Source organism: Eretmochelys imbricata, chromosome 8 (genome assembly GCF_965152235.1).
Source record: "Eretmochelys imbricata isolate rEreImb1 chromosome 8, rEreImb1.hap1, whole genome shotgun sequence".
In the NCBI taxonomy this organism is placed as follows: Eukaryota; Metazoa; Chordata; order Testudines; family Cheloniidae; genus Eretmochelys; species Eretmochelys imbricata.
In genome coordinates, this window is record NC_135579.1 from 12,334,870 (window position 1) to 12,450,366 (window position 115,497).

The following is a 115,497-nucleotide window of genomic DNA, read 5'->3' on the forward strand; positions in this document are numbered from 1 at the left end:
GCCCGGGCGCGCGCCGGGCCTGCTCCAGCGCTTCGCCTGGCGCGGTGCGCGGCGCGGCCAGCAAGAGGGTGAAGTCAGAGCTGCCTGGCGTTGGCGCCTGTCCAGGGGCTCCCAGGATTGTCGCGCGGCTGAGGTGTCTGCCCCGCCCCGGGGCTCAGCCCACGCTGCCCGTGGCTCTAGGGCCCTGATTCTCAAACTTTGGTACTGGTGACCCCTTTCACATCGCAAAGCTCTGAGTGCGACCCCCCCTTATAAACGATCGGCACTTTTTAACATATGTAACACCATTAGAAATGCTGGAGGCAAAGCGGGGTTTAGGGTGGAAGCTGGCAGCTCGTGACCCCCGCCCCCCCTCACATAACCACCTCACAACCCCCTGAGGGGACCCAACCCCCAGTTTGAGAACCCCCTGCTCTAGGGGCTAAGGTCATCGTGACAGCCCAGTTTGTGGGCCCGGGAGGTGGCAACCCTAGCGCTCCCCCCATCAGACACAGGGCACCTAGCTGTGCTCAGTGCCCCTCCTCCACACACACACACACAGAGCTAGCGGTGACTGGTCCCCGCTTCCCCCCACCAGACACAGGGTAGCGCTCTCATCTGAACACCAACAGTTCTCTACAGAAAGGATCTCACACACATACACACTCACCCCCATGCTTAATGTTTGAGTCTCCGGCAGCAATAGCGTGTGACTGTCACTATGAGGACAAGTACAGAATTGACTTGCACAGGGGAAATCCTCAGATTGTTACCAAAATCAACAGTCAATCCTTCCCAAATCTGCCACTCTGCGTGCTTGCCTCTGTACTTCAGGGTGTGGAATAATTACTGCCCAGGGACTGGAAAATGACTGAAAAAAGTCTCTAATAGCTTTCTTCTGTTAATACACCTCTGACTATATTCTCAGCATCCAACCATAAAGGGCTGGTTGTAGCCCAGGGACCTTTGTGTGGGAGTAGAGGTACTAAATGGCAAAATACCAATTTAGGTAATTCCACCTGGTTTAATTTTCTCTAGATTCAGCTGGGACAAGCATTTGTTTTGACTTACTACCCTAAACTCTTGCTCAGGGCTATGGTTGAACAACTGCTGTTTCATGCAGATATATTATCAGTTGTTTAGCCCATGAAGCACTTTTAGATCCTTTAGCAGTAAAAGTAAACTACTATTTTACAGTGTTCCAAACAATGTATTTTTAAAGGAATATTAAACTTAAATGAATAAGAAAAGTATTGCATTGCCAGAGTTTGCATCTGAGACATTTCAATTTAACTTGTGTGGTTGAGACTTCATAATGAAGTATAGTTCTCCAAAGGGTTCATTTCTAACTTCATCACCCAGCAGAAACATTTGCAGCCCACTAAACATGACTATGCGAATCTTACATCTGACTTTAGGATGCACATTCAGAGAGGAAAATCTATTTATAGCAATAGTGTAAAGATGGCACACAAAGAAAAATGGTCTTCTACATACTTGTGCATAGATATTCAGAACACAGCAGGCTACGTGCAGTCTTAAAGCAAATGACCTTGATAAGTATCTTAGGTATTTCTGGCCAGAAAAACATCCAGAGTTAGAATAAGGGGGCTGCTGGAAATTAAATGTTGATCATACAAAATCCTAAACCTGCAGAATTTAGTGTTCTGAACAGCATTGCTCCTGGATGTTTGTATTTACAGATAGCAACGCACCACTGTTCTCTTTACAGACCCATGAGGTATTTAAGACTTGATAAAGCTTTGCCATTCCCTATATAAGATATTGTACTCAGCTGTTTTCTCTTAGTGAGCCAAACACAAATTCGTAAGAAGTTACTTTGCTTCCATGCAATTTTAATGCCAACATAGAAAGCAAAGGATATTATATATTGGCCTAGATTCATTAGAGTGCAATGGTAGTTTCTACAGCCTACAACTCCCTAGCTGTAAAAGCAACTAAACAGTCCTGGAACTCTATACTAATATTTAATTTGAAAGTATTAGGTCAAGTTTAATCAAACACTTTCTGCGGAAATCCAATTACCACCCCATGTGCCAGACAAATTTAGCCCAGTGAAATGCCTCAATTAGCTCATTGCTATTCCTATTTTTGGGTCAAGTTTTCTATGAATAGCAGCTATGGCTACTGATAATTTTTATCTATTAATGTACTTACCCATTGTACCTTCATATTCAGAAATGAGGTTTTTCCCTAAGTACCCCCGTAGAAAGGAGAATGAGGTGCTGTTCATTAGATGGCAAAATGAACTTTTTAAATATATAGTAAAATCTAGTCTGGTAAACTATTGTATAGCCAAGTGTCCCAAAGTATATTGCAAGGGAGTGAGTTTGCATACAGACACTGCACTGCTGGTGTTCATACAGACAGACAATCTCAAAAGGCTGAATACTTAGAGGAGAAAAATGCTGACAAAAATTGCAGAGTTACAGCTCTTCTCAAAGTGCCCTGGGATCTTTAGTTCCATCACAGATGTTCAGTATCTCCTTTGAAAGACTGTATCTTATGGCTGTGGCAATTTCCCATGTATCCAAAAAGCAGTGGGAACATTAAATATGATGAAGTCCCAGGAAAGGGCTTAAAATCCACCCTACTTTTAACCCCAAAGCAAGAGTGCTAACTAGACCATAGTATTTACACAGGACTCTTCCTAGTTCAAAACTCACACAAGTAACACACATACACATGGTGATGGGCCTGAAAACTCATGCTGCTAACTCACTAGAGGTAGGCCTGAGTTGCAAACCTCACTCCCAACTCCCCAGAACTTTAGGAAAATTCACATCTAAATTTCACAGTGCAGTCCCATCTCTAGTAAATACCTAGCTGAAATACTGTTTTAAACTCATGTTAATGCTCAAGAAGATGAGACTCTTTCCTTCAGCTAATGCCCTCGTCTGATATTAAAAGAGATCCATGTGCTGCTAAAGGTTTAATGAAGCAGATAGGAATAAAATACAGGTCCTGACCATTCTGGAACATAGCAATTCCCATACCAGATCAACCATCTATTTAGTCCAGTATCATCTCTCGGACAGTGACCAGTACCAGATGCTTCAGAGGAAGATGTAGTAGATTATGGAATAGACCACCATATAGGCAACGTTTTTTCCTACTCCTTTGTCAGTTGTAATTATTTCTTTTTGTTACTTTTAAATCTGTTGCCTTCATAGTTGCCTTTCTTGTATTATGAGACAGGAGGATCAGTAGTGTCCCATTTACCTTCTTCTCTACTACCCAAGAAAGAGTTGTGTATGTTCTATTTGTGCTATCTTTTTCTCAATAACCTGACCACATTTGAATACAACATTCCAGGTGAGAATACCATTGATTTATATAATGGCTTATTTTCAGTGTTACTTTCTACCCTATTCTTTATACATCCTAAAAGTGGAAACAGCTGCTCAATCCGCAGCGAATTGAGTTGTCCAAGACAACCAACTGTTCTTTCAGAATGGTTATAAGTAATTAAGAACTCAGCTGTGTGTATGAGTAGTTCAATTTATCCCTTCCTATGTATGTTACCTTTGCATTTGTCAATACTTACGTTTTTCTGTCATCATGCTGCACACTGGAGATGGAGCTACTAATTAGGTCCCAAAAACACTTGACTGTCACTGTAGATTTTTCTCTTAGAGTAAAGCACCCAAATGCCTGGGTGCAAAAGCCAGTAAATCTGATTTTTCCTTGTTTAAAGTTTATTATAAATACTGTGCAGTAACAGAGTGGAATTTTGCCAATAATCGCAGTTACATAGCAGAAATGCTTCCATTTTTTCCTCCTGAAATATGAAGTCCCCCAATCTTTGTACCATTTACAAAGTGACAATTTTAGCAAGTTACAATTTTTTCTTTTAGCAATGCAATTACCATTACTGAAGTTACTAATGCAACCAATGGAAAAAAATGTCACCCAGTGATTGATCAAATATGGAATCCCACTTCTGTTTATTAATTAAAGGACTGATGGACTTCTGTGAGCACTTTCAATTAGTTTTATTGAGTAGCCAAATCTTTTAAATTAGCACAGATAAAATAAGCATTTGCATGTGTTACAAATGACTTTTTACAGGAATAAAACAGTGAAAATTACAAACTGTAAAAAGGAGGACAAGTAAATCCTGTCTCAGATTCAGAAGGGGCAAGATTTATAACTTCATGCTGAAGATCTGTGTCTGAGTTTCAGAAAACAAGGATTTAATATTACAATATTATACACTACTTTACAAAATTAAATTTATAAGGATTACATCCATAATAGTGAACAAAAGCTTAAAATCACATTTGATGGTCCCTTATATAACAGCCATTCTACATCTTTGATTATAAATTGTTAAGAAATTAACTCTGAATAAAAGAAATGTAAATCTTATTCTAGTTATTGCAAAATAGTCTGTTTAGACTGAGACTCAAATATATTAAATTATAAAAGATAATGTATACAAATTAAAATGGATGGTACTGATGTTGACAGAATTAACATTAATGTATCAAACAAATAGTTAAACCTCAGAAACTAGAAAAATAGAGTACATGTGCTGTGGTGGGGTTGTCACACTAAGATAGAACAACCAGGACCACCCTTCCCTGTTTAAGATCTTAAAACAAACAAGTTATTCTTGACATTTGTAATATACAGTGAGAAGTGTGGCAAAGGCAGTTTACACACTGGTGTGTTCTGCAATGATGTAAGAGTCATACGAATTGAAGCAGCAGGTTTTGTCCCCCACTGCATGGAATTGAAACTACACATTCAATATTGCAGAATATTTCTTAAATACAATACGGACATTCCAAAAGCATTCTACTTCAGATGGGTTCATTTGCTCGCTCGTTCATAAGTTTCACAGAGAAAAATATTAGGGATCCTAACTTGAAATGTTGTTAGTTACTATATTGGCATGTAGACTGACATTCATAGCTGTTATCCTGGTTTACATAAAGCAAGTGACGCTCTCTCTGAAACAGACACTATCTTTAAAAATGTAACTTTATGGAATATAATGACAAAGTATGTGGTGATAATAAGAAAAAACAAAGACTTTGGGTCTGTTGTGAGATGCATGGATGATTTCCGACATCCTAGTCGGTACATTTTATCATCATGTGCCTGGAATGAGTTACCACTTAATAAAACTGTGGTTGTCTGAATGACTGATTCTCATTTAAGAAATAAAATTTAGGATCTAAATGTGAGTGAAGCTAGAAATAAAGTAATTTAGTAAATTTTAAAACAATTTTCCCCTATATACGTACTATATTTTTTGAAAATAATGCACAATCTTATAAAAAAAACTTTTGGGAAATACATTTCCACTAGTCATGTAGACACAGCAGGCAGGGTGTTTAAATCACCTTTGGAAGAAGTAAATCTGTTCCAAAATGCTCTTTTGAAAACATCACAAATCAGCACAGAATGATAGTGGCTCTTTTGTGCTCAAATTTCACAAGATGTTTCTATGAAGAAACAGCTGCTTCTCCCCTGCATTGGGGTAACTCCTTTCAGTCAATTATACTGTAACTGGAGCAGAAGCAGACGAATGGCTGCAGAAACCGTGATCCTACCAGATCCTGTTAAATCCGCTTTGCAAAACCTTCACAAGTTTACTAGCCTAGGCACAATATCTACTTTCCTACCTTTTACTCATCAATTAAAAGTTACTTGACCCCAACAGGGAGATTTTTGCAAGTCTGCTGTAAGTGTATGAGCATTAATATGAACGAAAAGCAAAATAAAGTAGAAAACATTTTTTCCACGGGCATATAAGGGGCAGCAATCAACTAGCAACATAAAGAGAAACAGCCTGTCATCGACAGATTGCTCCCCAACCGATATACTTTAATTCTCATGTACTTTACACATCTTACATTTAAGAATACCAGCTTTCTGTAAATCCAATTTCCGTGTTTCATTCGTAGCACTTGCAGGTCTGTCAGTTAAATTAAAACATGTATATTGTGTGCACACATGGCCCTGGAATTAGGCTTGTTACAAAGCTTCAATCAAAAAGATTTGTGAGAACTTTAAATATATTCACTGAACTATAAAACACTTCCTACCAATATGTTTTTCCATTTATTTCAAGAGCAAAATTGTTACTTCTGCTTGAATTCAGTTTTAGATACCAAACAAAATATTCAGTACTGTCTCTAAAATATATTGATAAATTAAGGTTGAAATGCTACCACAGCCTCATTTCACAAAACATGTTATGGGCCTAACATTTAAAGCAGAAATCTATCTAATGTAACACACAAAGGATCAGGTGGTTTTATGCTTTGCCTTCTTTTCCCCATTCCTGCATTTAATGAACTATCAAGACAAGACCAAACTCATTATTTTTAACTACAAACACAAGGCTCAGTGTCAGTCTTAGCCCATTTTTGCTGCCAGATCACTTGATTACAGTTTTCAGTTTACACAGTATGCTTTGCCAACTTTGCCTTTCAGGTACAAGAACATTGATGCATTTGAAAGCTTTTTAACAAATTACTTCAGACTATCTCAATCCAGCCAGGCCAGTTTAAGCTACCTTTAGACCTATCCAACATAACCATTTCTAGAACATTAGATCCTAAAATTTTCATAATTTTTTTTTTCAAAAATTTGTTCATTTCACAATGAATTGTTTCATTGCTACTTTAAGTGTACCAGAGAGTTCTCTTTTTTAAAATAAATTTTCAATCTTTAATCAGTGGATATACTGTATCATAGAGACAATATAATTTCCCTGCAACTCAATCATATTGAGGTTTTAAATCTAGCAGCAAAAAAAAAGAAAAGAAAACAAAAAAACCCGCAAAACTAAAAGTTACAGAAATATACATTTTGAACAAAACTCCATTTTACAAAATGTATTTCACTCCTTCAATATTGCCTTTGCAAATGTACTTCATGCTGCAACTGCTTACAGTAAAAGCATAATTTGCAGCAAATTAAAGATCCCCAACCTCTTCAAATATATTTTGATTTTTAAACGTACAATATTATGTAGTTGCACAAATGATCCTCAGTTGCGGTCCTTTATTTGCTTTATTTTGTTGAAATCACAGTGAGAACTTCTCATCAACTGCACCAGGCCACAAACTTAACAGAAGATATTACAAGCACAAGTGTTCTTTACTGCAGAAATTTTCGCTAAGCAAGCGAGCCATACAACCCAGTGGTTCATTTATTCACTTGCTGCTGTATATGCAGGAGGAACTCATAGTATGATAAGGCAGATTCTGTTCTGTCTTCTATCATATTCTGTAGGAAACTTGATTTCAGTGGACTTTCATCCCTTGGAAATAGAAATAAAATGAAGGAGTGAAATGAAACATTCACGAATCTCTACAGTACTGTATTTTTAAAGTTATAGGCTGAACTAGCTATTTTGAAAGCTCTTTAAGTGGTGAAGTGTAAATGAACGGCCAGTACTGTAGGCCTCACAATCATTCATTACACAATATTGCTGGATAACGTTCACATTTAATTCACTAAAATGTCTGATGTTAAACACAGGCAACCTGGTTACATTTATAACGTAAGAGCCCCTCAATACCAACTGGCAGAGGGCCAACTCTTCAGTAAAGTCCAATCAAGTCTGACACTTTATACATTATCATCATAGTATTTATATGTAAAGAGTGTTGTGTGTAGTATCAAATGAGAGCTGGTGACATGGTGGTCAATCTCGCTGTGATGTTTGTACAGATGGTGTGTGGAGCGTCATGTGTGCTGGAAATATGATCCTAAAATGTTTTGGGGGCAGACTTGATAAACAAGTTGTCCCAGACAAAGGAAGAGGAAGTTACTTGCCTGTAACTGGAGGTTCTTTGAGATGGGTGGTCCCTATCTGTATTGTACACGTGAGTAGACAGGTGTGCCATGCACCTGAATCCTGAAGTGTTTCTTAGCAGTGTCCACTGACCAGCACGTGTGTGGTGCATCCCCTCATTACCCAGCCGAAGGTATAATAGGTAGTGCCTCTCAGTCTCCCTCTTACCGTCTTGGAATGTAGTCCAAAGCAGAGGGGATAAAGGGCAAGTACTGGAAGACAGATAGGGACCACATATCTTGAAGAAGCTTCAGTTACAGGCAAGTAACCTCTCCTCCTTCTTCAAGTGATGGTCCCTATATGTATTCAACACATGGGTAACTTGACAGCAGTGAGCAGTGCAGAGGTGGGTGTGAGGATGCCAATGTTAGCACGGTCTGCAGTACAGCCTAGCCTATTGCCGCTTGTGCAATAGTGTATTGCGTTATGAACGTGTGGACAGAGTGCCAGATGGCTGCACAACTTAGGTCTTGCCAGGACACATCCGCCAGTGAAGCTGATGTGGTAGGTTGCACTCATGTAGAGTGAGCTGTGACTCCATCAGGCAGGGGTACGCCAGATTGTTTGTAACATTCACAGATGCTCCGAGACCCATTTGGAGATTGGTTTGGAGAGGAGGGCTTGACCCTTGGACTGTTCAGCAATGTGCAAAAGGATTGAGTACTGTGAAGATAGAAAACCAGTGCATAGCAGACATGGAGGGATTGTAGGACCCTGTTAGTGGGGGAGGTGTGCGGTTTGGGGCAGAAAACAAATAGGTGGATGCACTGGTTTAGGTAGAATTCTGACAGTGCCTTTGGGAGGAGTTTAGGGTGGAGCCATAGACACACCTTGTTCTTGTGGTATATAGTGTGGGAGAGTGGGTGATCTGCCATCATGGCGCCTAGTTCACTGACCTGCCTGGCTGAGGTTCTGGCTACCACGAATATGACTTTCATCAAAAGGTGGGAGAGTGAGCATGTTGCCAGTGGTTCAAAGGGTGGGTTTGGAGGGCAGAGATGATGAGATTAAGGTCCCATAGTGGTGTGGGCTTCAGAACTGGTGGAAAAATGTTGAGTAAACCCTTAATGAAGTGGACAGTGGTGGGATGCGTAAACACTGATGTGCAGTTCGCTGTGGGGGGAAGGGTAGAGAAAGACACTGATTGCTGCCAGGTGCAGCCCTGTAGAGTTGATGACTAGGCCGGACATTTGAGGGCAAGAAGGTAGTCTACATTGCCTGGTATAGATACCACACTCAGTGAGTGATGGTCACATTGAGCCCATACTGTGAACCATCTCCGTTTTCCTCAGTAGCATGCCTTGGTGGATTCTCTCTGGCTCTCTGGATAAAGATTTGCCACACCAACAGGGAGCATGCCTGGTCTATCCTCGATCCTCATCCGAATACCAGGCTGTGAAGTGAAGAGGGCTTGGATTGGGATGCTGGATTCTCCCCTGATCTTGTGAGAGTAGATCCAGGAGAGTGTGAAGGCGGAGCGGCGTTCAGGTGGAGAATCTGAGAAGGTCTGTAAACCAGAATTGACAGGGCCAGAATGGGGCTATGACCATCACAGTGGCTCTGTCCCAACGAATCTTGCATAGTACTTGCAGCAGGAGGGGAATGGGAGGAAAGGAGTAACAAAGTCTTCTTCCAGGGGGAGGAGGAGAATGTTGCCCCACAAATTCTTCCCTATTGCTCCTCTGGAACAAGAGAGGGGCAGCTTCTGGTTCTTCAGAGTGGCAAACAGGTTCCACAGATGGGTGCCCCAGCTCTCGAAGACATTCTATAGCGTGGCATTATGTAGCTCTCACTCGTGATTGAAGTAGTGTTCTGCTGAGCGTGTGGGCCAGGCAATTCTGGGTGCCTAAGAGGTATGTGACTTGAAGCATTACGTTGTTTTTGATGCACCAGTTCCAAAGGCGGACGGACTCAGGGCAGAGGGAGGAAGACTTGGCGCCGCCCTGCTTGTTGATGTACACCACTGCTGCGATGTTGTTTGAGAGAAGTTGAATGTGGAGGGGCTGAATTAGCGGGAGAAAGGTCTTACACACTGAACAGACTGCATGGAGCTCTAGCACATTTATGTACATCCTGCCCTCCCATGGCTTCCACACTCCATAGGCCATGTGGTGGTCCAGGTGGGCTTTCCAACCCGTGAGGGAGGCATCTGTTGTGATGGTGACCTGTGGTATGGAAGGGGCGAACGGGGTGCTGATGATGACCTTGGGAGGACTGGCCCACCACAGTCCAGGGAACTATGATTCTGGCCAACATATGGTCTGTGTTGCTTCTGTAGATGGAGAGGAGCTACACTTGGAGGCAACACATGGCCAAAGGGGGGGGGGGGGGCGCGGAGGGAGGGGGAGAGAGAGAGAGTGAGTGTGTATGTGTGTGGGGCAGACCATGGTGTGAGGTCTATGATGCAGGTCCACAATGATGGACATAAGTGTTGCAAAGCAGTCCACCAGGAGGAAACCTCTCACTGCAATGGAGTCAAGACGTGCTCCGAGAAAGTATAATCTGCGTAGATATCAATACCGACTTTTCCTTGTTGACACAAATACCTAGAGATGCCAATAGTATGCAAAGGGTGAGGATCATGGCGGGTACTTCCTGGCACGATAAGCACCACGAGGAGCCAGTTGTTAAGGTAGGGGGTATACTGAGTAGCAGAGGCGGCGCATTTGGACTGCTACCACAGCAAAGACCTTTGTGAACACTCCTGGCACTGTCAATATACCAAACGAGAGGACCTGAAACCGACAGTGTTGGTGTCCTACCCGAAAATGGAGAAACTTGCAGTGGGGCAGGTAACTGTCTACATCGAAGTAAGTGTCCATGTTGTGAGCTGTAAACCAGGCTTCCTGGGGGAGGGAAGGAATAATCAATGCCAACGTTACCGTACAGAATTTGGGCTTTCTGAAAAAGTATTTATCATCTGAAGATCTAGATGGGGACAGTGCATGGCACCCTTCTTCGGGATAAGAAAGTATGATAAGTAGAAGCCTCTTCCCTTGCATTGAGGTGGGACAGGCTCTATGGCCCTTTCAGTGTGCAGATTTTCTTTTTTGGAGAATGCATTGATGGGATGGATCCCCAAGAGAAGTCCAAGGGGGGGAGGAAGGGAGGCTGGAGATACCAAAGATGGGGGAACAAGAGGAATTCTATGGAGTATCCATGGTGGATGTTCTCCAGTATCCAACTGTCCGTGGTGATCCTGTCCCAATTGTGAGGAAATAGGGCAATATGGCCCCCATAGACTGTACGAGGCACTGTGGTGGCATCGGGGAAGGTTTAGGGGTCGACATGCAAGTCAAAACTGAGGTTTTGGGTGCTGCTGGGAAAGGGTCAAAGAATTAGTTGTAGCGGAAGCAGGGAAGTGTGGCTGTTGCAAGAGGTGCCACCTAAGTGGCACATCCTGCTGGCATTGGTATTAGGCCAGGTAAGGTCACAGACGGAATAGTTGTCTCTGCTGCTTGTGTTTCAGAGCTGGGGTGTATATACCAAGGGACCATAGTGTGCCTGTAGAGTCCTTCAGTACATGAAGGGATTCATCCATCTTCTTGTGGAACAACTTGCTCATCAAAGGGGAGGTCCTCAACTGTATTTTGGACCTCCCTGAAATGAGCACCCAACATGTGGAATACAGATAGGGACCATCACTCAGAGAAGAATATTGATTTGTCTGTCTATAATGTAAACTGAGCATGGGGATGCCACAGACAATGGGCAATTTATCTGTATCTGCAGTAAACACCAGTTATCAGGAGGATGAGGAAGAGCATGGTGTTAGCACGCAGGAAGAGACTGAAGCCCAGGGAGTCATCCTGATTCTTGAGACAAAGACAATTAACATTGGGGAATATAAAGAAAAGCAAAAGGGCATCTTGTTATCTATCACTGAGGGAACAAAGAGGTCAGTGCTCTTTGCAGCTATGAACGGTGGATCCCCAACTATGTGGGTTGGTGATGCTGAAAAGCAATTGTAGGTGAGAACAAAGCTTGAAGCCTGTTATGGTTATATGTAGACTTTTAGAAGCAGGTTATTCTTTTGTTTACTTGTAACCATTTTCTGTTTCTATTATCGCTCCTTAATATCACTTAGTCTTGTTTTATTATAAATTCATCTCAGTACTATTATATTAAAGTAAGGTGTGCATCCTCAGTTGAGCTAACAGCCTGGTGTGTATTCTGTCTCTTTGGAGACAGCGGACTTGGTATTTCTGTGGGCATACAGTGACAAAGCCTGGATGCTGCAGAGGAACACTCTTCCAGGGGATTCAGGAACTGAAGTACACCAAGAGTTAACCTGCAAGGCAAAGTCTGGACTGGCAGAGTCCTGAGGAGTCTGTTTGCCTATCTAGCAGACAGGGGTGGCAGGAAGTGGTCACACAGTATAGCACCAATAAATCTCTTGCTGAGACAGAAGGGTAACAAGGTGACTTACAGTTCTGGATGCCCTGAGAAAGCATCAAACCTCCACAAATTAAAAGATGACAAAACAAGCAAAGTTAAAATCATGTCAGGTTTTCAAGCATTTACAGTTCACAGTAGGCACAACTCCTACAAATCTTGTGTGAGGGCACTGCAGTATAAAATGTGTCACGACAGTGGCAAACATGACTATGCATGCATGCATGACTATGCATATTTGTGTATTAGAGTTGTCGAAAAGAACTTACCTTATTATATACAGTATAGGGAAGAATGGCCTTTGCTCTCTCAGCCAAGAGATAAAAGCTATTGTTCTGGTAGATTCAGCTGTTTCAAGGTCTGGAAGATGCGTCTATTAGACAAAGGTTATCATTAATACATAATATACTCTGTCTTTAGGAGACAGAGTTAATTTAGTGTTAATGAAAAGGGTCAAGCATCATAATCAGGCATAAAGTAGGCACAGTGAGTATGAAGCTGTTTCACATACCACTGCAATTTCAGTGTCAGATCATCCTTGAACAAACTATCAACTGTGCCAAACTGAATAGTGGCTTTTGGCTGTCACAACTGGGACTACATTAACAGATTCATTTTCACTTGTGACCTAAACTAGGATTTGAATTTTCCAGCAATTGAGGGCTGGTGAGCTAACCCACTCTCCTTCCTGGTCCCAATATTCTCAATCTGCTCAGACTTTTACTGGATCTAACTGATGGTTATCAACTTCTACTTATTGCGGTTTCATAGTGAGTGAGCTGGATTAAGATAATTTTAAGTGGAGAACCTACGGAAGAGAGTCATATGATGGGGGAAGTGAACTTTTCCTGAAACTGTAATTAATTACAATCAGCTACAATTCTGAAAGGCTCTTGAGCTCATACAGGTGATAGATTATAATTTAAAAAGTTACTTGTCCTATTTAAGGCCAAAGCAAGCACTTACCATATTCTGTGGTATTGATGCATAACTTGGAACTCCAAGGACTTGGCTGATAAAATTCTGTCCACAATTCTTTCCAATCCAGATAAACATTACCTAAAAGACAGTTCAATAACAATAGCATTAATCTATGCAATACATACACCCTTATACTCTTCTGTATATCTAAAGTGCTCAGTAGCCTTCAGAAAAACCCAAAAGTTCATATAAAATTTTAACTTACAGAGCCAGCATCCATAAGATAAGCACCATCCCTACTCAGCTTCTCCACAGACAGCTGGAGAATGGGTGGCTGAGGTATTGTTTTATCATTGATGTTGAGGGCTCCCTAAAGAGAAAAATTGCCACCATGTAAGTGTGCCTCTAGATATATAGATAAGAGAGGCAGCAGGAATGAGAAATATTCAAGTGGAATACATTTTTATTAGTAAAAAACAATTAAGGACAAATTATACCCTCTTGCCCCCAAGTGCATCATCTGTTGCAGTCTGACTTTTACATTGTTAAAACTCAGATATAACATATACTTTATTATAAAAAAAGCAGTCTTTATTTTGTCTCAATGAAATTGATTCTCTTCTGAAAACTTCATACAATTATGTGAGCTTCAAAAATCTGCAGGCTTCGAAGTCTGGATGTACAGAATTAGTCTGCCTGCACTAATTCCTACACATACTGGTTCATGGCACTAATGTCAGGACTTATTTTAAAAAGGAAGTTGAACACCACTCTGAAAAACATCATCCCTGCTGCAGCATATCCCCTTTTAATGGGATGTGCTTTGTAGTGCAATAGACTATTTTCAAATTAGAATGCCAGCTACATTTTTCAGAATGATTGTCTATAGAATCCAATCCACACTGTGTCTAGAGTGGGGTGTTAGCCACATGTTCCCTCCAGAGCCCATCTATACCACCCCTAACAGACAACCTGGAAAATAATGGAGCAACATCTTATATGTATGTATGGTTTACAGTATTTGTAAACTTTTACACACTTCAGCTTAGTCTGAAATGCAATCCAACACTGGAACTACCCCTCATCTCATGACTTATAATTCATGCATGTATTGCTTCCAAGTTATTGCTGCAAAACTTGATTTAGAATAAGTCTGGATTACATGGAGTGGCGATTTAGTGCAGCAGTCTTTATAATAATTCCTTAATAGTCACACACACATGCATGATTCATGTGATGTGACTTAATTCGAGTGCCAAGGAATTGTTTCATCAGTTTGCCTATAATGGGTAAGCTGCTTTGATGTATCTTCAAAACTTTAAACTTTGTGACTGGCTGTGAGCTCTCAGACTACATACCTTGAAGAATACAGTTCTTATTTAAAGGGTTTTCTATGCAATACATATTCTTCACTTCAAATAAAGGTCTTTGGAACCAAGCAACCACAGAACCAGTGTAATAAGTAAAAAGAAATCATACCTCATCTGTGAGATTGTCAACTCTGTACAGATTGGGATGGGTCATAAGCATGAGGTAAATTAGGGGCTGGTTTTTCACTTGACACATAGTAAAAATACGCTCATCTAAACGGATATTTGTCCCAGTCTGGAATGCTTTCTGTGAATAAAACCAGTATTTGAAATATTTTAATTTGTTATTAATTCAAAGTCAACAAGTGAAAAGCACTAGGCAGAGTACCACACATTCAAGATGTTTATAAAACAAGAATAGGTATATTGCCTACATCTGCTTTTGATTACCTACATTAAGAAATATTTTGAGTCCCACATGAAATTTAGCCTTAAATATTTTGATCTAAAAATATAATAAAGTCTTGATTACTACAATGACCCCCCCACACACTTAATTTATCTGCATTTCTTAACTGAGTATCTGTACTCAAAGCAAGTTTTGTATATTACTTATATGCAAACAACTTTGTGACTAATCACTCAAGCAGTGTATCTTTGGATTCTGGAACCACTGACATAACATACTGTAATATATGTTAGTCTTATGTCTGTAGAACACTTTCTGAAGAGTGGAGTTGGAATGACGGCATATTAAGATGGATTTTTAATAAAATTATGCTTATTACTTTGTCTCAAGAAGCTACATAACGATACTTTAAAACCGCAATTCAAAGACTTGTTATGCTTAATCCTTTGGCTCTAATGCACATCTCTGTCAGAGGTGTTCTGACTTAATGGTAAATGCACTCCATTGGCTTACAGACACAAAGCAGCTCAACTGTTGCTGAAGCAGGACCGCATCCCAAACAAGTACTGAAAACCATTCAAGTGTTTGACTTTCTCTATATTAAAGAGATCAAATCTCCCCAGCATAAACACAGCCATAGCATAGACTTAACAAGGGTTTTTAGTATCATTTGAGAAAGTGTGAATGAGATGATTCCACCAGGTCTTGATCATGCTGCATTCTGAAAAAGTAAACCATCTATCCTAAGACTAACCATTTTCTATATTAGTTCAGAGGGATCCACAGCTGAAAGCCATTTTTAGAAATTGTTCAGTTTTCTAGCGTAGACAAGACTCAGGAATGCTGCAAACCCCTTTGTTAGAAAAGCCAGCAAAGATCAGTTCTTTGTGGACTAGCACTTAGCTCTCTCCCTGCACCCCACATTAAACTGGTGTATAGATTTGCCTTGTCAGCAGCACATAGAGTGAAGCTCCTCAAAGCCACACTGAACAGCAATTGCTGCATGTTCCCTAGGCTAGCAGTCAGGGGTATCAGACAATCACAGCAAGTCTCCCCATATTACTCCCTGCCCCCACTTTCCTATGCTTCCTCTCTTGGCTGCCCACTTCTGCCTCAATACCAATGCACTCCCAGGCACCCAAGCTTCTTGCCCTCTAGCTCCACCTCCCTGGTGCTATTCTTCACCATACTCCCGATCCTACACTGCTGCAGCTCTATACATGGAACAGAAGCCCCTTCTTTCTGTCATGACACACTCCACAACTATACCACCTCCCTACATTGTTCATAAAAATGTCAAGCTTTATGATAAATGCATCTGACATAAGCTCTAGATACAGTACACAAACACAGCCTATACATATGTAACTTCAGTCATATTCAGATCTTATGATAACTTTTAAAAAACCCTTTGTTGGTGGCTGATATAGACACCCAAGCCATCTTCTACTACAGTTGGCCCCAGAGAAAACCAAGGTGAACAAGCAAGTCTTGCTTTGCAGTGGTACTGGAAAGAAAAGGAAAAAAAAAAATCACCAAATCCCAGGGCCTGGAGAAATGAGACAAGAAGTTGGTTCCAGAACTGTTCCATTTATACCAGAAGAGGCTATTATCTTAAATGCCAAACAACCTCAATTACTGTGATAGTATATGGCAAGATGGCTGGTCTTAATTAAACTGGATCTAAACCAATGAAGAAATCACCCCCCTTCAAATATTGCCTTCATAGATAATATCATCTCACAGAAATGTTTACCTATACATCATTCAGACTGACATACTGAATATAAAAATAATGTCCTCTGGAAAGATTTTATTTTCATTCTTACTTGTTTTAAGAGAGCCAGTACATGAAGTGGAAAGAGTCGAAGGGAATAGGGAGCCATCAGACCAGGTTGCTGAATGCTTAGGACTGAAGAGCGGTAAGCCGACAGGGAATCGATTACAGCATTCACCAAGGCATCCCGAGCATCACTCAAACTAGCAGAAACTGACCGGTCCACAGCTAAAAAGCGGAGAGAGAGAGAGAGAGAGAAGTTTAACAGCTAATTTTCTTTTCTAGGAATTACTGACACGTATTATTTTGTACTTCTATAACCCCTCATGTCAGGATCTTAAGATGGTTACAAACACACATTAATGGAGCTTTACTGTGCCACCAAGAGGCATAGAGGGATAGGAACATTAATGGTACAGCCTAGAATAAAAAATCCCAGAGTCCTAATTGCTGCTCTAACTTCTGATGTGCAGAATTCTAAAGCCATATCAAACAACATGACAACATACAGTTGTACTGATATCTTCACACCCAGAGTCACTGTAAGTCATATGGCAAAAGTGCCTTCAACCATTCAGAAGGTAGGATACTTCCCTTGTAATCTTGCTTCCCAAAGGATTATTCCTCAAAAGTTTTAGATATTTTACACTTGTACATCAAAGAGCGTCATGCTTACCCATATTGGCTAATAAACCCGTAATAGCTTGTACATCAGCCCCCAGATAGACATCACTCAGTGTTGTAACAACAGGTAAACACATAGTGTGGACTCGAATCCTTCTTTCACCTATAGGGAGAAAATAAATCTGTGTAGTCGCCAAATGGCATTTTCCACACCATTATCTAAGCTGTGTTTTGGGGGAAGTGGGGAGAAAAATCACAAATTTACCAAAAATGAGGTCTGTACAGTAAAATTTGCAGTAACTCTAATTTTTTTAAGTCAATTTATTTAAGAATATCTTTTTTGCTCAACTTACCAAAAGCAATTAGTCTATATTTCAGATAAATAACTTATAAAACTGATTTAATGCACCATTAACTTGTCACACAATTATTTTAAATGAACACCTGTTAAGCAGCCAATTTACTCTTTGGCCAATTTATTTCTGGGCTAAAATTGCCCATTTCAGATCAGAGCAAGTTTTTCAGAAAATCTGTAAGGCCCTAAAATGCAGCTGCTGAATAATGAATAACTACTGTCACTAACAGGAGAGAAGGAATGAGCGTGTTAAGGTGTTAGTACTCTACCCTCTCTTATTGGGGATATGAAGATGCAGTTGAAGTTATTTACTAACTACAAGCAAACTAGATTATAAATTTAAGAATTTACACACATTGGCAGCTAACATATTGTATCATTCTACCAGTCAATGCTGTTTACATTTCTTACCTTTGCTGGATGTGTACAGTAGTGCTGACTGAAAAGAAACAACTGGCATGTCAGTGAGACTTTCCTCTACTGACATTTGTACAGCATATCCTGCATCCGGGTTTACATTAGGTAAAGACAACAAGTCTGTTGATCGCACAAAGAAGTTCCCATGGAAGGTATGAATGGAAAGACCTACGAAAGGAAAAACCATGTAATCTTATTTATTAATGTTACTTTTGCCATTTAATGTAAACTATAAACTGATTACATAGTTGCCCTGATTTCTAGATTATGGACAAACCCTTTTCAAAACACAGTTCCTTTAGTAAATGTAAATATCTCAAGTTGCATATTAATTTGTAACATGCACTAAAACCAATGGTTACCAAGCACTCAGAATACAAGTCAGCTCAAAGATTAGTAACATTTCAAATTTCTTTGACTCTTTGAGGCTGAAAGTCACAATGTGCTGATATTTCTAGTTCAGAATATATGATAGGATCAGTCATTTAAGGGAAAATACTATATACAGCACAGTGAAGTACTCTTTCTTTATAAGCACTACCCTTGGGAACCAGTAGTTTAGTTCTAAAAAGGTTACAAATTAGGACTGTCAAGTGATAAACAATAATTGTGATTAATTTTTTTAAACAGCACAATTAATAGAAAACCATTTATTTAAATATTTTTGGATGTGGTGGTTGAAGAATGTTTTATGAATGCACTTGCAATGCCATCTATAAAAGTGCCATGCGAATGCCTGTTCTCACTTTCTGGTGACATTGTAAGTAAGAAGTCAGCAGCATTATCTCCCGTAAAATGTAAACAAATTTGTTTGCCTTAACGATTGGCTGAACAAGAAGAAGGACTGAGTGGACTTGCAGGCTCTAAAATTTTACATTGCACTACAAAAAAAACCCAGTTATGTAACCAAAAAAATAATAATAAAAATCTACATTTGTAAGTTGCATTTTCACAATAAAGACATCGATCGCACTGCAGTATTTGTATGAGGTGAATTGAAAAATACTATTCCTTTTGTTCATCATTTTTACCGAGCAAATATTTGTAATAAAAAATATAAAGTGAGCACTGTACACTTTGTATTCTGTCTTGTAACTGAAATCAATATATTAGAAAATGTAAGAAAAACCAAAATATTTAATAAATTTCAATTGGTATTCTATTGCTTAATAGTCCGATTAACACTGATTAATCGCGATTAATTTTTTTAAATTAATCACATGAGTTAACTGTGATTAATCAACAGCGCTATTACAAATATATGATGTTGAATTCAATTACACCCAAGGTACAGGATCCTTGTTACAATGCACTGTTTGAATGCTTTTCTGTTGCTTCTTTATAGTTTTTAGATGGAGGTGCCAGAGAGTAAAAAGTTCCCTTTATCCTCTCAGCTTATGAAATTTAAAAATAAAAATAAAAATCAGGCTTCTAGTTTGACCAGAGGGCAGGACACAGGTTTGAAAGTAAACCATGTAGCAGGACTATTACATTGTGAATTCTTTATTTTTGCTGGAGTAGCCTGTGGAAGTACATGGTAACGAAGCACTTATTACTAGCCTTGGCAAGCCGTACATACTGATCCTGAACACCACTGCACCTTGATCCACTCTTTTATACTACTACTAATTCTGCTTTCTTCTGTGCAGTTGGATTCACAATGCCTGATTTTCCATGTACATATTTGCCAACTATTCATTCAGGCTTATATAAAAACAAAATTACCAATAAAACATTTTTAAATAATAAAGTGTGCAAAAAAGATTCTATTCAGACCTTTGGTGCATCTTATCCTCATGACCGCCTCAAAGCCAATCTTTCTAGTTAAGTATCGTTTCAGCTCTTTCTGTAATTTCTCCACCTGGACAGGGTTGTGTTGCTGATGGTAAGATTGATAGTAATACACACTCCCTGCTGAATACCTCGATATACAGCCTAGAATAGAAAATGTGCATTGGTGGAGTTCAAACCCATAGCTGTTGCTGCAGTCTTCAAATATCAGTTCAGATTAACCTAAATTCTCCCTGTAATTTTATTTGCACGCCTGAACAGTTTAACATTAATAACCTTATTCTACACAGATACAGGCCTAGATATAATGTATAGATGTGACCAATAACTTGCATGTTCACTTGATTATGAAGGTTATAAAGTGTGAAATGAATTTAAAATTGGTCTAAAGGAAAGATGGTACCACACCACTCTGGAACAGAAATCAGAGGATACGTCAGGGGTAAGAAAGTAATTAAAATAGTAATGAAGCTTTCTCCTATAAAGATGTTTACTCCATCATGCACTGAGAGGTAAGAATGAAAATAAGTTCCTTCAGATTACTCACACCTTATTCCAGAAACAAAATAATCCTTTGAAATACTCCTACAAGTCGAGGGGAGAAGAGCCTCTTGGAAACTATCATGCTAACCAGAAGGAAGTTGTAATATTATGTCTCACTAACAATGTCATTATGCATTAAGGGGAAGTCATCTCAACGTGAAATTCCATCCTATCCAGCAGGAGTGGGGAACCTACGGCCCGCTGCTTCATGTCATGTGGCCTGCGGCAAGTCTCTGCGCTGTGGGCCGGAAGCACCAAGCCTTGGCGCCCATATGTGGGGCTGGAGCTGCAAGCGCCGGCTCACCCTGCTGCGGGGAGAAGCTAGGGTTGCCAGGCCGTTAAAAATCCAGTCAGTTCCGTGCAGCTCCCAGAAGTGACCAGCATGTCCCTGCGGCCCCTAGAACCAGGGGCAAACGGGGAAGCTCCATGTAATGCCTCGATCCCAAAGCCAGCTCCACAGCTCCCGTGGGCAGTGCACACCATGTAGAGTCCCCTAGCCCCTCCACCTTGGGGCGGGACATGCCGGCCGCTTCTGGGAGCTGCGAGGAGCCAGGGCAGGCAGGGAGCCTGCCTTAGCTCCACTGTGACGCCGAACAGGAGCCACCTGAGGTAAGTGCCGCCCAGCCAGAACCCGCACCCCAAACCCTCTGCCCTAGGTCAGAATCCCCTCCTGCACCCTAACTCCCTCCCAGACCCCAACCTCCTGCCCCAGCCCTGAGCCCCCTCCTGCACCCAAACTCCCTCCTGGAGCCCATACCCCGAACCTCCTCCTGCACACCAAACCCCTTGGCCCCAGCCCCACCCCAGAGCCCTCATCCCCCTCCTGCACCCTGAATCCCTCATTTCTGGCCTCACCCCAGAGCCTAGGGGAAGCCCTGAGCCTCCACAGCTCGCCCCACTGCAGGGGGAAGCCCCGAGCCTGTGCACAGCCCACGACTGACTTTTTCTGTGGGTCAGTAGCCCCTCCTAGTCACCCTATTCAGGTTCTTATACTGTGCTTGTCACCATGGTATCTGACATATGTTTATTCCAGAACAAAGGGAAATCCTCTTTGTAAAATTTAGGACATGATCTAGGAGGAAAAGGGTCAAGTTTTGTAAACAGAACTCTGTCTTTGAGCTGCCAACAGACACAATCAGATACTGAGCTATGAACTGCTTTGACATACAAGGATATAGCTACCAATTTTAAATTTTTTTAAAGAAGTCATCTCACGGCCCACATTAGTGAGGCTTTTCAGAATCTGGAAATGAGGAGATTATACCCAGATAGTTTAAACATATTTCTATTTGTTAAACAGGACTTTGTTTAAACATTTCTAGAACTTTGATTTTTGTCTAGTAATATTAGGGAACAAGTCCTGACAATGTTCCAAGAGATGAGAAAATCTCAACCCTCAGGTAAGAAGGAAACTCCTAAAATGAAATACCATAATCTCTACCCATAGAAATGTCAAACAGTGGATAGGGGAACATGCAGTCTCATAAGTAACCCTCTTGGGCATGGTTACCAATACCAACCATTACATTAAAATGGTAGAATATGCTTAAGTGAAAGAGCAAAAAAAATTTTTAGTATTACAGTGTTCATTAGAACACTGAAGCTACAATCTTAAACAGCAGCTTATGACGACTTACCTAATGAAGCCAAGTCAGAATACTGCCCACTAAGAAGGAACAAGTCAACTGCAACCTGCTGCCCTGAACAGTCCAAGGCTAACTTCTTATAGAAGTCAGTGGATGGTGTAAGATGTATGTCCTGTTAATACAAGGAAACAGAAGAGAGGAATTCCAAAAGGCACACGCTCCTATGACCTAATTTCAGGGATGCTCAGCACTGCATCTCTCACTCTGACTTTAATGGCTGTTCTGAGTGCTAAGTATTTTTCAAAATCAGAGCATTACTCTGTGTTTATAGGTTTCCTTGTTAGTAACGTTTGATTAATACAGCATAAGAACGTCAGCTCTCACAACAGAACTATAATAAAACTAAGATAATCCAAACCATGCAAAATTTATATAAACTCATTCAACAGGATTGTAAATTTTCATAATCTGTGTTTAAAGAGTGGTTTTGTAACCTTTGCAGATGCTCTTTGGTTCGGTTCTTCTCGGGATTTCAGCGATCCCACTCCTACAGATGGAAGCTGTGTCTGGAAGACAGAAATTCGACCACCAGTGGGAGACATCAGTTTGAAGGCGGCCTGCAGCGCAGGTCCCAGAGCACTCTGTGTTTCCAGGGATTTGGTGAACATCTGAGGCAAGGTCCTCAGTAAATCTTGAATTAGCTGGTATAAAGTAAAAAAAAGTACTCAGAATTAAAAAGTTTCAGAAGAGATTTCTCCTCTGTTGCCCAGGCTATATAATACCAGCAGTATTCAATGTTACACGCATAAAAAAGAGATAAATTAAATACATACACAAAAAAGTAACATTTAATACCTTAAAACAAGATGTGAGGGTAGTTTGCTGTTTTACAGCACCCAGCCAGCATTGAGGCCTCTTAATATCTGGCTTTTTATCTGACCTCTACTTTTTCACTTGAAATTTAGCATTTCTAAAACTGTAGGAACTAATTAAGAGTTATTTTCAACATTTTGCCTCAGATGACCAGAGCAACTTTTCCAAGTTAAATAATTCACTTTTTCCTCGTCTGCCATGTACTACACACATTAAGTGTTGATACACATGTGCTCCTCTTTGAGCAGAGTGGATGTATTGCTCTCATCTAAAAATAACTGGGAAGAAAGTCCCAAATCTGCTCCAAACTAACTGGAGGTATGTGAACTGCCACCATAACCCAAGTGTCCATGTGCAAGTTCTCAGGTTTTACCTAGAGTGACATTCTACAGTATTCCATAACCTATTGCATCTAATAAAACAAGTTCCCAAGCACAAAAAACTAGGAACTCAATATGGCAAAGCTTGCCAACATTTTAAGTAGGGCTTTCAAGCGATTAAAAAAAATTGCGATTAATTGTGCTGTTAAACAATAATAAAAGACCATTTATTTAAATATTTTTGGATATTTTCTACATTTTCAAATATATTGATTTCAATTATAACACAGAATACGAAGTGTACAGTGCTCACTTTATATTTATTTTTTATTACAAATATCAGCACTGTAAAAAATATAAAAAATAGTATTTTTCAATTCACCTAATACAAGAACTGTTATGCAATCACTTTATCATGAAAGTTGAACTTACAAATGTAGGTCTACTTCTTGTTCAGCCAATCGCTCAGACAAACAAGTCTGTTTACATTTGCAGGAGACAATGCTACCCACTTCTTGTTACAAAGTCACCTGAAAATGAGAACAGGCGTTCACATGGCATTATTGTAGCCAGCATTACAAGATATTTAGGTGCCAGATGCGCTAAAGATTCTTACTCCCTTCATGCTTCAACCACCATTCCAGAGGACATGCATCCATGCTGATGACTGGTTCTGCTCAACAACAATCCAAAGCAGGGCAGACCAACACATGTTCATTTTCATCATCAGAGTCAGATGCCACCAGCAGAATGCTGATTTTCTTTTTTGGTGGTTTGGGTTCTGTAGTTTCTGCATCGGAGTGTTGCTCTTTTAAGATTTCTGAAAGCATGCTCCACACCTCCTCTCTAAGATTTTGGAAGGAGGTTCTTAAACCTTGGGTCGAGTGCTGTAGCTATCTTTAAAAATCTCACATTGGTACCTTCTTTGCATTGTCTCAAATCTACAATGAAAGTGCTCTTAAAATGAACAACATGTGCTGGGGCATCATCTGAGACTACTATAACACGAAATATATGGCAGAAAAATGCGGGTAAAATGGAGCAGGAGACATACAATTATCCCCCATGGAGTTCAGTCACAAATTTAATTAACGCAGTATTTTTTTAATGAGCATCATCAGCATGAAATCATGTCCTCTGGAATGGTGGCCAAAGCATGAAGGGGCATACAAATGTTTACATATCTGACACATTAAATGCTTTGCAATGCTGGCTACAAAAGTGCCACGCGAACGCCTGTTCTCATTTTCTGGTGTCGTAAATAAGAAGCGGGCAGTATTATCCCCCATAAAGGTAAGCAAACTTATTTGTCTTAGCGATTGGCTGAACAAGAAGTAGGACTGAGTGGGCTTGTAGGCTCTAAAGTTTTACATTGCACTCACACAAAAAAAAAACAGTTATGTAATAAAAAAAATTCTACATTTGTAAGTTGCACTTTCCCAAAAAAGAGACTGCACTACAGTACTTGTATGAGGTGAATTAAAGATACTATTTCTTTTATCATTTTTACAGTGCAAATATTAGTAATAAAAAATATAAAGTGAACACTAACTTTGTATACTGTGTTGTAATTGCAATTAATATTTGAAAATGTAGAAAAATATCCAAAAATATTTAATAAATTTCAATTGGTATTCTATAGTTTAACCATGTGATTAAAACTGCAATTAATTAAGATTAATTTTTTGAGTTAATCGCATGAGTTAATAAAATTAGTTAATTGCGATTAATCTTAAGTTACTTCACCTAGTAAGAGACATGCATTGGATTCCCTTATCTTTAAATAAAGAGACCTGAGATATTTAAAGGACACCAATGTAACCAGTGAAATGTAACCAATTAAAAGTGATTTGGCAATACTCTGCTTGCTTGCTTGTTTTGAAGAAAGAGGAGTCTCCACAGAGAAACTGGCTGACTACACAGGGGAAACAGCAACACTAATTACATACAACGCAGTTAAACGCACAAAGTAAAACTGAACAAAATATTTCCATTTATTTCAGTTACAGTAATTTTTGTAATAAAAGTAGACAAGAAATTCAGACAAGTGTGATTTCAATTGACTATCTCATTAAGTACTGTACAAGTTATCAAATGCACTTCATACTGCCTGAATGTCACCAAAACAGTTTAAGACAGGTCTTACCTCTTTGTTTTCATTTAAGTTTACTAATAAGTTCTCTGGCATTGGTATAAACACATCTGGAAGAGCAGAAAAATGAACTGATTAAAGCTATCTGAAAACATTTCAGCTAGTTTTCAGACCAGTCTGGGTCTTATTCTGCCCTCAGTTATACCCGTGCAATCCCTTGCATTTCAATTTGAGATAATGATTATCTGGCATGAAAAGCAAAAGAGTAAAAGAGAATAAGAACATGGCCTGTAAAGCAGAAGTATTGTGAAAAACTATTAGGTGCTCATTTTTGTAATATTTACCCTATCCAACATTATGCAATGAAAGGTCATTTTAAATTAAATGGCAGTACAACTAAGAGTAAAAGAAAAAAAAACCTTAAGCATCATGTAGCCACTTAGGAATTATAGGAAGCTACTGAGATCAACAGTTTAAATAGGATTGAAATACAAAGTTTAGATAATTTTAGGAGTTAAACTAGAATGCCAGGAAAGTTGACTTCATGTTTCAGGTCATGAACAGCTCACCTGTGAAGGCCACTAAAGAAGCCCTACTATACGTCACAGCCTTGTGCAATTAACTTTAATGGACCTTAGCTGAGACTCTAGATACTTTAAATAGATTTCACTACTCTCTGAAGCATCTGGTGCTGGCCACTGCTAGATGAATTAGTGATCTGATCTGGGAATTCCCAGCATATTGAGCATAAGAACAACTATATTAGCTCAATATTCTGTCTCTTACAGAGGACAGTACAGGGCAAACAACTGATCCGTTCCCAGTTGTCTAGTACCAGCTGGCAGCAGCCAGGGTACGTCTACGCCAGTGCGAGGGGGAAGGCTAGGATCCCAGAGCCCAGGCTCGAGTCTGAGCTTAAATGTCTACATAGCAACTTCTAGCTCTGCAGCCCAAGTCAGCTGACCCAGGCTAGCCACAGCCCTTTTATTCCAGTGTAGACACACCCTCAGAGACTTAAGGAGACAGAGTTTGGGGTGGCCTCTCTGACCATCTTGGCTAATAGCCATTGATGAACCTATACTCCATGAACTTGTCTAATTATTTTTTTGAATGCAGTTATACTTTTGGCCTTCACAGCATGCCCTAGGGCAACAACTTTCACAAGTTGACTGTGCGTTGTGTGAAGTAGTACTTTCTTTTGTTTATTTGAAACCTGCTGCCTATTAATTTCACTAGGTGACCCCTACTTCTTGTGTTATGTGAAGGAGTAAACACTTCCCGATTCACTTTCTCCACACCATTCATGATTTTATAGACCTCTACCATTTCCCCCCTTAGTCATCTCTTTTCTAAGATGAACAGACCCAGTCTTTTTAATCTCTCCTCAGTGGAAGCTGTTCTAACACGCTTAATCATTCGTCTTGCCCTTCTCCAATTCTAATATATCTTTACTGAGATACAGTGACCAGAACTGCATGCAGTATTCAAGGTGTGGGCATACCATGGATTTATAGAATGGCATTATGATTTTTTTTGAGTTAATTTTCTATCCCTTTCCTAAGGGTTCCTCGCATTGTTAGCTTTTTTGACTGCTGCTACACATCAAGCTGATGTTTTCAGAGAACTATCCATTTCACCCTTGTGATTGTTTGTGTTAATTTCTGTTTAACTAGCTTCCTCATGTTTGTGTAGTTCCCCTTTTTTAAGTTAAATGCTACCATGGTGAATTTCTTTGACATGTTTCCCACCTAGAAAGATGTTAAATTTAATTACATTATGGTTATTACCAAGTGGTCCAGGTATATTCACCTCTCAACCCAGATCCTGTACTCCACTTAGGACTAAATCAAGAATTGCCTCTCCCCTTTTAAGTTCCAGGACAAGATGTTCCAAGAAGCAGTCTTTTATGGTATCAGATTTTTAATTCTGCATTCCTTCCTGAAGTGAAATGTTCCTAGTCAATATGAGGACAGCTGAAATCCCCCATTATTATTATTGAATTTTCTGCTTCAAAGCCTCTCTAATCTCCCTGAGCATTTCACAGTCATTGTCACCATTCTGCTCAGCCGGTCGATAGTATATTACTATTGCTATATGCTTATTGTCCAAGCACGGAATTTCTATCCTTAGAGATTCTATGGTACAGTTCAATTCATTTAAGATTTTTTACTATATTTGACTCTATTCTTTCACATATAGTGCCATTCCCCCAATAGTGTGACCTACCACCATTCCTTTAAATTTTGTACGCTGGTATTATCATGTTTCATCAATTATCCTTATTTCAGAAAGTTTCTGCAATCTTAATTATGTCAATATCCTAATTTAATACACGGCACTCTAGTTCACCCATCTTAGTATTTAGAGTTCTAGAGTGTGCCAACACAGTATGTCAAAATCATTAGGTATCATTTTATAAAATTCAGTTTAGACGTTATTCTTACATACCTTCAATATCTGAAACTATTAGCATCTGAGGCTGAGAGAGACCTTCCTGAAGACTGTAGAAATGGATTGTGCTGTCAAATGTTATAAAGCCTATTTTTGTTCTAGTGTTCCCAGGAAGCCTAAAAATCAAAAAAGTGTTTAGCAAGTCGATTTTGGATAGCCTACACTGTTCAAGTGCAAGTACGTTCTCTCAGAGCTATTACAATGACATAAGGTAGAGGGACATTTTATTCCTGCTGGGAAATGCAGCTTCTGCAATATCCATTACATCATTCTCAGGCTAATGCTTACACTTCCCTCCCCCAACAAGTAGTTAGAACAACTGCAATACTGAAATTTGTTCATGGCTTGGCTTTGAGCTATTTTACAGCAATAAACTGACACTACCTATGTTGAGACTTACTCTAAAGCAATGGTTTTCAACCGTTTTTCATTTGTGGACCCCTAAAATTTTTTGAATGGAGTTGTAGGCCCCTATGGAAATTCAACCTGTCGTCTGCATGGGGGAAACTCCCTAACAATCCCACCCCGCCCCCGCAAAAAACTTGTTCCATACCCTTCCCACCCATACCCAACAGCCATCCAAGTTCACACCCAGGATCTTTCCCAGCAATTTATTTCCCTCTCCCTCAGCTCCTCTGCTACCCCGACTCCCCCAAGCCTTTGCACTGCTTCTGAGGGGTGTGGGAAATATGGTTCTGTATCGTAGTTTAAATGAATTACTCAGAGTTCTATATTAATATGCCTAGTAAGGAATCTATTTGTCAAAAAACATTTCCTGAATCTTTTTGGTCATCTGTATTGTTGACAGGTATTTTGAAATAAATCACCAAAAATAATTGAAACTGGTGTGATTATATTGTGTTATTCTGACAAATAAAATATGCAGAATTATAAAATACGGTGCACATAATTTTTTAATGCTGAATTCCACCAGACATAAAAGATGTAAAGCATTACACAAGTTCATTGTGGGAGTAGCTATAAATTGTTACCTTGTGTGCGTGTATGTATAGACACACTTCCCAGACCTGAGGAAGATCATTGTGTAAGCCTGAAAGCTTGTCTCTCTCACCAACAGAAGTTGGTCCAATAAAAAATATTACCTCACCCAACTTGTCTCTCCTGAAAACCTTTATAGACATGTATGTGCATTTGTTGCAAGGAGTGCACACTGAATTACTGTTTCTAAAGCCATAGTTCCAAATTTTTGTTCAGTGCAAACCTATGATATTCTTATGCATTTTTTTTTGCATTATTAAAGCAAAACCAAGAAGTTGTATAATCAGACTGACAGGTACATTTTAAAATTAGGGGTTTTATCATTGTATCTACAATTGATAAGAACCGAATTTAAGGCTAATTCCTATGCAGTACTTTGAAAATTTTCCTCTCTGTCATAAATGGACTGAATTAAAATCCTGTTCACACAACATTAAACTAGTTTCACAGATCACAAAAAACATTTCCACAAAGAAAACACTGGAAATACAAGGAAAAAAGATTAAATTCTGAGAAGAGAACCAAAACTTACAAGTCAAGATTGTCTAATAAGGTCTTGCAGACTGTATTCAGGTATCCTGTTTCTATTGCATTGTGGGAGACGTCAAACACAAAGAGATACACAGGAGGTTGAGGTGGACGTAACTAAAAAAAAACCCAAGAGATTCTTAAAGTCCAGTGATTGAAACGGTCAGTCTCAGTTTATTGGTTATATTGCAGGTTTATATAGCATCACTCAGAACGCATCCCCGAAACAGAAATATCTCTAATTTGTGTAATAGCGGACAAATAAGCAATGATAGTACAGTAGGAAATATGGAGGAAAAACAAATGGGATAAATTCTAGTCCTTGCTAAAGTGAAACTGTCAGATCAAATTTGGCCTGAAACTGATGTTTGTAAAAATAAGATTTTACAAAATCCAGAGTCAACAAGAATATTCCCATGTAATTTAGAAAAATTACCAAGGGACTTTTTTTTGACCATTCCACTGCAATATTTGTAACCCAAACAGTGTAGCATCCTGATAGCGTGCGAGAGTCCAATAGTAATCCAGAAGTAAAAGTGACAAATCATTCAAGCTGAGATAATGCAAGGAAAAAAATATATAAATATCAATGTTAGCTTTCTGAAGTATTAATTTTTTAAAACCTAAGGTATTATTTTGAACAAATTAATTTGTACTTCAATGTATTTGATTTGATGTTGTCCCTTTAACACGCTGTCTTCTCCAAGTTCTCAGAACTGGTATTTTCCTCTCTAGATGACACATCAGTTACTTTAGAAAAGTGCAGACACAATACATTTCATCACCATTAGTTTAGTTTAGCTGGTACTGCTTAAAGAGCAGATTCTGCAACCTTTATCCAAACAATCACTGAAGTCAATAGGACTACTCGGGTGAGCAAAGGTTGCAGAACTGGACTCTTGGTCTATTACCCAGTGGTTTTAGTACAAGTATATCATCTTAAGTACAGTTTAAGCCACTATAACGATGAAATTTTCCAATATTTTTCATTACAACAATATTAAGAGCTAATATGAACCAGAAATAAAGATTAACATTTAGAAGATGGAACCACAATTTTTTATATATATTCTTTAAGATTCTTTGCCTTAACACTCCAGACATGTTAACAGAAACTAGATCATGGCATCCTATACCAGGGGTTTTAGGGGTCCTGAATACATCTGGGGTTTGTGAGAGAGACAACAACCGTTTCTTTATATCAGAGGGGTGGGGTCCAAAAACTTATCATAATTCAAGGTCACAATACAGAAAAGGTTCAGAACCACTGCCACCCAAAGCTATAACTGCAGAAGACAAAACTGATCAATCTCAGATGCACTGTTAGTGGGCACGATCACATGACTTTTACTCATCTACCAAAAACAGAAGTGCAAGCAATGATTGTGTACAATTTTTCTTGATATTAATATTTCTTGATATTGCTGTACATTAGTATAAGAAACCCTGAGGTTTCTTGAAGACACCATGAGGGCTTAAAAAAAAAAAAGATTTGAACCAGGGATTTAAAAAAAATGAAACACAGGCCTCTACCATTTGAGCTAACTGAGGCCCCCTTTTGCTGAGACAGCAGACTTCTAGTCAGGAAACAGCCACGAGAGTGAGAACTGCTTAGATGCACTAGCCCAGTGGAGTACCTTAGCGCTCTTCCTTGGGACCTAGCAGTACCTACACATTTTCCTGTATAAAAGTACAAAGTGATATTTGCAACAACTCAGATGTTAAAGTTACATAATACTGTTTGAAAAAGCCCATCTTGCAAAAATTTCTCAGATATGCTCTTTGTGGCAGGGATTGCCTTACTAGGAGTCTGTGGAGCACTTACACAATAGCCATCTTTTCTGATTGAAGCCCCTAGACATTAAAGCAATATATAAAAGTTTAATAAGAGGAACCAAAACCTCACCATGTATTCGGAGGGAGCCATGAACTCAATAGTAGCATTTTGAACTTCAGGTCTTTTATGAGGTTCTCCATATACTCTTGTCACAGGATTGTACATGAATTCTTCAGGAACTACATAAAATGAAAATTATAGTATTATTACAATTCACACTAAAGTACACAAATATTAACTGTGCTAGGATTTAGCACAGACATGTCTGAGTAACCATGCTGTGTCTGCAGTGAGATACTGTGTAAGAGGAAATATATAGGGGTACTAAGTAGGGCAGTACAATAATATTTCCCATTTGGAGACTGTTTCAAACTCAGTGAAGCTCTTCAGTGATCACATCTTGGTCCATAGCGGAAGACTCCCTGTATCACACAATCCTGATCTGGGAAGGACCAGATGTATAGCAGCAGACCTCAAATGTCAGGATAAAAGTGTATTGATGGAATGCACATAGAAGTCCAATTCAAAAGTTGACACTAATGTTTAAGTGGGCTCATTGGTTTAAAACCTACCGTCATTCACTCTATAACACAAGTTGCACTTCCATCTCCTTTGGTCTAGAAAGCTGACAAAAGGGTTAATATACGTCCTGCAGGAACGACATCTCACAATTGTACTGGAGGTGACCACAGGTAATTGCTGGAAAAGAGGAACTTCTGCTTTAAAACCCTAAAGCAAGATACTTATGACATATCTACAATAGTAATACTATCTTCTCTGTGCTCTGAGGTTAGCCAGCCTAGATGCAACACCCACTTAAGAAACAGAATAGAAGAAGAAAATACCCCTAATCCACAATGTGCCCCCAAAACTTTAACTGTTAGAAAGGTTGGTTAAATTCAGGCTCTAACCTACTTAACTGTGTATGTTTCTTTTTCAAAAAAAAATAAACCTCTCAATCAGCATGTCTAATTTTGTATTTTCAGTTTATTTTAAAAAGACAGAACACTGTCCGCTAACTCAGCACTGCAGAAACAGACATTACATAAATAGGTATGTTAGAAATTGAAGTCAACTGCAGAAGTAACAGGCTGTGGGACCCATATGAACGGGGCCACACGAGACTCAGTTTTTGACTTAGTTAAGAGTTAGTGCTCAGGGAACTGGAGTATAGGAAGAAATCAATGGCTGCAGCTAGTGATTAGGTGACAAGATAAAACCACACAAGCTATACCAATATTAAAATATATTGACTCGCTTCATTATAGATTGAGTGCTGTACTGCACCTCAGAGCTTCCAATATCATTTAAGATGAGGCTAGGGATTGTAATAGTGGGGGCAGATATTTAAAAAGATGACACTGGTTTTCATGGAGCAGAAGCAAGATGACTAAACAGTTTTCTATGGGATGTTTTTTCCTGGGCCAAGATTAGCTGAGACATTTGTCTCTTATAGAGTTAGTTATCAGTTATCGAACTCTAGTACAGGTATAGATGACACTACAGTATTTAAAGCTTTGAATATTTCATCATACCGATAAGTCTTTGAAAGGATGAAGCAGGAGCCCCAAAGGAAGTTTGGCTTTATTCAATAAGGCCTGAGTTTGAGGAATGTTAGTCAGGGTACATCGGAACAACCTACATGAAAGATAAAGGGTTATTTTCAGAGGCTTTCAGAGAACAACATTATTATTTAAGTAGTACATAGAATCCTTATATCTTCTTTTCACAGTTGATAGCAGTGAATTACTATTTCCTGACAGAATACCCTCTCCAGCTTTATACCAAATTCACTACAACTTCAACGTGAACTGTTTGAATCCAAGGCATAACCATCACACGCACTTTGCTTTTCCTAAATTGTCACCATATTTTGTACACGTTTGGTTGAGTGGAATAAATATATTGGCCTGTAACACATTCTGTTACAAACAAATACAAAACTTACATACAGGTTACTTAACCCCAAGTTAGACTTCTCAGACATCAAAAAGGTATCTTTGATTATATGTAAATTGATAATATTACCAAGGTATTCCCAATTAGATGATAGCAGAAACTACGCTGCTGGCCTTCTGTTTAGCCTCCCATTTATTCCATTATTTAAAACTTCACTGGTTACCTCTGGTACAGAGTGTTCAAAATGAAAGGTTCTGCAGTCAAGATTTTTTTTTTCCCTCCTGTGCCTTATTTAAATGACTTCATTTCTACTTCTACATCTGCCCAGAATCCATTCTGTTTTTGACTTTTATTTCTTGCCAGTTGTAACTCTTGGATTCTAATACACCTAGCCAAGTGCCTTGAAAGTACCAGGCCTTTGCCCACGTTCCCACAAGGTGGATCACAATCCACTCTGGAGATGCACACTGCAGACTCATTTTATCAGATGGCTTAAACACAGTTTTGTATTTATTGTGTTTATATTGCTGTAGATAGCATCATGAAAAGCACTTTAGTTACATATTCTAGCAGGAGAATGCCTAGTCATTAGCCTTAGAACTGAAGATCCTAAGTACTTCAAAGCACTGATCTTTGTCTAATGGATATGATGGAGTTAGACATGACTAACTCAAAATATGATATATATGTTGAGGTGAGTGGAGAAATAATTTCAGCTGGTTAGATAATTAACCAGATCTATATACTGGAAAAAGGATTACACTCAAGGAATCTTGTTTTATAAGAGGAGATGAGGTCATTGATGGGAGTTATCCAACTAATCTCATCAAGCCTATTTTCAGGTCTCTGACAGACCAAGGGTAAAAGGAGGGATATCGTCTACCAAAAGTGTTCTAAAAAACAGGGTTTAGAAGATGACTTATTAATTGATATTATCTTATATAAACTACAATATCCTTTCATACAAACTTCTAAGCCATTACAATGTTCCCAGAGGAATTTTTCTAGCGAGAACATATGAACCTTCCTTCTCACTTGAGAGGGAGAGAGGTAACTGACTGACAGCAATAAAAGCTGCTATGGCAGGGGTGGACAAACTTTTTGGCCTGAGGGCCACATCGAGGTTGTGAAATGGTATGGAAGGCCGGGTAGGGAAGGTTGTGCTTCCCCAAACAGCCTGGCCCCCCACCCCCTATCCGCCCGCTCCCACTTCCCAGCCCCTGACTGCCCCACTCAGAACCCCCGACCCATCCAAAACGCCCCCCCCCGCCAGCTCCTTGTCCCCTGACCGCCCCCTCCCAGGACCTGCCCCCCTAACCTCCCCCCAGACGGCACACCCAATCCAATCCCCCCTGCTCCGTGTCCCCTGACTCTTTCCCCGACCCCATCCACACTGCCTGACAGTCCCCCTGGGACCCCTGACCCATCCATCCCTCCCCCGCTCCTTGTCCCCTGACAGCCCCCTTCCAGGACCCCCATCCTTAACTGTTCCCCCAGGATCCCCCCCCCACCCCCCATGCTCTCTGTCTCCTGGCCCCCCAAACCTCTGCCCCATCCAGCCACCTCCTGCCCCCCGGGACCTCCTGCCCTCCCCCCACTTCCTTACCATGCCATTGAGAGTGGCAGGACAGGCTTGTTGGAAAGCCTGGGAGGTGGGTGGGCGTAAGCTGCGCAGCCTCCGCAGCAATGTGGCTGCAGGAGAGGGGGGACAGCGGGGGAGGGGCCGGGGGCGAGCCTCCCCAGCTGGGAACTCACGGGCCGAGCAGGACGATCCCGTGGGCCAGATGTGGCCCGCAGGCAGTAGTTTGCCCACCCCGTGCTATGGACTTGCATTTCACTCTCCTCTGATGAACTGAACACCAGCAATTTTGCTGATGTAAATATAAACTATAAAGAGATTATGAGAAACGGTTTAAGACAAGAATGAATCTATATGGCTAATACCTGGAATGTGTCAAGAGCAGTGTTTGCACTCTGGTCTGTACTTTACTCTTTTTTTTAATTAAAAAAAATTAAGCCACTTTTCATCTTTCATTATTTTAATAAAAATGAAACTGCTTTCCAAACAATTACTGGAATGTAAGAATTTTATATGCTGATTTTTAGACCCTAAGGATTTTTTTTAAAATCTGAGGAATAGTTCTTATTTCCATTTCTTTTGATAAATTATAGCGAATGGGAAACCTTACTCTGGATTACAGTTGAGCTTCTGGATTTCTTCATGCAAGTTTGGGACAGGAGCCTGCAAAGGTGTTGTAGGAAGAATATTTCTTTCTTGAAGAAGGTTGATAGATCTTAATCCTTCTGGTTGCAGACTCAGGCCACCCATAGACCCAGTTATGTGATTAGTGCCCAAGGCAGGCTAAGTTAAAAAAAAAAAAATTATTAAGACTTTAACTGAATTTATCTGGATGATACATCAATTTAAAAAACAAGCAGATTATTTCCCTTTCAGAATTTTCTAGTTCAAGTATTATTTGGTGTTCTGTTGCAATATATTGGGGCACTAGTTACAAAACAAACTTAATCTTGTCAACTATCAAGAAACAAGCAGCTTATATATTATAGCAAAGATATGTACCACCATGCACTTGTTCTAAGACTTCTGAGTTTATTGAATTCTTTTGGCAATCAACAGGACACTTGTGTATGCTATTATCCAGGCACACAAATAATATTTTATCTGCACACGTATGCATCTGCTGCATAAATCTGATTTCAAAGGGAGTTTGATGCCTAAATACCTTTGAGGATCTGGACCAATGGGGACAAATCTGTGTACTGCATTCTAAAATAGGTAAAGTGAGCCAAGCAGAATTTCTGCCCCAAAATATTTACAGTCTAAAAGCTCATGATGTATGTAAACTACAGGACAAACAGTGGCATGTGATGGTCATAACTAGAACACTAAAACATGTATAGTTAGTTTTTGCGAGGAGGAAAAAGCTTTGCATGCTAACTGGGAGTCTGATCATCAGGGAGACCAAGGATGACAAAGCAAAGAATGGGCAGAAAACAAAAGCTTCGCTGGAGCAAGAGGCAGAAGTGGAGTTATGTTCTTCTTTGAAAGTCTGGAGAAGAAACTTGAAATATGTAGAGCACTGGGCACCAATTTTGATAATCAATACATACAGGGATTCAGTGGGGTGGGAATTAAAAAACATGGTCCAAATGGCTGGAAAAAGTTATTTTGGCAGCAGTACAGATGAATTTGGGGAGACAATCTTGTAAGGAGAACTGGGACACATTAGCAGTAAGCTGATATTGTTTCAAAAGATGTAGAAAAAAGTTTCTCCCTGACCAGCCCTGGAAATCTAACCAACATACACAGATTTAGGCCCTGATCCTGCAAGCTGAACTGCACAGGCAGACCCTGGTGCTTATATGAACTCTAATGATGTTTACAAAGCTCTACATGAGCGCAGGGTTCTGCCTGCATGGATCTGTTTACAGGACTGAGGCTTTAATGAGATAGAAAACCAACAGGAAAGATTTACCTGAGGAAATGGTTGTGGTCCAGCTGGGTATTGCAGGGGTGAGGACTGGATTCCTGGTGCTCCAGGTGAAGATGCATTCTGGTAGCCAGGTGGTAAGGTGGGATAAGAATACCCAACATTTCTACCCATTTTAAGATTCTGGGGAGCAGGAGACTGATACGTGGTTGCTAGAGTGGACAAAGAGGATTTACATATCCAAATGAGTTATCCAAGAAATGCAGTTAGGTTGATACACAAAAAAATAGCGCTTCCATTGATATCATGCTATTATGTTCACATTCTGGCCAGGCACATTCTGAAAGGTTTTGGCTGGATTCTTGTTTAAAAACACTTACACAGATAAGCATAATAAAATGTTATAACAAAGCTTCAAATACTACAATTTCCTTGAGATAAACTTACACTGAGCAAAGTATACATTTGTTAGAGTAACACCCCACCACCTCCCACCTGAAAAGGCTTTAAAAATTAAGTTCCTCAAAATTAAAAGTGTTTAATAAGAATGTCCTACCCATGAAGCCTCCTCCTTCTATTGCATCATAACTATTTTGGACCAAAGACCCATCACTGGCAGCGGCTGTTGCATCACCTGCTAAGAACAACTCATTAAGAAATGAAGGCTTAAATTCAGAAATTGAGCTGCTTTTCCTCATCGGAAGTTTAATATCAGCAACTGATTTGATAGGATAGTGACAAGCTGAAGAACATTTCAGTGTAAAAATCTTAATGCTCGATTCTAAAACATGAAGCAAAAAAGGATCACCTAATGGAAAGAGACTCTGGGCAGCAGTCCCCGGCTGGCCGGAGCAACCATGGTCTGCAGCAGCGGTCCCCAGAGCAACTAAGGTCTGCGGCCCTGGTCCCCGGCTGGAGCAACCATGAGCCCCGGGTGTCGCCCCCACCAGCATCCCCTCTCCATGCTCCTCCAGCACCCTCCCCCAAGATTTAATCACTGGTATTTTTAGTATAAGTCATGGACAGGTCACAGGCCATTATTTTTTGTTTATTGCCTGTAACCTGTCCATGACTTTTACTAACAATACCTGTGACTAAATCGTAGCCTTAGGTATAGTTACTTTTAAAAACTTTTCCACTATATTCAATACCTGTTGTAAAACATACGTGTTAATAATCCCTTTTCAATTTATAAAAAAAGTGTTCCTACATTGTGGATGAAGCTTGAGGTTAGCATGATTTTGCGCTTACTTTGCTTGTGCACCAGTGATTAAATAGAGATCTAGGAATACAGCTTACTTGTGCTCCCCCTGCTGACTCTGCTTGCACAGAGCACATTAAATGTTATCAACCCTTCAAAAAAAAGTTATTTATCATTTGAATGAACTACTTCACCACAGATGTAATTTTTATTTAGGCTAGATAACAGGCTTTGCAAAAAGTCCAACTTGATTTGCACGGTAGTAAGATGCCAAATTGCTCCCCTGGTTGCACATGTTGGGGAGTGATTTTCAAAAGTGCCTCAGGGATTCAGATGCTCAATTTCCTTATGTATTTTTGAAAATTCCACCCATAAATGATTACTTATATCTGCTAAAAGAATAAAAAACTAAACACTCTTAAGAGTACGCATCCTGCTCCAGGATTCTATCAATAGCTTTGATTCTATCAATAGCAGCTTCTGGAAGTCACACACCCAATCAAGAGTAAACTGTGGTAAAGAACCAAAAGAATTGTAAAGTACCAAAAACAGGAAGGGAATTATTAATGAAGGGCTACTGGGAACCATCAGTTAATACATAAAGGGGTTATTTGGGTTAGTAAAAGGAAAAACATACCCAGCATATCCAAAAGGTGACCCAAATTAGAGAGACTTGTTACCCAGAAGTAAATAAGCCACCTCATAGTCTGTTAAAAATTCTAACTTATCTAGAAAGAATGTGTTCCATGGCTTTGTTTTAAATGTGGAAAAAATACCAGTTTGCTAACCAAATGCAAGTTCCAGTAAATTTCATATGCTCAAAAATAATAAAAAAAGAGTCTTCGTTGTCCATGCAGGTTTCCTTTTAAAATGGGTCTCCATACTACAATTTCACCCAGCTACCCTGGGACAAAGCAGTTATCAATTTTACTGCATGGGGGAAACCAAGAAAAGTTTTGACTTGATATCCCACACTACTACATTTAAACCAAAAAAAAAAAAAAAAAAGGCAGTACCAATTACAATATGGCCCTGTCTAAGATGAACACTAACTGTGAAACACTACAAGGCAGTTTGGTACAGGGTGGATAAAAATCAGTGATTTAAACTGGATTTTTTTGATAAAATACTTTTTGAAGAAAAAACCCATCTAGAGAGAGTTTTAATTAAGATACATTATACCTCAAAGATATCTCATCATGGAATAGGGATTATAAATTCTAATTTATAAAGTGACATATCTGAGGAATTGTCACAGATTGAAGTGACACTAGAGGAGATTTTGGAATTAATTAAGAAACTTAACAGTAACAAGTCACCGGGACCAGATGGCATTCACCCAAGAGTTCTGAAAGAACTTAAATGTGAAATTGCAGAACTATTAACTATGGTTTGTAACCTGTCCTTTAAATCAGCTACTGTACCCAATGACTGGAAGATAGCTAATGTAACATCAATATTTAAGAAGGGCTCTAGAGGTGATCCTGGCAATTACAGACTGGTAAGTCTAACATCAGTACCGGGCAAATTAGTCGAAACAATAGTAAAGAATAAAATTGTCAGACACCTAGAAGAACATAAATTGTTGGGCAAACGTCAACGTGGTTTCTGTAAAGGGAGATCACGTCTTACTAATCTATTAGAGTTCTTTGAGGGGGTCAACAAACATGTGGACAAGAGGAACCAGTGGACATACTGTACTTAGATTTCCAGAAGGTCCCTCACCAAAGGCTCTTATGTAAATTAAGTTGTCATTGGATAAGAGGGAAGATCCTTTCATGGATTGAGAACTGGTTAAAAGACAGGGAATAAAGGATAGGAATAAATGGTAAATTTTCCGAAGGGAGAGGGGTAACTATTGGTGTTCCCCAAGGGTCAGTCCTAGGACAAATCCTATTCAACCTATTTATAAATGATCTGAAGAAAGGGGTAAACAGCGAGGTGGCAAAGTTTGCAGATGGTACTAAACTGCTCAAGATAGTTAAGACCAAAACAAACTGTGAAGAACTTCAAAAAGATCTCACAAAACTAAGTGATTGGGCAACAAAATGGCAAATGAAATGTAATGTGGATAAATGTAAAGTAATGCACATTGGAAAAAATAACCCCAACTATACATATAATATGATGGGGGCTAATTTAGTTACAACTAATCAGGAAAGAGATCTTAGAGTCATTGTGGATAGTTCTCTGAAGATGTCCATGCAGTGTGCAGCAGCAGTCAAAAAAGCAAACAGGATGTTAAGAATCATTAAAAAAGGGATAGAGAATAAGATGGAGAATATCTTATTGCCCTTATATAAATCCATGGTATGCCCACATCTTGAATACTGCGTACAGATGTGGTCCCCTCATCTCAAAAAAGATATACTGGCATTAGAAAAGGTTCAGCAAAGGGCAACTAAAATGATTCGGGGTTTGGAATGTGTCCATATGAGGAGAGATTAAAGAGGCTAGGACTTTTCAGCTTGGAAAATAGGAGACTAAGGGGGGAAATGATAGAGGTATATAAAATCATGAGTGGTGTGGAGAAAGTGAATAAGGAAAAGTTGTTTACTTGTGCCCATAATATAAGAACTAGGGGCCACCACATGAAATTAATTGGTAGCAGATTTAAAACAAATAAAAGGAAGTTCTTCTTCACTCAGTGCACAGTCAACCTGTGGAACTCCTTGCCTGAGGAGGTTGTGAAGGCTAGGACGATAACAGAGTTAAAAAGAAAACTGGATAAATTCATGGAGGTTAAGTCCATTAATGGCTACTAGCCACGATGGGTAAGGAATGGTGTCCCTAGCCTCTGTTTGTCAGAGGGTGGAGATGGATGGAAGGAGAAAGATCACTAGATCATTACTTGTTAGGTTCACTCCCTCCGGGACACCTGGCATTAGCCACTGTCGGTAGACAGGATACTGGACTGGATGGACCTTTGGTCTGACCCAGTATGGCCATTCTTATGTTCTGAATTCTATAGTATGAGAATCTAAACTTAGTATGAGAATCTAAATCTAAATTTAAGAAAAGTTTTGTAAATAAATTCCAGTAGTTCAGGATTAGGAACCCAATTTTATGGGATTCCAGGGGCTTCTGTATAGATTATTTAGGTTAATCTTTCTATCTACCCAATGGGACTCAGTGCTCAGTCTAGAAGATCCATCAGAGATGCTTAGTTTTGCAGTTCTCAAACTGTGGATTTGTCTCTCCAGAGATAACATGCTTAACAGCAAAAATGTTTTTTAAAAAAAAATATATAGAGGTGACAAACAACAGACTTCAAACCTATTGTCCCTTTCAAATTTGAGTACCCAGAGTCAATCCCTTACCTCTCTCTAAAAGTGCAAAATTTTAAAAAGTTCAATGAATAGAAGATTGTTTGGGACAGAACACATCTGGACAAGGAGAAGAAGTCTGGAGATAAATGTGAGAAGGGAGGAACAGGCAGTAGAAACAAAAGTGAAACTGTTTGAGCAGCATATTCCAGAAGTCTTAAGTGTAGCCTATATTGATTTGAGATCTACCATACCATTCAAAAACCTATAATGGCAGCAGACCATAAGAGAGACCCAGTTTGGGAATATTTTTATGAAGTTCCTCTACCTGTGTGTAAGTCAGTCATGAGTGCACAATGCAAACAGGGCAACAAAGAAAAACTTGAATGTTTAACTAAATTCAAAAATTTATATGCTTGTTTTGTTAAAATATTGTGTTTGCTGTTGAACACAAAAATCCAGAATACACAAAGTTGTTGTTTTAGTTAAATAAAACAATTTAAATGTCTGTCTGGTGATGCTCTCCTCCTGATACAGCATGGCAAGAAAATCTCCCAAATATTAATGATTAACCTGTTGAACTGGAGATAGTTCATCTCCCAATGGACTTTATAAATATCTGTTTCAATTACCTTTGGTAAATTAATTAACCAAACAATCATTCATTTTCTGATATAGCTGTAAAACTAATCTGGAAAGTTTTCAAAATAAATCACTTTAAAACTGTATAGTGTGTGCCTTCTAAAAATGAAACCTACATCTATCTCTGAGTTGTGAAGAATATATATTAAGGTTATAACCAAGAAGAACACACTTTTATGTAGAAATCCATGATTAAATCGAGCTTTCCTGACTAGTGATTTAAATCAAATCCACCCTGGTTTGGTACAAAGCAGTGATGGGTGCTTAAACACAATGGCATACTTGTGCAGCAGCCATAGGAGTAAATCTCAGGACTGCCATACTTTTTCTTTGATTAAATTCACACGTTCTTTGGACAGCTGGTACTGCATAGGGTATTAAAAGCAGGTGTCACTCTCCAACTACCTTAACATACTGTAAAGAAAGCACACAGTAAGTATGATTCAAAAGTTTCACTACAAAAGTTAAATATAATGTACAGCACTTAAATCTGACACAGCATTGCAGAGCTCACATTTTATAAAATTTCCCCATGGGACAACCCTGTACATAGCAGTCCCCGTTCCGCTCCAGGAGTAACAATACCATGATTCAAATGATGCTAACTCCTATTTTGATCCTACTGTATAAAGGGAAGAACACTATGCAGGAGTAACAGATTTTAACCCTCTGTAGTTGCTGCAGAATTGGTGATAAGAGATTTAAATTTCCCAAACAGTTTTGAAACAATGGGAAAAGAAAAATCCCTCCTAAGTACAAAAGTGAATATAAAAACCAAGGGCATAACATCACACATGTATCACTCACAAATATCTATTTTGAACACTCAGTTTTTTACTTGTCTTTTGCCTCTGTCAATGGGAAATAATATACTGTCTTTCTCCCATCAGTTTTATCTTGAAACTGTGAGGAAACTATGCTACACTGATGTCAAATTTTCAACTTACGTCAATGCAATACAATCAGTGCATTATTAGTACAGTTTTTTCAGAAAGACATTGCAACACAAATTCAACACACGTGAAATAAATTTGTTCTGAAAATATAGTATCAAACTAATATTTGTGAAACATTTCATTTCATATTTGAACTACCTCTAAGTTAAAAAAAAAGTTTGAAGTTTAAGAAAAAAGATCCTCCAGCAGAGTCATTTGGGAAGTACTGATGATGAAAACATTCAGATATCTCAAAAAATGGAAGAGTTCTGAAGCACAGTTACTTCCGTGAAATCATGGCAAAGTTTTCCAGCAGCCAAAAGTTTCTGTTCACTAAGTCATCTTGAGTGAGTTTAATTTCTGTATTTACAATTACCTATATTGATATGGAAAAACCAAATAAAGAGAACTGATCAATCCCTTACCTTCTTGGTTTGTAGCTGAATTTAGCAGAGGTTGGGGTAGAGAGCTGTTAGGCGGTCCTACTGGGGTTGCCGATGGCCTCACTAAAGGTAGACCTCCAGCTGGAGGAGGTCCTAGAGGAGGTCTAACAGGAGGGAATGCTGAAGCTAACGTCCGATTCACTGGTGGAGGAACAGAGCCTGCAGAGATAATTCATTTTCAAGAGCTTTAAACAGACTGAAGAGTCACAGATGGTTACTTACGTACAGGTCAATCTAAATATTGATCTTATTTATTCATTGGAAACATCAGCACAAGTTACAGAAACCCCAAAAGAAGCACATGAAGTTTAACAGCTCTTTGCCAGTTTTTCTTCTCATCCTTACGTACTGGGACTTCTGCAGCTCCATGATCTATGTCACTACCTGTTTTGATGATTCATAACCGTTACAGCAAGATTTTCAAAGCACATTAACCACGAGAGTTGCCTTTGAAAATGCCAGCCTAAGTCAATACTATGCATCTAATGATCCTATAAATTCATACTAAAAAAAACACCACAGATTTCCCTTGACAAGAGGTTCATGTGCCACCTATATGATTTGATGCTAAGTAGTCATTGTTAGAAATACGTATTTTCTAGATTTTTTTTTAATTACTGGTCAACAAAGATTTTACACTGAGAATGCTGCAGCAATGAGACACAACCCAAGTATACTCACGCAATGCAAGGGATTTTTGTTTTGAAACTAAATACTCTAGGTCAAGGATACTACACAAAGGTTTATTAGCATCTATATATTGAAAAGCTCACATCAAGTGTTTTATCTTCCTAGGTTAGAGAAATGTACAGAAGTTCTAAGATCACACCGTTTTTCTGTAACTTCATCCCTCCCTTAGCCAATGGAAGATTTTCCCCTTCCTGGACATCCATGGATAATTTAAAGACAATTACTTATTTGATTGCCATCCTGACTTTACTTTCTTACTTTACACTTAAGAGTCGTCCTAGGAGCACACCTTTTTCCATTTCAGAGGTGGTAGGTCTACCCTTCTCTAAAAGCATCAGGCGCACTATCAGTCATTAACTAAATCTGGAATAGTTAATACCTTCTCCAAGGATCAAGCACCAACTTTTGTCAGTACATCAGATCTTCACCAGGATGGGCAGCATGTGGCCACACATTAAAATACATTAAAAGTACTTCTACAGTACACTGATTATTTAGTAAGTTGTCAGACCAGACTACACAAACTTAACTGATTGTTTAAAAAATTATCTGCTTGATTACTTATGAAACAACATTCAATACTCCAGGTGTATCTGCCGTGGTGACATCAAAGAAAAGTAGATCTTTATCATGATTATTTCCATCTTGTTCCTTTACCTGAGACTTTGCCAACAGAGATATCTTAGGGCAAGGTACATTACCAACACTAGCAGAGACCTTTGCTCCCACTAAATACAAGAAGCATCTGGCCACCACGCTAAGTTATGCCATCTAAATTTTAAATACAATACATGTCACTAATTCTACAAATAATTACAACTGATTTAATTCAGGAAGAATTTTTCTTGCATCATGGCTATGGCAGTCCTGCTATTACAGTCCTTCATTTTTATTCTGTAGACCACTCTGAAAAACCAGTCTCACAAGGTCTGCCTTTTCTTCCAGCAATCTACTCCTTGATACTTAATTTCCCTCCACCTATGGACTACAAGGGGTATCTCCATGAACATTAATGGCTCACAGATCACAATTTGAAAGCCACTATGCAATTAGTTTCCTTTTAATGTGCACAGTTAACAATGACATATCAGTCAACATGGGTTTAAAAGTCATCCACAAGGGAAATATTTGCTTTAGCATTCCAATTGCTTTGATTTGCAATAAACTTTATACAAGGATTGCACATGACTCCCATTAACAGGAATGTGTGCTCAGTAGGAGAATACTTAGAAAAGGAACTGCTGTATGTGAATTGGATAGTAGAAACCGGATGATAAAACTGTAGTGAACTGAAACTGTACAAGTGGTTTGCATCTGTATTGTGTTTCCAAAATGGTTAAAATCAGCTGTGTTATGCAAATTGTCACCTGCATATCACAGGGCACACACAAAAAAGAGGTGATATATCGAATAATGTGCTGCTCTATCACTTTTATAGCCCGTTTCACACTTCTCAGAAACTTTCTAGAGACAAACAACTTGGGATGGAGTGAAAACTAGAAATTCAGAGTAAAGAAGCTTTCTATCAAGAAGTATACTAAGTTTTCCATTTAACAATATACATATCACTATTCATGTTTCCTTACTTCCCATAAAATGTTGAGGCCTACTATTCCAGATACTTGACTTGCTTTAGTGAACGATGCTGAAGAAACTATTCGCAAAAAGAAAAGGAGTACTTTGTGGCACCTTAGAGACCAACCAATTTATCTGAGCATAAGCTTTCGTGAGCTACAGTTCGCTTCATCGGACGCATACTGTGGAAAGTGTAGAAGATCTTTTATACGCACAAAGCATGAAAAAATACCTCTCCCCACCCCACTCTCCTGCTGGCAATAGCAGATAAGCCAGCAGGAGAGTGGGGTGGGGAGAGGTATTTTTTCATGCTTTGTGCGTATAAAAGATCTTCTACACTTTCCACAGTATGCGTCCGATGAAGCGAACTGTAGCTCACGAAAGCTTATGCTCAAATAAATTGGTTGGTCTCTAAGGTTGCCACAAGTACTCCTTTTCTTTTTGCGAATACAGACTAACGCAGCTGTTACTCTGAAACTATTGGTGGTTATTGTTTCTATTATGTAAAACATTACAGAACTGGCAAAAAGATGGACATAGAAGAATTGTGTGTATACATTTTATTTACTCCATGAAACTGAATACAGGATCACTCTCGTTACAGTGTGTATGGTAACACCCATGGTTTCATGTTCTCTGTGTATACAAATCTCCCCACTGTATTTTCCACTGAATGCATCCAATGAAGTGAGCTGTAGCTCACGAAAGCTTATGCTCAAATAAATTGGTTAGTCTCTAAGGTGCCACAAGTACTCGTTTTCTTTTTGCGAATACAGACTAACACGGCTGTTACTCTGAAACCTGAAGAAACTATTATAGCTTGACAAATTCATGCATTTAAGAAAATGTGACCAAAAAATGTTAAACGTTTACCACTAACAGAAGCCAGTGATAAGGCTGGATGGAGACTGGCTGGTGCATATTACCAGGGAAAAGAGAAACATTAGTGAGATTTATTTGCTAATGTATGTTTTGATATCGATGCTGTGCTCAATGAAGTCTGTATGCCTGGGCTGTGTTTTCCTGAACAAATCATCCCTGTCTAGAGTGAAGTAAGCAACTGAACTGTAGCATCACTGCTTTCTCCCAGCTTCTCCTTGCAAACACACATACATACCAGCCTTCTGTATTTCAGAATGAATGTTGTATGACTCAACAAACTATGCTCAAAGAGTTCAAGCTGCAACTTCCCGAGGAAGGCCACGCTGAGAACTGCCAGCATTAAATGATTAACAGAAAACCTAAAAAACCTTCAACTTGCACACACTCACACCCCCACCACTGACAGAAAATCGCAAGAGTCCAAGCTTTAATCCAAGTGTGCAAATGTTCAGATAGGCATCATTCAGAAGAGCACGAAAGGGCATACAGGTACCATATATGCTCACCCAACCTCTGTACTGTGTATGTGTTTACACACACACAAATATAATATATTTTTGCCAACCCTCAGTTCTCTATATTTCTAGTCCTTCTCTTCCTTTTTTAAAAAGGCAGGTAGCTACCACAGAGAGGTACGAAGTAGTGCTAGGTTCAGAGCTGTGAGAAGGAACCCCTAGCAAACATTTGACCTACATAAGCAGTATTAAACATAAATTTAAACATGACAATGAGTGAGAAAGGCCAACTCCCAGCAAATGCCTGCTGCAGCATTCTCCAAAACACAAAATTAAGAGCCTGCCCCCTACATGGAACTTTCTTTGAAGTGAATGGAAGTTCTCTAAGTAGCTCAAAACTGCATTTCATCAGAGCATCTAGTTCAACAATGCAGTTCCACAACCATTATGAGTCACTGCAGAATCAGATCTTTATTTTTAGCTACAACAGCTGAAGTGAGAATCAATTTTTTCAACCAGATATAGAGTGGCATATGTTTGGACTGAATTATACAAGAGTCCTTATGTTTACCTTATCTTACTTACCTGGTTTCATGTAGCTGTTTTGAAGTGGAGGACCTCCAGGGGAAACAGTATACTGATAGCTTGTTGCAGGATTTGTGCTCCCTGATGATGATAATGACTGGGTTGATACTGTTCCTGCTACATGAGCAAAATGGTTTGTTTGAGACCCAGTTGGCTGACTCATAGGAGTCTGACTATACTGCCAGTTTGAAAGTGCTGGGGGATGAGCTCCAGGAATGAAGCTATTAGAAGATGATGGTATAGCAGCAGAGTTTTGTGACGGAGGGAGCATTTGGGGAACAGAACTTGTATGTTGCAAAGGTGCCATAGAAGTAGGTCCCACAGGTGGTCTACTAAGAGTCTGCCCAGATCCCTGATTACTTAATGGAGAAACATTCTGAGAACCAAAGTTATATTGTCCAGAAGATGGATGCAGAGGAACCTTTGTTGGTATCTGATGCGAGTATAATCCTGGAACTGCAGAGCTGAATCCTTGGCCATCTAACATTTGTGATGAATGCATCAGTGAGTTTTCCACAGGACCTGCAAGAAAAAAAGCCTTCAAAGAGTCAGTGTTGCATACTGTGCACCCAAGAAGAAATTTCCAGCTTCCCAACAATATATCACTTATTTATAGCCCCTGGGAATTTACCACTAGTCCCTTAGTAATGAAGTGCTTTTTAGTAACAAGCCAGGTATAAGGAGAGCAGTATAAGACACATGAACTTCATAATTAAGTGCTCTTAATACACTAAACCTTTAATTATTTTTATAACAACCTAGTAGAATCCTCAAAAAGAAAAGGAGTACTTGTGGCACCTCCTCAAAAAGAAAAGGAGTACTTGTGGCACCTTAGAGACTAACAAATTTGTTAGTCTCTAAGGTGCCACAAGTACTCCTTTTCTTTTTGCGAATACAGACTAACACGGCTGCTACTCTGAAACCTAGTAGAATCCTGATATTCTCTAAAAGTTTCAGGTTTGAACAAGGGCCATTATCCCTGGATGATGTTTGCATGTGAACATACGGAAGCCAGACGTCCAATAAAAGCGAATCAAACGTAACTGCGATGCTCTTGCATGCAACTGCCTGGTGAACCAGAATGAGGCAATTAAATGTAGATGGCAGATAGGGAAAAAAATATCCTTGGAGTTTGAAACAATTTAGTAATATTCCTTTTAACATGTGGCAAAGAGTCCTGTGGCACCTTATAGACTAACAGACGTATTGGAACATAAGCTTTCGTGGGTGAATACCCACTTCATCGGATGCATCCCACGAAAGCTTATGCTCCCATACGTCTGTTAGTCTATAAGGTGCCACAGGACTCTTTGCCGCTTTTACAGATCCAGACTAACATGGCTACCCCTCTGATCCTTTTAACATGATGATTGACCCTACTGTTAAGTTAGTGGACATATCAGCATAGTTCTTAAGGTAATAAACCATGACTGCTATTTCCCACAAGCTTGACAATGAAAACTTCTAGTGGTCAGTTTTAGAAAAAAGGAAAAACTCATCCCCATATTACTCATTACTCAGTAGCATTTACTTTGGAAAATGCAAGTTCTGGAAGCCAGTTAATAAAAAAGTTATTTTCTATTGCCCATTTAAAGCCAAGTGACAATCAGCTAAGCCAAATGTGTCTGAGGGGAAAATCATATATTGTATCATATATTGGTATGATCATACTAACATGGCTGCATGCGTTTGCGTTGATTCCCCAAGTAACTGTTGTGCACACATGAAGGCTGGTGAACAGAGTATACATGCTGAAGTTACCAAGAGTGAAAATGCTTTTTAAAAGCTGCTGTTTACACTTAATTAGCAGCTACATTTTTCTCAATACTTTTTAAAAAGCATCTCTGTCAGGATCATGGGACAGAGGTCAATTCTGCCACCAAATAATTCTCAGAAATTTTGCTCAGTGAAGTAAAAAAAAGTAGCCTATGCATTTAATCTGCTTTTTAGATTTTTGCTGGCTGGTATAGCTGAGCTAAACTGAATTCATTTGGAGAAGATATTCAGAAGCAAGCAGTTTTTGAAACCATTAGCCATTTTGAGAATGATTTACATTCTTAGGACACCATTCGTTTTCCATATTTTAAAGATGACAACTAGATACAATAAGGGAAAATAGTACTACATTATTTATATTCACAATGTTGGGACTACAGCTGGTGGAGAATTTTTTAACAAAATAGGTTTTTATTGGAAAATACTATTTTGTCAAAAGCAAAATGTTTCACAGAAACCAAATCTTTCACAAAAAACACAGGCAAGTTCACACTGTAAACCCTCCTTGTTTCCTGCCAGCTTGCCTGGCGCACCGCTGAGGAGCCTTCGGCATCCAGGATTCACTGTTTCAGGGCAGCCCCACCATCAGACTGTCCCAGAACTAAGGACCTCAAGGTTTGCAGGCTCCCTGACATGGAATGATGAACCTGGAAGCTCAAGTAGCCTTGGGACTCAATCCAGGGCTTTATAGGATCCCCAAGCTGCAAGTGGCAGACAGCTGATAAATGTTTGATTTTTGTGAAATTAAATCTTTCAGAATTTGCTTTCCACAGGAAATTTCAAGTTTTCATTCCGAATCAAAATAAATTTTTTTCAAGATCTTAGAATTGAAGACCACAGTTGTAAGTTATACACACCGTACGTTATCCACTGGACACACATTCCCACCCTGAAGGGAGGCGGTATATATCTCTAAGTGAAACGTTTTTGGGTGATCTAAATATGCTGCCTATTGTATCTCAGTTGACATTACAACTATTTTTCTGTCACAACTTCTCTCTTGAACTGTTTTTGGCTATTCGTAGTGAAGCTGTGTCTTTCTGAATGACTTCCCATTCCATCACCTCAAGTTTTTAAAAATGTTATGCGATTTTTGCATGCCCATTTAAGTGATTATAAAAGAGGTCTTTGCTTTAAATGCTTAGGTTTTTAAGCAAGCATTCCTTGATGTGCATACACAGTAGCAACCTTAAAGTTAACACAGTATTTTAACTGTTCTACTGTATTAAAAATAAGGAAACAGTCATGTTGGTTATCTCTGAAGTTTGCAAAAAAGATGTTTCAAGCAGTTTAGGTCAAATTGCATTAACTGAAATCTCACTGTTTCAGTCTTCAAGACAGATCTTAAGAAGGGAATATATCGATTATTTTGCTCAATGCGTCCTCACTTCTGTCTCTGAAGGAGAACCTCTAATTTCTTTCCCTTCATTCTACACAGGTAACTAAAATATCCTCAGTTCTCCCATGACTCCAGTGATAAGATCAACATTTACAATACATAATAGATATAAAACAGATGCATGAGAATCATTCCTGGATCACTGAACACCTGCTTTTCAAACAAAAATAAATATTCAGATTCCCTGACAAGAATCGGCTATCACCAAATCTTCTTAACTCTGTTGATACTACAGTAGCCAGAAACATGACAGTGAACTCTTTTTGTTTAATGTAGTACTGTATTTTACGAGAAAATTATAATTAGGATAACACCTTGAAAAAAATAAATCTGTTGAGAAGTTTGTCAATGGATGGGGGGGCGGAGAGGAGATGAAGATGAGGTTAAAAATCCATGAAAAGGAAATTATAGTGTCAGAAGAATACAACTCAATATTACTTTTGCCAGTCCAATTTGCAATACAATCCTCAAGATGATATTTTTCACTGTCATCTACAAACAAATGTAAAGACATTTTATCTCTGGAGACTGTTTTAACAATACTTCTGCACTGAAAAAAAGTAAATGCCAGTGTGCTATTTTAAATTAACCAATCAAAGTAGAGTTGCTTACAAAGAGATACGTGTTTAATATACATAGTTGGATTGTGCTTCGTACATTCTTGCTTTGTCATTGAACTGACTGGCTCCAAAGATATTGACATATTGTAAATATAGCAAATGTAAGGTTTTATGAACAATATTAAAAATTTAAATATTTGTATAGTAACTTTACTTGCAAGCACAAAAGAGATTCTCTCATTTGTAAATAATCATTGGGCCAGGGAACGAGTGACTCTACCAACATGGAATTAGGGCACTCACCTGGGAGATGAGAGACCCAAATTGCAGTCCCTGATCCAATCACTATTTATAAAAGTGGAACAGCACCAAGGGGAAAGACTGAGAAAGCACTTCACACCAGAATATCCCCGTGGCTAGGGTACTGTTCTTCAATGTACTGTTCTGCAATATAGTAGACTCCGGTTCAAAACCCTTCTCCATAGCAGGCAAACAGAGGGGGGAACTGAACCCAGGTCTCCCACATACCAGCTGAGTACCCAGACCACTGGGCTAAAGCCTATAAGGGAGACAAATTCACCACCTCCTCCAGCCATTTTGTGAATTTAATCCTCCTTTCTTTAGCTTTCATCAAAATGCCTGAAAGTTAAACAAAAAATTTCAGGTCAAAATACTTAGTTTTGACTTTTTCAGTTTGCTCAAAACTATTTGCTGAACTCGACACAAATTCATGAATACTGAAACTGCATTTTTGGTCAAATATGCTATTTGTCTGAAAAAGTTCACCCACATCCAGTGTAAACCAATACAGTAAACTCTGCCCATGTGTGTAGAAAATCTGAAATAAGAGCTTTAAGGGATATGAACTACCCCCATTCATCATGATCAGAGCCCTACAGACTCCATTCTGTAGCTGTGGAACATGGCCTGTTTACAAGATGCCTCAGAATTTGCCATTTTGCTGCAGCCAGATACTTATTTTAGTTTTCATCTCTTTGCCCTGGCGGGATCTGCCTTTTCCTCTCCAGCTTTCTTCACCAGAAAAACCTAATTGGATTACACTGCTTATGTTCTGCTTATTTCCATGGGAGTCCAGCTTGCAACCAGAAGCAGAGACTGATGAGCTACAATGCCTGAAGAGCACCACAGTCAAGGAAAAGAGAGCTGGGGAGATAAGCCATTAACACTGGCTAAAAACTTCTCCCTTCCTTGGTGTCGGTGGCTCATCTCCCCAGTGTCACAGAAAACAAGGCCCAGGGAGTAGAGGCAGGCACCTAGAGAAAACAGCAAAAAATTCATCCAAAAGAGTAATTATTGTTGAAAATTAGCAAATGTTATGTCAATTAGTATTCTCTATTATGAAACATAACCTACAAAAAGTACACACATCTAACAAAGGATGGGAATAAAGGGTATTTCATAGCAGAAAAATAAATTAGTGTTGCCAAGGCATTTAAGGTGATGCAGGTTGTTCCAGTGGTTAGGGTGCTAGTCTGGAACTTGAGGGACTCAAATTCAATTCCCAGACTTCCTGTGTGACTTTGTGCAAGTGACTTACTCTGTGCCTCAGTTTCCCATCTGTAAAAACAGGAACAACAGTACTTCCACTTAGCTACTATAGTAATGAAAGTCAAATATCTAAAACGGACATAGGGATTGGTGCAGCTGAATTTCACCACCTCACCACAGAGCTCCTGCGGCCCTGATCAAAACTTAAAAGTTTCTGAAACATCATGACATTATAGCATGAGATCATATGATTCTAGCAGAAGATATTTAAAGAAATCAAACACATGTATTTACATTACAAATACTCAAGTTAGTCTGTTTATTTAAAATGCAGGACTATTAATATGCTTATCACCAAAAGCAGATGAGTTTCCATCTTTTATGAGCCTACTTCATTTTACTGTCAACAAATGCTCAGTGCTACAGCTGTTGAAGTACTGGAGGGGATGATTACTGAAGCAACCCAATATACAACACTCAGCAACTTAGACAGATGAACAACATAGTGCTGCTAGTAACAATTTAAGGTTGTATATGAACATGTGTGCTCAGGAGGTAACCTGCTAAATACGTGATGAGCAAAAAGTTGCAGTGAAAAGCTGGAATAGCCTATATGAACATAAACAAGGCTTACTTCCGACATACAACTACCACTGTAAATCTAGGAGCTACACTGGCCATTATAAAAATTGTCACACAGCCACATGTTAAAAAAGATATATTATTGCTCAGTCTGCACTTGATTTTTAATGCATCACAACATGCAAGGTATTTGGGGGCAGGACTACTTCTCCATGCATGTTTTTAAGAGTGCTGAGAACACTGTCAGTGCTTACACAACAATTTAACAGATTTCCTGCATTTAAAAGACTAGTGATCAAAGTGTTACATTTAACATGACATATCTGAAGATGACATCAACAAAAACAAAAACTTGCATAATTCTCCTTTTCATTTCCTTTTCCCTATGCCAGACACTCCCAACTAGCCTGCCATGCATCCTCCTTCAACTCTCTCCTTAAAACATCTCTGATAACTCCAGCCCATTCCTACTCCACACAATATTAACTAAATCAGTGGTTACAAAAAATTAAAACCAAAGAGCTCCCAGATAATACAATTTATTGAATGGGATAACACTGTTTTTGCATAAACTGCAAAGTAAAAATTACATTATGTGCTTTACTCTAAAGTTACAGGATTCTCCCACTTCAAGCGATAACCACAGTGCCACATGTACACTACATTACAAAAGGTCACAGGCACTCAGATTATGAATGAGTTCTGAATTTAGAAAGTTGAATGCAATCTATAATTGGTCAGATATACTATAAAATAAATCTTTCACTCACTCAAAAACTTTATTTTACAAATTAGGGCTTTCTTCCTAAAAAAGGAAAACAATGTGCATACTGTAGCAGTCTGAGGACCATATTCACGTTATTAAAACTTCTCTCTCATTATAATGTGAGCAGAGGATAACAACTTATTTACCAAATAATGGGCTAAAACAGACTGATTTTCATATAAATACTATTCTATTACGGCAAATTCAAATCATTTGCTCATCATCTCATGTAGTACCCAATCTGTGCCATTTTACCTGATGTTTCCCGAGAACAAAGCCTCATGACCACCTACTGTATGTGCATTGGGGTTTGTGAGAGTGAGAACTCCATCCCCTGCATAGGGATCAGGTTATGTCCTTTCATGATACTATTGTTAAAAATAATCCAGTCCCTTCTTAAAAGTCCAACAAATTTTCCTCTATAACTTTACTGATGGACATAAAGAAAAACGGTATGTGCAAAGCTGTTTGCGATCAGATACTGAAATCTTTAATGTAGCTACCAAACATCTTTTAACTCAAGATCTGGCCACTTTTTATGGCTTGTTGCTAAATCTTGTTAGAATAAAGCAAAATAGGTTAACAAACGTCCCGTGTGTATTCTAGTGATGAAACTAATAGCCAATTTGAATGTGATTTGCTCAAAATTCCACAAGAAGGGAAGGTGCTTGGAAAATGTTTTCTCAGTAATGCCCATCCACACACATACAACCTCACAGACAGGAAGGTTCCTTCCCCATAGGTTTGTTTGTTGTTTTTAACCGGTTTGCACTAGTCTCCCACAGAAAGCATGCATCCGATGAAGTGAGCTGTAACTCATGAAAGCTTATACTCAAATAAATTGGTTAGTCTCTAAGGTGCCACAAGTCCTCCTTTTCTTTTTGCGGATACAGACTAACACGGTAGCAGCTCCGAAACCACAAAAAGCTGTCACTGGGTGTATCTGCGGGGCACAGCTCGTGCCCTTCCCCACCCACCCAGTTTGGGAAGGGTGTTCCGATACTGCAGTGATGAGCACAACATAAAGGATCCAAAAGGATGACCCGCATCCTACGTGGCACGCACACGGCCACTCAAACCTGAAACTGAGCACAAGCGGACGTCCCACGAGCCCCGGCCCTCTGACTGCCCGCACAGGGGAGCTGAGCGCGCTCGGCCCCGCCACGGGACCAGTGTGGGGGAGCGCGGAGGCCTCAGGGGCAAACTTTATCCCGGGAAAACGCAGGCCTCGCCCACTGGAGACCCCTGTGGCCGACCATCCCCCCAGCTCGGCTGCTCGACCCCTCCGTGGCCCGGTGGGGCGGCGAGAAGGCAGCTGGGGAGGATCAGTGACTGGCCCCGCCGGGCCTCAGGCGCCCACCCACCGCCCGGGGGCCTGCTCGCTGGGGCATCCCCGGACAAAGGGCCGGGCACGGAGGCTCCGCTAAGGACCGGGCTCCCCGCAAGGCGCCGCCAGCCCCGGCCCGGGTCTCCGGCCTGCCCTGGCCCGGGGAATTGCACGGTTTCTCCTCGTCCTCCCCCTGGGAGCGGCCGAGCTTCCCCTCAGCCTCGAGGCAGGGAGCGGCCGGACCCTCGGTCCCCGGCGGCTTGGCCTCACCGTTGCTGTAGCGTTCCTCTCCGGCCCCGTTCTGGCTGCTGTGTCCGGAGGCGGCGGGGGGTCTCCCGGGCTGGGCCATGGCGGGAGCGGACACAACTCTGCCTGTGTTCGCCCGGCCCCAGCGCCGAGCCTGGGGGCGGGGGAGGAAGGACGGAGGGAGGGAACCACCCACCGGAAGGGACCGACAGCTACACCGCGCAGGCGCACTCCGTACACGTGGCATTTCCGGGACCAAGCGTTCTGCAGCAGTGGGCGGGGCCAGAGCATCGACGGGGCGGAGTCTGGAGTTGTTGGGGTTTCAAAGGGGGGAGTTCGGTCTGGCGGGACTTGGTCTTTCTTTGGACAGCTGTAGCGCGATTCCTGGATCCCAGTAAGGCATGAGTGGTCCAGCCTGGTATTAGAGTTTGGGTTTATTTTGTCTCCCACTGAGTAGTTAATTGTAGCTTTTCATTTCTAAACCAATATATTTCATGTCATAATAACAATAGCTTACATGACTATAATGACAGGTTTCAGAGTGGTTAGTCTGTATCAGCAAAAATAACGAGGACTCCTTGTTATTTTTATTAATATAATGATATCTGTCCACCCCTCTTTGAGCACCAACACAGTATCATTTTTTCTGGGAAAATCCCCAAACACAGGAGCCAGGCAGACGACGTACTGCACAATAATTTAGGTGAGAAAAAGAGGGCATCCATCCAGCTGAAATGGGGCTGGGAATGGAGGGAAAGAGGAAGGAATATTAGGGATGCAGAATGTAATGACTCTAATGTGACAGCAGAATTCCCCTGGGCGTGATCCTGTTCAGGTTGAAGTCAGTGGCAAAACTCCCAGTGACATCAAAAGGAACTTCTTCTCTTTTGGAAAGTGGCCCAGGGTTTATAAGAATCACAAGACTACTTCTGCTTTACATGCAAAAAGATTCCACTTAAATTCCCACAACATAAATGTCATAAATTTTGGTGCAGCAATCAGGGGTGCTGGAACAGTTTTTATAGTCGGGATGCTGAGAGCCATTGAACCAATCTTGTAAACCCTTGTATATAATGGAAACCCCTTCAAGCCAGGGGGCGCTGCAGCACCCCCTGCACCTCTAGTTCCAACACCTATGGCAGCAATTCTAACTCAGAAGGAAGAGCACCACCACCTACCTATAAGAATCCTGGGTGGGGAGAGAGAGCAAGATTATTGAGAAAGCAGAGTCCCGAGCCTGCAAGGAGCAACATGCAAGTGGATCTCAAGAGGTCTCCAAACAGGAGCAGGGGTCCAACTGCATGGAGTTCCTTGCCGGATTGGGGTTTAGGGCATGGGCATAACATCCTGACATAAAAGTAAACAATTTAGAATTTTAGCCTGGAGGGGAACAATCTCTGAAATGTCATTAACCCAGTGGGAATAAGCAACAGGAGCAGAGGACTTTAGAAACACTAAATACTAGCTTTTCAGCCAAATGTTCTTCCTACTAATAATACAAATAGTGAAAAAAGGAAATATGAAATAATACTGACAGTACTGTTATAAAGAGAATATTTTTAAAAAATTCCTTAAAAGATTAGCAACTCTTTAAAGCACCTGTGAAAGGATTAAATGATGATTGTAGAAATCCAGCATACCAGTTTAGGTCCTGATCGTGCAAGCATTTACACACATGCTTAACTTTCATTTCCATTTACTCTGGACCTTGGTGCCTCATCTTTCACTCCTTTCAGACCAATTCATCATCTGGGTTGGGAATGTACAAAAAATGCAAAATCTATCTTTCTTAGGGTGATTTCAGTCACTGTAGTACCTAAGCACTTCCCAGCACTGTGTTTTCCATCACTTTTGTGCATAGCATGAGGTTGTGCTATATTTAAATATAAATATATTTAAAATACAAACTTTAGTTAACTGTTTGTGCTTTATTTTACCTCCAACAGTGTTAATGTCTTATGCTAAACAATCTGTTCCACCTTGCATTTAGCTGTGACACTTGGAGTACCTTTCGCAGACCTGAAGAAGAATTCTGTGTGGTTTGAAAGCTTGCCCTGGTCTACACTAGGACTTTAGGTCGAATTTAGCAGCATTAAATCGATGTAAACCTGCACCCGTCCACACGATGAAGCCCTTTATTTCGACTTAAAGGGCTCTTAAAATCGATTTCCTTACTCCACCCCTGACAAGTGGATTAGCGCTTAAATCGGCCTTGCCGGCTTGAATTTGGAGTACTGTGGACACAATTCGACGGTATTGGCCTCCAGGAGCTATCCCAGAGTGCTCCATTGTGACCGCTCTGGACAGCACTCTCAACTCAGATGCACTGGACAGGTAGACAGGAAAAGAACCGCGAACTTTTGAATCTCATTTCCTGTTTGGCCAGCGTGGCAAGCTGCAGGTGACCATGCAGAGCTCATCAACAGAGGTGACCATGATGGAGTCCCAGAATCGCAAAAGAGCTCCTGCATGGACTGAACGGGAGGTACGGGATCTGATCGCTGTTTGGGGAGAGGAATCCGTGCTATCAGAACTCCGTTCCAGTTTTCGAAATGCCAAAACCTTTGTCAAAATCTCCTAGGGCATGAAGGACAGAGGCCATAACAGGGACCTGAAGCAGTGCCGCGTGAAACTGAAGGAGCTGAGGCAAGCCTGCCAGAAAACCAGAGAGGCGAACGGCCGCTCCGGGTCAAAGCCCCAAACATGCCGCTTCTATGATGAGCTGCATGCCATTTTAGGGGGTTCAGCCACCACTACCCCAGCAGTGTTGTTTGACTCCTTCAATGGAGATGAAGGCAATACGGAAGCAGGTTTTGGGGACGAAGAAGATGATGATGATGAGGAGGTTGTAGATAGCTCACAGCAAGCAAGCGGAGAAACCGGTTTTCCCGACAGCCAGGAACTGTTTCTCACCCTGGACCTGGAGCCAGTACCCCCTGAACCCACCCAAGGCTGCCTCCTGGACCCAGCAGGCAGAGAAGGGACCTCTGGTGAGTGTACCTTTTAAAATACTATACATGGTTTAAAAGCAAGCATGTGAAAGGATTACTTTGCCCTGGCATTCGCGGTTCTCCTAGATGTACTCCCAAAGCCTTTGCAAAAGGTTTCTGGGGAGGGCAGCCTTATTGCGTCCTTCATGGTAGGACACTTTACCACTCCAGGCCAGTAACACGTACTCGGGAATCATTGTAGAACAAAGCATTGCAGTGTATGTTTGCTGGCATTCAAACAACATCCGTTCTTTATCTCTCTGTGTTATCCTCAGGAGAGTGAGATATAATTCATGGTCACCTGGTTGAAATAGAGTGCTTTTCTTCAGAGGACACTCAGAGGAGCCCATTCCTGCTGGGCTGTTTGCCTGTGGCTAAACAGAAATGTTCCCCGCTGTTAGCCACAGGGAGGGGGGAAGGTTGAGGGGGTAGCCACGCGGTGGGGGGAGGCAAAATGCGACCTTGTAACGAAAGCACATGTGCTATGTATGTAATGTTAACAGCAAGGTTTACCCTGAAAGAGTGTAGCCACTGTTTTATAAAATGTGTCTTTTTAAATACCGCTGTCCCTTTTTTTTTCTCCACCAGCTGCATGTGTTTCAATGATCACAGGATCTTCTCCTTCCCAGAGGCTAGTGAAGATTAGAAAGAAAAAAAAACGCACTCGCGATGACATGTTCTCTGAGCTCATGCTGTCCTCCCACACTGACAGAGCACAGACGAATGCGTGGAGGCAAATAATGTCAGAGTGCAGGAAAGCACAAAATGACCGGGAGGAGAGGTGGCGGGCTGAAGAGAGTAAGTGGCGGGCTGAAGACAGGGCTGAAGCTCAAATGTGGCGGCAGCGTGATGAGAGGAGGCAGGATTCAATGCTGAGGCTGCTGGAGGACCAAACCAGTATGCTCCAGTGTATGGTTGAGCTGCAGCAAAGGCAGCTGGAGCACAGACTGCCACTACAGCCCCTGTGTAACCAACCGCCCTCCTCCCCAAGTTCCATAGCCTCCACACCCAGACGCCCAAGAACGCGGTGGGGGGGCCTCTGGCCAACCAGCCACTCCACCACAGAGGATTGCCCAAAAAAAAGAAGGCTGTCATTCAATAAATTTTAAAGTTGTAAACTTTTAAAGTGCTGTGCTTAAAGTGCTGTGTGGCATTTTCCTTCCCTCCTCCACCACCCCTCCTGGGCTACCTTGGTAGTCATCCCCCTATTTGTGTGATGAATGAATAAAGAATGCATGAATGTGAAGCAACAATGACTTTATTGCCTCTGCAAGCGGTGATTGAAGGGAGGAGGGGCGGGTGGTTAGCTTACAGGGAAGTAGAGTGAACCAAGGGGCGGGGGGTTTCATCAAGGAGAAACAAACAGAACTTTCACACCGTAGCCTGGCCAGTCATGAAACTGGTTTTCAAAGCTTCTCTGATGCGTACTGCGCCCTCCTGTGCTCTTCTAACCGCCTGGGTGTCTGGCTGTGCGTAACCAGCAGCCAGGCAATTTGCCTCAACCTCCCACCCTGCAATAAACGTCTCCCCCTTACTCTCACAGATATTGTGGAGCACACAGCAAGCAGTAATAACAGTGGGAATATTGGTTTCGCTGAGGTCTAAGCGAGTCAGTAAACTGCGCCAGCGCGCCTTTAAACGTCCAAATGCACATTCTACCACCATTCTGCACTTGCTCAGCCTGTAGTTGAACAGCTCCTGACTACTGTCCAGGCTGCCTGTGTACGGCTTCATGAGCCATGGCCTTAAGGGGTAGGCTGGGTCCCCAAGGATACATATAGGCATTTCAACATCCCCAACAGTTATTTTCTGGTCTGGGAATAAAGTCCCTTCCTGCAGCTTTTGAAACAGACCAGAGTTCCTGAAGATGCGAGCGTCATGTACCTTTCCCAGCCATCCCACGTTGATGTTGGTGAAACGTCCCTTGTGATCCACCAGAGCTTGCAGCACTATTGAAAAGTACCCCTTGCGGTTTATGTACTCGGCGGCTTGGTGCGCCGGTGCCAAGATAGGGATATGGGTTCCGTCTATGGCCCCACCACAGGGAATCCCATTGCAGCAAAGCAATCCACTATGACCTGCACATTTCCCAGGGTCACTACCCTTGATATCAGCAGATCTTTGATTGCGTGGGCTACCTGCATCACAGCAGCCCCCACAGTAGATTTGCCCACTCCAAATTGATTCCCAACTGACCGGTAGCTGTCTGGCATTGCAAGCTTCCACAGGGCTATCGCCACTCGCTTCTCAACTGTGAGGGCTGCTCTCATCTTGGTATTCACGTGCCTCAGGGTAGGGGAAAGCAAATTACAAAGTTCCATGAAAGTGCCCTTACACATGCGAAAGTTTCGCAGCCACTGGGAATCGTCCCAGCCCTGCAACACTATGCGGTCCCACCAGTCTGTGCTTGTTTCCCGAGCCCAGAATCGGCGTTCCACAGCATGAACCTGCCCCATTAGCACCATGATGCATGCATTGGCAGGGCCCATGCTTTCAGAGAAATCTGTGTCCATGTCCTGATCACTCACGTGACCGCGCTGACGTCGCCTCCTCGCCCGGTATCGCTTTGCCAGGTTCTGGTGCTGCATATACTGCTGGATAATGCGTGTGGTGTTTAATGTGCTCCTAATTGCCAAAGTGAGCTGAGCGGCCTCCATGCTTGCCTTGGTATGGCGTCCGCACAGAAAAAAGGCGCGGAATGATTGTCTGCCGTTGCTCTGACGGAGGGAGGGGCGACTGACGACACGGCTTACAGGGTTGGCATCAGGGAGCTAAAATCAACAAAGGGGGTGTCTTTACATCAAGGAGTATTTCAGGCAGGACTTCACGGAGGGTTCCAATAAGAAATGGTGCACCTAAGTTATTGTTCTTATTGGAACAAGGAGGTTAGCCTGGCCTCTGATTGATACATGGCTAGATTTACCTCGCTGCACCTTCTCTGTGAGTGACTGCAGTGTGACCTAGAGGAATGAGTCCCCTAGACAGGGGAGGAGGGAAATGAGTACAAAACAAATCTGGTCTATTTCTTGTTTTGATCCACTCCATCTATCTTTTACATCTTTGGCTGGCAGCAGACGGTGCAGAAGGACTGCATGCCACCCACATCTCATGGCTGCTCGGCAGAAGATGGTACAGTACGACTGCTAGCAATCCGTATTGCCTGCCTGCTCACCGTAAGACGGTTCAATAGGACTGACTGCAGGACTAAAGAGAATGACCTGGTCAAGTCACTCCAAATTTAGTCCCTGCGCCCATGTCTGTCCAGGCGCTCCCAGCCGACGTGGCCAGGAGCACCTCGGACACGACGAGGATGGCTACCAGTCGTACTGTACCGTCTGCTGCCAGAAGGCAAGGGGTTGCTGCTACTGTGTAGCAATGCCGTACCACGTCTGCCAGCACCCAGGAGACATAGGGTGACGGTTACCTGAGCGGGCTCCATGCTTGCCGTGGTATGGCGTCTGCAGAGGTAACTCAGGAAAAAAGGCGCGAAACGATTGTCTGCCCTTGCTTTCACGGAGGGAGGGAGGGAACGGGGGCCTGATGATATGTACCCAGAACCACCCGCGACAATGTTTTAGCCCCATCAGGCATTGGGATCTCAACCCAGAATTCCAATGGGCAGCGGAGACTGCAGGAACTGTGGGATAGCTATCCACAGTGCAATGCTCCGGAAGTCGACTCTAGCCTCGGTACTGTGGAAGCGCTCCGCCGAGTTAACGCACTTAATGCACTTAGAGCATTTTCTGTGGGGACACACACACTCGAATATATAAAACCGATTTCTAAAAAACCGACTTCTATAAATTCGACCTTATTCCGTAGTGTAGACATACCCTTTGTCTCTCTCAACAACAGAAGTTGGTCCAGTAAAAGATATTACCTCTCCCACCTTGTCTCTCTAATATCCTGGGACCAACAGGGCTACAATTACACTGCATACCTCCAACAATAACATTCAAAATTAGCAATGTAAAATAAAAGTTTGTATAGTCAAAGTTCAAAGAAGTATCTCTGGTCCTGTTCTTGCAATACGATTTATTCAGGTGGCCCCATGCTTCCTTGCAAGTCCCTGTTAATTTCAATGGGACTCTGATGCAAATCTTTATTACTTAAAAAATTAAATATTTGAAAAGATAATTAGACAATATTTCAAAAATCTTTATTAATAAAGTAAAAATTAAAACATCAAATGGAGAAGATTAAAGCAACAACATGTAAAAAGAGATGAACAAAGGACCAAAAAAAATGAACAAAAGAATCCCATGTACCCCAGGGCTGAATTTGGCTTAATATTTCATATTCATCCAATTTTAAATATAAGATAAACTATTAACTCATGATATTTTTAATGCTTGAGCTACTTCTATTCCAACCACGTTTTCTAAAAAAAGGTGTCCAAATTCATTCAAATTTATCAATTTCCTCTTATATGATTGTCTTATCTTATTGTTTCAATCCTGCCTCAAGTTACAAAACAAAGATACTTTTTATTTTTAGTATTTTCTACTGCCATCTAATTACTCTTCAGATGATCAAATTACTAACCTTGTTCCTTTTCAGATTTGCATAATGGAGTATATTCCAGTGATAAATTTATAAATGTTTGAAAGGACTGAATGGAAATTAGTAAATGAATATAGTATAGTCTTTGTGGCTGATTCAGGCCTTAACTGAGTCTCTCTCATGAGGCTAGGGTGAACTGTGTTGGTTGTTCTGTGGGATAGATGTTTGTTTACTGGCAGCTCATTTCATACAGGTCACTGAACAGCCTTCAAATGCTGTAATGCTGGCTCTTAAAAGTCTACTCCTCCCAATCAGAATACTTTGGCGCACATCTCTATCAGTTATCCAACTTGAATAAGAAGGAAGTTTCGGATTTCAGTATTCTTATTGCAGCCAACAAGTAGTTCACTTTTTAATAGGAAACCTGAGATTAACATTTATAAAGAGTCATATATAAGCAAGACAAGTATATGATTATACAATATGCACATCACATTACTTATTGGATTACGCCATTAAAAACAAAAAAGCCATACAAATGCTTAAATCACTAAAGTGCCTTCACCAACAAATCCTCACACAGTAAAGGTGGAATTTCAAAAATTCCTCATTTGAACAGAAAAAAAAGTTTCTGTATAATCTAAAAAAACGCACTGAGAATTTTTTTATTGGTTGTTCATTGTTAACAACATGTTTTGTATAACCGAGGGGATGGTATTCTCCAAATAGTGGTATAAGGGTCCAATTCATTTCTAATTTAGATCAATGGGAGTCTTTTCATTGACTACATTGGAATCAGATCAGGCTCTAAAGATGTAGCAATTCACACTAGATTTTCTTGTATTAGATTTTTTTCATTGTGCAGCAAGGTGTGATTGTAGCTAGTTAGGCCCTAGCAGCAGTGATGGGAGAGGAAGAGACAGCGAGAGCGTTATTCAGATGAAGGATATATTTTTATGAATTTGGAAAAAGATGTGTGCCTTTATCAGTTATTAGCCAGGCTTCTGAGGATTACCCTTATTGTTTGTTTAATTGTCAAGGATATTTTGCAATGGTTGCTAAGAGAGATAGCCAGCTTTTATGTTGTCTTCTGTAGCATCTGTTCCATCACTAGGATGTTGGCTAGGTCCTTTTGGATACTTTCTTTCTCAATTCCATTAGTGTGGGTGGATTAAGGTCCTTCCAGTACCATAACAGTGCATGTTAAAAGACAGTAATTGATTTTATGGCTGAAAGCCTGAAGTATAGTGAAACTCCATTATTTTCATCCAGCCATCACCGTGGATGTAACATGACTGACTTTGTAGCTCAACATATTTGGGGAGATTTTATGATGTGGATCTATCATGAGTTAAAGAATGTATTCTATGTATGAGGATATTTTATATCTGAAATGACCATTAGCAATTTTCTTGTGTGGCCTCATTTTGGCTGCCAGACATCCTAGTGCCAGGTTAAAAAGCAGAGACAATAGTGTGCTACCGTACTGAGTTCCTGGCTTCTGTACTGGCAGAGGCTGGTTGAATATGGTGGAAATCTCATTTATAGATCCTTCCCCAAATCAGATTATTTAAGGGTATTTATAACAGGTATAGTAATTCAAAGTTTCCTTGCCATCTAGTAACAGAATATAAGCATTGTAGTGAGACAGTTTTGCTAAGTATAGCTGGAGCAGGACTTTGCATATATTGTATGATGCCAATCTGTCTTTCATTAAATGGATTTGGTCAGTGGGGCTGTGAATATATGTGGGCTTATTTAACCCTTAGGTACCATATGGTCTTACAGAGGACGCAATGAAGTCAATGTTTCAGTAAGGCTATCTCCTGGCAGCCGTTATAGATTAAGTCCTGTTTATCTTTTGTGGGGCATAGTTGTTGGAGTTGCTCTTTATATGCAATTTTATTTAGTGTTCTGCAATAACTGTGATGGGAAGGTTTTGTAGAATTTAGGGGAGAAATCATTTAAACTCTGGTATTGCCTATGTGCATTAATTTGTTGGCTTCTTGCATATTCCTGAGAGTTCTTACTGTAAGGTATTTATGGACCAGTGGAAGGCTAGAAAGAAGTACAATATTTCTGGGTTGTTCAGCATTTCTTTGTTTTTATATGAGACACAATGTACGTGCAAAAAGGAAGAATGAAACTTAAAAGTTGTTGTAGTTTCAATGAATGCTGTTGCAGGTGATTTTTTTTGGCTCATGACTCTGCTTCAAGGATAATTTACTCAAACTTCTCTCAGAAGCAGGTATAAAGTGCAATGTCACTATATATGGAGGCTACATATAGGCAAGCTGAGCAGAATCATGTACCGTGCTGGGGCTTTAAAGCCAATTGCTTTTGGTTTGGTCATAGTTCACACTTTGATAAATTATATTAAGACTTTATCACGTTACTTGTGATTTTGGGATCTCAATTTTTGGGAGCCCATCTTGATACACCTTGAAGTACTGAGCACTTACCATCTGAAAATCAGACCTCTTTAAAGTGATTCAACTTGAGCAACTTGGAATGAGACACATAAAATTACTAGCCACTTTTTTCAGAGTAGCAGCCGCGTTAGTCTGTATTCGCAAAAAGAAAAGGAGTACTTGTGGCACCTTAGAGACTAACCAATTTATTTGAGCATGAGCTTTTGTGAGCTACAGCTCACTTCATCGGATGCATACCGTGGAAACTGCAGCAGACTTTATATATACACAGAGAATATGAAACAATACCTCCTCCCACCCCACTGTCCTGCTGGTAATAGCTTATCTAAAGTGATCATCAAGTTGGGCCATTTCCAGCACAAATCCAGGTTTTCTCACCCTCTACCCCCACACACACAAATTCACTCTCCTGCTGGTAATAGCCCATCCAAAGTGACAACTCTCTACACAATGTGCATGATAATCAAGTTGGGCCATTTCCTGCACAAATCCAGGTTCTCTCACCCCCTCATACCCCCTCCCAAAAACCACACACACAAACTCACTATCCTCCTGGTAATAGCTCATCCAAAGTGACCACTCTCCCTACAATGTGCATGATAATCAAGGTGGGCCATTTCCAGCACAAATTTAGGTTTTCTCACTCCCCCACCCCCATACACACACAAACTCACTCTCCTGCTGGTAATAGCTCATCCAAAGTGACCATTCTCCCTACAATGTGCATGCTAATCAAGGTGGGCCATGTCTAGCACAAATCCAGGCTTTCTTACCCCCCTTCCCCCTTTTTTTTTTTTTTCCAGGGACACACACACACACACAAACTCACTCTCCTGCTGGCAATAGCTCATCCAAACTGACCACTCTCCAAGTTTAAATCCAAGTTAAACCAGAAGTATTGTTTCATATTCTCTGTGTGTATATAAAGTCTGCTGCAGTTTCCACGGTATGCATCCGATGAAGTGAGCTGTAGCTCACGAAAGCTCATGGTCAAATAAATTGGTTAGTCTCTAAGGTGCCACAAGGACTCCTTTTCTTATTGTAAGGAGAGTGATCACTTAAGATGAGCTATTACCAGCAGGAGAGCCGGGTGGAGGGAGAGAAAACCTTTTGAAGTGATTATCAAGGTGGGCCATTTCCAGCACAAATCCAGGTTTTCTCACCCTCCACCCCCACACACACAAATTCACTCTCCTGCTGGTAATAGCCCATCCAAAGTGACAACTCTCTACACAATGTGCATGATAATCAAAATTGAGATCCAGGAAATGGCCCACCTTGATTATCACTTCAAAAGGTTTTCTCTCCCCCCACCACACTCTCCTGCTGGTAATAGCTCATCTTAAGTGATCACTCTCCTTACAATAAGAAAAGGAGTACTTGTGGCACCTTAGAGACTAACCAAGTCTCTAAGGTACCACAAATACTCCTTTTCTTTTTGCGAATTCGGACCAACATGGCTGCTACTCTGAAACCTCTCCTTACAATGTGTATGATAAACACCCGTTTTTTCATGGGCTGTGTGTATATAAATCTCCTCACTGTATTTTCCACTTTATGCATCCGATGAAGTTAGCTGTAGCTCACGAAAACTTATGCTCAAATAAATTGGTTAGTCTCTAAGGTGCCACAAGTACTCCTTTTCTTTTAGCCACTTTTTGAAATCTTGGTTTTAATAAAATCGGCAGAAGAAATTATGGAAGAGTAAAATTCTTCTCTACAGCAGATCTTAAGTGCAAAATAGACACCATTATCACCGCAATTTTCTCTTCTTCCCACAGAAACTAATTAATTTACTTCCTTGGCATCCGTGACAATACCAAGCATACATTTTACAATAGCTTGGGATATTAAGCTTTCTTTATAACAACAATAGACTTTGATCCTGCAAGCTTAAGCCCACCTGGAGCATTACCAAAGTAGTTTGTATTTACAACTGGGTGCTTTAAAATATTAATAGATGAATTTCACACCACCCCTCTGAGGTAAGAATGTGTTTTTCCAGTTTTACAGATGGTAAAATTAAGGTACAGAGAATTTAAGTGACTTGCCTACAGTTACACACTGAGTGTATGTCAGGGTCAGGAGCATAACCTATATCTCAAGACTCCAAACCTTGTGTTTTAAACACAAGAGCCTTCTTTTGTGCTATAAATGCTACATTTCTTGTGAAATTTGTATTTATTGCCTTTACATCAAGAAAGCAGCCCACTGCCATTATTTCTTTGTATTGTAAGCAAAGAATTTAAAAATAAAAAAATGCAATTCTAAGCACCTCTTCAACAAGGAACCATGGCAAAGAAAGCAGAGGGTGGATTTAAGGCCTGGCTGCAGCTCTTGCACTGGGGATCCAACTGGTGAGGAGGAAGAAAGGCAGGAGGCTGAATTTGGGACACTACCCCCTGTGCTAAAGGCGGGAGAGTGAGTTAGGAAATCCCCCTGTTCTGGGCAGGGAGTGATTCTGAAGCTAGCACCCAGACTTGGTTTGATGATTTGGGGGGCAGCCCCAGGTAGGGTTGCCAACAGACCCTTATTTTTTCATCTCTGTACAGGTTTGGGAGTTGCTGAGTCTTGCAAAAAGCAGCAAGAGATACCCCTGGTGAATGTAGGTGAGTCCTGCTTATTACTAAATAAATAATAATATGGGGAAGAGAGGTGGGGCGGAGAGGCTAAGAAAACAGTCCCTTATTTTTGAAAGACAGTGTTGGCAACCCTAATTCCAGGGCTGGTGGCTGGGGGTGTGGGATGCCCTCCTGCGCTCTGAGAGGTGGGTGGGTTGCCTCTGGACTGGACTGGGGTGATCTGAGGGGCAAACCCAGAAAAGGGGGGAGCATGGAATGAGGGTGACGTGGGGGGGTGCGGCCCCCGTATTAGGGGGTTTGTTTGGGGGGGGCCGCCTGTTGGAACCCGGGGGGCTGGCTGGGAAGCAGCCCCTGCACTGAATCCAAGTTGGGGGCAGCCCGGAGAAGCGGCGGGGTGGGGTAGGATAAGTTCCCTGTAGTGGAAGGAGGCAGCCCGCTTGAGGGCAGGAGCGCTTAGCCCTGGGGATGGGGAGTGAGCGGGCAGGCAGCGCGCAGTAAGCGCGGCTCCCAGGGAAGGGGAGCGGGTGAGCCGGAGTCCTGGGGCGGCCCCCGAGCTCAGGGAGCCGGCGCCGGGCGGAGCGCGCTGAGTGTGACACGGCCGGCTGGGCCCGGAAGGAGCGGGGCGGGGGCCGAGGCCGAGGCCGCTGAGGGTCCGTGTCGGTGCCGGGCGGAGCGGGCAGTGGGGCGGCCTGGATCTCAGGTTCTTTACCAGCGGGTGAGTGGGCGGCGGGGGCGCCGCGAGGCGCTTGGGCCGGGGCCCTTCCCCTCCACGCCCTTCCCCACTGTTGTCTCCTGCTGTCTGATCCCTCTGTATCGTCCCCCCCCCACCTTTCCCTTTGGACCCGCTGCCCCCCACCACCTCCCTTTTGTAGCTGCTGCCCCTACCTTCCTCTCGATCCGCTGCCCCTACGTGTGCACTCTGCTCCCCACCCTCCCCTCTGTAATCACTCCCCCCACGTGTAGCTTCCCTGCTGTAACTGCTTCCCTAATCTGGACCCTCTGCCCCCCCCTTCTCTGTTTCCCTATCCTCCTCTTTATACCCACTGTCCTCCATACCTTCCCCTCTGCCCCCCACCTTCCTCTCTGTACCCACTATCCCCTCTGTACCCTAACCACTGCCTCCCTCTATCTTCCTTTCTATATTCAGTGCCCCAATCTGTACAGTCCTCCCTGTCTTCCTCCTTCCTCTCTGCCTGCTCATACTTTCTTCTTTTTACCCTCTTCCCCCTTCACTCCTTTGTGCCCTCAATGTTTTCCTTCTGCCCCCACTTCAGTCTCTTTTCTTCCCCCCACTTAGTTCCTCCACTTGCCCCCACAACATCTTCTATTCTGCTCCTACTTGTCCACCCAAGATTTCACCCTCTCACCATATTTTTCTCTTTCCCACCTGTCCGCAGAGCTTTTCTCTCCATGTAAACTACTGTCTGCTCCTCTCCTTAGATCTTGTATTTTCCTTTCCTTCATTGATCCCCTTTAATAATAATGCTCTCTCTTTCTCGAGTACTATTTAGGTCTAGTTCTCACAGCCTAACTAGTTCATTCACTCAACATCCCTGTTAAGTAGGTAAATAATTATTGTTGTCCTCAATTTAAAGACAAGAAAACTGAGACCCTAAGGCTATGTCTACATTATGCACCTTACAGTGGCACAGCTGTACTCCTGCAGCTGTGCCGCTGTAAGGTCTACCCTGTAGCTGTTCTATGCTGACTGGAGAGAGCTATCCCGCTGTGATAATTAAACCACCCCTAGCGGGTGGCGATAACTATGATTGTGGGAGAGTGTCTCCCACCGACAGCTATGTCCACACTGGTGCTTCTGTCAGTGAAACTTATGTTGGTCAGGGACGTTTATTTTTCACACCCTTGACCTACAAAAAATTTTCTGACAAAAGTGCTAATGTAGACACAGCTCAAGTGACTTGCCCTAGGTCACAGCGTGAGTTACTGCTGGAGCTGTGGATAGACGTCCTGACTCCTAGGCCTGTGCTTCAGCCACTAGACTGTGCTGCCCTCATTCTGTTTGTGTGTGTGCACATGCACCATTAAAGTAATAGTTTGTTCATAAAATGTTATTTTCTAACACCTCTCTCATGCTGGGTAGATAACTCATTGGATTAAATGCAACTGTTGTCTCTTCTGTCACGGAAGCTCATATCAGATGATGGGATGGGGAACATATAGTGATGGGCTGTTGGAGATTATAGCCAGCGGAAAACAGACAGATCATTAGAAGGAAGGTGCTGTATCCCTTGTATGTTCAGGGCTTTTGAAAAGGGGGGAAACGCACTGGCCACCCAGTGCAAAGATTAGGACAGTCTGTAATAGGAGGATTTTGCTTAATATAAATTCAGTGTAGTTTCCAGAGAATTAACAATGCACTTATGAAATATATTTGTTATAATGGTAACACCTTTATGCTCTGTGCAGGATCATAGCTGCAATATGGTAAGTGCTATCCAATTACAGTCTTTGATTCTGCAAGTGTTTCTGTGCAGGTGAACTTACCTTCAAGTCATGACTGGGTCTTCCTCTATTGACCCATGAGTTGGATAATCCCACCCACACACAGTCTGTCATAGAAGAGCCATCCATGATCCTTCCCCCCAAAAAACTTAAAGTATATTTTTAAAGAACTGAGTAACAAGAATTCTTTTTTTTTTTTGAGGTTTATCATGTTATTTTTTGTTAGCTAGTGTGGTTTTAAACTCATAGGTGCCATCCACATTAGGGAAATGACCAATTCCTGATAATGGTTTTCAGCAATTGATATCCTCTTCCCTCCTCAGTCTTCCTTCAGTTAGTGTTGAAAACACTTTTAACTGCTTGCATAGATAGGACAAAAATGCTTTCAACCAGTGCTGAAAGGTGAGAGAGGTGGTCTCAGCCATGCTTTTTGTAGTGGTGTTGAGAACTATTTCCTGATTGGAGAGAAAATATGTCTCAACTGAATATCTGCAGTAGTTTGGGCTACATTTAAATATCGGCCATTAGCATTTTGTCAATATTTAATTTACACAGCTGTTACTGAAAAACTGTTAAAATGGTACTGTTGGCATAAGTGTTTTGGACAAGTTCACTGGAACTATAGTGATCTAGGAGGAGTCCCTATTAATTGGAGTTCGTGAATTGGAGTTCAGGCATCGTTTTCAATAAGCCCTGTTAAAAACACTGCACATCAGGCATGGAAGATTCCTATTAGGATTTCATAAGCTAGGAAGTGAGAACTCAAGTTTTGTGTCACCTGGCATGGCTCATACTAGAGAGCTTTTTTGTTTGTTTGTTTTGGGTTTTTTTTTTGAAGGACTCTATTGGGAAAATATTAGTAATTTAAATAAAGTATCACAATTTATAGAGTTGTTTTTTTTTAAAATTGCAACTAGAGATGACAGCTCTTACAAATGAAAAATACTGATATTTTATCAGATACACTATATAAGAAAGGATATTTTATTGCAAATCAGTGTTTTCATTCATAAAAACCTATCAAGATTGTTGCTTATTTTATTATGTTAACAATGTTCATTCAATCTGTTCAAAGGAGTTTCTTGGTACTGTGAAATTCTGACAAAATATTGGCTACCTATTAAGGACTAGGAAACATGTATACAAATAAAAAGAGTCAGGAGCAATTGGAAGGACAGGCCCAGTGCAAAGGATTGTGTAATCACACACGACTGCTGTTTGGCTTGGCCGGCTGTTTACTGAAAGAAAATACCTTCAGTTTCTTAAGTCTTTTTTAAATAGCAGATATGCGGCAATTTATGTTTTCCTACCCTTGCTTTTGTATTGTCAGACTAATAATAAAAAATGCATCTCTCTTACTGGAAACACTAAGAGATAACAGCTATGAGTAGTAGAAGGTGATGTGAATATGACTCTTTCAGCAATCTGATGGTCCAGCTGAAATGTATTTAATACATTTTAGTGGACTCTTACATCTCCACATTATTTAAGTTATTTTGTCTGAGAAGTGTATGACCACCTCCCTTTTGTAAACAGAATTGGAATTCATTACCACATTATCCAAAATAGCTAAGTGACTCTGAAAACTGTGAGTCAGAATCCCTGTAGTGATGATTCATTACTCTCCCTCTCTTCACATACCTGTCTTTGATGGAATTTACTTTATTTTCCTTTCTCTTCATTATTGGAAAAGCATTCCAAAGAAAGGGCTTTCTAAGGGATAGAGATACTCCTTGTGCTTATCTTGATTGCATTCATCTGTAAGAGTACTATTTGGCAATTCCTTTTCAGTGCTGGATTGTATTTCTCTTTGATGTTGATGGTCTTCAATACAGCATCAGTAAGTATTCATTTCCAGTTTACAAACTTTTTGAATTTATCTGCTACAGTGAATCTTGTTTTAGCGTGGCATGTTGTATTGATTTGTTCGGAACATTCAGTTATTAAAAATAATAAAAATATATTATCACAGCTAAGAGGAAAAAGGTTCATATCTATTCAAATTCCTAGGTAAACTTTTTTTCATGTAAGAAAAGGAGTTATTGCAATAGGCCGTGCAATCTATTTTTACTTTCAAAATATGACCTGAAAACAGGTTTTGTTACTTGGATCATTTCAGTTATAGTGTATTTATTGTCCTTGAGGATCTAATAGAACTGCTATATCACCATTTTCACAGTCTTATTTCTTTGATTTATTGTTTCAAACAAAGCTAAAGATTATGCTATGCCTAGAATGCAAGATTATAGAAAGAGCTGTTGATTGTATGCCTATATAATGCCTCTTTAAACAAAAGCTAAACATTGTGATTGTTTTGTATCTGATATTTACATGGCAAGGATGTGTAAACTTGTTAAAACTTCCTAAATAAATAGTGTAAAAAAAATACTTAGCACATCCTGCAGCATTGTCTTCCTTTGTTTACTGAAGCACATAGTTACAGAGCTATATTGATAATAAATCATTTTTGAGGTTTCACAAATATTTACAAGAAAGTCATTCAAATGCATAAAAATCTGTTACTTATTTCATTTTTGAAGTAGCTCCCTTTCCCCCTGCCTCAGAGGTATTCCTGAGGTGACTTATTGGACCAAAATATGGATTCCAGTTGTTTTTTAAATGATCTGTACTACAGCAGATGTATATCATAACTTCAAATAAGGAGTTTTGTTAAGGATATTGATTTTTCCCCCCCATTGGTAAGACTTTATGAAATTAGATCAAATCTGCAATGACATTTGCGTACAGCCTTAAAGTAGACTTTAAACACTTGTTTGCCAAGTTGTTTCTAGAAGACTATGTTCCTGGAATTATTGAAGTTCAGAGTACACTGGTTAAAGTGCAGTCATGTTGGATAGAGACCTGATTTGCTAAGCTTTTGTTAGCAGTCTCTCCAGGCCCTATAGAATGCACTTTTCAGTTTATGTAAAGGGCATTTTACTTGAATAAAACCAGTCATTTTTTACTAGTTATGCTTTTTGTGTTGTAAAGTAATAGTATGTTAAATTTAAAAAAAAGAACACAATCCACTATCCTAACAAAACCTATTTAAAATTGCAAATTAACAACATATTAAAAAGAACAACCACTATATTAACTATCTTGGAAAGCGTAACAGAATTTATTTTTATCTGTAACAAATGTATAGTGGTAGAGGGAAAGAAAATGTTCTCTTTTCTGATCTATCTCCTGACAGGTAAGGAATGATAGAGTTACAATGATTCTGTTTGATAACTCTTTCTTATTAGGAATCTTCCATCTTAAGAGGTTGTTCAAGCTTTACCCAAACTTATAGCATCCAATTCTACTTCACCTTAAGTAGAAGATCGCCTCCAGTAAGAAATGTTTTTTGTTGATCAGTTGAATGACTGCCTAAGGCTCCAGATAACTTACAAAATCAAGCTCAGGGTGAAATAATGATGTAATGTTAGTCACAGTTGAGACATACGTGGAACTGATAACCATATGTTAGGAATTCTGATGTGATTCAATAAAATTATTTCTGTTTTCTTGTTAAGGAGGGCATGGGTCAATAAATTAAATTGATTTTTTATTGAAACAGCCAGTATCAAAAAATTATGTCACAAACCAATGGAAATCTGTTTGCTGTCAAAACCAGACAAACAACGCATCCCCAAAAAACAACAGCCCATGCTTTCAAATTGCCTTGAAAAGAATTAAAGCTATGTCGTTTAAAAGAACTCTAAAACAGACAGGCTTTGCCTTCCTTGTGGTTTGTAGGCAAATGGCTGCCATGCTTGTGGATGTTCATATTTTCTGGTGCTTTTGGTGGAGTCATGCCAGTTTAAATGGATGTCTACAGCAAGACCTTTGCTTGTTTCATTTGTTTTGTAGTGGCCAGACTTCAGCATGTTAGTTACAACATAATTGTTTCATAGCAAATGTAAAGATAAGTCGTTTAATTCGTAGATTTGAAGCTCAGAGTAAAATTATGCAGTTTCTTTTCTAAGTGGTAACAGTACATTTAACACTCCCATCCAAATATTATAATGTTCCCTTCTAAAATATGTCAAGCTATTTTTCCTTTAATAGAATTATTTAACTTTCAGTGTTGTCAGGTGTTATTACTGTCAATTTTTGTTGGTGTATTTCTGAGTTATTTGGACATGTCCTATTTTAAAACCACAAATCTTTTGACTAATCTAAGATTCTTTCATTGCACTAGAGAAGCTAATTTTGTATTTTACTTTGATAGTGATTTAACCATTAATGCTCTAATTTCAGCTGTATACACTGAATAACCCTCTCTCATTTTAATAGCATATTTAAATCTTGCATGTTACAGTTTTTAATAGTGCATAAAGAAAATCTTTGGAGTTTTTTTTATTGTTGTCCACAAGTATTGTAAACATAAAAGGATCATTTCAGTTTAACGTAACTAGGCTTTAAGAAGTTATTTTCACTTCAGTAATTTGAGCAGTTCTGTTGCATCACACCCTTTGCACTGATTTGTATGTTACTTGAGTAGATCATTTTTCTAAGCCACATAGAGGCTTTTCCTGATTGGTATTTTGTTCGAGCAATAAACAAATCTGCTGACGTGTATGTTCTGCGTTTGCATGTTCCTGACCTTTGCTTTTGAGACATGTAAGTGACAGTTGTATTCATAGTGTTGTGTGACTTAGTGTTCATGTGGTGATACTTTTTATTCCTTAGTCATTCTTCATTGATCAACTCTGTTTCCAGTAACTCATGATGTGAATGAGGAATCCTAGGTTTCTTCATGGCTAACCCTAATCTTTCCCATTTTTGGGGGGATGGGACAGCAAGTGTGCACTGGATGGATCATAACTTTACTTCAAGACTCAAACTAAAATATTCTTTTCCTTTTTTTCTCATGCTCTGTTCCTGGGATAGGTCTGGTCCTTTATGGCAACACTTTCTCACCTAGGGCTAGTAATTTATTGTTTCAAGCTACTAAGTTATTACTTTTTTCTCACCATTGTAACAAAGGTGGGTTTGTAGGTTTTGGCCTGTGTCGAGCTGTGCTTCATCCAGTTTGTACTATATTACAGATGCAAAGCTGCTCTAAAGCCAGCTCACCTAGCCACTAGAAGATCACCAGTGTTGGAAGATCCTCAGGTGGCATTGGAAACTGCAGCTAGTATGAGGGGCGGGGTGGGATGAGGCTTTGCCAAAGGAAAGAGGACATGGCCAGGGTGCCTTGGCAATTGATACTTGGCACTAAGTACCTTATGCTTGCAAAACGTTGTCCAAACAATAACTCAGAACACCCCCAGGGGTAGGTAAGTATACTTATCTCCATTTTAAAGATTGGGAAATTGAGATAAAGAGGTTAAGCAAGTTGCCCATGGCAGAGAAGTGAGTCAATGGCAGTGATATTTGTACATCACAAATACCGCTTCAGAAGTGATGTACATTTCAGCTCTGTGCAAAATGAATGCTGACTTGCTCAGATGAGCATTCAGCATCCGTCACTAGTGGGTACATGGAGAGGCTATTGTTGTATGGGGGTTGTCCATGAATGGATGTCTATGCCTTCTTGCTGTCACTTAATTCCTATTTACCAGAAGAAGAGGGTCTAAACCAAGACCATTCTAGTTGTATTTTATTGGCCAAGAAAAACATATTTGTACGCTTCCAGGATCTGATGTTTGAGTGTTTCTCCCTGAGAAGGCAAGTGAAACTTTAAAACTTGATGATTGACTTAAGCAGCAGAGAGCCCCGTATAATTAGCTATTCTATAGGAAAAAATATATTTTCTTCCTTTTGGACATGGAGCTGGACAAAAAACTACCAGCAAATAGAAAATTCACCCGGAGATGCATGGTTAGGAGAACAGAAACTATTCACGGTCTCCCACCTCTCAAGAAAGTGCCCTAGTTACTTGGCTTTGGGATATTGTAGTGTATGTCTCTTTCAGTCTCTCCTGTTGAAGTTATTTCACTTTGTATAAATAATTAAATAGTCACTGGAGTAGGGACTTTAACTTGATGATTAGGGTACTCACCTAGGATGAAGGAGATCCAAGTTCAAGAGTAATTCTCTCTTTCTAGCCCAATGATTTTTATCATCATTCATAGTAATTCATAATGTCTATTCACTAGTCTGCCTTTATGAAGTCCCATTATGAATGATGACAAATCGTATAGAACATGGGAATGACTATAGCCTGGTGGTTCAGGTACCATGACCATACTGGAAAGGCAGTCAACTCAACTCTGGTGATTAGGACAAGACGGACAATGCACTGACCCATCGAGAGTATTTATCCCTTTAAATTTATATGCTAAAATTCCATATGAAATATTCAGTTAAATAACTCACAGTGGTCCTACACAGACCCATTTTAAAATAAATTAATTTGTACCACCATTGCTAAGACTTCCATTTTTTCCCATCAAAATACAGAGGAAGAATGGTGAGTGTTAGCAGTATGGCGATCTGGGTTCTTTTCCCCATCTCTGCAACAAACTTGCTGTGTGACCTTGGACAAGTCACTTAATGCCTGTCCATGCTTTAGTTTCCCCACCTGTAAAATATATGGATGTTGTGAGTCTAAATTCATTGTTTGTAAAGTGCTTTGAAATTTTCCAATGGAAGCAAAAGGAAGTGCAGATTATATTTTGAAATTTAAGGCTAAATTATTCTTTGTCTGATTTATTTTAAAAAAGGATTTTATTACATTTTTACAAATTATGGAAAGCTCGCTCCTAGAAGAGCTTCTTGAGTGCTGCATGGCACCCCTTCCTCATCTCAGTGTCTTAGTATGCTGTCTGTGCAATAGTCTTAACTCCTGTTGGTTGTGAGAATAATAGAATGGGACCAAGACTTGAACTGGATCTATCATGTGGCAGTATACTCTATGGGGCACCAAGCCAGTCCTGGAGTTATTTTAATGCAAGTTTATAAATCTTGTTAAATAAGGTGTTTAACAGTAATGCTGAAAGACCCTTAATTTATAACTCATTAAAAAAGATATCCTCGTTTCAAAATAAATATTTAAAACTAATGTCTCAGATTTCTGGGTTTAAAGTTCCACTCCTATAAATAAATTCTCTGTGAATACAAACTGTAATCTATACTCATTAGACTCTGATAGCATTCTCTTATAAGGCTGCTTCACCTGAGTACACTGCTTCCAACAGTACATCATATTCCAGCAGTCCTTGCTTAACAGTCATTCTTTAACACATTCAAAATGTTTAGCTCTCCAGCTAAGTGTTCAGGAGTAAACTATATTAAGCAAAGCTCAGATCAAACTAAGTGCCAGATGATTGATAACTGAATACCATAAAATGAATCTATCTACTGATCCATGCGAATTGCTCTTCGTTCTTTCATCCAGTACTTTGGATTCCGCATAATTCAAACAGATGTTTTACAGTGTTTTTTATATTTCGATAGTGCTTAAATACATTTCTCTTTATTTCTTTCAGACCCCTTAAGATTCGGATATGTCCTTCATATTTGATTGGATTTACAGTGGTTTCAGTAGTGTACTGCAGTTTTTAGGTAAGTTTTTATGCTGCTCTATTACAGTGTTTTTGATTTACCTTTGCACCCTTAAAACATAGTACTCGTTAAACAGCAGCATTTATTTTGGTGTAAATGAAATTACATTCAAATTAAAGATGGAAAATATTAAGCAGAGTTATTCACTTAACAGCACTGAGTCCTTACTGTACCCTTCATCCATCCCTCTGTTTATCTCATTCACGTCCTTTAAGTCTAGAGAAAATTATTTTTTTGTTTGTTTTTTTTTGTTAGAGTGGGGCCTGTGTAGGCCTAGAGGGGAGTGGTTGTGCTGCCTGTAGCTGGTGGAGTGAGGGAGCTGATCCCTGGCAGGCATAGACCCAGCTTCCTCACACTAAGTGCAGGTGGTAGTGAGGTGCCTCACAACCCTGTGTACCTCGGGAAGCATCACTGTAATATGAACACAATGGGCTTGACTTTCCGCTCGCACTAGATTTATACTGGTGTAGCTCCATTCACTTCTGTGGAGTTACTCCTTATTCTCATGAGTGCAAGAGGGGAGACCTGGGCCCACTGATTTGACTTTATACCTAATTATCATTTATCATTTGTATTATAGTATCACCTGGAGGCCTCTTTCAGGATCCGGGCTCAATTGTGGCCTTGTACAATGATAGAGGGCCAGATTCTGACACCCTTACTCATGTTGAACAGTACTTTACTCCATGAGCAGTATCTGTGAAGTCAGTGGCCATACTAAGTTAGGTGTTACTATAATCAGATGAAGGTCATCGGAAGGGCCCGTAGTATGAAAACAACACCTAACCAAAAGTGTTTCAAGCCAGGTTAATACAAGATGCAATATATGAGCTTATCCTCATATCCCTTTCCTTGTCCTGTCTGTTGAGAGCTAACAGTAAGGGGACACAGGGTTACACAGTCCAGTAATGTGTATGATTTACAGGTTTTATGTATTTTATGAAATAAATAATAGAAGATATTAATGAATCACGCCAAGTCACCCGCCTAGTCATTATCAGTTAGATGTTTAAACTTCCTCACTGTATGTTAGACCCTTGGCCAGCTATCTGAGTGTTAGCCAGTGAAATTTTAACTAAGTGGAATAACCTCTTATCTCTCCCACTTTATTTAATCTATCAGTGATTGCTACACATTTGAAAACTTCCCCGCTTCCACCCCACCCCCACATTCCTCCAAGGATATTTCTAGTGAGAAAGATAGTATAGACCAATGTGCCAGGGAAAATGTTTCTTGACGTGTCCTTATATGTACCCTAAGAGCAACTTGCTTCCGCTTTTCCTACTCTTGCGCAAAGATTTTTTTTTCTTTTTTTAATTAAAAAATGGGACTATATTGTCATGATTAAACAGAGTTATCTAATAAATTAGGAGCCCTTGGTTTTACTGTTACTAATATATTATTAGCCTGAAGTGGATTATAACATTTTATAAATCATAAAAGAAAAATGCCCATGAAGAGATTTCTGGGCAGGATTTTTTTTCTGTATATTGTGATTTTTGCTGTACTTTATAGTTGCAGTACCAATTGAGCACTTCGTGTTGTTATGGAAAACCCAACAAAAATTGTATTAAAGTACTGAGCAGTAGTGGCAACATTTTGTCCATAATGTACCTATACTTAGAAATTTATAGCTCTGCAGTACAAATAGATACCGTATATACTCATTTATAAGCCGAATTTTTTTAGTAAAAAAGGGAAGCACCAGAGAAAGGGGTCAGCTTATGAACGGGTACAGAGCAGGAGAGGTGGGACACAGCCCCTCCCTCAACAGAGGGAGCAAGGAGAGGCAGCACAGCCAGCGGGGCCAGAGTCTCTCCGCTTCTGGCCACGTTGCTCTCCCCCCAGCTTTTCCAAAGCAGCTGCAGCTCTGGGGCTGGCAGGCTGCGGCTGTGCTGCTCGGCCCCGCCCCCCCCGGAGCAGGCTGTGGCCGCGCTGCCCAGCCTGCCGGAGCAACTCCAGCCAGGCCAGGGACATCTTCCCCTGGCCCTCCCCAGATAAACTGGGAAGGGATGGGATGGGGAGAGTGTGGGAGTCCCAGGCTAGGGGTGGGGTCATGTGGAGGGTGGTCACAGGGGTTACTCCCCTGACCCTCAGCTTCTCCCCTCAAAATTATTTCCCCACAGTTGCTGTCCCGGCCTGTCGGGGTAAGCAGCTGGTGCACTGGGACACTTTATTTACTTAGGTTTACCTCCGTGCCTGCGGACACTCGAGGTAAACAAACCATCTCGACCCGCCAGTGGCTTATCCTGGTGACCCGGGAGCCAAAGTTTGCTGACTCCTGAATTATAGGGTCGGCTTATGAATTGGTCATAAAAATTTTCCATTTTTACTTCTCCATTTTCGGGGGGGTCGGCTTATAAATGAACCGGCTTATGATGGAGTATATATGGTACTTGTTTGAAATAGTTAGACAATATCTTGGCCCAGGAATGAGGTGGTGTTTGTTCTTAGAAAATTTGAAGGAAGTACATTTAGCTGTTTTTCCAGAGAAAGAGGTGCCAAAAAACTAGAGCCATCCTACAAGTTATCTTCTACGTAATGAATTCACTTGTTCCCAAACTTCCTGAAGGGAGGACATATGCACCTCTTCTCTGGTGTATGTTGAGCAATGTAAGAACTTGTCAGACGACCTTTTATTTCTTTGTAGATGGTGATATCTTGTTACTTTACTCAGTAACTTAACAGATAACCAGGATAATTTGAAAGTACCAAGAGCTGAATTTGAGAAGTCAGATGTGCTGTATCAGAAGAAGAAACCAATTTTTTAAAATGGGCTTTATAAACACATTATGTTTTTAATTCACATACTATTAATATTCATGATCTTGGCACAAGAGAACACACATTCAGGCATCAGATAACAGACCTGTAGTATTAAAAGAATACCAGTTCCATTCTCCTCATCTGATTCTGTTAGAGAATTGCAGCCTTCTGTCAAGGTTATAAATGTTCCTTGTTGGAATGTGATTCTAGAGATTACAGTTTAAAAGCAGAGAAGGTAAGTAAGTAATATCAGGATAAAGGTTAACAGGGTAGATGTTTGTATGTATGTGGAATGCCGTAGTGTCTCAGAAGTGGTCTAATTCAGAATTCAAATGAAAGATTTCTATTAAAAAACCCTCACTAAACAAAAGCAAAGATCAGAAAAAGTCTGGTCACTAATTCAGCCTTCATCAGGTATGATGTGAGCAGGATCTCTTCTTTATCAAAAGCCTTCATAAGTAACCTAAGACACAAGCAGTGTGCTGTCTCGCCCATTTTTAGAAATACACAAATACATAGACTTTTTTTCTCTTTTCTCGAACACGTGAACCAAGCAGTTGGAAATATAAATAATATACAACTTTTGACAGTTGTATTATAATACACAGTTAAGCATAATTAATGCAGAGAAACTAAGCTGGTGAACTTTAATAGCACAGTATTAATTGTATAATCCAATAATTTACTACATGAACTATTTCTGTATCTTCATAAAGTTGTAAAATAAATATTTCCTTAATTGTATATCACATTGCCAAGTATGATGGCATCATGTAATGAAAGATCCTAGCATATAGTGGGCACCACACAGAAAACCCAACACTTACTTCACTACAGTAGTTTCCTTGTTTATTCCTTGTAGGCAGAATAAGTAATAGAAATGCAGTGGTAAATTTAGCTATCTCAAGTAATGCTGATTTGTTTTTCGTAATGGCACCCACTTTAGCACTGCATTTTTTTGTATTTGTGTATGAATTTTAAACTTCAGGAACATGTAGCAGCCTAATTTTATTTTAAAATATACGTTTATCTTGCTGAAATTAATACTTCACGCTTCCTTCTTATACCATTTTTATGATCATTAAACTTTGTTCCGCGCTAACGGAAAACTAGTGGCTGTGTGGCTGGCAGTGACAATTGACAAAATGTATTGAACACAATGGCCAGGTCACAGTTCTTCAAAGGGGGGAAGGGAACGCCCTTAAAACAGTTACAGTCAAAGCAGATTCTATGTTCTACAGGTCTTCAAAGCAGGCGGTGACTTGCAAACTGACATTAGTTTTAAGATTACTGCATTCTTAGCATTGAACAGTTTGCAGAAGCAGAGAATGGCTCTGACCCAGGAATCTCTGTTGGGGGAGGTAGTGTTATAAATTAAGAGAATCGCCCTTTGATAATCTCAATTTATTATTTTAAAATGTCTTACTTTTTAACCCTTCTCTCCTCCCCTCTAGTTATTGTTTATACTGGAGACATAAACACGATGAAATTAAAAGGGAAATTTTGTTTTTACAAAGATTATTAATGAAACGTAAAACTTCTAATCTGTATTATTAAAGCATTATCACATGACAAGAAATGTTTCACCAATGCATTATACACTGTTGATGGCACAACCTTGCAACTCTCCTGAGGCATAGATGAATGTCTTAGTCAGGCGAGGCTTGTCATGTCTTCAAGCTCTATTGATCACCAAATGTAACTGAATATGTGTAGAGTTAAAAACAACAAATGATATTTAAAACCAATTTTCCCCTTTACTTATCTGCCAAAACAATTTCCTTTGCAACAGTTGTAGACAGAGAAGAAAGTTGAGGAAAACATCCCCTGCTTAGTCTGAGGGTGATACCTTGGGCTTTCAGTATAGGCAAGGTCCCACAGGATATGGAAGAATCCTCTGCTTAAGAATAGCTGAAAATACTATTGCTAATCTTCTGTTACATGTCATAATTTAAACTTGTATTTCTTTGGTCGTACCGTATTTTATCGTTATAATATTACGATATAAAATCAATGTATTCAGTGAACCCTTTTTTTTAAAACAGGACTGTATAAGAAATCTGGTAAACTAGTATTTCTTGGATTGGACAATGCTGGGAAAACTACCCTGCTGCACATGCTCAAAGATGACAGACTGGGACAACATGTCCCTACATTACATCCCAGTAAGTCAACACCTCCAGTTCTTTAACACTACGAACAGTGCCTTAAATCTGTCTCATGTGCCACATTCTTCATAGTGTGTTCACTAATATTACAAAAACTACATTTGGTGTAATGAAATTCAATATGGGTTACTTAAAAATCTTAGACATGGAGTGAGCACATTAGCAGGGGCTGAGAGTGCGGATCATGGGAGATGGAGTACCTTGCTTTGTTCAACAGCCGCCTCTCCAGCTAGTTGCAAAAATGGCATTAACAGCCTCTGCAAGAATGCTGTTTGGTTTTCTTTGGCCAAAAGGGTATTGACTGTGACTTACATGGGTAGCTTTGTAAGAGGGGACTTCAACCCCAGATGAAAATGGACTAATAGGTCAACGAGGACCCAAAGGACTCTTGGGAGGAAGAGGGGAAGGAGACAGAGTGAACAATATTTTAGATATTTTGCTTATGTGGGCTACATAGCGTTACACACTCAAGATCCCTGCAATGTGGCATTAGTGAAGTAAAAAAAAACTGATTATTGGGCCTAGCCCCTTACTACTTATTCAGGAAATATTCCCATTGAAGAGAGTAAGAAATGGGAGAAGAAAATTCTTCAGGACAACAGAAGACAAAAAGTGAAACTTGCTTTATAACGTCACTGTAAGAATCAGTAACTAGGACTGACAGCTTCTTGTTTGTATTAATTCATGAAGACAGTATATGGAATATTGGTGCCAGAGGGCTGAGAACCTGGAGGGTTTGGTGTTCAAACTCTGCTGAGCCAACTTAGGGCCTGCTCCAAAACTCATTGAAAATGGTGGAAAGACTCCCATTAACTTCAGTGGGCTTTGGATCAGATGCTTGTCGCTTGACATCAGGCAGGTTGTGATGGTGTGGAGCACACCTTGGTCATCCCAGCATAAAATTGGATAAAATTGAACTTGATGGAAACTAGATACTAAATCAAGCTATTTCAGGTATATAAAGATGGAAGCCAAATTTGTAGGGATAAATAATGTAAAGAGAATTTCTCTCTATTATTTTGCTGAACATTTTATATGTGCTTTAATACTTAGTAATGTTTGGTTCATTATACAAACATATTACACGTGCCATAGGTCTCTTTCAAAATCACTTTGCTCTGGTTTGCTTATTGAATAATAACATAATAAAGCACCTTTCATTGGTTTGAGAGACAATAAAAATCTGTCTTCAGAAGCCTACTAAGTATTCTGTATTATATGCTCTTCAGAAACAGAGAACATACAAATTTTATGTATTTTTAGCCTCAGAAGAGCTGACTATTGCTGGTATGACTTTTACCACTTTTGATCTGGGTGGACATGCTCAAGGTAAGATAGTGACTCAACTGGCTCAATTTGTTCTTGTTGTAACTATATTGACTTCAGTGCCAATAATTGTAACCTTTATTTGATTCATATCAAACAAATGACCATGCTACAAATATTATTCTTTCAGGCTTTTTTTTTTTTTTTTTTTTTTTTTTGCCAATATAGAAAACATTTCCTGATCTGCTGTCTCTCTCTACCATTCATTGCACCCTAATATAAAATTGGATGGGAGCAACATACAGCTGAAGTAGAGGACGAAGCCGTTGATTGATGTGACCATTAGAAAAACCAAATAAAAAAAAATCAAAACAAAAAATCTCACCCTGATATTTACCAGTAGCCTTTATGGTTTAAACTTACATTTGCTGATGTAAGTCTATAGAAAAGGTAAACTGCAGTGTATCTATACACATGTGGAATTGATCTATCGGGGCACTAATAAATCTTCCATCCCTTCTACTGCTAAATTGGACTGAAAGTCCAATACAGTTTATCAAAAATTTCAAATTCTTCAGATCATCATAATCCATTTGACTGCTAAATAATACACTAAGCCACAGGCTTTTAGAGCTGTACTTGTGGATATGAACAGTTTTTCTCCTGGTTCAAATAGTAAAGGGTTCCTTTTTTGCCTCATTATTTCAAGTTATGTCAAGCAGGAAAGGTTGTCCTAAAGATTGATTTTAAACTTTTAAAAATAGAACTGGCTGCCCTTTTAAAGATTCTGCTATTTAATGAAATCCTGTGCATTACTCTGAATTTTGGGACAATTTCCTGTTGCTGTTAATTTATAATGCTCTTTGTTAGCTCGCAGAGTGTGGAAAAATTATCTGCCTGCCATCAATGGCATTGTGTTTCTGGTGGACTGTGCTGATCATGAAAGATTGACTGAATCAAAAGAAGAACTTGATGTAAGTAAATAAATTGGATTTTAAAAAAAATGAACTAATGTTCTCAGTACCAGAAAATGGGCACTCTGCCACCCAACAGGGGTTCAGGCAATGTCTTCTTTTTTTTTTCTCTCTCCATCCTTCACCCCAAGTACAGTTGCTGTTTGCTGCTAGTTCCCTCTCCTTTCATACAAGGATACATATTCTCATTGAACTCCTCTTTTTTTTTTTTTCTCCCCTTCATAGTCGCTAATGACAGATGAAACTGTTGCAAATGTGCCTATCCTAATTCTTGGTAACAAGATTGACAGACCTGAAGCCATCAGTGAAGAGAGGTTACGGGAGATGTTTGGTTTGTATGGCCAAACAACAGGAAAGGTAATGCTTGTTTTCTTGTTAGAGAGTTTGCTTTCCCTGTACTCTAGAGTGAGCGTTCTTTTGCATCACTTCTTTCCAGCTACACACACAAATTGTCTACTTTAGTAACATAGATTTAGATTTAAAAAAAGTAATATGTGCAAAATAAAGTCTCTAACTTCTGGATTAGGTATAGTTCTACTAATAATTTATTAATTGTTTTCAGGGTCATCTTTGCTCAGAGAAAGAGAATCACACTTAAACTACCCTGTTACAGTGCTTATAGCTTCCTGTAAAATACTTTGAGTGAGCAAGTCTTTAAAGGTAGTTGTTCAGATTAGAACTCTGTTAGGAGATTTGATAAAGTTTGGTAGGCACTGATCTTTCCGATTTGTAGTGCAGGTTCATAGAGCGATACAATATGAGAATATTAGTCCAAGGTTTAGAAATGAGATGCTGAACTCCACTACACTACTGTGGAAATCTTGATTGGTAGTTTATAAAAAAGTTCTTACTAATACCTGTAGCAAATAAAGTAGGTTTTACATCTGAATCATTGTGCTATTTGAACTCTCTATTTTTAATTAAATGTAAATCTAGCACACTCAATTTATAACAGATGTTCAGTTGCAGGGGATTAAAAACAAGTTTCTCCAATATCCTTCATGCTTGTAATGTAGATTTTTTTCTAGACTAGCCATGTGAAATTCAATATATTTTTCTGTGAAAGAACAAGAACCACCTTTGGCTTGTAACACAGCATTTGGGTGATAATGGGCATAATCAGGTATATGGAGAAAAAAGGTGGAGAGAGTTACAATTCTACAGCTGTGTGTATCATGAGGTTATGTTTTAGTGCTAGTGTAGCCTATGCATGGGCACAGGTAGGGTTAAGTGCTAGACAGATTTCTCCACACTGAGCAGTAGTAAATATCAAGTCCCTTGTGCATTCTGTCCCTCATTCAGAAGTGCACAGGGTAAAAGAGTGTGTCTGTGATGTGGGATCCTTATTGTAGAATCATGGAAATGTAGAGCTGGAAGGGACCTTGAGAGATCATCAAGTCCAGTCCCCGCCGCTTAGGCAGGACAAAGTAACCCTAGACTGTTCCTGACAGGTGTTTGTCCAACCTTTCTTAAAAACCTCCAACCATGTGGATTCCACCTTCCCTTGGAAGCCTATTCCAGAGCTTAATTACTCTTATTGTTAGAAAGTTTTCCCTAATATCTAACTTAAATCTCCTTTGCTGCAGATAAAGCCCATTATTTCTTGTTCTACTGTCAGTGGACATGGAGAACAATGGTGGTTGGATTCTCCCGTTTTCTCTGCCCTCCTTATCACTTTTTTATCTTGCTCTTATTTTCATAATACTCATACCTATGTTGTGCAGGTTCAAACACAAAATGCAGTACAGGCAAAAGTGTCTTCAAATTAGTAGTAACGGGTTTTGTTATTGCTATTCCTTGGCCTTGGACAACAGTCAGCATGACCTGAGGTCAATCTTACCATGAGTGGCAAATGCCCTTCTTATCTAATTGCAAAATGAATAATGCCAGGGCATAGAGAAACTCCTAGTGGGAGTTTTCAAAAATCATCTTGGTTTAAAAACCTCCTTTTTGACCATGCTTGCTCTTGCATTCTTGTTGCATGTACTTCATCCCCTCTGAATATAACAGATAGAAATGATAGAATGCACAGTATATTTCAGAAAGGGACTTTATTCTTGGTAACTTCAGGTTAATTTTTCAAATTTCTAGTATTTAAAACAAATTAGTTAATAACATTTTTTGTAGAAAGAACCCATTTGTTCATACTATTGCAATTTGAAATACTTTTGATCTCTTACTTCCAGGGCAATGTATCTCTGAAAGAATTGAATGCCAGACCACTGGAAGTCTTTATGTGCAGCGTGCTAAAGAGACAAGGCTATGGAGAAGGATTCCGCTGGATGGCACAATACATTGATTGACACCAAAATCACATCAGTACATTCTGTCCTATGTCTGAATATGAAGTCTGCTTATTATTTGATCACTCAGTGTACATAACTTAAACTCAGTAGACTGTTCGGTTACAAAAGCAAATGTTTTTTAGATTATTAAATCAACTATACTAAACTGCAAGTCTGAGGATTGAAAACTGATTTTAAGCAAGTTTGTAAGACTGAATATCACAACATGTTAGCTTTCAAATCCCATAACACAACATTCTTTTGAAATTTATAACTTGACAATAGTCTCCTGCACCATTTTTTGACAGAGTGACTTTCCAGTACAGTACGTTTGAACGCACTTTTTAACAGCTAAAAACTTGAGCCATGTGAACGACATTTAATGCTCATCATGTTAAATTTTTTATGTACTTTTTTGAAACTGGTTTTATAAATTTAGAATATATAACCACCTCTCAAGGAACAATAAATAATTAGCTTATTGATAATTGCATGAAGCCTTACAGCTTTCAATAATACACTTTCTTATGCAACGTCATGCAATAAAACTAAATCCAGTTTTTGGCATCTTAGAGGGGAAATGTTTCATTTTAATGTGTCTTAGCTAATGAGGATGTCTGAAGATCTGAATATGTGGGATATCTTCCTGAACCATAGGAGGCACAAAGTAGTTTCAGTGAACTTTAGAGAATTATAAGGTTTTCAAACTACCTGACTGCATTTCTGTTAGGATTTTGCATTAATAGTGGCATAATCTAATCAGATGCCCCATAACCACTAATCTGTAATTTAAAAAAAATTCACATTAAATTAATCAATTAGTGCCTACACAATTCTTGCACTAAAAGCAAAAGTTAGCCCATTTTATTGGTCTCATGAATTAAAATGAACTTGTAAGCTGGCACAGGAAGTTCACGTTTCCTTGAAGAACTGGAAAAAAAAAATTGCATGAAATAATATACTCCTAGTTAAATAGACTTTAGCTGTGCCAGAGGAGTTGATTCTGAATAACTGTTAATTCCCAGAAAGGCGTTTGCCCATGTTACCTTTGGAAACTCATGCCATCCCTCGCCCAACTGGATGTGAGGTTAGCCTCTATTTCTTCTTTTCAAGGATTTTTTTGGACAGTTTTGCTATGTTGGAAAAGTGTACGTTATGCCTTGGAATCTGAGGTGGCTTATTACTGGGATAAAGTTTTAGTATCACAAAGATTTGTGTGCTGACATTTGACTGTTCCTTTTCCCCTTCCTCTGCATGCATTACTTCTTTGGGAAGGAATGAAGATTATCTTCTAAGATGGAAAGTGTTGGAGCACATGTTAACTTGTTGTTGTTAGTTGGTGCTTACTTTTGAATCGTGGTTTGTGTTTGTGTGGTGTAGGATGTCACATTCTGTAGCCTTTATCTGAGCCTAGTTACAGCAGGTGTGCAGTTATTTTACATATATCTGAAAAAAGGGATGGAATAGATTTCAAACCTGGAGTCCTCTTTTTGTGATGTTGTTCAGTGGAGGTTTTGCCTAAGAGACTAAGGACAGATATACAGTTCTTAGTATTTAAGGCTGATTTCCAGGAAAGGTTGGGGCTGCTACCCTCATGACTATATAAGCTCTCTCTTTGAGAATATATGTGGATCTCGGTGTCCAATATTCCTGGTATATTGATAATGTATGTCTGGAATTCATTGTTTTCTTCTTGTTGTCCCATTGGGTTTGACTTCCAGATGCAGGGTATACAAGATCACAGTGGATAGATGGGAGCTACCCTTTCCCCTGATCTGAACTTGAATGATAGAATATTGATAAACATATCTCCACAATCCTGAATTGTGCATCTGAATAAGAGGAATGATTGAGAACCTTGAAGTTAATGTTTATAACTCTCGTTTGCTGTTCTGCAGATTCTGTCTTCATATTAAGCCTTTTTCTAAGTCAAAGTCATTTGTGGGTGGTGAGGTCTAAGCAGTAAGTGAAGGTAACAGATAGCTTAAATATCAGATATAATGCAACCTAAAAGTGACTCAAATGTTGGTGACCCCCCAAAAATTATCTATCTACTATAGAATACTGTGTCTGGGTTGCATAAACCAAACGTTTTAGGTAAGAAATGGCCTCTTATCAGAGTTAGGGCATCATGCAGGACCTACCACAGATATATTTTGAAGACATGCTTTTCTTCAGATATTTCTGATGGTCATTATGATGCTGAGAATAACTAAATCAACTGATAGTGTAAATATTAAAAATAATTCTTGCAGCCAGGTGGCACAATGCTCATATGGGAGACTTGGGATTCTTGTTGCATGTGCTTATGGAAATGAAAGTGGGAATGGAAATGACCTGTTTTCCCCCTCCTCAGAATAGGCCATGCTTGCAGTTCACTTCTGCTGGCTAATCCATTAGGGTGGGCATTGAAACAGATGTTGTGTGCTCTTCAGATGGTATTCCAAGCAGCTTGTGACAGTGGCAACAAGGAAAGTGGTGGTAGTGTTGAGAATAAAAACGGAGGTGATAATCTTTAAAAGTGTGTATTAAGAGTAATTTTTAGTGTTTTGGAAATACGCAGATTTCATGCTTGATACTATAAGATGCTGGTTTAAACTGTGGTCGTAACAAGGGCGTGCAATAAATTGTACCTATACATCTTGGTACTTACATGGCCCCCATCATGGTAGTATCTGAGCATCTCTCAAGTATTTAAATAAAGAAATAACAATTTCTCTCTCACTTCCTTTCCAGCCTGTAGGAGAAATACCTTGATTAATTAATTTATAGGGTTTATTTGTTATTGATTGTGTATGTGAATGGGTGTATTGTGTGTCTGTGTGAAGAAATTACTGAAGGAAAGTGAAGTTACTGAAATGAGTTTGGCATTTCTGGAGGAGACTAGTTTCTAAAGTGGTTCGTCTGTGGTCATTTGTATTTTTGTGGGAGTGGGTTTCATTGTCTAGGTCCAGCTCCTGTGAAAGTTTTTTTGCTTTCCTGAGTATCCAGCTACGCAGCTTCCAGTTTAAACTTTACAGTAACTTAAAAAATATATGCTGAAAAAACAAAGCTTGTCATTAGTAAAGGTGTATTTGTGAAATGTCTCCAACCTATTTTTATACCACAACAGTTTCTTAGAGTTTGTGGGCACAGACTCCATATATTTCAGTAACTGTTGCTGAGATTGTGACCTGTGCATTACAATCATTTAATATTTCCACTTGTGAATTGTTTAACATTTATTTTGCCTGGATTATGCTTTCATTCTCGGATACACTGTATAACCTCAAGATTTGAGGTATAATTTTATCTCTATCCTGGCCTGCTAAATTATTTTTTAGCACAAATAAATAATAGAATCATAAAAGTTAGAGATGGCAAAAGTCTATTAAGTCATATGGTTCATTCTCCTTCCACTGCAAGATTGTTCCCTAAAGTATATTGTCTAGTGCTATACTCAGTGTTCAGGTATTGTCCGTGATGTGCCAAAGATGACATATGGCATCCATTGGAATATAATACCTGCATGTTTGTGAGTTTTAATATTATATATTTGCCATATTGTATTTTAATAATCAGAGATTAACATAAGGTATTTTACATTTACTTATTTATGTCTTGAGCCAGCTCAGCAAAACGTAAGGTGCTGTGTATCTTCAACCCAAGTGAATTTGCAGATCTGCGTGTAGTGGGAAATACTCCAGCCTCTTCTCTTGTTACTGTACATTCACAAAGGATTTGGTTGGTACTCTCTAAAGTCCAATATTTCCGCACAGTCCCACTTCCTTAGATTTAGTGTAAATATAAGTCCCCAATTATGGACTTATAGAGCTGCATAAAAATGGGAAGTCCACTGGCTCACTGTGGAAAGACTTAACTTCTAACTTATTTGCACTTAGATAAACCACTTTTTGCACTAGTATCTCAGTGTGGAATTAACTTTTTCTGTTATGGAATGTGAGTGCTGTAAATGTTTAAAAATATAATTTATATAATGAACTTTCAGTTTATGTATTTCTGCAGAAGGATAGTTATAGATTAAAATGTTCTTAAACGGTCAATGTGCTGTTTTTTTAATCACGGTTATGTTATCCCATCATGTGCTTTAAATTTAAATGTCAGGATAGCAAAATAAAATTCTGACCTGGACTTTGAAGAAATGTAGTTTTAAAATGTCACATTTCTTGTTGAATGATCACGTAACCAAAGAATGAAGAAATAACGTGCTAGCTTTATAAACAGTCTAGTAATGAGTTTGGGTCTCTTCATTAAGTATAGAAGATGCTGATTAAACTAAAAATAAGCTACCCTGTGTAATTTAAGGTTCCTATTGATAGATGAGAGAAAATCCCAGACTTAGAGAACTTTCAAGTACTTAGACATTGTCTCTATCCCTACTCTTCTACTGTCGAAGTTTCAAAATGTTCACATTAATCTTAGGCATTGCCAAAGTGGGGAAATGTTAATTGGATGTTTGCATCATACAAACAGACACTTATCAGTACTTTTTTTCATACAATTTTGCTGATTCACTGCAGCTGAGTTTTGTCACACTGATACTGTGTCTGTATTGAGTCAGGACTGCCAGCAATTCAGAATTCTGTGTGTTTTAAATGCAGACAAACTTATAGACTGAGATCATTGAACTCATTTCACTTATGGACATAAATTCTCTCCAGGTAAAAGTAGCTTAACCCACTGTGCCACTTGCAAACCTTGACTGTGTTCTCAGATTAAAATTACCAATTTAATTCTTAACTCTCAATCTTTTCACCAGAGCTAGGAGTTCCACTGGTTGTCAATGGATGAACCGAAATAGCCAACATGAAGAATTTATACATAGGCTTATTTAAGACACCACTTATTATGGTTGGTGTCCTCTTATATTAAGTGAGTCATTTATCACAACAATACTTTGCGCCCCTTAATGCTTTTCATTCCAGGATCTCAAAGCACTTTGCAGTTTAATAAATTAAGCGCTCAACATCCCTGTGAGTGAGAGAGAGGTATTATTGTCCCCATTTTACACATGCAGAAACTGAGGCCCAGAGAGATTGTTTTGCTCAAAGTTACTCAACAAATCAGTGACAGAGTAGAACCCAGAACTCCTTAAACACTGACTCTTGCATCTTTTCTGTGCACTAACCATTAGTCCCATTTTGTCATTTCCCCATTTATCAGAGTTTTGGGAAGAACTTTGCAGCATGTACAAGCTGCAAAATGTATTTGACAATCAGGTTTTAGAGTAACTATTTCTAAGCCACCTATCACCATCCCTCGCTCTCTAAACTTGCATGCCCACTTGCAACTATTATGACAAATGAACTATGACAAAACGTAAGGGATAGAAAACAGGCCAAAAGCATACCACAAAAATTGTCCAGGGGAGTTTGGAATAGGTGTAACTACCTGAATTCTACTGAATTTTTTAAAACACTAGATTTCAAGGTAATGGTATCAATTTAAACAGTCAGAACTTCACTTACAATCGCTTTAAAAAAAAAAAAGTGAAGGAATATTGTCAGGGCTCTTGGATGCAAATACCTGTTGTTGATACAGTCTGCTTCTTATCCTGTCTACAGTTAAGTAGGATTTCTTTTCCCCAAAAGTGTTCCTTTAATTACAGAATGATTTAATGAAATAATAGGAGCAGTACTTATGCTAGTCAAAGAGTAAATAAACCTGTGTCAATAGTTAGTTCACATGTGCACACGTGTTCCAGTCAGGAACTACAGAGCCACTTCGGGTTTACAGTTTCTCTTCATTAAGACTTAATCTTAGCATTTTCATTATACTTGAGTACATACAAGCCTAGAAGTAAACATAATCACCATGTTAACAAAGCCAGCACAGTGACAAGCAACTGGTTTGGGAAAGGAACAGATGAGAGCTTGCCAAGGATTTTCAGACCAAACAGGGAAGGGATGTGGCTGGGGGGAACCTAATCTTAAAAACAAAACAAAAACCCACCACCACCCTCTTTGAATGTGAAATCATGCCAATAGGATGGGAAATAGTTTACATTCTGTAGCATGTAGGGTTACCCTTGCAACTGAGATCACACTTCAGCAAGATTATGGGATGTAGGAGGTGACTCCGACTCGGCTCCTAATTATGTTTAAAAATTGGGGCTTGTTAAACCTTCACAAGAAAGAATAGATCAGGCACTGCCCTTTCAACGTGGCATAGTCCTCAAGTAGTGAATAGGCTAGATGGGAGGTCATGCCTCAGTACCTTGGATTCCTTTCAGATATTACTCCCTGGGCTGACAAAGGGGAGGCACTTGATTGTTATATAATCGTCAGAAAGCATTCGGCAAAGTTGCACATCAGAAGTTAAAAGAAAAGGAGTACTTGTGGCACCTTAGAGACTAAGGTGCCACAAGTACTCCTTTTCTTTTTACGGATAAAGACTAACACGGCTGCTACTCTGAAACCTATCAGAAGTTAAGTGGCTGGGAGAGTTATAGAATAAAAGTGGGGGGGGGGGAAATTGGTTGGATTGAAAAATGCCTTATTGTCAGTGGAGAAGGGAATAGGACCTGTGAATAGAACTCCTCAAGGTGCGCTGACCCAGTCTGCTTGTAGGATACTCCCAGAGTCAATGGTTTGAAATGTTAGTGTTTATGAAACGAAAGGGGAGACAAAATTGGCTAGAGATAGGAACTGAGCAACAAACCACCACATTCACGCACACAGTGGTGCACAATGTGTTTTCAGCATTACATTGAAATCCCTCAGCTATTCTTGGAGTAACCTTCTTAGTAAGGCTAAAATACTGAATTTTGCAAATTTTGCAGTGTTTTGGTTATGGGGGCCAGTGTTCTCCATGGATAAAACTGAGGACACAGATCAACTGATGGGTTATTAGACATGAGCATGGACTGCAAAATTTGAAATCAGATTTTGATCCCACAGAAGTCTGTGGCTGTTCAGATGTGGGTTTAGCCCAATATGCATGTAAACGTCAGCCACAGAATTTGGATCTGGCTTTGGATTCTGAACACCCTCTCCCCATCAGTTTTAGGGTTTGGGCCCACACTGGATTTGAACCTGAATGATCCCTGCACTAACTATTGTTCTACTTATCTCCCCCACTCTTCCAATGAATATGACACTGATCTATTTGAAAGAGAGATTTTTAGAGGAGAATAAATACTAAGAAGTAATGTTATCAAAGTACAGAGGCCATTGCTTAGTGAAAGACCTGTGCTCATGGTGAAGTAAGGGCTCTGAGGCTAAAAATCAGGGAATTTGCAGAAAATAAAGGGTTTTGGCCTGGCTAATAAATAACTCTAGGAGTTATCATAGGAAAAACTCAAATATGCAGTTACATCAAAGAATGCAACTTGAGGCTAAGGTGCTGCTAAGGAAACACCAATTAGGCAGAACAGAAGCAAATGTGCAAATAATTTGGTTTTTCTCCTCACAATAACTTTTTTTGTTGTTGTTGTTATCAGCATCAGATATAAGCTCATCATTAGAGCTGGTCAAAAAAATTTCAAATATTTCTATAAAAAGGAATAAATTATGCAAGAAAAAAATTGCAAAAATATGTCCTTTTATCATCTATCCTCGTCATCCCCTACCTAAGGTTCTGCATGGCCCTAATCCTTGTAGCTGCTGGTCCTCCGACAACGAGGCCCGAGAGGCTTCAAATTGGACACCCCAAAATGGAGGCACACAGAATCAGTGGCCAAATCTGAATATTTGCCTGTAGAGGAAATTTCCTCTTTGACTTACGTTCAGGTTTTGTTTTCCTCTCAACCCAATCCTACACATCTTTCTGTCTAGCCTTCATTTCCTTAGCTGGAGGGCATTTGGGTCACTTAATTCCCAGTTCTCCAGTGATGTGATTATGAGGCTATTTAGGTGAGATTTTTTTCTTCATAATGAGCCTAACATTTAAAGTCATGGTGGCAAAGTACTTGTGACAGGTAGTTCTGTCAAACAGAAAGCCCTGTCTAAGGCTTTGACAGAATCAATACAGGATAAAGCAAAGGCTTTACACATGCTGATCGCTGCTACTTTGGGGAAAAATAACTTGTAGTCAATGAGGTCAATTAAAGTTCCCTGGGCTGCCATAAATTGTTTGGCTACTTCTATTATGCTAAGAATGTGTAACAGATCCTTATCCATGTGACCACAGCACCATTTCTATTTATGTCACTGTAAACATGAAATCATGAGATAAGTTCCATGGAGATGTTAATGACATCCTTGCATGACCTGTGTCATCTACTAGATTGTCTTACAAATCTCAATGGGTAAAAGGAGTTCATTTGAACATGTTATTGGCCACTACAGCTGTTGAAAACAGTTGTTTACTGGGAAGGAAATAGACTCAAAACGTTCACCAAAATTTCGGAGAAAGCCATTGAACATCTCACCACATAAGAGGCCAATTGAGTTCCTTTTGGTAGTTCTTAATGCTTGGATTTACATATTGCATCTTTTGTATGAATTACTATATTGAACCTTGGAAAAATAATTTTGAAACCATGGTTTTTATTATACCATTTACCAATTAAGAGGGAATATGTAAAATTCACTAGCTGTTTTGATGAGAGATGCCCGTTTTTACAGATGAAAAATGATGCTAAAAGAGAAACATATACATAATGGCCAGGTCTGGCCATTGTTAAGACCTCTCACTTTCAGCACTAAATTCACTCTCACTTTATACTAAAAAGAAAAAAATGCACTAATGACTGATTCTAAAATCACATCCATGTTTACGCCCATCAGCCCTCACAGTGCATCCTTCTAAAATGGCTGTAGTAGAAATTTCCCTAGAATCCAAAATGGTGAGAATTGTATTTCAATGTATTTAATAAAAGACCATTTGAGTGACCTTAAAGGTTTGTGTCTTGGACATAGATCCCGACGCAGATATAGTTAAGAACACGACTATAGTATTTCCTACAAGAACAATGTCTTGGAGAACTGATTAGACATTTATTTTTTCAGGTGATTTTAACAACTGGCTTTTCTTTGTATCATTAAAATTAATCACAATAACTCTCTGCCTCTGACACCTCGGAGCCTTTTGCAAAACAACCTTTAAAACAACTTTGCTGCATCTTGGGAATTTGGTTTGTTTTTTTTAATTTGGAAGAAATAAAAAATAGTGCCATGAATGTTGGGGTTTTTTTAAAATTAATTAGGCCAGCGGTGGGCAAACTACGGCCTGCGGGCCACATCCAGCCGGCGGGACTGTCCTGCCCGGCCCTTGAGCTCCAACTGGGGAGGCTAGCCCCTGGCCCCTCCCGCCAGCCTCGGCTTGGCATGTTGCCAGCGCTCTGGCTGGCAGGCTGTGAGCTCCTGCTGGGCAGCTCGGCGGTGTGGCTGGCTCCGGCCAAGCGGCTGCCAGTCCTGCTGCTCTGAGCAACGTGGTAAGGGGGCAGGGAGCTGGGGGGTTGGATAGGCGGGCAGTCCCAGAGGCCTGTCAGGGGGTGGGGGTGTGGATAGGGGTCAGGGCAGTTAGGGGATAGGGAGCAGAGGGGGTTGGATAGGGGGTGGGGTCCTGGGGGGCAGGGGGTCCCTGGATGGGGTGGTCAGGGGACAAGGAGCAGGGGGGGTTGGATGGGTCGGGGGTTCTGAGGGGAGCAGTTGGGGTGGGAGGGAGCAGTTGGGGGCAGAGGGCTAGGCTATTTGGGGAGACACAGCCTTTCCTACCCAGCCCGCCATACAGTTTCCAAACCCTGATGTGGTCCTCAGGCCAAAAAGTTTGCCCACCCCTGAATTAGACCAAATTCACCAGTGACTTAAGCAAATCCAACTCTGTTGACTTCAGAGCAGCTGTGCCCACTTTCACCATCAGTGAAACACTTTTGCCAGGGCATGTCAAGGCAGAATCTCTGAAATACAGATCCTGTTGCCAAAGGGTGCCTGTAAGTAGCTGCAAGTGAGAGTCAAAGAAATAGGCTGTGGTGTAGCATGTAGCTGAACTGTACCAGCCAGCAGCCTGCTGGGGCAAGCAGACAGTCTGGCTTCACTTGGCAGGAAGATCAAGGACTCCAGAGTAGGAGGAATACAGAAGTCTATCATGGGAACAGGGAGGGAAGTTTGCCCAAGAAGGGAGGCAGAGAGGAAAAATCTGGAGGGAAAGTTTGGGAGTTCCTGGACCGTCTCAAGCATTAATCAATCGTTTAACCGCTTGTCTGAAATGAGAACTAGGCATAAATCGTGATCCAGCTCAGTCTCATAGCTGAAAACTAGTAAATACAAAATTATTTTACAAGCTTTGTTATGAAGCAGTTAGTGTTGCTGCATACACAGCACACATGACACAAACCCACAAAAGTGAGGCAATGAAAAGTTCAGCCACCTACCAGTACACACCGTCTACTCCTCCAGGCACCAGCCTATCCTTAACTATTACACCGTGTCCATAACCCACATACCAAGCACTGCAACCTTAACTCTCCCCGTTCAGCGGCTAGGTTTTTTGGGTTTTTTTGCCGCTTGAGGTGGTAAAAACAAGGGAGCTAGCCCTGGCCCTTCTGCATCCATCTCGTTCCCAAACTACCCACAGCAATTGCTATTACCTGCGGATGTTTGGTGTCCTAGTGTGTTGTGTTGGGAAGAAGTAGTTTGATAAAAGAGGTGTCCTCATATGGGCAGAGTTGAGGTTATGGGGTGTGATCTGTGAGTTATGGTCTTTGTAGTAAGAATGTGTCTGTGTGGGGAAGAGGGCATGCAGCATTAGGTGGCTTAACTTATCATTTCCTCACTTTTGTGGGTTTGCATCAGGTAGGTTGTGTGTAGCAAACCCCCTAACTACTTTTACAATGGGTTATTTTGTGTATATTTTCAAAAAAAAATTAAATTCAAGAGTGGAGGTGAAAAGTTAGGTTGGGAGCAACTATACATAAAACTTCTACACTGTAGTATACAATTGGACAGACTGTAGTTGATGATGAGAAGATTGTAGTCACTGGCAACTCTTGGTGCATTGCTTTCAGCCAAGAATAACAACAGCTAAAAACAGGTTTCAGAGTAACAGCCGTGGTAGTCTGTATTCGCAAAAAGAAAAAGAGTACTTGTGGCACCTTAGAGACTAACCAATTTATTTGAGCATAAGGTTTCGTGAGTTACAGCTCACTTCATCGGATGCATCCGATGAAGTGAGCTGTAGCTCTCGAAAGCTTATGCTCAAAGCTCACTTCATCGGATGCATCCGATGAAGTGAGCTGTAGCTCACGAAAGCTTATGCTCAAATAAATTGGTTAGTCTCTAAGGTGCCACAAGTACTCCTTTTCTAACAGCTAAAAAAATGACCCAAAATCCAATTTGATTTTTTTTAAAGGATAAGTTGCACCAGAGCTATTCAGGATTGCTCCTGTCTACCAAATATTGTGTAAATAGACAAATATCAGTTAACAATGAAATGTTGGAGCCCGCCAAGGACAAATTTTAGCCAGAGCTTAATTTCAAAGGCTTTCCTATTAATTTTATAAAGAGAAACCAAATAAAAAGTACACAGAAAAGTCAAAAGGCATAAAAGTTATCCTTGTGTGACATTTCACCCCAATAGGCTGCCTACTGTTAGAGAAAATCAGAAAGTTATGCCCCACTTTAAGCCCATATTTGAATGCCGCCCAGATTATGGCATAGCTACCAAGAGCCACCATAATTAATATTATTCCTAATGTCTCTTCTCCCCCACCCACTCCATTTCCATGTACTGTCTTCCTCAGACATAGTAACTGTGTTAAGGGCTTAAGTGGTTCACAGGGCCTCTGTGGTCTCTCTGCACAAGGGTTCAAAGTAACTTAATATAGGAAAGCATGTGTCAGTAATCTGCAGTCCTAAGTACATTGCCTGATCTTGCCGCAAGCTCTGTGCCTGCAGAGATTCCATTGACTTCATCAGGTGTTCTGCAAAAGGAGGACTTGAGGACAGGGCTTGTAGTTTAGTCTGTACCAATGGGAAACTGCAGAATTGTGTGTTATGCATTTATGGAGTGATCTTGCGTCTCTGCCAGTCCCCAGGACATCAGTGGGAGTTGGGGGTGCGCAGCGTCTTGCAAGGTGAGGCCCTTAATTCTGCAGAATCACCCCTGGGATAGCTTTGATGTCATATTAGTGTTTGTTCAGTAATACAGGCTTGCAAGGCAATTTACTGAGTTTTGGGCATACAAGGGCTGCTGGACCAGGCCTTTCATTTTCATCCTGGAACTCTGAGACATTTATCTAATGTGTGATAAAGGCATTGAAGTCCCAGTACAGTAGGTAATATATCCCTGGTTCCTTTCCTTAGCACCTTTCATCCACATTGCGGAGGGAAGCGCAGCTGCAAAAGGGAGTCCAGATAGAGTAGCTTCTACAGCATTTGATGTCAGCGAGGGATTTGAAATATAAGATGGTTTAAATAAGCTAAATAATTTTCCTTAAAAAAACATAAATGCCAAGAAATTGGGCATTTTTTTATCATTTTGATTCTTGTGCCCAGCAGAAGCCTCATATCTGGGAATTGGATAATTCCAGCTATTTCAGGGGTAATCATTTGCTACTTGTCTCTCCCTACAGATGCTGTGGTCATAGTTAAAGAGACATTTTCATTCACATCCTTTTCATGTGAATGCCATTTGTAAAAGGAAGATTTTTGTGTAAATAGAGTGATCAATACAGGTCAATCACAGTGGAATTTGAATGAAAAGAAGCTTAAAAATACCAATGAGCCATATGAAGTAATAAAGTGCACACATATTAGTAAGTAACGGTTGGTCACTGCTGTCTACTTCTGAGCTACATTCAGCCAAAGGGCTTAGAAACTGACGATACAAAATGACTGACTATTAGCATTTGAGAACAATATAGTTTCTTCTTGGGAAATGTCTCAGGGTAAAAGATAAACAGGTTTTTCAATAAGCCAAAGCCTGTGAAATTACAGGATGAGAGAAAATAAAATCATCGCCTGAAATTTTGTTTCCTCCCCCCACACCTTTTCCTTTATTGCAGCAGCATCCCAAATCAAGCCACTTGATCAGACCATACATGCCTACAACTAACTTTGAGCCTTCAGACTGTGTGTGTGTGTGTGTGTATATATTAACAAACTAGACTGTACCCATGTCTAGAACTCACAGGATGTATGTAGCAAAGTGTATCTCACGATCTCAGATTATTGTAGTGCTTTATCTTTCCCATATAGCCCACCCCCTTTGTTTGTCCTCCCTGTTACAGAGCTAATGTAAAAACTTAAGGTTCTGAACACCCTCAACTCCCCCGGGAGGATCTTGACACCTTGTAGGCTCTGTGGAGCAGGGAGCTGGCTCTTTGTCTATAGGGCACCCTGCGTATCTGGGCACAAGAATGATAAATGTGTGATGAGTTGCACTGTGGTTCCACAGTAAATACTACCTGACTTCTTCCTTTTCTCTGTTATATTCAGAAATACCCAAGGGCCTCAATAGCCCCAACCCTAACCCAAACCCCTTACTAATAGGATATTGTAAAAAATGAGGTAGACTGTCAATGATGTAGGCGTGTTCTATCCTTCTCCAAGGGCCATATGGAGCCACAGTCTGTGCCCAGCTTAGTGGCACCTGTAGCCCATATGGACCTGTGAGTATAGTCCACTGAATTTTACAGCAGATTGATCACCCATGTGGCATCCTGACTGCAAACCAGGAGCTAGCTCTCAAGGGGTTAATAAAATCAAAAATAGCTAGCTAAAGAGAGGGAGCAGCTATAGCATGTCAGTAAGAATTAATGGCCCAAAAGAGCCTGGCAGATTAGGCAATCAGACTCATCCAAAAGACTCAACCATGCCAAAGAAAAACGTGTTTTGGCAACAGATGGACTATGACCAGGCTGCACTGTGATGCTGTTTCTTTTTTGAAGTATTTTTGTTCCTCTTTGACTTCTTCTTTCATAAGTGCTGACATTTTAACCATCACAAACCTCAACCGCATTGCGTGTGCAGGACACTCTCAAAAGGACTATAGAAATAAAGAGAAACAGGAGGCCTCTAAAGCAAGACACCGTACATCCCAATAAGTGTCAACAGTCCTTCAGGCCGGAAGTTCAGATCTAACATCAGAAATTTACTTAACATGCAACTTCCAAGGCCCCAAAAGGTCAGGTCTCTAGAACCTAAAAGGTGCAGTAGCAAATATCCCTCCTGGGGCCATCTAGGGTTTTCTCCAGGAAGAGGTCCAAACCTAGAAGAGGATCATTAAGCATTATCAAAGAAAATGCATAAAAGGTTTAATTTCAGCCTTTTGGAATATGCCCACGTGTTTTTTTTTTTTTAAATCCACCTATTATAGTAAACTGAAATAGACGCATTGTTAGAAGACAGGTCAGAACCCGTGTAGGTTTTGAAAACAAACCCAACAACAATAGGCTCTATTGTAACAGAATCTACCCCTCACTTTCCCCGCAGTGCTCCTAGAAAGAGAGAGAATTGAAACCATGTTCCACAGTAAGAGAAGTTACACAAACTGCCTTGTGAGACCGTGCAGGTTTTCTTCCCTGGAATCTGAGCTAAATGAAGCCTCTTTGCCTGATTCTGTCTCAGACTTGTCCTGTCCTGTGCAAAAAGTTTCGACAACATCCGTCTTGACAGAGTCCCAGAAAAGAAATACCTTTCCATTGTATTTGAGACAAGAATCAAGTTCTATGAGTCCACACTGAACTCACTCTTTATAGTGGCACCTGTAACCAAAATTCCAGCCTCAAATTGCCCCAAAGCAATGGAAAATTTGGATGTGAACTCTGCAGCTTGCGCATTTCTTCATAGGATTTTTTAAGGCAGAAGGTCTTACATTTAAATCTCTGGTACCTCACCTACCTCTTTAGAGTGCTCTATGGGGTGTTCCTATTACTTTTCATCTCTAGGTGGCAGCAGTCTTTAAAAACTAACATGCTCCTCATGTTTTTCTGCTAAGTGCTGATCTAATGATGTACTTTCCCCTGACTCTGGCTGACCTTTACTTCAGCCAACAATCAAAGTGCTGAAAATAATTTTAAATGGTTTTCAAGGGTATTTTCTGTGAACAAAACCCTCTCTGCTCATGTACACAACCCTTTTCACAAGACATTAACAAGAAGTCAGAGCTCATGGGTTAAAAGGCAAGATCAACACCCCTTTAGATCCAAGGCCCCCTTTAGAAAGGCTAAGAGCTTGTTTTGCAAAAATCATCCAAGCAAACTTGCTCATCTAGAACATTTTTTAGTATTATTACGACTGTAATATTTCCTCAGCAAAAGCATTTGGACACAAAAGCTCATGGTAATTATGCAAATTTTAGTTGCTATGCTCAAATCTTTTGTCTGTGTCCCTGGCAGACCTTGGGGACTTGGGGAGCCCCCTCTTTCCCTCTGCATTAATCTCCATCTCCTATCCAGGGCTGACACAGATGATGCTGTCAAACCTACAGCTGCAGGAGACCTCAGAGTCCTGGGGACAGGTTGAAATACCAGTGTGATGTTGACTGCTTATATTGCAGCACCATGTGGAGTATGAACTGCTTCATGCTGACAGAACTTTGTTGTGATAAATACTTGAGCCTCCTGGGGAAGCAGGATGTCTCTCCTGTCTCCTTGGCCTCTAGCGGGGGCACATTACAGCTTCCCTCCCTGTCCTGTGTAATAGGAAGCTTTTGTTTACTGCTCTCCGCAGTCCCATCTTTCCATAAAAGCACACACCAGCTCTGCCCTGACAGAGAAGTTTGAGGCAAGCTTGGGGAGAAAGATCACACACTGAATCTTTCGAGGGGAACCCTAGTGAATAACCTCAGAGGAGTCCTTATCTTTGCTTTACCCAGGCCTTCCCTCAATCCTTGACCCATGCCTGTCAGCCGTGATGAGCTGCCAGAAGCTGAAGAACTGGTTCCTTCAGTCGCTCCTGGTCTTCGGGGCACTGAAGGACCTGCCGCCAAAGTGCTGCAAAAGGCCCAGGGTGCCTCTGGCTAAGTAAAAATTCTCAGGGGAGCTTCCCCAGCCGAGAGCTCAGGCAGGACGGAAAGGATGGTCCCGCAGGCCGCATGTTAGGTTTGTGAAAGGTGCTAAATAAAGCGATACAATAATAATAATAAATAAATAAATAAATACTTAATAATAAATCACTGTAATGTATATATGGATGGTGAGTGTCATCCCTATAAGAATCAGGCACGAAGATGGAGCCAAACAGGAAGGAGAAAGCTTTGATTTATTATAGGCAAGGCTGGTAGCACTGTCTACTATTAAGGTAACCTGACATTTTCCATTGTAAGAACCAGTTTTCAGTTGCTTATAACTTTGCCAGATTTTAACCATTTGGGCTCAAATTTTCCATGTCGGTGTCTGTCTCAGCCTGAATATTTTTTTTAAAGTTTTAGTCTTAGTGGTTCAGCCATTTCTGAGAATGAGTCCAGGGAAAACATGTTATTTTACAGTTCAAAAAAATCTGGCAACCTTTTAAAAAAATGCTCTAGCACTGACATGCTTTGGCACAGGGACTTGAAATTGGGCATCTGGGTAGCCTTTTGTGTCAAAGATTAGCCTTTTGCTGTGCCTGTGAAAATCCACCCATACTTGGCTAAGTTATAAGTATCTGACAAATTGCAACATTCTTAGATTTTAGTAGCTAGATTTTGTGCCCACTGGACAACATGGTCCTCCAGCCTGGAACAGAACTCAGGATTCCTGAGTCTCATCATTCCTCTGCTGTCAGTAAGTATCTATGAAACCCACTGGTGAAGTGTGTGTTACCTTCCCCTGTAGTGCTGGTCCACATAGAGGACATCAGCCTACTTCTGCTATCAGTTACTCCATAGATGAAGTGGTAGAGGGCTGTGTGGTGGATCTAAAGGTTCCAACCCTGCTGCTGACACATGTGGGTGCAAAATGATGCCACATGATGGAATTTATGGTTTTTCAGTTTGCTTTTTTAAAATCTTAGGAAATTACACACAACAAACTTTGTTAAAACAACATTATTAATGTTGCGAAGTCAAGCGCTCAAATGCTCGGAGATGCCAGAATTAAGGTTGCTGTTGATTTCAGTGGGAGTTAGGCACCTAAATACCTTTGAGGACCTGGGTCTTAGGAACCTACGTCTCTAGGATTTAGGTTCCTAAGTGCCTAAGTATTTTTTGAAAATAAGACTTAGCTGCCTAAGTCACTTAGGTGGGAAATATTAAGTGGGCCAATGCCTAAATGCCTTTAAAAATCTGGGCCTCATATACTATAATGATAAGCACCATAGAAAAGGCTGTGAGGAAATTAATCATTCTGTATTCAGAGTGGGGTTTGAATAGTGACCAATAAGAAAGGCCGAGGATCACACATGTAACAATGAGGAGAAAACAAAGCATTGAATAAGCTGCTTATTAACTTATCATTGACCAGTCTATGCAATGAATGAGGCAGGGATCCATGGAAAAAACAGTATGTGTACAAGAAACCTTCATTCTGGCATGTCTTACTTTTCAGTGCTTGACTTTGCAACCTTTGTGTTTCTTTAATGTAGTTATTTTGTGTGTAATACACATATATACTATGGTAATCAGTAATGCTGGAAAATGGGCTACAGTACAACACATTCAGTACAGCTGAGGCAAGATATCTGAATCTCAGGTGTTCCATGAGCTGGAGAACACTGGAAATCAGTATTAATGAAAGTTACCTAGGGCTGAGAGGAGGACATCAAAGTCAGGCACCAGTTTGGAGTGTGATATGGTAGCAAAAGAAGAGCAAATGCAATACTGGGCAGCATACACCAACTCATTGTATTATGAAGTAGCTGGGTACAGTAATATTCTCACTCTGTATGACTGTGGTGAGACTGCCTGTGGAAAACTACTCCCCTGTTTTTCCCTCCCACCCACTCCCCCCCCCAGTTCTAGTTATCTCACTACCAAAAGATTTAACAAACTGCAATATTTGGAGAAGAGCAACAAAGGTTATCAAGGAGCCAGGAAACAGGGTTAAAAATTATGGGCTTGATCTTGCGCCAGAGAAGTGAGTGAGAGTTAAACCACTTACTTCAAAATGGGAGTGAATTAGATTCTGCTTTCAATTACATCTGTTTAAATTTGGTGTACATCAACTGACAGCAGTGTAACACAGAGCAGATCTGAACCAATAGTTACAGACTGGCTAAGTGATGACTAAGAGGAGACAAGACAACAATTTCCTAAGAGGAGGATGAAAAATGTCATGGTGTTATGATCTCCCAAGACAAGCGATGGATGCTCCAGTTATTGGGACATTTAAAGCTATACAGGCTAAAGCACTTTCAAATATACTTTAGGAACTATCCTCCTCTGGCCAAAGGGTGGCTTAGATGCAACCAAATATGTTTCTTTCCCCATCTTTAATTTCTATGATTCTGTGAGGAAACTACATGTCATTTTGGAGTATTAGAATTTTTTAAGTAACAATCTTAAAATATATACATAGTAAAGTTGGTTGAGTGATATCATGATGCAATATCTGCACGTCATATAGAGGTAAGAGAAGCATAATTGTGTGAATGTGAACGAAAGGGAACCTTGAATTCACCAAGCACACCATAGGCTTATGAATTCTAAGCTTTTCCTGTTATTTTAGTCTTCGGTAATTATTTAAACATATTTTATTGAGAAATTTGAACTATCTTTAGTTACATGCAGGCTTCTATACAAGGAGTTGTTCCATGGCAGTGCTCTGAAGTAATATGCATGTTTACAATGGTTAGCGTTACAGTCAGAACTGCCCATATTGTGACACGTGTGAGACTCTAACAGTGACCTCACCTGACTTTGCTGGGCCTGTAACAGCAGCGAAATCACACCATACAAGGTTGCATGGCTACATTTTTGCCCTATACCATGGTCATTTTATTCAGTCAGCTGAGGAAAATCTTTTCTTTAATAAACTGGTCTACTCCTTACCCTTTCATACATGCATAACTCCCATTTACATAGTAGGAATAATGCCAATGCATCAAGGCTAGGTAACAGGTACCGTACCCCAATAATTGTGCAATGCTTCTATTTACAGCATATCAGAAAACTTTATAAATTTCAAACTTTTGATGAAAACCAAGAACTTGTTCACTTTTTGGTTTCCATTTTCCAGCCAGCTTTACTCATACTCTATATGTGCCTATATACGTTCAGCCCTAGCTCGTCATTGAGGGCTTACCCCGCGCCGTTGGAAGACAATAGAAAGATTCCTTTTGATTTCAATGGGGTCAGACCGTGATAGAGCAGTCTGATTTCTGGTTCATTAGTTCAAGGTCAGGCAGTCCCTTGTACCACCCTACGGAAATCTAATATTGTGTGGAATATACACAGGATTCTTATATACAGTTAACCATTATTTTACTGTTCTGCTGTTTACGTCCCACCTGTTTATGTGGGGCCATGCTGCTAATAATACAGGGCTCTACTGACGTTGGGCCAGACCCTCAGCTAGATGGTGTCAATCAGTAGAGCTGATCGAGTTGATTTACATCAAATGAGGACCTAACCCAATGTCTACAAGGCTTCTGTGAATTCTTTGGTAGATGTACTGTGTAAAGTGATATGCTGTCTGGATTTGCTTTCCCTTTCAATAGCATGAAGTTAAAAATCCCATTAACTCAGTCTTCCTACCCAGCAGACAGATCCTGTAGTGTAATCTGTCTCTGTAAAAGATACCACTTTATATTTGTTTGGATGATTTCACTTCATAAATCACATTTTATAAGAAACTCCCATGCAGCCAAATTGCATTTGCAAGCAACAAGAACCCGCAAATTTAAATGACACCCTTCTCAAATGGCTTGGTGCACAGCTTGTTGCAATAATGGTTAATGGCAGTGCGCATAAAAACCTGGGTGAAATGTGGCCATCAATTAAATTCACAAAGTTGAAAATTGTCACAAAGTGGCATCTCCACATACCTATTGTAAACAGTACATGGGTGGCGAGGGCTGTATTATATTTCAGTGCTCTGACGTTGTGAAGGAAAGAAAAGTGTTTTTGACAAAGAAACAACTATTGGGGGCTTTCACTGAGATGCTGTATCAACAAAGCTGAAATGCAAAAGGTGATACATAAATTAAGACTAAGACAGCTGTTGATTTTTCAGTCATGCTACAAAAAGATAAGGTTGGGAAACAGGAGCACGTTAAGGAATAGTTTTATATCCTATATCTGTAAAATGCATGATCAGAGAGACAAATGCATTCCAAGAGGAGACACGTTACCTACCTTAGGGGTTTGTACTGCCACCTGTCCCCATAGCACCTGAGTTCCTCCCATGTTAATTAGATTGAAATAGCAAAATTCTTGGTAGCCTTCAAGAAGTCTGTTGTTCTTCTTTTCTGGGTTATAGAAATGCCAGTTTGCAGGCATTTTTGGATGTGGTGATGGAGGGGAAGTGGAAGTAGTGATACCATTCTAGCTATTGTGGAAAAGTTTTATCAAAGTGGAAGGCTTTGCAGTATTTCTGAAAGGTGGTCACAGACTCCAGATTGGTCCAATTTCCTCTGTAAGTTTGTTTCCATAGTCAGATCATCTCGATTATATCCAGTTTGCAGATTTTTGTAGACTGGTTATTCACTTGCAACTGTCAGCTTCCAGAAGATGGCATCTTAGCACACAAGTTGTACACTGCAGTCAAAGTGGAGTGAAACATTGCATGGATTAAAAGATACGTCCCCCTGGCCTCCAGGGTGAATTCAAAGTTCCTGGTTCAAGAACAACGACAAGACATGTAGAAGAGCTTAGTCACATGGGACTAATGACTTGACAAGCATTCCCTCTTCCTTGAACTCCTTAGTTGATCTAGAAAAAAGGCTAAAGTGATATTTCTTTAGATACTTAACCAACTACATGGTTAATGTAACAAATGGGAGGAAGCTGGTCAACAGGGTACTCAGTACTTAAATTCCCATAACTCCAAGAAAACAGCTCAGTAAGTATTAAAAACAACTCTTCAATCTGTACTTACAGGGCTAATGCTTCACAGTATTGTCCTTGCTTAGCACTGTGCCCTGACTTGGACATCAATGATCACTGACCCTCCCTAACTGCTTCCTTTCGTTTCCTTGAGATTATTATAATTTTTTAATAGATGCTGACTAAGGAGTCTGTAAACCATGAATGTTTAACTCGTACAAATTCTGCTCTTTGTAGATTAAGGTGGGAAAGTTACAATGTATAGCTGTGCTGTCAGTCTTCAAAGTAACAATCGATAAAGTTATTATGCCTTTATCCTCCCACACTCTCAGGTGCATAGGGCATCCACTAGTTTCCACCATTTTTTTTCAGTCTTGTGCTGATCTGTTCAGACTTTTGAGTGTCATGTTGATGGATTTTGCGTCTTTCTCTATTGTTCCGTGTAGATTCTCTAGGTCATCCTCTTTTTCTCTTCCCAAATAGTGCATGTATTATCACTTGATGTGGAAGACAAGTTGGTGACATCCTTAAAGCATATCCTAAATATGTCCATACGAACATAAGAATGGCCATATTCAGTCAGAACAATGGTCCATCTAGCCCACCTCTTCCAACAGTGCCCAGTGCCAGATGTTTCAGAGGGGGTGAATGGAACAGGGCAACTTATCAAGTGATCCAGTGTTGTCCACTCCCAGTTTCTAGCAATCAGAGGTTTAGGGACACTTAGAGCATGGGGTGGTGTCCCTGGCCATCTTGATTAATAACTACTGATGGACCTATCCTTCACGAATTTGTCTAATTCTTTTTTGAACCAAGTTTTACTTTTGGACTTCACAACATCCCCTGGCAACAAATTCCACAGGTTGACTGTGCATTGTGTAAAGTAGTACTTTCTTATGTTTGTTTTAAATTTGCTGACTATTAATTTAATTGGGTGACCCCTAGTTCGTGTGTTATGTGACGGGGTAAATAACTACTATGACTCCGCTCCATAAAGGAGGACCGCCATGCAGGGCCAACTCTAGGTTTTTTGCCAGCCCAAGCAAAAAATTTGCCACCCCAAGCTCTGGATGGCCAGAATGCCACCCCTGGAATTGTGCCACACCAAGCACGTGCTTGCTTTGCTGGTGCCGAGAGCCGGTCCTGCCGCCATGATGCTAGAGCTAAAAATTCATATTATTGTATCAGTGCCATTCATACTACTTTTCCAGATCTTTTCAAGGTTATGAAAGTTGTTTGCTGCTTTTCATAGTCATTGCTTGGTGTTACCATCACTGCACATCTCACTCCTTAGTTAAATTCATAGATTCACAGATTCCAAGGCCAGGTGCAACCATTGTGATCTGTAGCCTGAACTCCTGCATAACACAGGTCATAGAACTTCCCCAAAATAATTCCTAGAGCAGATCTGGGTAAAATGACTTACTTCTAGTGTTTCTCCATCTACTCTGATACTTGGTTTTGGAAAATCGATTGCCATATATTTTGTCTTCCCCTTGTTGATAAACAAACCAATTTGTTTTGCTATATCTGACGGAGACTGTGACTTCTATTATGCAATGTGTTGAACTAAATAGGACAATGTCATCAGCAAAAAATTAGGTCATCCAATTGTGCTATATTATTTGTCCACAAAATTCGTTGGTTGCCTTCTGCTGTTACTTTCCTCATGACATAGTCAATGACCAGTGCAAACAATAGTGGGAACATAATTCACCCTTGCCTTACTCCAGTTGTCACTGCAAACAATTGGCTGATGTTATCACCAACTTTGACTGCCTGTTCAGTATTATCATATAGGTCCTAGACTACTCTAATTATTTTTGCTGGTATTCCATAATATTCCATAATTTTCCAAAGAATGTCTCTATGTGCACTCTCAAAAGCCTTCTGGAAATCTATAAAATTTACCACAAGAGGTGCTTGCTGCGCCACACATTCTATAATATGTTTGAAAACAACAATTCAGTCTCAGCGCGTGATCTTAATTGTCTAAAACCTGCTGGACCTCTCTAAATTGGAGATTTATTTGTTTTTTGATATGTTCCAGGATGATGGTGTATATGATTTTCCCAGGCACTGAAAGTAATGTGATTCCTTTCCACTTATTGCAGTTGGTTAGGTCGCTCTTCCTTGGCAATTTTATTATAAGCCACTAAGTTGGCTTCTTGTCTTCATTCTATATTTTATCCAAAAACACCAGGAAAGTCTGGAGAGCGGTTTCATCACTTGCTTTAAGCATTTCTCCAGTAATGTTATCTTCTCCAGCTGCTGTCCCATTTTTGAGTTTACCAATGGCTTTTCTAACTTCTTCCGTTGTGATATCTCCTAAATCAATATCAAGCTCTGGTGGTAGGTCTTAATCACATATTTCAAGTCGTTTGCCTGGGCTTGATCTATTTAAACAGAAATTTTTCTGCCCATCTTTTCCTTTGTTGTTCTCCTGTATTAAGAATCTTTCCATTTGAGTCTTTAATAGGGCCTCCATTGCTGCTAAAGGTTCCGGTTAACCATTTGATTGTCTAATACAAGGTTGTAAGGTCACCTCTTTGGCTAGCATCTTCAGCCCCTCAATATTTGTTATCAATCTGTGCTCTTCTAGCACATCTTTTTACCTCTCTATCTAGAACTGTGTATTTTTCTTGCCACTTCCTTGCCTCTTCACCTCTTAGCATTCAGGTGGTTTTGCTTTTCCACTGCTGCCCAAGTAGCATCACTAAACCATTCTTCCTGTCTAGATTTTGTTTTTAGGATAGCACTCTCTGAGGTTCCCCCCAGAATATTATTGACCTGGGTTTCTTTAGCTGACTGCATTGGAACAGCAATCCTGTGTTTCAGTTCAAAATGAAAAGCATTTTTTGTGTCTGGATGTTTCAATCATGGGTTGCTAATATGTTGTCTTCTTTCAATCTTCTTCATCCACTTTAGCTTGATCTTCAATTTAGCAATACAAAGGCTATGGGCACTACTCACATCTGCTCCCCTGTATGCCCAGACATCAATCCATGAGCTGCAAAACTTGCTTGAAATGAAGAAGTGATCTATCTGATTCTTTGTGGTACCATCTGAGGAATTCCATGACACTTCATGGATTTCTTGATGAGAAAATATTGTTCTACCTATTACGATTCACAATGTAGATTTCTACTAATCATTCACAATTTTGGTTTATAGCCAAACCGCTGCCACACTTGCTCATAACTTTATCCAGCCCATCATTGTTGCTTACAACCTTTGCATTAAAATCAAGCATAGTCACTATGATACCATGTTTTGGGACCTTGGTTAACACATCCCTAACAAATCACAAAAAGCACCTTTTTCCGCATCTGGCTTTTCCTTGGTTGGTGAATATCATTGTAGGACTGTTTAAGAATCTACTTTGAAAACTAGCTCTAATAATTCTTTCATTGAATGATTCCCACTCAGTGCGTGTTCTGGTTCATTTGACATTAGAATTGCTACACCAGCATCATGTCTATCATCCACTTTCCTAAAGTAGATGGTGGTCTTATTTATTTCTCTAAAGTGTAGTTTCCTCAAACTTGTCCATCTACTCTCACTAATTCCAAGGACATCGAGTTAGTATGTATCAATTTCTTTAATTATTTGAGCAGTTTTAATAGTTCTCACATTCCAAAATCCAGTTTTCATGATTGATCTGGCCTTGAACAAGGGACTTTTCAGGACATGGCTTCCTTATGAGTTTAACCAGTGCCTGTCATACTATTCACATAAAGTTGATCACTTGTTCGAGCCTGCTACATACTGATACAGCACCTGGTGTTCATTATCCAAGCAGTCCGAAGTGCTTTAAAAAAGGAGGGTAAGCAGAAACGCCGACTCTGTAGGTGCTCCAGGGTTCAAACACCCATTGAAAAAAATAGGGGGTGCTCAACACCCACTGGCCGCAGCTGTTTAGCAGGGTCACCAATCAGCTGTTCGGCAGAGCCCCATATCAGTTATTTGGCGGCTGGCTGGAGGCACTCGGGGGAGGGCGGAAAGCAGCAAATGGCGAGCGGGCAAGGGCTTCGGAGGAGGGGGCGGAGTGGAGGGGTGGAAAGAGGCAGAGCATGGACGAGGCTTTGTGGGGAAGAGCGAGCAGGGGTGGGAAGAGGTGGAGGGAAGGCGTGGCCTTGGGGAAAGGGGAAAAGTCGGGGAGGGACCTTGGGGGCAGAGCGGGGGTGGAGCACCCAAGGGGAAAAATATAAGTCAGCGTCTGTGAGGGTATCATAATTCTTAATTACAGATGGAGAAACTGAGGCTCGAAGAGGTTAAATGACTTGGCCAAAGCCACATGGTGAGTCGATGACAGAACCATCCATAGAATCCAAGTCTCCTGATTATGTCTCTAGTGCTTTACCCCATGGACCAGACTGCTCCTAATTCTGAGTTGTATCACCACAAACAGAGGGGCTATAGCCACTGTCTCCCGCTTAAGGGACATGGAAGAGGTGGTCTGAGACCACCAAACTATTTTTGCAACTAGCCATCTGTATTAGCCTGTGCTGGATTTGAACTGGTGCCATAAAGGTTTATGTGGATGGGGTGGGGGTCAAATCCCATTTTCTGCGGCTTCCTTTGATGAATGCCCAGCTATCTGTGAATCTTGATAGACAGTTACCAGAAGGTACATTTGGGAGCTCCACTTGTAAATCGGCACATGCTTTTCCTTTTAAAAACTGGACTCTGGTGTAACATTGTAGTTACTGTGTCATGTGCAACAGCAATTTCACACATTTCCCAATTACATTGTTGGAAAATTCCACGTACGTGCTTTGTAAATTTCCGAGGAATTAAGCTCACATGAAGGTTTAATCAGCAATTGTTCCAGCCACCCAGTGCTGCTCTCCAGGCTGATTGCCTGTCCTAATGCTTCTAGTGTTTCCTCTAGAGCCAATTGAAATGATCATTAAAAAAACAAAGGATCTTCGGCCGGGAATAAAATAGACTTCTGTGCACCTGGCGGCCCAGCAAATGATCTACAACTATGTGATACTAAGGTATAATAAGGCTGAGACTAATCACCTAAAGTCTCCACTGATCTCAGGGGAGCTTCGCTGGAAGCTGGATCAGGACCTAACATTTTAAAGGAGGGAGCTATTCTCCAGGGTTACTGCTGTGAAAACAGCTCTCCCATGAACAGCATGAACAATGTTTTGTTGTTACTAATTGAAGTGTATATATTACAGCCCATGAGGTCACATGCTGTCTGGAGAGAGGGCCTGGCTGGCAGGTGTTCCCTGTGATACCTGTGTGTGTGTGTGTCTTCTTCTGTGATAACTGGGGAAACTATCCCTGTTTGATAGTTGGGCAGGGGTGGCCTTCCTCTGGGATAGCTGGGGAGAAGAGGTGAAGCTTGTAGCTTTCCCATGTGATGCCTGGGAAGAGGAGGCAGGAGCTCCACCATGTGGTGGCTGGGAAGCGGGGGCAGGAGTTTTACCATGTGATGGCTGAAAAGAGTGGGCAGGGTCTCCCCATGTGATGGCTGGGGCGAGGGGGCAGGGTCTCCCCCATATGATGGCTGGGGCGAGGGGGGCAGGGTCTCCCCATGTGAGAGCTGGCATATCCACTCTGAGTTTTGAGATGCCGAGCTGGTGCCAGGCTGATTGTTCTGGGAGAAGTGGCACTCTGTGCATGGACGGGTTACCATGACATCATCAGGGACAGTGGCTCCCATGGCACTAAGTGTGAGAAGAAGCTTAGGGTGGGTTAAACATATTTCGTTAAACTGCTTAAAACAAAATATAGATGCACTTGTAATGCTTCACCTACCTGGACAAGAGCAAACAGATGTGTGTGAATGTGTGTACACGACATAGCTTACTGTTATAGAGCATCTTTTATACACATTGCAACATGTCACCAAATGAGTCTCAAGGAGCCATAAAATCATTGCAGAGTAACATGGTATTGCAACATTTGCAATAGTACAACACAAGATCATCACACATTGGTGCACGCCCAGCACTCAAAAGTTGAAGGTTCTTGTGTCACAATGATTTTGTAGGTCTCCGAGTTATCATTACATTCTTTGTCCATCTCTCTTCTCTGTCCTGGCTGTTCGGGGCAGGGAGGGGGTCCGACAGCTCCACACTTTTAGCTCAGAGCATGCATCAGGCAGCGTGGGGAGTGTTTCTGTGGTCACAGCACCTCTTAGAAGAGGCAGTGCTGGGAACTCCAGTCAGACCCACCACGGCCTCCCATAAGGGCCACTTGGAAGACAGGATGAATATCACTGTTTTGTAGCATCAAATAATAACCAGTAGCAGAGAGGAGAGACTTTCAGAGGAACCCAGAAGGGAGAGCAGAGAGATTTTCAGATGAGGTATTAAAAAGGACAGTGTGTCGCCAAGGCCACGACGCATAGGAAAGCTGCACAGAAGATGGATCTCTCACCAACAGCTGCCAGGATCACGTGGAGGGACAAGAAGGGGGTGGTTCTATGTGGACACACACAACTTCCTCGCTCCACTCCTGAGTAAGCTCACCCTGCAAAGTGCTGAAAAGTGTGAGGTTATCATCAGCTCCTCGTTAAACATGGCATTTCCTGTTTGGGTCTGAACGGTCTGCCCGATGATGCCTCACACAGGGGAATCAGCCCTGTGTGTGCCTGTTTATGGGTGGCTTGCTGCACTGCCTCCCACTCACTGCAAGTGTCATGTTGGTGCAGGAAGTGTCACAAGCCACAGCTGCTGCTGCTGCCTGGCATCGGCTGGAGTGGCAGATTTGGCCCTTTTGGTGCCAGCCATCATTTGGTGGCTTATTTTCTGGCTCAGCCACATGGGGCCAGCTTGAACTTCTCATGCCAAGGCAAATGCTTTCAGCTTGACTCTCCTGCCTGTCAATGCAAAAATTAGCGACTATCCATTGCGCATGGCTTTGCAGACTTCACCAGCTGCTCAGAGAAAACTGGAGTTGAGACAGCTCTCTTTCCCTTTAGCATGTTGCTGACTCATCCTCCCAGGTCTGCCTGCATGTGGGTGACTGAATGCAGAAATGGGGTGGGCTGTTTCACTGGAAAATGATTCACGTCCCCCTGCTTCAGGAATATAATATCCTTTAGTTTCATCTTTGCAAAGCAGCTTCAGTCAGTACAGCACAAAGCTTGGTGCATGCGCAGTAAACACTTTGGTGTGTCCCCCTCCGCTCCACCTCCCCACTCTTTTGTGTTACAAAACAAGCCCGGTTTTGTCCTGTGTGTTGTCCTTTCTGGTAGATGACTGGTGCAGTGGAGGCAACTCACAGTCACAACATGCACAGGTGAACTCGTCTCCAACCAGCCAGCCCAGAGCGAATGCAGAAGTGTTCTGCAAAATCCTATGTTTGCAAGCAAAGCTGCTGGTCACAAAAATAAGTGCTGGAAGGGAGGGCGAGAGGGATAGGCCGTGCTGGGGAGGGGACTGTACATTAAACATGCCCATTTTGGCTGGCTCCTGTAGGCAGAGACATGGGATCCTTGTGTTTCATGCTGACATCGGCTGAGC

The 115,497-nt window shown here is 40.4% G+C and overlaps 2 protein-coding genes across 4 annotated transcripts; one reads left to right on the forward strand and one right to left on the reverse strand.

The window, feature by feature from the left end:
* Window positions 1-3,980: 3,980 nt before the first annotated feature.
* Window positions 3,981-55,389, reverse strand: SEC24A (SEC24 homolog A, COPII component). Of its 2 annotated transcripts, XM_077823620.1 has the most exons (23): window positions 55,262-55,389; window positions 47,073-47,594; window positions 42,868-43,044; window positions 36,955-37,032; window positions 36,444-36,610; window positions 35,136-35,308; window positions 32,583-32,685; window positions 31,620-31,746; window positions 31,117-31,226; window positions 29,215-29,327; window positions 27,681-27,799; window positions 25,287-25,342; window positions 22,442-22,648; window positions 21,999-22,119; window positions 19,804-19,962; window positions 18,022-18,195; window positions 17,308-17,418; window positions 16,684-16,859; window positions 14,615-14,752; window positions 13,401-13,505; window positions 13,181-13,273; window positions 12,484-12,587; window positions 3,981-7,282 (listed from the first exon to the last, which is right to left on the reverse strand). In XM_077823620.1, exons 1-23 carry the CDS (start codon window positions 55,338-55,340, stop codon window positions 7,168-7,170), a joined length of 3,327 nt encoding a protein of 1,108 aa, XP_077679746.1. In that variant the 5' UTR covers window positions 55,341-55,389; the 3' UTR covers window positions 3,981-7,167. The 2 variants fall into 2 exon arrangements, with proteins under 2 accessions (XP_077679746.1, XP_077679747.1); XM_077823621.1 differs by lacking the exon at window positions 36,955-37,032.
* Window positions 55,390-68,350: 12,961 nt separating this feature from the next.
* On the forward strand, window positions 68,351-91,206 carry SAR1B (secretion associated Ras related GTPase 1B). 2 transcript variants are annotated; one of them, XM_077824146.1, is made up of 8 exons: window positions 68,354-68,459; window positions 71,999-72,047; window positions 77,629-77,704; window positions 82,516-82,635; window positions 83,902-83,967; window positions 84,775-84,878; window positions 85,104-85,235; window positions 87,065-91,206. In XM_077824146.1, the coding sequence occupies exons 3-8, from the start codon at window positions 77,647-77,649 to the stop codon at window positions 87,179-87,181; spliced, it is 597 nt and encodes a 198-aa protein (XP_077680272.1). In that variant the 5' UTR covers window positions 68,354-68,459; window positions 71,999-72,047; window positions 77,629-77,646; the 3' UTR covers window positions 87,182-91,206. The 2 variants fall into 2 exon arrangements, with proteins under 2 accessions (XP_077680271.1, XP_077680272.1); XM_077824145.1 differs by lacking the exon at window positions 71,999-72,047 and having other exon boundaries at window positions 68,351-68,459.
* The last annotated feature ends 24,291 nt before the right edge of the window (window positions 91,207-115,497 follow it).

Coding starts and splice junctions, on each gene's coding strand:
- SEC24A (XM_077823620.1), bottom strand. CDS start 55,340: ATGGCCCAGCCCGGGAGACCCCCCGCCGCCTCCGGACACAGCAGCCAG. Junction 43,045..47,072: donor AAACAGCTACATGAAACCAG/GTAAGTAAGATA, acceptor TTATCTCTGCAG/GCTCTGTTCCTCCACCAGTG. Junction 13,274..13,400: donor ATCTTATGGATGCTGGCTCT/GTAAGTTAAAAT, acceptor ACTGTCTTTTAG/GTAATGTTTATCTGGATTGG.
- SAR1B (XM_077824145.1), top strand. CDS start 77,647: ATGTCCTTCATATTTGATTGGATTTACAGTGGTTTCAGTAGTGTACTG. Junction 83,968..84,774: donor TCTGGGTGGACATGCTCAAG/GTAAGATAGTGA, acceptor GCTCTTTGTTAG/CTCGCAGAGTGTGGAAAAAT. Junction 85,236..87,064: donor ATGGCCAAACAACAGGAAAG/GTAATGCTTGTT, acceptor TCTTACTTCCAG/GGCAATGTATCTCTGAAAGA.